At 38.7% G+C, this 144,179-nt stretch overlaps 5 protein-coding genes and 1 pseudogene across 6 annotated transcripts; 4 read left to right on the top strand and 2 right to left on the bottom strand.

Annotated features, from left to right (window-relative positions):
- Window positions 1-11,762: 11,762 nt before the first annotated feature.
- On the bottom strand, window positions 11,763-20,632 carry LOC149816291 (binding partner of ACD11 1-like). Its single transcript, XM_089986739.1, has 5 exons — window positions 20,558-20,632; window positions 13,637-13,740; window positions 13,476-13,551; window positions 13,004-13,084; window positions 11,763-12,461 (listed from the first exon to the last, which is right to left on the bottom strand). The coding sequence occupies exons 1-5, from the start codon at window positions 20,561-20,563 to the stop codon at window positions 11,889-11,891; spliced, it is 840 nt and encodes a 279-aa protein (XP_089842865.1). The 5' UTR covers window positions 20,564-20,632; the 3' UTR covers window positions 11,763-11,888.
- Window positions 20,633-26,703: 6,071 nt separating this feature from the next.
- Window positions 26,704-27,150, bottom strand: LOC149816290 (secreted RxLR effector protein 161 pseudogene; annotated as a pseudogene).
- A 12,147-nt stretch (window positions 27,151-39,297) lies between these two features.
- LOC149816289 (uncharacterized) lies at window positions 39,298-63,214 on the top strand. Its single transcript, XM_089987361.1, has 7 exons — window positions 39,298-39,503; window positions 39,626-39,682; window positions 39,819-39,995; window positions 40,096-40,176; window positions 47,488-47,564; window positions 61,600-61,702; window positions 62,522-63,214. Exons 1-7 carry the CDS (start codon window positions 39,372-39,374, stop codon window positions 62,543-62,545), a joined length of 651 nt encoding a protein of 216 aa, XP_089843487.1. The 5' UTR covers window positions 39,298-39,371; the 3' UTR covers window positions 62,546-63,214.
- A 6,815-nt stretch (window positions 63,215-70,029) lies between these two features.
- On the top strand, window positions 70,030-74,041 carry LOC149816288 (6-phosphogluconate dehydrogenase, decarboxylating 1, chloroplastic-like). Of its 2 annotated transcripts, none has more exons than XM_089987247.1 (2): window positions 70,030-71,567; window positions 73,591-74,041. In XM_089987247.1, exon 1 carries the CDS (start codon window positions 70,083-70,085, stop codon window positions 71,565-71,567), a length of 1,485 nt encoding a protein of 494 aa, XP_089843373.1. In that variant the 5' UTR covers window positions 70,030-70,082; the 3' UTR covers window positions 73,591-74,041. The 2 variants fall into 2 exon arrangements, with proteins under 2 accessions (XP_089843373.1, XP_089843372.1); XM_089987246.1 differs by lacking the exon at window positions 73,591-74,041 and adding an exon at window positions 71,727-71,810.
- A 4,681-nt stretch (window positions 74,042-78,722) lies between these two features.
- Window positions 78,723-79,925, top strand: LOC149816287 (PHD finger protein MALE MEIOCYTE DEATH 1-like). Its single transcript, XM_089986865.1, has one exon. It carries the CDS (start codon window positions 78,723-78,725, stop codon window positions 79,923-79,925), a length of 1,203 nt encoding a protein of 400 aa, XP_089842991.1.
- Window positions 79,926-102,952: 23,027 nt separating this feature from the next.
- LOC149816286 (protein POLLEN DEFECTIVE IN GUIDANCE 1-like) lies at window positions 102,953-136,005 on the top strand. Its single transcript, XM_089987507.1, has 12 exons — window positions 102,953-103,805; window positions 106,466-106,623; window positions 107,176-107,279; window positions 132,926-133,014; window positions 133,170-133,243; window positions 133,335-133,485; window positions 133,581-133,748; window positions 133,955-134,052; window positions 134,148-134,270; window positions 135,007-135,075; window positions 135,163-135,414; window positions 135,494-136,005. The coding sequence occupies exons 1-11, from the start codon at window positions 103,130-103,132 to the stop codon at window positions 135,367-135,369; spliced, it is 1,917 nt and encodes a 638-aa protein (XP_089843633.1). The 5' UTR covers window positions 102,953-103,129; the 3' UTR covers window positions 135,370-135,414; window positions 135,494-136,005.
- The last annotated feature ends 8,174 nt before the right edge of the window (window positions 136,006-144,179 follow it).

Raw genomic sequence — 144,179 nt, 5'->3', positions numbered from 1 at the left:
TCACGGCAGGAAGCTCCGATCGAAAATCTCCCTGCAGAGACAAGCGATCGCCCTTCCGATCTTCGAAGCTCCGCTGGAGCACATCTCGGCTTCCTGCTCGTCATCGTCGTTTCTTATTAAATCCGCTGCTCCGAGCGGCATCTTTCCTTTGAGCGTCAAGAGGAAGCCGAGATCGTTGCGCCGGAGGTCGTCCACAAAGAAGCTGCCGGAGAACAACCGGAGAGTACCTGAAGCTGCGCATTCCGGCACGTCCGGAGTGGAAACGGTGAGTTTCGATGCGTCGGTTTGGTTTCCTGGTGAGAAGTGGAACGATGAGATCAAATCGGAGAAATTTATGAAATCAGCCGGCAGGGAGGTGATTTCTGAGATCAAATGCGCCAATCCAGAAGGTAGCTACAGCGAGATATGCGAAGGAAGCAGTAGCTTTAAGCCGGAAATGGCATACGGGCTAGGGCAAGACTCGCTCGAAAATCCTCCGGGAAACGGGAAAGAAAAGACCGAAACGAGTGTCAAACTGATGGAGACTTGCCAGACGAAGGCTTCAGAACAGTGCATCTCAGAATCGACGGTGGAGGTGAAAGGAGTGGAGTTTCCCTATGATCTAGCTTGCTCGGAGCAACTCTCATGCTCCGATTATGAAGACCAAGGCCGAGACGGGCATTTCTCCAATCCTTTCGAGAGAGACGGGTTCTCGGACTCTTCATTACTGAGCTTCAACAATTTCTCGCCTATCTTCTCCGTAGGGTCCTCAGGAGATGAATTCTCCACAGGGCAAGACGAAACGTCACATTCTTCACAATGCTTTTTGCTTTTCCTTCAGTACAAGAAGGAATTCCTGAAATCAGGCCACGCCGATGAAGTTTCCAATCTCTCTCTGGATGAATTCGAGCATACAGATGACTTACGAGTGAGTTTTTGTCTCTTCGCCCTTCCAGTTACCCTATTATTTTGCATTTTGTAGCATGCATGCTTCGTAAGAGAATGATAGCTTCGGTAATCTGAACAACTGCTTTAGACCTAAAAAATGATAGAAAATAGGCTGATCTGTTTGAGGGAAATAAGTCAAAATATGCTTCAATTTTATTTTCTTGTTGTCTTTTCGTAAAATGCAATTTTTTTTGTCACTTATGCGAAAATAGTTTACGTTTTGGAATTTCGGGATACATTATTGAAGATAATTCTGTTAGAAATTAATCTCCTTATTTATTTTATTTGAATAAATTCGTTTGGATCGCCGATTAGTTCGTCTTTTCTCGTGAGAAAGCCTTAAAAGGCCTTTTGCTTTGGAAAACTCCGCTTATTGAAATCCTCAGCTTTAAATAAAACAAAAAAAGTTTAATGCTGTGAGTTTTCATCGATTTTCAACTAAAACTATCATTGCAATGCTTCGTGGTCTTCATTCTTTAGAGAAGCAGCAGAATTAATCAGAAAGCGCTTGTAGCTAAAATCAGCATGATCAAATTTGTCGATTTGTTATGTACATTGGGAGTTTCAATAAGCAAAATTTTAATCCTCTCTGGTTTTAGAGGTTTGAAGACAACGAGGATGAAGATACCTATAGGAAATGCAGATGCAGAGAGCGTAAACATTCATTTCGTCGTGACTACGTCGACGAGCACGGGGCAACTGAATATGGAGCAGTCATCTGCAGTCAAAGAATATTTCTGGTAGACTGGATCGTGGGAGTAAGTGCCGATCTTGTTTTTATTTAGCTATGAAATTGCTTCCGATCAGTATTTCATCTAGGGAAAAATACTGCCTTATTTAGGAGTTAGGACAAATTGAAATATCGTCGCCAACCGGTATGAACTACCAAAAGTTAACCATTCCGGTAATGGGAGAAGACGCCTATCTCTTAAAAATCAAGGCTGTATTTTTTTTTATTTCACTGTTCCATTGGCGCCAGACTCGTCTCATCAGAGTTTCCGCCGTCAACATGTGCCAGTACAACCGATCCGTCTATTTCATTTTCCCAGTGATACGAGAGATGCTCTGTTATGGACCATAACAAAATTCACTAACATTCTTTACATTGAAAAGACGGAAAGACAGACGAAAATAGCATAAAAACTAGTTTAAAAAGATCGACAAATAATATATGTATATATGGGTTTAATTCAGTTTTCATTTTATAAAATGAGATTATAAAAGGAAATAAATGTGAGATTTTTTTTTGGGTAACCAGCTGAAGCATAAGAACTACAGGATTGGAATTCTAACAATATTGGAGCTGAAGTATAACTTTTTGTGTTTTAAATGTTTCTTCCTTAATTAAGGACTACTTTTTTCGCCAGTATTTTCAAAGAAAAAATGGAATTTCGTTTTTCTAATTTGCTTTTTAAGATTATTAAAAAGACGTGAAGGAGTTTTACTAATGTTGTAGGCAGGACAAGGGTGCGAGCCTTGTGGCTAATTAATTTATACATAAAAATATCTTTACCTTTTTCGTTAATTCCTTACTATTCTTGACGCTGCACATGTAATGTCACCACATTGCTGACCTGAGTTTTAGGCTTTCTAAGTTTTCGATTCAGTGGATCAACCATTCCGTTAGAACTCCAAAGTCCACACCGTTGAGCGTCAAAGTAATCGTGCTCGGGACTTGGGGTATCAGAAACAATTAAGATAATATAGACCTGAATTAAGGCATTTCGTACTTGGGCTTCTATTGACTACATTAACATAGTGTGTTATGGCGTGTACGTGTACGTACCCTAGTCTAACTAAATTGGGGCAATTCCGTCCCATATACTAGCTTTTTGAGACCCAAAAGCCTAGAACGTTCAAGCAGAACGTTAAGCCATTACCCAAAAGAGCTAATTCGACCATCATCGGCGTGCAGCGTTCCAATGAATTCAACCTTCAGTTCGAGACGATCTTCTTAAGCGTGAGCCTACTCGATAGGTTCCTGTGCAAAGGTTTCTTCAGAAACGAACGTTGCCTTCAGATGCTCGGAATCGCTTGCCTTACTCTGGCCACCAGGATCGAAGAAAATCAGCCTCTCAACAGGTAATAGCTCCCCCACCCCCACCTCAACACACACCTAAAGAAGTCCAACAGTCACAGTCAAGATTGTGATTTCTTTTTCTTTTCTTTCTTATTTCGTGACTCGCACTCCTCTGATTCCCGACCTTTATGTTCCGCATTCTGCAGTATTAAGCAGGAAGAATTTCAGATTGGAGATAATGTCTACCGTAGGTGTGAAGTGGTGGCCATGGAGTGGGTTATTCTGGAAGTGTTGAGCTATCGATGCTTCTCGCCAACAACCTTCAACTTCTTATGGTACAAAAACTACAGAACCAAACACTCGTATCCATTCGAGAACCCAACTTCTTATGGTACAAAGGCCACTGGCTAATAATAAAGTCACCCTGTTCTATTGAGAGTATCCTTTTTCATTCGGTGAACAGGTTTTACATCAAGGCAGTAAAGGCCGATGAAGAACTTGAAAAGCATGCCAAGTACCTGGCCATACTCTCGCTGGGGCACCATGAGATGTTGTACTTCTGGCCCTCAACCGTCGCTGCAGGCGTGGTTATTCAAGCCTGCTCTGCCAAGGGCCAAAGCCCTGCAATCAAACGGATTTTCGAGGTAACCGTGTAGCTTGCTTTACTCTCCCTTCTTTGCGTCGACGAATTCGCCCTTTTTCCCTTGTTTGGGGATTGGAAAAAATTCTTTTAAAGTTCAATTTTTTGTGCTTGATATTCCGAAAAAGGCACAGGATATTTTAAAAGACATTTCAGTGCACATCTTTCAATTGAAATTCTTAGAAAGGAACCGCAACCTGATTAACTAGGAGAGTTATGTATAATTACCAAGGGGCTCAAAACCTTGGCTTGGGATTGGATACGAATGTATACGTTGCAGTCTACTACGTCAGAGTTAGTTTGGAAATAAGCAAGAGGAATCTATCTATGTGAGAAGGCGCTTCATGCGCATAAGATTGGTATGAATCTTTTGGCCTTCATCAACAACGGAATAAAACATTCTGAAGAGTGAACCTTTTGCCATATATACCATTATATTATGTTGATTGATCAACGGGTCACATGTTTATGGCCTTGCAGACTCATGTCCGAACCAAAGAAGACGACGACGACCTGCAGGACTGTGTGAAGGTATAAAGCTTGCATTGTTACCATGTTCTCTGTTCTTCATTCTCTTCCAAGGGGAAAACACCCACTCTTGGTGCCGATAATTAGTTCTCGAGTCTCTTTGGTTCTTTTGGTGGTAAACTTATATTTTTCTCAAGTTATATTCAAGTGATTTATGTTGTTCATTGGAACTCTCAGTTGATAGCAACGATGGACGAGGACGAATGATCCCCGTGCAACAGAAAGAGAGAAGCCCTCAAATGCTCGTGCTCGCTTTTACTAATTCTTCACCACCAAACAATAAATGGCTCCTCCAAACAGGCTAGTTTTTCTTGAATCGTCCCATCAATTGTTTTAGCCGTATACCGTTCCGAGTCGAAGTGGCTGGTGCTGTACTGTTGTACATTCAGTTTCTCAGGAAAATAACCACTGCCGCCATTTTGGTAGGGCCATCATTTGTATGCAATGGATTCGTGGGAATCCCAAAATGTGTGAACGTGTCACTGAAATTTCTTGAAATATATGATTCACATATAGCTCATTTTGCCACAAAGGGGTTTGGCTTAGTGGGATGGGATCTAAGCTACTAGGCAGGTGATTTAGGTTCAATTCTCATGGGCATCTCTTGTAGAAGCTGAAAAGTGGCGACTCTCTGAGAGCAAGGAGTAAGCCTACACCAAAATAGCAACCGTAAGGCCTTGTTTGGTAAGGATGTCAACTGCTCGTAATGTTAACTGACTCTGACTAGATGGATTTGGTTAGGACATTTTCCATTGGAAGCCAATGCCATATAAAAAATTGGATTCAGTACTGCCCTTTTCCATTGGGCTGCTAAATCCGAATAGCCAATATCCAATTAAGTCGGATTCAGTAAAGGGCACATCCAAGCCTAACCCAAACCGTTTGCATGCCTACTCTTTGGGAACTGGTACTTGAGCTAGGAAATGGGAAATGGGATAGGAGTTGGGTCGAAAAACTTTAGTAATGGTTGTCTTTTCTAGGAGAAAGGATTGAGAAGACATTTGAGGAATTGAAGAGGTAACTGGGGTGTTTCTTCATTTGTATTGAACTCGAAGGGCAATTGTGGGCTTTCACATTTCCAATTCAATAAACTCCGTGATGCTTAGCTCCCAATTACAGCCTTGGCAATCCAGTGATCCATCAATTCAAAACATCTTGCGCTGGGAAATCACAAAAAAATGAAGATGTTTTTTAACCTTTTAGGATATTTTTTTGGGTGACATGCTCCAGTCTTGGGTTTGAAAGGTTAGACGTGTGGGATCAGAACGTATCAGGGCTTCTGTGAACTTTCCAACGGCCATAGACTGGGGGGGGGGGGGCATGGGGCCGGCCCCGAGATGGACTGGCCCGTTTACTACTGACTGGGTTTTGGCCCAATTTTTAATCGGCTCGGGTTTGAAGAGCAGCCCATAACCCGACCAATTAGCCCAATGAGTCAATGTGAAGCTGGCTGGGCCCAATGGGCTGCCTACTCCGACTCTCATCCCTATCGCATCAAGTTGAACATAAGCAGTCTGAACTCTAAAGTGTGTTTGTCGTCTCTGTTAAAGGAGCTAGAAAATTGGGCAGATTCTTGTCCGGTGAATCCGGTGCAATTCTAACAAGTGGTTTGAACTCTGACGGGACAATGTTATCAACATAACAGACATTGGTTAAAATCGAAATTCGAATTAGTTGCTTTTGCATGTGAATTTTCGGCCGGACGAGTGGCGAGCTAAACAGAGTCAAATTCCTTTGTCAGTTTACAAACCAATTCCGAGCCACATTGAGTTAGATCCTCTTTCAAATTATCCAGACTCAAAAGTTAGGAGCTAACCAAATTAAGATTCAATTTGATGTCTCGGAATCCAAGCTCAAGGCCAGATTTGAAAATGCCTGATGATAAGAATAGGCGGCCTCCTGAGCAATGTCTTTGGCCAACGAATCAGGTGAATCGGCCGATTCCGATTCTCAAGTGAATCCTTCTGAATCAGCTAAAAATAATTAAAAAATAATGTGTCAATCAAAACGCAACACATATAGCCATTAAAATAATATTAAAAAAACCAATTAAAGCATTTTTATATTTATTAAAAAAGAACCGATTCTATACGGGCTGATTCAGGCAGATACTGACAACATTGCTCCTGAGTGTCCAACAAAAAAAGTGAAATATTGGAGGTAGGTGTGTCTAACAGGTCGTGTTTACCCCGACCTGACCCGAACCAAACCTTATAGGGACCGGGTATGGTGATAAATAATAAGACCCGAGTCCGGACCCAAAAGTCGGATTAATACATGCACCTGGGTATAGTTTGTGAAATTTTGTACGAGACCCATACCCAACCCGAGATCTCATTACGACCAGCTAATATTCAATGTAAAAATGTTAAAAAATATGGTGTTACCGTGTATGGTACCATGGTTTATGTAGTTTTTATCGGGTCCAGGTATGGTTTTTCTTATAGTGGACCTGATTAAACCTGGTTCTAGACCCGATACCATACCCAAAACACTGGGTCTAAGTCTGTTTCCACCTGGGTCCAAACCAAACCCGACCCGTTGACAACCCTAATTTGAGGTGATGCTAGAGAAGCACGAATCCATCCGAATTCCTCTGCCATATTTTCTAGGGCCACAAGGAAACCTGGTATTGCAATTGGGATAGATGTGCGGGAACGGCAGTGACAACCAAGACAACACCCACCTGTGTCGCCGAATAGCAGTGGGCCTGGGCCCAAGGTGCTGACCCCTTTTTTCTCAGGTTTGACTCTCACCAAGTGTGCGGGTGCCTTTCGCTGATGGTCTCCCTAAGGGCTTGGTGTCAGTGACCCCACTGGAGGTTTATCTGGCAGAGGGGGGCAGGCCCACTGGTTCTTGGAGAGGATTAGGGATGGCAGTGGACCGGGGGAAAGCGGTGCCCCGCCTCGCCCCGTTTGGACCGGGGATGAAGGGTATGAAACGGGGATGGAGGCGGGGGTGGAGGATAAAATCCATCCCCGCCACGGAGGCGGGGCGGGGGTGGACGTGCACTTTTCCCCGCCCCGCCCCGCCCCGTCCCCGCCACGATCCCCGCCCCAGCCCCGCCCCAACCACTTTTCCCCGCCCCGCCCCGCCTCATCCCCGTTTGGACCGGGGATGAAGGGTATGAAACGGGGGTGGAGGCGGGGGTGGAGGATAAAATCCATCCCCGCCACGGAGGCGGGGCGGGGGTGGAGGATAAAATTTTGAGGCGGGGCGGGGGTGGAAACCTTGTCCCCCGCCCCGCCCCGCCCCACTGCCATCCCTAGAGAGGATTCCTCATCACAATACAAAAAAAAAAAAAGCAAGACCCTTCATCAAGCATCATCACCAACCGTGTTAAAACCCTACATTTTCCACTTTCAACAAAATATATTGCACATATCAAGTTCTAGTTCGCAAGCGTGTTGATACTTTGATCCTCCGGAGGGACTTCATGAAAGTTTTGTTACTAAACCACTTCATGTTGGATCATCTCGGCTGATTAGCTACCATAGGCATCCACATATCATGGAAAAAACAGGAAGCAAATTGTTCAATTATGCCAATACTAAATACCAGCCCGTTTAACAATTCAGGGTGCTTGGTTTATCAGGTTCTTACGAATTCGCCTTCTGGTCTGCTGTTCCAACACCTTGTGAACGATCGAAAGATCTAGATATCAAAAGGTTCACGTAGAAAGCTCATGCAGGATCACCAACCGTGTTCTCAAGAAATTACAATTGGAATTAGTCAATGACAATCTTCAGTTTATGATTTTTACTCGGAGAAACCGTTCCAGAACAGAGACCTAGCCGCGGAGGGAAAAAAGTTTCAGAATTGCAGCACGGCCAAGGTGATAAAAGAGAGGAGGGTGGTGTATGTTCTCCCCCGATGATTCACTGAATCCCACGTCTGTGTTCGGGGTCTGAATGAGCACCACGTATACAAGCACATGAGGCTCGTATTCCCGTGTATGTTGACATCACTTAGCATTGGAGTTTGGTGTGGTTGCAAAGACTTAAGTACCCTTTCTTGTTATTCTTCTCATAAAACGATGGTTTGAGAAAATGACAAAAAATGCTCTTCATTCAAAAAAGAAAAAACAAATGGTTCAAAAAAAGGACAAACATGTCCTCCATCCAGAAAGTCGAGGATGATGTTGACTCTTCAAAATCTACACCGCAAAACAAACCTTAATCGTTTCACCGATGGTGATCCGGCGAAACGATGGTGAGCCGACGATCCGATAGTGAGCCGGCGATTCGATGGTCATCCGGCGAAACGAACCTGAGCCATCAAAAATATATGTTTGAACTTTTCATCGTCATCTTCTTCTTCCTTCTCCGTAAAACACTGTAAAACTCTCTCTAGAGAAGAAATCAAGGGAGGCAAAGAGTTCTCCTTGGAGAAGGCCATGAACATCAACCCTCTCACACTCTCTCCCTTCTCTTTCTACTTCTGTGTACATCTAGCCGACGATCCTACATTGCTCCATCAAACACCGACTGACCTGCATACTGACTGTAGCATCGCTCAACTTGATGAGTTATAGAGCCTGATTCATAGTTTTTGCCCTTACAGGAGGGGGGTTGGGGGCTCCTCCCAACGAGGGTAGCATCATTCAACTTGATGAGTTGTGGAGCCTGATTTAGAGTTTTTGCCCTTACAGGAGGGGGGTCAAAGGGCTCTCACCCGGCGCAGGTTTCGCTGCGCGGTCAGCGGGTGGGGGTCCAGGGGGGGCGCCCCTGGCGGGGCTCAGGGGCAGCGCCCCCGAGACCAAATTTTTTTGGGGCCTTGTATAATTTTTTTATTTTCTTTCCCTCTTTTAACTATCGAAAAAGAGCAATAAAGCGTTTTGTTTAATCGTGGGGCTCATGTTTCCTTCGGTTGTTTCTTGCTCGAGGTTTTCGTAACACCCCTTCACACAATTTTTCTATTTTTCTTTTTCTATTTCTTTCCCACGATTTTTTCAATGACTCCCCTACAACGATTTTTAGTGTTGTCGGGTCTTCAACGAGCCCCACAACAATTTATAGTGTTGTTTGGTCTTTCAACAGCGATTTGTAGTGTTGTCGAGCCTTCCTACAGCGTTTTGTAGTGTTTTCGGGTCTCCAACAAGCCCCATAGCGATTTATAGTGTTATCCGGTCTTGCAACAACGATTTGTAGTATTGTCGGGCCTTCCTACAGCGATTTGTAGTGTTTTCGGGTCTCCAACAAGCTCCACAACGATTTATAGTATTATCCAGTCTTCCAACAATGATTTGTAGTGTCTTCCGTAAATCACTATACCGATTTATAGTGTTTTTGGGTTGCACAACACAGAATAATAGGGGTCTGGTTTTTAGTTAAAATGGAAAATGAAATGACCATAGAAATCGCTGAAAATTTACAGGAATAAACTAGACATAATTACGAAGACACCACTTTTTACAGATTTGGAATATGATTTCCGGTTAGGGAGATATGGCTCTGACAAGTTGGTCCTAATTCGGATAGCGATTTACAGTGATTTGCTTACTAAATAACACAACAAATCGCTATAGTGATTTGTGAAAGACACTACAAATCGCTATAGTGAGATCCAACAACACTATAAATCGTTGTGGGGATCGACGGAGACCCAAAAACACTACAAATCGTTATAGTGATTTGCGGAAGACACTATAAATCGTTGTTGAAAGACCCGACAACACTAAAAATCGTTGTAGGGGAGTCATTGAAAAAATCATTGAAAAGAAACAGAAAAAGTAAAATAGAAAAATCGTGGGAAGGAGTGTTACGAAAACCTCGAGCAAGAAACAACCGAAGGAAACATGAGCCCCACGATTAAACAAAATGCTTTATTGTTCTTTTTCGATAGTTAAAAGAGGGAAAGAAAATAAAAAAATTATATAAGGCCCCAAAAAAAATTGGCACCGGGGAAGAGCCCCCAGACCCCCTCCTGTAAGGGCAAAAACTCTAAATCAGGCTCCACAACTCATTAAGTTGAATGATGTTACCCACGCTGAGAAGTGCCCCCAAACCCCCTCCTATAAGAGCAAAAACTATGAATCAGGCTCCACAACTCTTCAACTTGAACAATGCTACCCACGCTGGGAGGAGCCTTCAGACCCCTCTTCTGTAAGGGTAAAAACTCTGAATCAGGCTCTACAACTCTTCAAGTTGAATGATGCTACTCACACTGGGAGGAGCCTCCAGACCCCTCTCCTGTAAGGTTAAAAACTCTGAATCAGGATTCACAACTCATTTAGTTGAATGATGTTACTCACGCTGGGAGGAGCCCACAAACTCTCCTCCTATAAGGGTAAAAACTCTGAATCAGGCTCCACAACACTCAATGTGCAAGTCAGTCGGTGCTTGATGGAGCAATATAGGATCTTTTGCTGGATGTGCACAGAAGTAGAAAGAGAAGGGAGAGTGAAAGTGAGAGGGTTGATGTTCATGGCCTCCTCTAGGGGAGATTTATTTCTCGGATAATCCTGCAGTGCAGAGACTAGGTCTTAAATAATCATCTTCGGGAAACTTAAGTCTTTACAACCACTCCTTTTCTAGAATGTCATTTTTTTTTTGCACCAATGGAGGAGAGGGTACTTAAGTCTTTGCAATCGAATCAAACTCCAATGTTAATTAATGCTGACAAACATGGGGATACGAGACACACATGCTTAAATACGTGGTGCTCATTGGGACCCCTCGAACACAAGATGTAGCTAACAGCCCTCTTCGGGGGGGAGAACATATAACCTGCTCCCAGTCCCTTAAGGTTTGGTTGGCCCTCGATAAAAGCAACTAGATAGCTAAAATAAGAGATAATCTTTACATGTCCAAATATCTCGGAGATGGTATACAAAGGGTTTGATTTGTGAAACCAGAGTCACCGGAAGCGCCATAGGGAATGGGGAAGCACGTTTTCCCACAAAAAAAATTGGGAAGCACGCTTTTCCCTTTTTTCATTTTTTTTGTAATTTTATTCATTTATTTATTTTTTCTTTTTTTTGCTTTTCCCTCGCTTCTTAGGTCGCTTTCCAGATAATTCTTGGTACGCTTTTAAGTCGCTCCAAGCTTCTCGCTTCATAAAATTTTGAAAGTACCTCGCTTCCCGCTCCTGCTTTTTCAACTAGCAAGTGTAGGGAGAAACCATTATCTTGCATGCGAAACAATTGCTAGGGCTGGTAAACAAGCCGAATCAGCCGAGCTTGGCTCGTTAAGGGTGCACCCTTTCTCGGGCTGAGCCGAGCCTAAGCTTCACGTGCAAATCACAATATGACTCATTTTTTATAAAAAATTGTTTTTAAGTGTCTGTTAAAGCTTAATAAAATATAGAATATATAATGTGTATAGTACATGTATAAAACATATATAATAAGCATATTATGTATATAATATACATAAAATATATAAGTAGAACGAGCCGAGCCGAGTCTAACGGCAAGCTGGTCATCTCGTTTCCCAGCCCAATTGCATCATTTTATTTCCATGATTAAAAATCCTGATTTTCATGCCGTTAGCAGAGAATGCAAGGTAACCTGTTTCCTCTGCTGTCCCAGGAATAAATGTTATAAATGAAAAACGTTTCACAAAGAAAGTTGAGACAAAAAATATATCACAAAAGTTCTCCTGCTAGCCACAGGAAAAAGTTTTCATGATCCACGCATTCATCGTCCAAAACCTAGCCTTTTATTGAGTATGAAAGTTGTCCCATAGCAAAAAGAATAAGAAACAAATACATTGAAAGCTATGGTTACACTGTAAACACATTGGATCTAATTTCATATAATGCCAAGCTTACCTATACACTAGAATTATCAAGTGGCAGAGTAGCAGGCTCATCCGTTGATTCATCCAGATGGATCTGGGCAAAATTGCTGATCATCCCGGTCCTCTCCCTGTAAATACTCTCTCTTTTCTCTTCCTCTGCTTTCTCAACCTTTTCCTTGGTTTTAAGGCTCACATCTTCAGCAGCTTTAGCAACCTTATTCAATGCACTTGACACCCAGGATGCACTCGTGCAGACGTATCTATTGCTCATGAATGCAGAACCAGCAGTGTTTACCTTCTGTTCAGCGACAGCAAGCACCGACTTGGTCTTCTCAGAAAATTGAAACCGTTCATCCATCTCCCTCATTTTGTCATTGACAACAGCAGTTCCAATGCTTAGTTTCTCACTCAGTCCAATCTTCTGGTCAATAGATGAAACAGTAGCTGAAGCATTGGATGTCAAATTAAGTTTCTCATCAAATGTCTTTGCTTTATTCAGAGCATCCTTCCCCAAGACAAAGCCCTTCGCTAGCATGCTGCTAACCACCTCTTCTGCTCTTTGGACAGCAGAACCAGCAGCGTTGGTGGATTGGTCTTCCTTTGCCTATGACAGGAGGAGCAATTTGACAGGAAAGTGAAAGATTCTTAGTTTTCACTGAATAAAGTGATCAGATATCAATAAACAACCAACCAAATTGGGGCCAAAAGTAGCAGTTAGTGTTTTACTTTGTAAATCATCATGAATTTGCAACTTTCAATTTAAATGAATTAACATCCTGATCATAAAGCAATCAGATTGAATTGCAATGAGCTACTAAATCCATCATCACATAACACTAAAAGGAGTTCTCAATCAGTCTTAAAGTTAAAGCACGTTCACTGGCAAAACCAATAGGTTTATCACAGAAAAGTGATTGGCTAATGCAGTAATAGTTCCACATATGCCATTAGTAGTAGCATATTGCCATTCTGAAATGCAGAAGGCATCCTGCTTCTTCCATCAGCGGAAGTGATTATTGGTGAACTCGATTGAATATGGATTTCTTGAGGCAGCTTTGTCAATTTTAAAATTTAGTTTGATTAATATAGGACAATCAAAGCATGCAGTTATCAAGAACATCCACCGAAAAAGTTTGAAGTGGTTACCAACTGAGCAATAGCATTAGGAGGCAACTGGTAATCTTCAGCTGGCGTTATATTGACGGAGAGATCAGCAATTGTCGCTCCCTGAGAAAGTACAACATGAAAACCCAGCTAAGAAAATACAGGAGAGGAATTACGCACGCCATCAGTTGATCTGCATAACAGCCCAGCAGAACAACTCCACAATCAGGAGTAGGCTCACTCATCTTAAGTGGATACAGCAGTTGCATACAATTCCAATATCCAATCAAACAAGGCAAATTTTGCTAGAGATCTGCCAAGTCGATCCTTCTGAACCAACTTGACCAGTACCATTTTAGGCCAGGGTGAATAAGACCAAGCAGCTGTGAAAGACAATCCACCCAAAACAACAATGTTGGCCATTGGTGGGCTCCAATCAATATTAAGTTCCTCATGAGATATTGTCTACCAAGAACAAATTAAAGAATCCACATTTCAAAAAGTTAGACCATACAGTCAAAAGCATTGCTGTGTCTGCTCCCTGTGATTCCTTGAAAGTAACATATGCCAGCTGAGAATGATCCGTTTCACTGTAATAAAACGAAGGCAAGGATAGTCCTCTAACAATCTGTCAGCTCAAGAATAAAAAATGTATGTTATGGATGATGGAGCTACCTTTGCATTTCAACATATTCAATATCACCAGAAAAGGAGAAGAATTCTTTGATGTCTTGCTCTGAAGCACGTAGAGAGATATTACTAACTTTAACTGTCCTTACCTGCAGGAAACAAGAACATAAAAAGGAAACCAATTCAACAACTGCATTGTTCGATGATTGCAAGCACTTGGTTTGGCAATAAAGCAGGATCAGAACCTTAGAGTTAAAAATTCAGATGGAACCATAGCAGTAGCAAACGACCAAAACATTTACTAGTTACCATGAATCCAGCAAAGAACAACTGTAAAAAGAAAGTGCAAATTTTTATAAAACCAAATGGGTCAAAGCCAAACAATAAGCAGGATTGCATTGTGAACACCAAACAGTTCAACAATATGCCCACTTTTCCACATTGGAAGCATCATCAGGAAATGAGTACAGTAGGGCTGCAGTGTAACTCAAATAAACAGGACATGGAGACATGATTTTAAGTTTCAGCACATTTTGAGTCTCACATCTGAAACTTCGATTGTCCAATTTGAGGTAACAGTTGATTGGGTATCCGTTCCAATGCTCGAAACACAGGGGTCCATTGGGACCTGCACATGACATGGTGTATTAGGTGCTCTTCATGGAGCTGAAAAAACTATTATATTTGCAGCATTCAGTGGCAACCAAAACTGTACGAAATTGGCATGTTTTCTTACAACGTGATTAAAAATAAGGCAGCTGTCATTGTTGCTTAAAAAAAGAAAAGAAAAGAAAAGAGATAAATAAAACCAACAAATATAAGAGAACTCAAGATGTTCCAAGAAAATTATCTGTAAGACCAACTAAAGCAAAAATTATTGGAGATATAGTGTTATAAACAACTGCAGCAACCAATGGATGGCCAAAGGTTTACTAGACTAGACCAAGTGCCTTTAGAATTTTAGAAGCCCAAAATCTGAGATCTAAGTACTATTCAGCTTAAATTGCAACCTGAATGATTTGTAGGGCCATTTTCTTCAAAAATATAGCCAAGCCTATTCACCACACCTGAACCATGCTGTCCACCTGTTTCGAGCTCAAGAGAACTAGAACCATGAGAGAGAGAGGAATGTAAGATCTACAAAACATAGGCCACAGCATACCTGCACCAACTCTCTTAGAGATATCAGCACCGAACAGAATCAAAGCAGATTGGCACAGGACCCCTTCAACCTATAACGGACCCTTTCAAGAACTTCTTGGTCCCACTGGACTAGTAGGCTCAACCTACAAACCAGGCAGAGAACCTGGCATCTCATACCCAATTGGCTCACTTGGCCCAACACTGTCACATGGATACTCCATTTTTACTCCCATTCTGTATCCCCTTGTACACAAGTCATATTGGAAACTCTATAAAAATGGTTGTATCCCAGCATCCTCAGCCATATCCATGTAACATAGGTCGAACACAAACCCCAATGGACTTGTTAAGCTAGTACATACAAAACCACAAGAAAATGCACATGACAACTGAATCCTAGAAGTAAACAAATCTCCAAGAAAGACAAGTTATAGCAATTAGAAGAAAAGTAATATAATACAGGGTCTATTTTTTAATAAAGTAAAAGACCCCTTAGTTTAAATTTTAGTCGAAAGTTGAAAACCAGATAAAATGCATAATCTTTTCTGTCAATAGATGTCATATAATACAGATATATCTACTCATATAGGGAATTTTTTAAATAAAAAAATATTGCAATTTTGTTATGGCATGCTAAAATATTTTGAGAATATTACAATCAAATACCTTTAATGTTATTTCATAAAAAATCTAGTCAACATAGCAAGTTATTAGTTAATGCTAAGGATCAGGTAATAATTATCTTTAGTGAGATTCACAAATAACATGACACAACCAACAAATTCTAGTTATTTTACTCAGTCATTAATTAATTTAACTATCATCTGAAACTAATCACTGGCTCCTCCAGAACTTACGGAAAATACTGTGATACTTGACACCAACCATAAAAGTGGGCATGAAGTTTGAATTGCCATGATGAAGTTCATGGAATGTCGTTGAACAACAGTTTCATTTGAATTTGTGGGCATGTTGTGATTGAATTTGATAAGTTGGTATAGAAAATATTCTCATCTCCTTTTATGTAGGTAATGACTTTCTGGATATCGTTAGTACATGTCTCTGTGTGCATGTATACATGATGTATATTAACTTTGAAATAAATTGAGATAGAAATTGGAACTTTTTCCCTTGATTTTCTATATTGTTCAAGTTATCCAATGGAATCCATTCTATTGGTAATAGATAGAATTGATCCTAGTGAAGCCATGAAGTCGTTACAATTTTTATTGTTTCTTACTGCTGTCATTGTCTTTTGTCAACATATAGTTGCATTTTTTTTCAGCAGTTTGCCATAGACTCCTAAGGGATCTCCATGATATTCATGGAACTAACACATCCACACAAAACAAAGAAGAGGTTCTTTAGATCATGCCTAGCTCTTAAAGATGCAAACAAGCTGAGCTTGAGCTAGAACATAGGCATTACTGAGTCCTACACAATTGGATCTTCCCTAATTGGATTCGAAGATAGGAATTTGTTCCTAAATTCCATAACATCTGTTGCCTGTAGACGAACAAGAAACTCACGAGCATGAAGAAAAAAGCACAAGCCACAGATCAATAGCTACCAGGAAACTGCAGATTTTGTTCCCAACTCCTGAAACTAAGTGTAATGGGAAATATATACATTTCCCATAGGTTCCTCAGAATCCAATATCCTGTTGATCGCGAAGTCAATACCTAAATTCCACGAACCCACAATTCTGTGTTTTCAATTCAATCCCGAGCGTGAAAATCAAAGTCAAATTTTTTTCCTTCTTTCATTTTCTTTTCTAACTCCGCCTGTGTAGTTATACACTGCCGGTCCCAAGCCCGGATAAAGGAGGAGGGTTGCGGTAGGCCTGTGACAGCCAGCATAAAAACTTTGTCATATCCTATGATAATGAACCAATATGAGAATTTCGTTGGGGCGTTCCCTACTGAGCGACGCGTTGTACTCTCTAGGCCCGGAGGCAGTGATAAATGTGCAAGGGTTGCTAGGTCGTCGCCCAGAAGCGACGCGTCACACCGGCGCCCGGGTGTGGTGTCAAATAGGCAAGGGTTCCCTCACTTTGTTGGACGGGTGGGGGTAAAGAAGTTAGTCCAAGACCATAAAATTAGGTTAGCCACTTGGAACATAGGGTCTTTAACTGGTAAGTTGGTAGAGTTAGTAGATGTTATGTGTAGGAGAAAGATTGATATTTTATGTCTTCAAGAGACCAAATGGGTAGGTGAGAAAGCTAAAGTGATAGAACCTTGGGGATATAAGATTTGGTATACAGGAATAAATAGGAATAGGAATGGAGTAGGGATTGTTATGAGTCGTCAGTTTATAGATAATGTAGTTGAGGTCCGTAGGAAGGGTGATAGAATTTTACTTATTAAATTAGTATTAGGTACGGATATTATTAATATTATTAGTGTTTATGCACCTCAAGTAGGTTTAGATGATTCCATTAAGCATCAATTTTGGGAAGATTTAGATGGAGTAGTACAAGAGACATCTTATGGAGAAAAGCTTTTCATCGGCGGTGACCTTAATGGACATGTAGGCATTAGTAGGGATGGATTTGAGAATATCCATGGAGGCTATGGTATAGGAGAAATAAATGAAAGTGGAGAAAGGATTTTAGATTTTTGTTTGTCCTATGATATGATCTTAGCAAACACTTGGTTTAGGAAGAGGGAGTCTCACCTAGTAACATTTAAAAGTGGGGTTAATACGAGTCAGATAGATTTTTTCCTACTTAGAAAGAGAGATAGGGGTTGTTGCATCGATTGTAAGGTTATACCAGGAGAAAGTGTAGCTACACAACATAGAGTCTTAATTTTAGATCTTAGAATTAGACAATGCCGCAAAAGGGATAGACATAGGATAGATCCTAGAATTAAGTGGTGGGCACTGAAAGGAGCTAAACAAGGAATGTTTGTAGGCAGGTAGTTAAGGAAGTTGATTGGTGTCTCGAGGAGGATTCAGAATCAATGTGGAATAAGATAGCGGGTGGTATGAGAAAAGTAGCTAAGGAGGTATTGGGTGAGTCTAAAGGCGGTGCACCACTAGGTAAGGATACATCATGGTGGAACGAGGATGTCAAATTAGTTATTAAGGTTAAAAGAGAGTGTTATAGAAATCTAAGTAAGAGTCGTGATAATGAGAATTTGGAGAAGTATATGATAGCAAAGAAGGAAGCTAAAAAAGTTGTTCGAAACGCGAGGGCTAAGGTATATAAGGAGGTTTATGACAAGTTGGATACCAAAGAAGGCGAGAAGGATATTTATAGGCTTGCAAAGATGAGAGATAGGAAATCGAAGGATTTGGGTATGGTTAGATGTATCAAAGATGAAACGCAAAGGGTTTTAGTCAAAGATGAGGAGATTAAGGAGAGATGGAAAGATTATTTTGATAAGCTATTTAATGATAGTCATGCTCAAGATCTTGGAGACTTCTCCATTCCTTTTCATGAGATAAATCGTGACTTCATGCGCAAGATTCAAAAGAAAGAAATTGCAGAGGCTTTGAAGAAAATGAAATCAAGAAGGGCAGTTGGCCCAGATGGTATACCTATCGAGGCTTGGAAATGCTTGGGAGAGAAAGGTTTAGAATGGTTGACAAATCTTTTTAACTTGATTTGGCGTACAAATAAGATGCCTAATGAGTGGAGGAAGAGTACTTTGGTGCCTTTATATAAGAATAAGGGTGATATACAAGATTGCACAAACTATCGTGGTATAAAACTCATGAGTCATACTATGAAACTTTGGGAGAGGGTGATTGAGTCTAGGTTGAGGAAGGTTGTCATGATATCGGAGAATCAATTTGGTTTTATGCCTGGAAGATCAACTATGGAAGCTATACATCTTCTTAGACAACTTATTGAAAGTTATAGAGAGAGGAACAAAGATTTGCATATGGTTTTTATTGATTTAGAGAAGGCATTCGATAGAGTACCTAGGGACGTTCTCTGGTGGACAATGATGAAGAAAGGTGTTTCTCTCAAGTACATTAGTATAATTAAAGATATGTATGAAGGAGTAGTAACCAATGTCCGCACTTGTGGAGGGGTGACAACCAATTTTCCGATAACGGTTGGGTTACATCAAGGATCTGCTTTAAGCCATTTCCTATTTGCGATAGTGATGGATGAGCTTACGAGATCAATTCAAGAAAATGTACCGTGGTGTATGTTGTTTGCTGATGATATTGTTTTGATTGATGAGTCTAGAGCTGGGGTTAATGCTAAGTTAGAATTATGGAGACAGACATTGGAAGTTAGAGGTTTTAAGTTGAGTAAGAGTAAGACTGAATATATGGAATGTCGGTTTAGTAAGCAACGAAGTAGTGATGGGAGTGTAGTGAAGCTTGGTGAGCAAGATATACCGGTGAATGATTATTTCAAATATTTGGGATCTATCATTCAAAAGTATGGAGAAATTGATGGAGATGTAAATCATAGGATAAAGGTTGGGTGGATGAAATGGAAAAGTGCTACTGGAGTGCTGTGCGATCGTAGAATGCCATTGCGGTTGAAGGGAAAGTTTTATAGGACGACTATTAGACCCGCTTTACTATATGGTACGGAATGTTGGGCTGCCAAGAGACATCATATTCAAAAAATGAGTGTAGCTGAGATGCGGATGCTTAGATGGATGTGTGGAAATACAATAAAAGATAAGATTCGGAACGAAGAGATACGTAAGAAGGTAGGTGTTGCACCCATTGAAAATAAGATGAGAGAGAATCGTTTACGGTGGTTTGGACATATTCGGCGAAGGCCTAATGATGCTCCAGTTAGAAGGTTGGAGAAATGGGAAAATATATTAGTTAAAAGAGGTCGGGGTAGGCCTAGGAAGACTTGGATGGAGATGATAGGAAAGGATATGAATGCTTTGAACCTCACCGAGGACATGGCGTTGGATAGAAATGATTGGAGGAAAAGGATTCATGTGGAAGACCCAAAATGAATTTCTTTTTTGGTTCATATCGCTGACCCCAATTGTTTTGGGATGAAGGCGTAGTTGTTGTTGTTGTTGTTGTTTCGTTTTCTTTTCTGATAGCCAAAGAGAGGGATGTCCCAGAGGAAATCGATTTCGGAAACCCTCAATTAGAAGATAGCACGACTCAGCGCTATGCTATCACATTCAACCATGTTGGCAGAATGGAATATCCTCCAATTTTGCATCTCTGACCTGCCGAGACCCAAGGAATAGCAAAGCTTGATTGATCAGGCAAGCGTTGCTCTGCTGGAGATTCAGCAGAGCTGGAAGAAACTATTGATCCAGTGTCTATCAGAACGGTTGCATAAAATCACAACTCGAAATGACGAACTTAGTACTTAATTCCTTTCCAATTCCTCCTAACCAGCTTACAATTAACCACAAAATCCAAAAACGAGACTACAACCTTAAGCACAATATAAGCACATAGACCCATTCATTCGTCCATATGACACACACACACACACACACACACACTATATATATATATATATATATATATATATATATATATATATATAGAGAGAGAGAGAGAGAGAGAGAGAGAAGGAAAAATATGAATTGTGAAATGGGTAATGCATGAAATGCATCCAGCAGCAAAAAAAAAAGGTGAGGAAAATAAAGCATAAGAAAACAATGGGCAATGCACGAAATGCGTCCAGCAGCATAAAAAAAAGGGAAGATAAAGCACAAGAAAACAATTGCATTTAGGTTCAAATCCCATGGGCGTCACTCCTCGCCCAAGCAAAAGGAAAAGAAAAGAATTGCATCTAATCTAAACTCATAGTATTGAAAAAAAAGACCATTTAGAAAAACAAGAGTTGGATGGGAGAGAAAATTGACATACCGACATTGCAATTTCCGACTACCACCTCCCAGATCTGCACCAAACAGACACCACCACTCTCTTCCTATAGCGGAAACGCTCTCGACTACTCAGCCAACAAGAGAAAAGAGAGAGAGAGAGAGAGAGAGAGAGATTTTGTCGTTAGAAGGCGTTTGGTTTCTTTTAACTGACGCCAAAATGGGCGCGGTTATGGCGTTCGTGGGCAGAGAGGAAGAGGAGCGACAAGGGCGACGACCGTACCGCGAACTTCGGTCAGTCTGTGAAAAACTAGAAATCCGCGGGAGAGACGGGCCCTTGCCAACTTTGTGATGCCCCTTGACTCTCCCTTGTCCTGGAACTTTCCCCCTTATTTTACAGCGCTGATTACTTTATTGCCCCGGGATCCTGGCCGGGTCCGACTTGGAGGTGCAAACGGGTCGAATGCGGGCCGGATCTTGTCAGTCCGAATCTAAATACTATATGTAATTAGATCCGAATTTGAATCAGATCCGATAAGGTAAGTTTGAATCTGAATGCGAATCAGAATCCAAAAATACATGTGGTAATGTTGGGTAAAAAAAATATATAACAAAAATAACCTGTTTACATGTGAAAAATGCAACCGGGTCAGATATCAATTCTAGATCCAATTTAAAATACTGATCCGAGTATGAACCCAATTCAAAACTAATCCTATGAAACAGGTACAGATCTGATTAGAGATGGCAGTGAACCGTAGGGAAACGGGGCCCCACCTCACCCCGTTTGGATCGGGGATGGAGGACATGAAATGGGGATGGAGCCAGGGATGAAGGTTAAAATCAAAACCCATGCGGGGATGAAGGCGGGGATGGGCTTACACTTTTCCCCACCTCGCCCTGTCCCCGTTCCGATCCCCGCCTTGTTCCGCCCCACCCTATCCCCAAACCTTCTTTAGGGATGGCAATGGACCGAGGGGAAACGGGGCCCCGCCCTGCCTCGCCTCGTTTGGACCTGAGATGGAGGACATGAGACGAGGATGAAGACGGACATAGAGGTTAAAATCCAAACCTGTGCAGAAATGGAGGTCCAGATTTTGAGACAGGGCGGAGGTGGAGACCTTGTCCCCTGCCCCCGCCCCCGCCCCCGCCCCCGGTCCACAGCCATCCCTATATCTGATCTGAATGCACATTTGGATTTTACTTAAAGGATCCAAATCTGAAAATAGAATGTAGGATTTTAATCGGATTCTGGACCCTATCCAATCCGTTTGCAGCCCTAGGTCCGAGTTCGGACTGCTGAGCTCGACTGGGTCTTGGCCTTGCTCCATTGACTTGGAGAAATGTTTGAACGGGGACTGGTCTGTGGTTGCAAAAATGTGTTCTAAGTTGGTGGTTCTTCAATCCAGAGTCTCTTGGTGGCAGCCTGGCCTCTCGAGCTTAGTTTGGGCTCAGGTTTGATCGTTGACCTTCTTTCACGTGTTTGGCTTAGCCCATCGAGCCTGTTGACTCGTTATAGTTGAACTGAACCAATTACAATGGTCCGAGTTACGGGTGCAAATATATCAAATATAGGGATGTCAATGGTTCAGGTTTGGGTCGATGTGCTACACAATCCAAACACGTCTGGCAGATTTGGTAAAGAAAACAGTGTCTAATTAGCAATTGGATCAATATTCATTTTGGGTTTTCTACATCAGAATCTGACGAGGTCCAAATGGAACCTGTATGAAAATCTGATTATATGTGAATAATTATGCATCTCATTAGCTATTATACTAGTTGTATCCGGATATAACACTACCCTTTTCCATTCAAATCCAAATCCGATATGCCAGGAAGGATCGAATTAGGTTGGATTCACTCAACCGTGCATCTGAACCAAATCCAGTTCTAAAAATAAACTTCAAGTGCCGAACCTAAATCCAGGTCCAGATCTGAATTTGATTAAGTCAATTATAGATTAATCTAATTCAAGTTTTGTGTGGTATTATTGGATCCATGGAAAAGTATGGAAACGTGTGTTTTACACTTAAAAACCACAAATGAATTGGATTTGATTCTAGCCCAAGTATCATATTCAATTTGGAGCCAGACTGAAACTAAACCAGTTGCTCCCGTAATCCAAACCTGCTATTTGGTTTGTGTTGGGTGGTCAGGCACTATCAACTTGCTTGGGTGCATGATTATATGTAGGAGTGTCAAAGGGTCGGGTTTACCCGGACCCGACCCAAACCAAACCTTATAGGGTCCAAGTATGATGATAAATAATAAAACCAAATTAAGACCCGGGTCTGGACCCGAAGGTCTGATTAATACATGGACCCGGGTATAGTCTGTGAATTTTTATATGGGACCCAAGTTTCGATTAAGACCTGCAATTTTTCAATGTAAAAATAATAAAAGAAATATGGTTTTACCGGGTCTGGTTCATGTAGTTCTTATAAGGTCCAGGTATGGTTTTCTTATAGTTGACCCGATTAGACCAGAGTTCAGACCCGATACCATACTCAAAAATTGGGTCCAAGTCTGATTCCACTGGGTCCAAGCCAAACCCGACCTGTTGACACCCCTAATTATATGGCATAGCTCAGTAAGATGATGGATTGGCTTTTACTATCCGACCCCCACCGACAAACTCTCTCTTTCTCTCTCTCAGAAAGCTGCATCAACTCAATCTGACCCCACAGATGTGTTCGGCATGATTTATTTGTGGAGGACTGCACTTTAAATTTTTAAATTGCATTGTTTTAAAGCAAAATTACATGTTTTATTATCAACATGAACAATTGAAAAACTTGCACACATCCTAATCACATTAGTCAAAGTCAGTTTTTAATAAATAAACTATTCAAATTTTTTCTCATTGACTAAACCGTGTACACCATGTTTTGTAAAGATTGAAAAGATTTTTAAAATTGGCTTAGGGCATGTTTAGTTGCATCTCATGTGATTTGGCCAAATATTAGTTGTGTATGCATGTGTGTGCGTGCAAAAAAATACCTTTATAATGGAATAAATTTTAAGTTTATACCATCCAGCTATACGGGCCCACGTTTATCAGAAAAAAAAAATTGACGACAGAGAAAGCTGGGATTAGGCAGACCTACCAGTTATACAACTATACTATCTGGCAGTGGCGGAGCCAGGGGTGGGCATGGGTGGGCGGCCGCCCACCTTAAAATTTAAAACCGAGTCGACTCATGACTCGAGAAACCGAGTCGAATCGAGACTTGTGAAACCGAGTCGACCGGGACCCGGGCTCTCAATGAGTCTAGAGCCTGCCAAAAGGGGCGAGGGGTAAAACCCTCGCCAGTTTTCTAAAGCTATGCCCCTCCGTTTCGGCGTTCCCCTTCTGTCACAGGCAAGGCGGCAACCCCATTCGCCGGCAACCTCTGTGCTCTGCAGTGCCGCCGGCCTCCCTTCGGTGAACCCGCGGTGGCGGTGCCCCCCTCTGAGCTTCTCCCTCTCTGCTGCAATCTCCGGCGACGCGAGGCACCGGTGTCGCAGTCAGTCGGACCTTTGCCAATCTCTGGCGACCATCGCTAGCAGTTTGAAGAAGACCCTCTTATCTCCTAAATTTGAGGGTGGGTTTTGTTCATGTTCAGTGACTCTGGTGATACAATATCCAGTTATCCATTCTACAGGAGCAATACAGGCCAACCCTTCAATTTGGTTCTTGGTCCTTTCTTTTTGGGGCACAACTGAACGTGGGTCTAGTTTCTTTCCTCCTTTTTGGGTGCAACCTCATTGGAAGAGCCAATCTTGCGATCCTTTCTTGGTCATCGTGCATGCATAGGACTCTCTTTTTGTGCCTGCTGCTAAAACAAGGTATGGATGTCTATCAATGTAACGAAGGCAACAGATAGTGTATCTTTATCTACCAGATAGTTGGTGTGAGTGAATTGCTTGTTCTCGATTGTCTAGGATTCTTGTAGTGAGTAACTGTGGCCATTGACAGTTTTTAATAATTGGGCGTCTGTATTTTTTGTCTAACAGGCATTTTTATACTCTTTTTGCTTGAATTCTGCATATGGTGCATGTTGGTCATCATCGGTGTCATAAAAAATGTATTCATTTTTTAGCTTAAAGCTTTTTCTGGGTTCTACGGCCAATCTTGGTGGTCAGAGGCGAAGCTGGGGGGGGGGGAGGGGCGGGGGCGGGGGCGGGGGCAGGACTGGGCTGTAGCCCAGTCCTGCCTCCCGAAACAGTTATTTTTTTTTAAAGCCCAGTCCTAGCCCAGCTCAGCCCTGACTGCAGCAAATAGTTTGATTTGTCCATATAAAATAGATTTTTATTAATAATTGTAGCCATTTTTTATTTTATCTCAATTTTTTTCGGGGGCGCTGCCCCCGAACCCCCGACTATCACACCATTTTTTTTTGCTACACCCCTATTTGCCCACCCCTCACATCAATCCTAGCTACACCACTGCTATCTGGGGTTCGAACTTGCAATGTCCCAACACAAGGTGACTTACACTAACTGCTCCTGCTAGTCAAGCGAAGAGCCAGTTAGTAAAAAAAAAACAATTGCATGGCATGCTTTTCAAGCCAAGTCACATGGACATGACTCGTGGGTCCAAGGGTGAGCAACGAACCAGGAAGCCCAATGGGCCAAGCCGACCCGGCCCACCATTGGCCGGGTTTGGGCTAAGTTTTGAGTGTATGGAAAGTTGAAAACTTGTTATATACATGTGTAGTATGATGGGGCTCATGTTATTTATTAATTTTTTAATAATATAAAAATCAATTATTGCATAGTAATTTGGTAGCTATTACTATTCACCTAATTAGTTATGCTAATTTTATGAAAACTAAAAAAGATAATTAATTGAGTGCACAAGAAGTTGAAAACTTGTTAATTATTACTATTTACAAATGAATTTGGGTCGGGCCTAAATCAGCCCACTTCACATTATTTTGTTTGGCCGATGGGTCAGGTCATGGGCTGCTTTTCAAACCCGACCTTATTAAGAATCGGGTCGAGCCCACCCCTACTCAGATGTGACCTGAGAGTTGATTCAAAAGGAAAAACCGAAGTAAGCTATAAGAAGAATGGGAAAGAGAACTCTGACAAATTATGTGCCTCAAATTTGCATATTTTCATTAAAATAGTATGCAACGAGACACGACACGAGTCATAATTTAATGTATTGCCTGATATAGCTCCTGTGAATTAGGAATGATCAAAGGAATCTAATCCATGGGTCGTGATGACAACTCACGTAGATGAGACGAGCCATGATGAATGATGATAGTGTTGGGTCAAATCGGCCCTAGAAACTAAAAGCAATTGGTACAGGCATTATGTACTAAAACTGGAAATACAGAGAACAAAAGATGCATGTACTTGATGTCCCTGCCATTGCTCGATGATGAAACTCGGGCGTCTAAATGAAGCGGGAGAGCCTTCTTCTCTAAGTTTTTTCTGCCTTAGGTGAGTCACAACACAGAATGAGAAAATAGAGCAGGGACCCAACCGTGTATTTGAAACCTTTAGGAAAACTGATTATTTCTTTCAGCCCTCAACCATGCAGGTATACAAAAAGGATTTCTCTGTAACTGATTAACAGTTACAGATAAGCCCACGACTAAATGGGACTTATCTCTACTTCAAATCGTTGCATATTTGACGTCCATAATTGTTATTTATGGAAAATAGATCTGGATCCAAATAAATTCAATCCATGTCCAAATTACTAACAATCTCCCACTTGGACAAAAAATATGCTATTCCCAAATGATTTGAATTACAACTTAAATAGATTGGCCTTAATTCTATTCGGGTCCAATTTATATTGCTCAACAAAATTTTATACACATAGAGAACTTTTATGCAATATAAATAAAAGAATCAACCTTTATTACAATATGTGATGACATGTACAAAATGTGTATCTGACTACAACGAAATGGACAAACTCATCCTCTTTACATGTTTAACATATAATCTTGGGGCCAAACCCTTAGTAAGAGGATCTGCAACCATTTCTTTGGTACCAATGTTGTCAATACACACATGTTGATTCTCAGTCATTTCCTTGACAACAAAGTACTTTAATTTCATATGCTTGCATGATGTAGTACTCTTGTTGTTATTAGAAAAGGACACAGTGGCTTCATTGTCACAATATACCCTAGGTGGTCTTCCAATGGATTCAACCACTTTGAGTCCAGATATGAAGTTCTACAACCAGATAGCCTGTGATGTCGTCTCAAATAGTACAATGAATTCAGACTCCATGGTGTGTGCAGCAGTAGTGGACTGCTTCCCACTCCTCCAAGAAATGACACCACCAGCAAGAAAGAAGATATATTCTGTTATAGACTTTCTACTATCAGGACATTCTCCTAGATCAACATCCGAATAGTCAATCACTTCAAGGTGCTCCGATCTCATGTAGGTCAACATATAATCTTTTGTCCCTTGCAAATACTGCATGACCTTCTTTGCAACTGGCCAGTGGGCATGACCTGGATTCGACTGAAATCTATCAAAAACCCCAACTGCATATAATATGTTAGGTCGGGTGCAGGTCTGCGCATATTGTAAGCTATCAATAACTGAAGCATATGGTATTTGGTTCATGAGTGCCTTGTCTTCTTCAGTTTGAGGATAATCCTTGAAGCTCATTTTATCCCCTTTAAGTATGGGTGCCGTAGTAAGAGAACAATTCTTCATCCCATACCTTTTGAGAATTTTATTTATATAGGTTCTTTGAGAGAGACCTAAAACACCTTTTGCTCTGTCTCGACGGATCTCTATGCCAAGAATAAAAGCAGCCTCTCCCATGTCTTTCATCTTAAAATGAAGGGAAAGAAACTCCTTGGTTTCTGTGAGCATGACCTTATCGTTTGTTGCAAGTAATATGTCATCTACATATAAAACCATGATTATGAACTTACTCCCACTTGTCTTGAGGAACACACATCGGTCAACGATGTTTTATGTAAATCCAAAAGTCAGAACAACTTCAGTAAATTTAATGTACCATTGACGGGAGGCATGTTTAAGTCCATATGACTTATTTAACTTGTAAACCAAACGTTCAGACTCACCTTTAGAGAAACCTTGAGGTTGATCCATATAAACTTCCTCATCAAGTTCACCATTTAGGAAAATTATTTTTACATCTATTTGGTATAATTTTAAATCTAAATGAGCTACTAGGGCAAGTACAATCCGTATTAACTCTTTAGTTGAGACAGGCAAAAAAGTCTCACTATAGTCAATGCCTTCTATTTGGGTAAAACCTTTTGCAACAAGCCTTGCTTTATACTTATCAACATTACCTTTGAAGATCCTTTTGGTCTTAAAGATTCATTTACACCCAACAGGTTTGACTCCTCTAGGTAATGTAATAAGGTTCCACACTCTGTTTTTGAACATAGAGTCTAGCTTTTCTTTCATGGCCTTAATCCAAAGTGAGGATTGCTTACTTTCAACAACTTCCATAAATATCATGGGATCATCATCTATGAGATTTATGGGCTCCTGTAAATACATCACGTAATCCGGATGAATAGCAAATCTTCTAACTCTAGTGGATCTCCATACAGGCGGAGGTTCCCGATCCTCCTGTATGTGTTCTCCATCATTATCCACTAATGGTTCTTCTGTAGTGAGTGTATCACATGTGGGTTCAACACTTGGTTGAAAAATGATAGGCAATCTATCATTCATCTCAGGGGTATTATCCTTATCCTGAGATTCCTCAAAATTAATGTTTTGTAATGCATCTTTCTCAACATAACCTTTTTCTAAAAATTTTGCCTTATTCGTTTCTACTATATGTGGTGTATGGGATGGGCAATAAAACCTGTAACCCTTTGATCTTTCTGGATAACCAATGAAGAAACCACTAATTGTTCTAGGTCAAATGCCTTTATGTGGGGGTTATAAAGTTTAGCCTCTGCAGAACAACCTCATATGTGCATATAAGTAAGGGAAAACTTTCTACTTGTCCATAACTCAAAAAGAGTTTTTGAAACAGTTTTTGTAAGAACCTTGTTCAAAATATGCACAGTTGTCCTTAGGGCTTCACCCCACAAGGTTAAAGGTAATGTTGAATAATTCAACATTGCTCAGACCATTTCCTTAAGTGTTCGATTTCGCCTTTCGGCTACACTATTCTGATATGCACTACCGGACATGGTGTATTGAGGGACAATGCTGTCTTCCTTTAAAAAATAAGTTAATGGTCCTTCTTGTTATCTCATATCAGTAAATCGCCTATAGTATTCTCCACTTCTATCGAATCTTACAATTTTGATTATTCTCTATGTTTATTTTCTACCTCTTTCTTGAAGTCTTTGAAAACTTGATAGACCTTAGATTTTCAAATAGAAGATACAAATACATAAAACAAGAATAATCATCAATAAAAATGACAAAATACTTTTGGCCCGTAAAACATAGAGTAAACGGTCCACATACATTGGTATGAATGATTTTCAATAATTTATCACTTCTTTTGGCATTTTTCTTATATGTGTTTGTCTGCTTAGCCTTGATGCAGTCCAAACGCAGTTCATTATCTGTGAAATCTAAGGATCCCAAGATCCCTTCTTTCACAAGTCGTTGGACTCTCTCTTTCGAGATGTGTCCTAAACGACGATGTTAAAGAAGATATGATTGATCATCTATCAGGTTACGCTTATTGCCAACGGGGCAGATGGCGGCGCATCCAGTGAAACCTAATGCAGAGCCTGTCGACATCTTCCATGCTAGAGGCTTATGGAGAAAAGGAAAGCGAAAGAAAGTAAAAAAAAAAACTGTCCACCAGAGGTTTAATCGGGCTCCGGCCAGCCTCGACCCCCTTCTGTCATCTGACGGTGACCCAATCCCGATCCCTTTCTGCCATCCGACGCAGTGCGGTTTGTAGATCTGGCCAGTACCGACCGCTTTCCCAGCTCTGGTCACCACATAGTGATAGAGGCGAAAGTCGGTGAAAAAAAAAGGCAAAAAAAAAAGCGTGTCCATGGATTTTTTTTTCAACGAAACGGTGGGCGGTCAGAGTCGTCTAGGATTTTCGAGAGAGCTTGGGTTTAACCCAAAACCTGTCCCCCATCTTTTTTGGCGAAACCCCCCTTGAACCTGAAATGGGGTTTTCACCGGCGACCGGTGCGAAAAATAAAAAAAATCCAGAAAATCACAGTGACCCGAAACGTGTCGTGTCGATCACAGGGGACTCACTCAGACCCGATACGGGTCTGGATCCAATCTATGAATTGGATCAATTCAGAACTATGACCCAATTCGGTTTACTACCGGATCTGAAATGGGTCAGGTTTAATACAATTCCCAGAATCGGATTAGAAAATGTATCAGACTGGATCGGTTCCCAAAACCCCAATCCAGCTTGACTGAACCAAAAACCGATTCTGTTTCAAGAACAGAATCGATCTTTCTAGGCTAGCAAAGCTGCATGTTTCCCCATTTCAGTTCTTCCTTATACAGAGATGGAAGAGCAGGCCCCAGAGGTCCAGAAAACCTGGCTCTGATACCAATTGTTGGGTCAAATCGATCCCAAAAACTAAAAGCAATTAGTATAGGCATTATGTACTAAAATTGGAAATACAGAGAACAAAAGACACATGTACCTAATGTCCCTGCCATTGCTCGATGATGGAACTCAGGCGTCTAAATAAAGCGGGAGAGCCTTCTCATCTAGGTTTTTTCTGCCTTAGGTGAGTCACAACACAAAATGAGAAAATAGAGCAAGGACCCAACCATGCATTTGAAACCTTTAGGAAAACTAATTATTTCTTCCTGCCCTCAACCATGCAGGTATACAAAAAAGATTTCTCCGTAACTGATTAACAGTTACAGATAAGCCCACGACTAAATGGGACTTATCTCTACTTCAAATTGTCGCATATTTGACGTCCATAATTGTTAGTTATGAAAAATAGATCTGGATCCAATCTGAATCCAAAAAGATCCAATCTAGATCCAAATTACTAACAGATAGTTGCCAATTAAACAAGATTGTACAACACACGCGATATCTTGGTCACAAGATGATCATAGCCATGAATGATGAAGAACATGGGGCTACGGAGCTAGGGGTGCACATCGGGTCAGATACCCTATGGATAGTGTTGTAGATAGATAGGGATGTAAAAGGGTTGGACTTGGTTCAGATCCAAGGCATTACCAAGTCAGATTAGACCTAATCAGATTTGGAGTCAGGTGGAATCAGATAAAACTCATAAATCTAGATTTGGTTAAGCTTAAACCCCGATATTTACACTTAATCAGATTCGGGTATTAGTCGAAACCAAGATCGGGTTTAAAAGCAAAACTCAATACTGAATCCGATTATTAATCAGATCTGGATTTGATTACCCAATCTAACTAATGAATTTCGGCCGGATATCAGGTTATATCCAACCCGTTGACATCCCTGCTTTTCATATTAGAAAGCCAGGTAAGAATCAGAACTATCAAGCCTAACTAATGAATAGGCCATATCTAGATAGAAAAAATAACATTGGAAAGCAAGAGGTAAGCCCTCAAAGTTTTACGCTGCCAGGACAGTGACCGTAAGTGTGTCAGGCAGACCCAGTACAGCTAGGTCTTTGATCCTGTGGGCGCTTTCTCAGTGTAAATATCAAAAAAAAAGATAGGAAAAAAGAGAGCATCCAAAAGGAGCCTGGCCTGACCCTGTTGGTCAATTATTTGGGCTTAAAGGCCCAAATCCACAAGAGTCAAGTCTGGTTAAGTGACCCAATTTGGTGAGGATTCTTTCATCATGAAAAAAAAATCTTTCCTTCGTAATACACATTGAGTGCATGTTCCTTTGTGCATACATGTTAGCCTCAGGTATTCCTACCATGTCATGTCCTCTAATACTAATTAAAATTACACAAGCATGGTGTGCCTTGTGTTTATTTTTTTGCGTACTTACAACAACATTGAGAATATATATATATATATATATATATATATATATATATATATAGAGAGAGAGAGAGAGAGAGAGAGAGAGAGAGAGAAATGGGTCGATGCTAAATGAAATATGTTAAATAAAAACATGCTAGATGAGTTTTTTGCTCTTTCGGTGTTTTTTTCATAGTTTTAACCCTATAAATGTGTTGAGCATGGTCGATTTATGAGGAATCCACACCTGAATCATGTGTTTTCGATAAAAAAATGATATTTGGAGCCAAAAAAATTTACAAAGATTTTGGAACGTAGATTTTTTGAACATTATAAAAATTCACCCATGTTTCGGAATCAAACACTTCAATAGTTGATCCCTATAAAATCAAGTACATACATAATTTAAAAATAAAATAACCCCCCCCCCCCCGAAAAACTCATTTAGCATATTTCATACTCTCTCTCTCTCTCTATATATATATATATATAGGTTAATCTAACACTAAACTAATTGTGTTTAACATTATATAGATTCAACTTTTTAAAAATGATTAAAATATTATTAAAAGAATGATACTTTTAGAGATGCATCTAGAGCATTACATGTCTTTTAAACTTATATAAAATTGATAAGTCAAACACCTTTTTTAAACAAATAACTTTATGAATCCATCAAAAAACAAATAACTTTATGAATCCAAAATTTACCTTTTGACCTCAAAAACTAACTAAATGTTTTAAAAATATCACTTTTTAAAAGTATTTAATCATTTTAATATGGTTGAATTCATCTGATGTAGCTAGTTTAATGTTAGGACCATCCTTTCTAGGCTCTCTTGCTAATGTAGCCCAATCGACTATTGATATGCTGGTATATATATGACAACTTCTATTCATCATTTCATATCTTTTGTTAATAATATTCTTTTATTCTTCTCAAATTTTTTTTTCATGCTACTTTTTTTTTTTAAAAGCAAGCTGGGTTAGGCAGACCCCTACCAGAACAACAGCCACCCCATGTGGGGAGGGATTGGATCATGGGCATTTTGTGCTACTTCTTAAGCGATTCTATTTTAAAAATTTTTATTTGCTTGTGCTCTTGCTTACTAAACACTTCATGCATTAACATGTTTTAAATACCAGCTTATTGCATTACCTCTTGCTTCTGCCATCCAAAAGATCACAACTAGGGGTGTCAACTTGTCGGGTTTGGTTTAGACCCAAGTGAAACTAAACCTAGCCTCAATTTTTAGGTATGGCATTAGGCCTAGACTCGGGTCTAATCGGATCCATCAAAAGAGAAACAATATCTGGACCCGATAAGTGATAAGATAAGTATACAAGAACTAATAATTTCAAGTGATAAGGCTCTAGGTTGAAACCTGAAGTTACCATAATTATCATCATACGGTTCCTCAAATGTAGCTGGAGTTACCGTCATCGACTCCTGGTTCAGTTCCTCTAATGTAGTTGATCGGTTCCTCTAATATAGCAACAATCCCTAAACTGTCCTCTAACGTAGTCATTTGTTATCCTGTAAAGTGATTTCACCTTATCCTTGTTTGTAGGAGTGTTTATCAATTTTCTATAACCTCTGTATATTGGATAACACTTACAAATGTTTTAATATGATAAAACCCTGTACTCACAAAAAATCATGTGAGCTCAAGCAGGGTTCCTTGTCTATCGTTATCTTTTCATGGTATCAGAGCGTGAATCTCTCCTGAGCATTTTAATGACTTTCAACATTGTCGCAACCCAGTGGAATGTCATCACAACTCTCGTATCAATCAAGTTGAACAAAGAAAACCACCTTTTTTGGATATCTCAACTAGAGTAAGTCATTATGAGCCAAAATCTTCTCAGATTTGTTGATAGCTCATCTCTTGAACTGCCTAAGTTCGTCTTTCCAAAAGGCGGAAAACAAGAAGCAAATTCCAAGTTCTACATCTAGCTCAAGTCCAACCAACTTACCTTAAGCTGGATCGAAGCTACAGTCTCCGAGTTAGTGCTTAGCCAAATTATGAGAACCAAAACTGACCGAGAAGCTTGGGTCGTGCTCGATAAGTCTCATGGTTCTCAATCACCACTGAAGATCATGCTCTTGAAGAAGGGTCTTAACTTCATTAAGAAAGAAAGCATGGACATGAACACCTATATAAATAAAATCAAAATTTTGACTGATTCTCTTGATGCTACAAGTTGACCACATCAATCTCATGCAAATCTCTCTCAACGATCTTCCCATTGAATATGAGAGCTTTGTTACTTCAATTACCACTGAAGACATTTGTCACTCATTTGTTGATTTGTATGATCTCCTGATCAATTAGGAAAGAAGAGTCACCATACTTCATCCCAAACAAGTAGAAAACCAAGAATCATCTCAAACTGCCTTCACGACCTCTCGGGAAAGAGGTCGCGGATTTGGTCCCTATAGGGGTTATTGGAATCAAGGTCGTGGTAAGGTAGGAGTTCCTCAGGAAACTTTAATCCACCCTCTAACAATCCCAACAATCAATGGGCCCCTGTGATCTGTCAGTACTGCTGCAAGAAAGGTCATGTTACGAAAAACTGCTAGAACATTCCCAAAGCTTTTTTTGCTATGTCGCTACAATCGTCGACTGATGACCATTGGTACCCTGAGATTGGTGCCACCAATCATCTGACCATGGATGACCAACAATTTGCAAATAAATCCACTTATTAGGGCAACAACTTTTTTACAATCGGGAATGGTAAGACGTTACCTATCTCTCATGTTGGTGATTTGGTTTTATCTTCTAAAAGCTCTTCGTTTGATTTAAAGAATGTCCTTCATATGCCTGACATTGTAAAAAATTTATTGTCTGTAGGAAAATTCACGGAGGATAATGATTGTGTCTTCGAATTCACTCTATTTGAATTTTTTGTCAAGGATTGACAAACATGCAGGATTCTTCTTTAGGGACCGAAAACCACCATGAGACTCTACCTAATTAAGGCAAGTGTCACGTCAATGATGGCAGCCTATGTGAGACTTTCAACTATATTTGATCTTTGGCACCAACGTCTTGAGTACGCAAATAAGAAGATCATTTCTTTTCTTAAACTAATAATGTTATTTCTTTTAATAATAATAAGGGTACCACAGTTTGTGAACATTGTCTTGTTGGCAAAGTCAAAAAACTTTCATTTGAACGTTCCTTATCATATAGCTCATAACCCCTTGAACTTTTACATGTCGATGTCTAGGGCCTTGCTCCTGTTATCTCTCGTGAAGGTTTTCGTTCCTACCTTTTAATCATGGATGATTTTAGTACTTTTTTATGGCTATTTCCTTTGAAAACCAAATCTTAAGTGTTTGAATGCTTCAAAGGTTTCAAATCTATTATGAAAAGTTCAGTTAGGTTTCACAAAAAAACTTTTTGATCCGATAATGGTGGTAAGTTTGAGACTTATTTTAAAAGCAATGGTATTTTTCATCACTTCTCCTACCCCCACATGCCTGAACAAAACGGGCTCATTGAGCGGAAGTACATGCATGTTGTGAAAATGGTTCTCAATCTTTTAAGTGGCCCTTCCTTACCCTACGGCTTCTGGGTTGATGCTTTTTGAACTGTGGTCTATCTTATCAATCATTTACCTACACTAGTACTTAGCCGTAAAACCCCTTATGAACTTCTCCTCAACCAGTCACATGTCTATAATCATCTTCATGTTTTTTGATGTGTATGCTACCCACTTGTGACCGCTTACAACTCCACCAAGTTTTAACCAAAAACCAAATCTTTTATCTTTCTCGGTTACCCTCCTCGTCATAAGCGTTATATTTGCTTTCATCCTCCAACCTCTCGCACCTATGTCACTCGTCATGTGCTCTTTGACGATTCTCGCTCTATTCCACTGGGTCTTTCCTCTCTTGTCTCTAAGCCCGATCTTGCACAGTGGGGTGTTTCTCCCATGATGTTTTTGGTCAACCCACCTCCTCTGATGTTATCACCCCATCACTCGCTATCGACCTTGTACCTGACCTACCTGATCCGTCCTCCTCCCCAGCGTCTCCTGCCCCCGGTCCCACTATGCCTTGTTCACCCGATTATCCTTTAGTTGTTTCTGTATCTTTTGGCCCATTGGTGTCCTCTCTTGCGTCCATCTTGTTTGTCTCGTTCTAGCCTCTAGCACGTCCTCCTTATCACATTCATCATATGGTAACTTGTTTCATGATGGGCTCGCTTAAACCTAAATCTCTCTCTGTCGCTTTATACCTCATTACTTACACGGCTTTCAATGCCCAGCTTCTTGAGCCTGAGCCCATCACCTATAAGCAAGCCACCAAGCATCCCCATTGGTGCTTTGCCATGGAAGATGAATACAATGCTCTATTGCAAAATCACACCTGGCATATCGTTTCTCCACAATCACAGTTCAATGTTGTCGGTTCTAAGTGGTTGTATCGCATCAAACAATATGTAGATGGGTCTATTGCCCGTTATAAGGCTCGTCTTGTGGCCAAAGTTTTTCATCAGGAAGAAGGGGCTGATTTCTTTAAGACCTAAAGTCTTGTTGTTAAACCAACTACCATTTGTGTGGTTCTGTCTCTTGTGGTCTCATTCAAGTAACATATCCATCAACTAGACTTCAACAATGTCTTTCTTAATGACTTCTTGGATGAAGATGTTGATATGAGCCAACCGCCTGGTTTTGTGCATTCTCACTTTCCTCATCATGTTTGTAAGCTTGATTACACTATCTATGGTCTCAAGCAGGCTCCGTGAGCTTGGTATCAACGCCTGAGCTCCTACTTGGTCTCTCATTGCTTTATTATTTTTCAATCATATGCTTCTCTTTTTATTTTTCAACATGGTGGTCTTTTTATTTATATTTTAGTTTATATGAACGACATCATAATCACCGACAACTCCTCTTCGACAATCTCTCGCCTTATTTCTCATCTTAGTATGACCTTCTCTATTAAGAATCTTGGGCGGCTCAATTATTTTCTTAGTATTGAAGTGTTATATTCCTCTGTTGGTGTAACTCTCTCTCAACGGCTCTACACTCTCACTCTACTTCAACGAACCTGCATGGTTGATGCCAAACCCATTTCTACTCCTATGGGCTACTCCTCCAACTTATCTAAAGATGGCTCTCCATTATTTCAGGATCCTATATTCTATCACAACATTGTTGGTGGCCTGCAATATCTCTCTCTTACTCGTCCTGACATCGCCTTTGCTGTCAACAAGGTCTGTCAGTACATGCATCAACCGACTGATGCTCAGTAGACTATTGTTAAACGGATTTTACGTTACTTAAAGGAGACTTTGCATCATGGCCTTCTCCTTCAATCCTCCTCCACTTTTCAACTCAATGCCTACTCAGATGAGGACTGGGCGAGTTGTCCCGATGATAAAAAATCTACTGCCGACTTTATTGTTTTTCTTGGTCCTAATGTCATTTCTTGGTCATCCCGCAAGCAAAAAATTATGGCTCAATCGAGTACCGAGGCTGAATATAAATCATTGATTTGCGCTGCCTTTGATCTACTTTGGTTATACTCTCTCCTCTGTGAACTTGAGTTTTCTCCTTGAGCACCCCCTGTGTTATGGTGCGATAATATTGGGGCTCTCTACCTTGCTGTCAATCCTGTTTTTCATGCTCAAATCAATCCCGTTGAAATTGACTTCTACTTTGTTCGTGATCACATTTGCAAAGGCCACCTTCAAGTTCAGTTTATTTTCTCTCATGACCAGCTCATAGATGGTCTCACCAAACCGCTCCCATTTGCGTATTTTGTTAATCTTCGTCACAAGCTCAACGTGCAGGCTCCCCCGTTGAGCTTGCAGGGGCGTGATAAGTTAAGCATACAAGAACCAATAATTTTAAGTGATAAGCCTCAAGGTTGAATCCTGGAGTTACCATAATTATCATCACATGGTTCCTCTAATGTAGCTAGAGTTACCAAAGTCATCTACTCATGGTTCGGTTCCTCTAATGTAGCTAGCCGGTTTCAACAATTCTTAAACTGTCTCGTCTAATGTAGTTATTTATTATCCTGTAAAGCCATCTCACCTTATCCTTGTTCATAGGAGTGTTTATCGATTTTCTGTAACCACTGTATATCGGATAACACTTACAAATGTTTTAATATGATAAAACCCAACACTCACAAAAAAATTTGTGTGAGCTCAAGCAGGTTTCCTTGTCTATCATTATCTTTTCAATAAGAACTACATGAACCAGACCCGGTAGAACCATATTTTTTTTTATCATTTTTACATTGAAAATTTGTGGGTCTTAATCAAAACTTGTCTTGGGCCCGGGTCTGGCATACAATTTTACAAACTATAACTGGGTCCGAACTCGAGTCTTAATTGGATCCTCTTATTTATCACCATACCTGGACCCTATAGGGTTTCGTTCGGGTAAACCCGACCTATTGACAACCTTTCTCATGACATGTGATATGCGATGCTGCACATTATATGTTGCCCCTATTTGTTTATCTCGTTGTTATCAGGATATGAAATGAATGCAAGAGTAGGGATGGCAGTGGGTGGGGGCGGGGGACAAGGTCTTCACCCTTGTCCCATTTCAAAATTCTGCCCTTCGTCCTTGCCTTCATCCCCACACAGGTTTTGATTTTAACCTCCATCCCTGTTTTATATCCTCCATCCTCGGTCCAAATCGGACGAGGCAGGGTGGGGACCGTTTCTTCCTAGTCCATTGTCATGCTTAAAGGCATTTTAGTTATTTTACTAACGGGGATCGGGGACAGAGCATGGAAAAGCGTAAGTCCATCCCTGCCTCCATCCCGTAAGAGTTTTGATTTTAACCTTCATCCCCGTCTCCATCCCTGTTTCATGTCCTCTATCCCAAGTCCAAATGAGGCGAGGCAAGGGGGAGCCTCGTTTTCCTCTATCCAAGAGCGAGTTTTTTAAAGGATTGTGAAAGCGTATAAGAAAAAAAAGAGTACACGTAGAAAGCGAATGAAAAGTGAAAATTATTAAATATTAACTTAAAATAAAAAGAGGAAAACAAATTGAGAAGCGAGTGGGAAGCACGTTTTCTCCCATAGGAAGGTGCTTCCAGTTATTAATCAAATAAAGTGCAGAGCCAATTATTGGATCGAGTACTTAACAAAGTACTTTGCACCAATGTTGTCAGTATCAGTATCGGTACCGTCCCTGAATCATTTGGCCAACGATTCAGGTGAATCAACCGATACCCATTCTCAAACGAATCTTTCAGAATCGGCTAAAAATAATAATGGAATATTCGGTGTCAATCAGTGACACATTTTAAAACCATTAAAAACAATATTAAAAATTTAATTTTAAGTATTTTTACATTTATTAAAAAATAGCTGATTCAGGTCAATATCCTATCGATTTTCTGCTGATACGATATCTCGCGGATACACACCGATACTAACATTGCTTTGCACTAAAAAGCACTGCAAACTAGTATTGTTAGTATCAGTGCAATTTGTACCGTATTGGCCCAAAAACGATTCAATAAGGGTTGATTCAGCCGTCAGCTTATTTTTAAATAATTTAATATTTTAATAACATTTTTCTTCAATTTTAATATTTTTTATATAAAAAACAAAAAACGACGGATTCAGCTTGATTTGGCTCGAGTCCGAACCGGCGGATTCTCTGAATCAGTTTTAAAAACTATTCGGGTCTGAAACGGATACTGACAACAATGCTGTGGGCTATGTTTTGTTGGACCCGATCACTGGGATCCGATCTCAATCAAATGCATCCTGACTGTTCACATTCTCACACCCCTTCATAAATATGTTCCTCGCCGTCCAGATGCGTTCGGTTGGACGGCTAGGATTCGGGTACGAGCCCTTTCCCAAATACCGCCGCGGTGAAGTAAGCAAACGCCGGTGATATTTTCCCCGCCGGTGTCTCCTGCGCATCACTTCTCTGAAGCGGAATTTGGAATTCCGATCCTCCACACCAACCAAACAGATGCTTCGCGTCTCTGAGGACGGAAACAGACGCCGGGAGGGAGGCTCCTCCGCCGACTACATCCACCTCCGCCGATCCCTCCTCGACCTCCAAGATGCCGCCGATCAGATCTTCGACACCATTTCCCAAAGAGTTCCGCTTCTTCCCTCTTTTTTCTCTTCTCCCTCTCCGATCCATCTGCATCACGATTTCGTTTCCTTTCCTCCGTCTAATCTTCTTCTTCCCCATTTCCTTCCCCTTTTGGATCTGCGTAGACGGCGAAGGAGAGCGAGAAATTGACGGAAATCGCGGCGAGGATTCGGAGTGCGAAGGCATGGATCGCCCTTTCTCAGTGTTTCTATGACCTCTCTTTTTTTTTATCGCTGAAATGAGGGCGAAATTTCGGTTTGTTTTTAGTCGCTCTCTCGTTGTTGCTTAGGGTTTTTGCTCAATTGGATGTGTAATTAGGCAAAAGTTGACGTGATTGCGGAGAGGAAGCAGCCCATTACGGTTAGGTCTTCTCCGAGATATCCGTCGTTCTTTGCGGAAGACATCGATTTCAAACCTTTGTTCGGGTTCGGGGATGGAGATTCCGCGTCGGAGGTGCCGTTTGCTAGTATTGTTTTGAATGGAGGCTTGAGCAGAGTATGCTTTTTAACCTAGTTGTAGTTTGATTGGAAACCCTTTCTGGTTATCTTTTTCTCTATGGAGTTAGGGTTAAGGTTTGGATTTCGGGCTTTTTCAGGAGTATGGAGTGGATGGTACGTTGGAGCTCTTTCGTTTTTTCTCTGAGGCGAACGCGGAATATCATCGTGTAGCGCCAAAGGTGAAAATTTAGAACTTCACGGTATTCTTTCTGTTTCTTTCATTTAGTTTTTGAAGATTAATTCGTCTTATCAATGACATGTGCGGGTGAAGTTGAGGGAAAGAGGAACCATTGCTTTTAGTTGTCGTGTTGCACAATCTGAAACCATGAACACGTTCTATTTCTTGCATAGGTTGCACTTGTTCCCTTGTTACTTACATTGTAAAGTTTGAGTTAGAGTCTCTTTTGCTTTTGTTGAGTCTGATTTAAGCTGCCAAGTTCGGGTGAATCAATATCCCGAATGGGCAGTCCGAGCCCATTTTCGTGCTGGGGAAGGGACTCTGGAGTCGCTGTTGACAGACATGCCAACTGACTGCGATTTGTGAGCAAGACATCGTGGCGCCTTATCAAAACTTGTGCAATACCAAAAGCAAGACAGTTGCCGAAGCTGAAGAGATGGGTTCACCTCGGGGTCAAGAGCAGATGACTGCAACTGTCAACAGGCTGGTGAAAGATGTGACTTTGCACGAAGAAGCAATTTCATGCGCAGGTAAATCATTCGGTGGACTGAATGATGTGGTGACGAGCCTGCAAGAAGTTGACAGAACATGTCACTTTATTTATGACAACAATGGTCGACTTGTAGACTGAAGTAGGGAAGCTTCAGTTGAAGAACCGCACATTGCAGTGGATAGTGACCCTAAATGGGGGAAATGGTGAGAGGCCATCAAGGATTGATGTGCCAAGACTAGCAAGGTTTAGTGGTTATCGCGACAGCAAGGCCATTGAGAACTTCTTGTTCCAAGTAAAAGATTACTTAGACATTCAAAATGTGACGCTTGAGGATTTCAAAATCAAGGTTGCAACAACTCTACTGGATGGAGATGCTATCGCTTGGTGGAGGCGGAAGCGCAGTGACATGGAGAGGGGTTAATGCGTGATAGACACTTTTGACGACTTCAAAATGGAGCTGCGTAACTACTTTATGCCTAAGAATGCGTAGAGGCAGACGTACAGGATGGTAGGCGAGCTTAAACATACTGGTTCGTTACAAGACTATGTGAACGTTACAAAAGCTTATGTTGGAGGTGCCTAACATGGTAGAAGAGGACAAGCTCAACTGGTTCATTGTGGGACTTCAACCATGGGCACAGTCCGAAATGGAAAGGAGCAACCCCAGTACTTTGAAAGATGCATACGTGACGGCCGAACACTTAGTCGACACTCAGTGCAAGCCCTTCACCTCATCAACCAAGGTCGGAAAGAAGCCTGACTACGGAGGCAAGAAGGATGAGCGACGCGACAACAAAGCTGAGGCATCGACATGCCATCAATTCTACAAAAAACAGAACTACACAAAATATAACAACAACAACAACAAGGGTGCAGTTGTGACATGCTGGTTCTGTGGCGATAGGCATATCGCTAAGCAGTACCCAAAGTGCCTCGTGAAAGACGATGGGCATGTCAATGCTGCGTAGGCAGAGTGCAGTGATACTGAGACCATGCAACCGCGGATGGGAGCCATACGGTCGATCAACGCAGCTAGAAGTTGCGCAGTTAATAACATGCAAGTTAGCAAAGAATTGATGTATCTCGAAATCATTACAAATGAAAAGTCTACTTCAACAATGGTAGACTCCTGGGCCACACACAACTTCGTCTCACGGGAAGAGGCAGAGCGGTTGGGCTTAAAGCTCGGGCCAAAGCAGAGAACCATCAAAACGGGGAACTCTAAGGCCAAGCCCATCCTCGGTGAATCAAGAGATGTGGCTATCCAAGTGGGAAATTGGGCTAGCAAAGTCAACTTCCTTGTGGTGCCCCTGGACGATTTTAAGATGATTTTGAGTATGAAGTTTCTGCGGAACCAGAATGTTATAATGCTGCCAAAGTTTAACACGTTGACGATTATGGAGCCAAACCTATCTTACACAGTGCAGTGCTTTACGCAGAAAGACAAGTCTTCAGTGTTATCGGCAATGCAACTGAAGAAGGGTGTCAAGCATGGAGAGCAAACATTCTTAGTTGCCGTGCGCGTAGAAGAAGGGAAGGTGCAAGCAGCAGTGCCATCAACCCTAGCTTTGCTGTTGGAGGAGTTTCGGGGGGTGCTGCCTCCGAAATTGTCGAAGCATCTGCCACCAAGATGTGAGGTCGACTATAAGATTGAGTTGACCCCGGGAGCGAAGCCTCACGCAATGGTTTCATACCGCATGGAGCTAGCTGAGTTGAAAGAGCCGCGTAGGCAGCTGTGCGAGATGTTGGATGCAGGCATCGTTCGTCTATCGAAAGCCCCATTTGGCGCTCCAATCCTATTTCAGATGAAATATGATGGCTCCAAACGATTGTGTGTGGATTACCGTGATTTGAACAAGGTCACGATGAAGAACAAATACCCGTTGCCACTGATAGCAGACTTGTTCGATCATCTAGGCAGTGTTCGTATCTTTTTCAAGCTAGATTTGTGATTGGGTTACTGGCAGGTGAGGATTGCTGAAGGTGATGAGCCTAAGACAACTTACGTCACCCGCTATGGTGCTTACGAATTCTTAGTAATGCTATTCGGGTTGACAAATGCTCCAGTCACGTTCATGACTTTAATGAACTAGATCTTCTACCCTTAGACAAGTTCGTGTTAGTTTACCTGGATGATATCGTGATCTACAATAGCAATATGAAGAAACATGTCAGGCACTTGCAAACAATGTTTCAGGTGCTGAAGGAGAATGACCTCTGTGTCAAACAAGAGAAGTGGCTTTTCGGGCAGGAGGAGATCAGCTTCCTTGGCCACATTGTGGGGCGTAGTGTGCTGCGTATGGAAGGGCAAAAGATAAAGGCCATCTAGGAATGAGTTCCGCCAGGTAAAGTACCAGAGTTGCGGTGATTCCTTGGTTTGACAAACTACTATCGGCGTTTCATCGAAGTCTATTCCCTCATTGTTGTGCCCCTCACAGATTTGTTAAAGAAGAATCGGGTATGGCTCTGGACAGGAGTGTGCCAAGATGCCTTCGATGGCTTGAACAAAGCCTTAGTGAGAGAGCTAGTGCTGCGACTGCCTGATCACTCAAAACCCTTTGAGGTCCACACATACGCTTCAGACTTTACCATCGGCGAAGTTATTATGCAGGAGGGTCATCCGATCTCATATGAGAGTCGTAAGCTAAAAAATGCAGAGAGGCGTTACACGGTGTATGAACGCGAGATGACTGTCATCGTGTATTGCCTCAGGACTTGACGACATTACCTTTTGAGTGCCCAGTTCGTCGTCAAGACGAACAATGTTGCCACGAGCTATTTTCAGACACAGAAAAAGCTAACGCCTAAGCAAGCTCGGTGGCAGATGTTTTTGGCTGAGTTCAACTTTGCTTTGGAGTACAAGGTTGGAAATACCAATGTTGTGGCGGATGCCTTGAGTCGCAGGGCTGAACTGGCAGCTGCACGTGCAGAGCCTTCTGAAGTGCATTTGGAGGGCACATTGCTGAGCCGCATCCGCGAAGGTACACAGCAGGATTTGACAACACAACACATTGTTTCTCTGGCGCAGGCAGGGAAAACTCGGTGATTTTGGCTATAGGACGACCTCCTCGTGACAAAAGGGGGACGCGTCTTCGTGCTGCGATGGGGAAGCCTCCGCCGAGAACTACTTAAGGAGTGCCATGATACACTATGTGTCGACCATCCTGGTCAGGAGCGGACCTTAGCACTCCTTTAGCGCGGCTACTATTGACCGCAGATGAGGGACGACATGGAGGGGTATGTGCGAACATGCCTCATCTGCCAACAAGATAAGGGGACAAACCAGAAGGCTGCCGGTCTCCTCGAGCCTCTACCAATTCCAGAACGTCCTTGGGATAGCATTTCCATGGACTTCATTGTTAGTCTGCCAAAGGTAGAGGGCCTCAGTTCTATTCTGGTTGTGGTGGATCGTTTCTCAAAGTATGCCACCTTCATCCTAGCGTCTAAGAATTGCCCTGCAGAGTTGTTTGTAAAGTATGTGGTATTGTAAAGTATATGGTAAAACACTGGGGCATATCGAAGAGCATTGTGAGTGATCGCGATGCTCGCTTCACGGACAAGTTCTGGCGTGAAGTATTTCGGCTACTTGGCTCTGATTTGCTGTTTTCAACAAGCTTTCACCCGCAGACAGATGGGCAAACAGAACGCATCAACGAGATACTTGAGCAGTACCTTAGGCACTTTGTTAGTGCCAATCAGAAAAATTGGGTGAAACTCCTTAACGTGACACAATTTTGTTACAACCTGCAGAAGAGTGAGTCTTTAGGCCACAACCCGTTTGAGATAGCCACAGGGCAACAACTACTGACCCCGCATACTCTTGCCGTGCAAGAAAAGAGAAGGCCATCCTTCGCCTATCAGTTTGTTCGAGACTGACACAAGCATAATGAGTTGGCGAAGGCATTCCTACGCAAGGCGATAAAGAGAATGAAGAAGTGGGCCGACAAGCATCGTCGGCCCGCTGGGTTTCAAGTTGGGGACCAAGTGTTGGTGAAGTTATATCCAGGCCGCACAAGCATCTTCCGCAGGCGGCACCGCGGACTGCTCAGAAAATATGAAGGACCCTTCACCATCATAAAGAAGGTGAGCAAGCTGGCGTACAAGCTGGAGTTGCCCCCAGACTTTAAGGTGCACTCGGTGTTCCACATGTGCAACCTCAAGCAGTTCCATCCAAACGATGGAGATCCGGAACGCAGCGTGCCACAACGCCCTCTCATCATGTAGAGGGCCCTGACAGCACAACGGGCCGAGAATCACCTCAGTCAAATCCTTCGCCACAAGGTCAACTACTTGGGCGAAGCGAAGAAATACTTAGTGCAGTAGGAGGAAACATCGGAACCTACGTGGGAGTTAGCTTTTTGGATGAACAACCGTTACCCTGCTGAAGTTAGGGCTTACCATGAAACAGATGGCGTCGAGGACGACACATGATTTAAAGGGGGGAGCATGTTCTCTTGTGACTTACATTGTAAAGTTGCGTCTAGAGTCTGTTTTGCTTTTGTTGAATCTGATGTAAGCTGCCCGGTTCAGGTGAATCAATACACCGAAGGGGCAACCCGTATACTTGAACTGTAATTGCCTGCGGGCAAAATTGTGAATGAATCAAATGCGTTGAACTTTCTTTTGTTCACCCTCGTTGTGATTGTTTCTTGTGATTGCAATTCTTCTCCCTCTGTTCTCTCTTGCTCTCTTGCACTCTGATTACAAGCTTCCACGACTGGCAAGCGATGGACAAGTAGGTTTGCGGCGATAAGGAAGGACCGTCATGCCGCACTGGCCTATTGAAGGAAATAAGCTTGTGACAACCCTTGTCGTTCCCCTTAGTGCCTTAAGTCTTGAGTTTCACTTGACCATCTTGTATTCCACTGGATAAATTTTATGATCTACTTCGTGTATTACACTTATAGCATTTGAAGTGCTATACATGTCTTGTTTTTTTTTTTCCATGAACGGTAAGCCACCCCTAAGATCAGAGACCTAGTAGCGCTGACTTTGCGTGCCATACTTACTTTCCTGACGGTGTAAACTCGTGGCAGGCAGCTTTCCCTTGAAGAGTAGCCTTGCTTTGGCACAAGCAAGGGGGATAATACCCTTGCCCTTTCTTATATTCAAGGCGCTGATCTGTGAGAATGGAACCGCGACCACCCGTCTAGCAGCCAAGGCCCCCTCCCACTACGCCAAACCCCTTGGGGTTGTTATACCTGTCTTATTGCTGCTGCCGGGAATGCAGAAAACATTTTTCAGCAACTTTGAAGTGGTTGCTACAAAGGAAATTTGATATAGACTGGAGGATGATCTTCTTTTCCCTTTTCTAGTGCACTTTACTATAGTTATTTATCATACTTCGGTCTTGACTCTAGGGAACATGGAGTAGCCTGTTTAGTTTGAGAAATTGAAAGGCCGCCTTATCAAAAGGGGAATTGAAAAGGCTGCCTTATCGAAAGGGGAAGGGAAACCATACTGTTAATCAAATGCTCTGTCCCTATTTTCTATGGTATGTGATGCCAATATCAGGACAAGATTTCTGTTCTTTTGAATATGCTCAGTTCCATCGACCAAACTAGTTCAGAGAGGAAATGTTGAGAATGCGGCAAAGGATGCTTAGATGTTACTATCCAAATTCTAAAACCTAGATGCCAAGAATATTTTTTTTTCTCCCTTCCTTTTATGTTATGCAAGTTGGGGAATGACCCTCCTTTGGGCTTTTAACACCGGGACCCTTTGGCTAAGATAATGTTCCTTCACCACTCCAGTACTGCACTTTGAGATGATATCTACGAATGTAACAGATAGCCATATTTTCAAATCAGTGAATCCTTTTGATGCCATTAGTTTTACATCATAAACCTAAACCTAAGCAGTTCACGAGTTGGCATTAGACTTTAGAGGGTTGGTGCTCTCTCAGCCCTTTTATTATTATTATTATTGTTGTTGTTGTTTTCTGTTTCCCAAGGTGGGGAACAAATCAGTTAACGCTGCCACCTAGCTAATCAACCTGACCATGACTTCATATAGTCACAAAAATCTGTTATTTGGATTTTCTCAGCAAGGACAAATCTTATGATAAATGAAAAATTATCGGAGAAACCTTGGTATATCTAGCTTGTAAAACTTTAAAAAATATGATAAAAATATAAAATCCACTAAGATCGTGATAAACTCTGGAAAAATCACTATTGAAAATGGGTGATATTTTGTGAGTGTTTATATTTTTGTGGATTTTCCATGATAAAATGATGATAGATTTAAGATATTGGTGGTATAGGGCTGAGAAAGGTAAATAAATGACAATTTTTTTAGTCCTAACTGGAAAGAGTGTACAAAAACCATTTTATTTATTCTTTTCTCCATGATTACTTTCACATTCTGTTGGTCTACATTATTTTCTTCATTGTCTTTTTCTATTTCACTGAAATTCCAACTTAGCAATTTCTTAGGCAGGAATAATTGTGAAAGTTTCAAAATAAGTCTTTTGAAAACAACTGTGCAACTGTAGCACCTCCTCATTTCACATTTTTGTGTCTTGAGCAGTAACAACATTGATGACGACAACAACCATATTAACTATAAGAGCAAAACCTATAGCAATAAGAGCATCAATAGTGCAGCTGTGTCACATCCTCGTTTCACAAATTTTCTTCAACAACAACAACAACAACGGCAACAGGAAGGACCGTCATCATCGACATTGACATCATCCTTAATATCATATTACATTTACATTTCACATTTATTTTGATGGTTGAAAGTGAGCTTGCATGCTTTGCTTTACATTGATTGTTCGTTATCATATAAATTTGGCCTTTCAATATTTTGTAGGAAAGTGGTGATATCACACAAACCAAAAAACAAGCAATCTCAGGAACTCTTGGATCTCCTGAATTTCCTTATCACAGGTAGCACTTTTTAAGTCTTTCATGTGAAATGTCAACTTGTTTTACTTTTATTAGACTTGGTTGGTCTTTGTGGTTTTGTTATTCTTCTTCTAGAATGTGGAAAACGCTTCTTTTACAGATTCACTTATAGTGACATAGCCTACTTTGTATGCTGTTTTTTCTTTTTCATCTAATTGTGGTTTCTACAAGTTCTTTGAAGTTTGTATTTTTGCATGAGAACCACTGACACAAGTCATCCAGAATTTCCTTTTAAGATCAATTTAGTTTAGACCTTGATACGGGAAGTTGTAGATTATTTTGGCTTATTTTAGCATAGTGTAGTGTATTTGATCCTACGTTGATAGAAGTGTTATTCTACCCTTTTTTCTCTTTATAAATGGGGAAAGCCCTCTTGGTAACTCTCCTCTGTGGCTTCACAATATTTTTATTCTTGTTGATGCTTTTTGTCATTCTGTTGCAGTGTCATGATTTCATCTTTTGTCCCAGTTACTATTTGCTAGAAAGGAATGCTGCTGAAGTAGTCATATCAGGGTTCCTGTAAACTCTACTTGTATGTGGAAAACCAATTTCCTGCAAAATTGTCTCCGAAACGTGAAACCTATTTCAAAAACTCGTAGGAATCACATTTCCTATTAAGTGAGAAACTTGCTTGGGAAACTTATTTGGGAAAACGTTCTAGGTGATTCCTATTTGTTTCCCTTATAGAAGAAATTCTTTGCAAAGAAAAAAGTCGAGACACATGTATTTTTTAAAGTTTTTAATTTATTGTTCTTGAAAAAACCTTATAAATATATTTATATAAATATGTATGTATGTATGTATACATATTTGTAATGTTAAGGAGGCTGTAATGTGCTAGAAGAATGGGAAGGAATGGGACAATCTCGTAATTTAATGTAAGCACACTATTTTTACCGTATTTCTCAAATCTTTTGTATCTAAACCCTAAATCCTTATTTTCATTTAAGCAATTAATCTATGATGTTTATTATTTTATTAAAAGTAGCCCAACTGTTCACAGTTTCTTGTGTCATCATTTTATAGTTGTAATCATTTTGTATTTACATATTTTATTAAAACATTAATTTATTATTTTTTCTAGTTATCATGATGCTAGTAAACAAATAAAGTTTGTGTAAACTTATAATATTCTTCATAATTGTTGTTATATTTGCACTTTTTCCACACACACACACACACACACACACACATGTTTCTTGTTTTACATGAGAGTTCACATGAGAACAATTGGTTGGTGTGAAAATGACAGGATATTGGAGGATATCTCACAAACTATTGACTATTTTAATTGTGTATTTATTTGATTTGGTAAACAATGATTCAATGGAGTCTCAAGCTCAATGTATAAAGAAACTAACATACACAAAAGGAAAGGAAAACAAATATACTACATAAAGTTCTGCACATTTTGTCAGTCATCATTTACTTGAACTTTAGCACATCTTGCCATACATACACCTACCAAGCAAATTTGTTTTGTTAGATAGTGTATTATTAGTTTTTTAATACCTTTCAATCTTGCCATCCTTGCATCCAAAAAACTGCATAAACAAAAAGTTGGTTTCTGATGCAAATTAAGAGAGATAGAGAGTAATTGCCATTTTTTCTGGAAAAGGGGAGGAAATAGTTATACTTAGAAATATGGCAGACGTGTTTACCTATGTAGTTGTGTGGAGAGAAAGATGGATGTTAAATTAAAGGAAGCTAAAAAAAAGTGAAGGTGGCAAAATTCGATTCATCCCGATGTATTGGGTTGAAATCTTTTTTTGTGGATTATACGTACATATGTACATGTAAACATAGACCGACAGACATATGTGTATACGTGCAGCCCTACCTATAGGTGACCTATAGAAAACCTTCCCTATGTCCTCTTGATTGTCCGTTTGGTGCTTATAATACGTGGACTTGTTTCCATGATGGAATCTGATGCAACTTTTTTTAAAAGTATTTTTTAAAAGGTATTTTCAATAAAAATGGTCAATGTAAACTGTGCACCAAATTATAAATAACCGGTTCACACTAATGACGAAGTTTGGGTTGAACTTAGGGAACGGGTTAAAACCTCGTATTCCAAACAAAACAATCTTTATTGCCTTAAAAATGAACAAAGCACAATTAAACCTATTATAAATGACCGAGCGAAAATAAAATTATTACAACCCAGATTAAATAAATGGCCTAATGCCCCAAAAAATAAAGAATAAAAAATATAAAAATTGCAAGTCTTCATCTACTCGCGATCTAGCTCCTGTTATTCGCACGTGGACGGCCCTGGTATGCTTGTCGCTGTCGTGTTCCACTAGAAATCAAGAAGCTCATACCCCACCTGCAAAACTCAAAACCAACACAAGAACAAAAACAACTAGACTATCTATTCTAGTTACGGTTAGTCGCAATAAACTAATAATTGAATTGAATCTAAATAAAAAAATCTATATGCATCTAAATCTAAAGAAAGAGAAAGTTTAGACTAAAAGAAAATTAGTTTAAAACATGGTTTGCCAAATCACAATTTCCCAAAACCAGATTTTTTTTTATGTAACACAATATGCAACACGTGTAAAACTCGGTTTTGTGCAAATTGTTCACAGCCCAATTTTTTTATCTCCCACTCACGTGGATCTTGGGCAAAACCGTAAACTAATGTACTAACCTACTACCGAAAAATTGATAAACTACTAATCTATCACTAAATTGACGAAAATATAATTAAAAAAAATAAAGCACGCAAATCAGGTTCAGCCGACCGGTTGCTCTGCTCAAATATGAACGACAAATCGGTTGAGCAGAGCAGTGATACAAGCACTGTTATCAAAAACACGCCTTGAGGCGCAAAAGGCGTGCCTCACCTAGAGGCGCGGCACTCTGTGCCTCAAGGTGCAATTTTTTTTTTTACAAGATTTCTGAGACATGATCAACAAGATTTTTGTAGGTTAATCTCATATATTTTCCAGTTATTTCAGTTATGTAATCAGTTTCTTAGTATATTACTATATTTTAACTTTTGTTGGTTAATCTTGTATATTTTTCAGTTATGTAATTAGTTTCTTAATATATTTTAACTTTTGTTGGTTAATCTCATATATTTTCCAGTTATGTAATCAGTTTTTTAGTTACTTTTATATGTTATTCTCATATTTTTTAGAATAATCTCATATATTTTAACTTTTGTAGGTTAATCTCATATATTTTCCAATTATTTCCGTTATGTAATCAGTTTCTTAGTATATTTTAACTTTTGTTGGTTAATCTCATATATTTTTCAGTTATGTAATCAGTTTTTAGTTACTTTTATATGTTAATCTCATATTTTTTAGAATAATCTCATATATTTTAACTTTTGTATTTTAATCTCATATATTTTCCAGTTATTTCAGTTAAGTAATCAGTTTCTTAGTATATTTTAATTTTTGTTGGTTAATCTCATATATTTTCCAGTTATGTAATCATTTTTTTAGTTACTTTTATATGTTAATCTAATATTTTTTAAAATAATCTCATATATTTTAACTTTTGTAGGTTAATCTCATATATTTTCCAGTTATGTAATCAGTTTCTTAGTATATTCTATCTTTTGTTGGTTAATCTCATATATTTTCCAGTTATATAATCATTTTTTTAGTTACTTTTATATGTTAATCTCATATTTTTTAGAATAATCTTATATATTTTAACTTTTGTAGGTTAATATCATATATTTTTCAATTATTTCAGTTATGTAATCAGTTTCTTAGTATATTTTAACTTTTTTTGGTTAATCTCATATATTTTCCAGTTATGTAATCAGTTTTTAGTTACTTTTATATGTTAATCTCATATTTTTTAGTACTTATTTGAGATTTTCTATTTCTTATTGGTTGTTATTTCATCAATAAAGCATTTCTCTATTTATTTGTATTTTTAGATATTTTTATAATTTTTTTAAAGTTTTCAAAAAAAATATTTGAGGCTTACGCTTTACGCCTCGAGGCTTATGCCTCGCCTCGGTTTTTGGTGGAGCATCTCGCTACGCCTCAACGCTTTTCACAACACTGGATACAAGTAATTACACAACACAAAAGATATTAATTTTTCTCCTCCAAATCGGCAAATATGATATTTTTAAACCAAGAACTGTGCATCAAATAATAATTTAAAACCAGTTCTTGCACTCGTTGTAGAGTAGCAAGTTGGATTGTCTTATCAGGGAACATAACTTAGGCAAAACAATTCACAAATGAACTTACTATATTAATAATTGGAAAAGAAAAAAATAATTACACTATTCTTAATTACAATGCTAACTAAAAATAAAAAGGGACCAAAACAGTAAAAGAAAATAAATATCCTAACTAAGCCTTTAGGCCTCTAGCAAAATCCAAAGAGCTTTAAGAGAATATTCTGACCACCTCAACCCACCATCCCCCTTATTCTGCCACAGATATAGGGAACCTGTAAAATAAAATGAAGAAAAACTACTACCCTATTCTAAACAGTTAATCAAATGAATATCAAATAAATAAACAATTTAAATCTAAATAAATGATTGGAATTAACGACAATACAAGAATTAATGCAATTAACAACTAATCAAGAAAACTTAACTAACTAAATTAATTACTCTAACTTGTTAGAAAATGACTTTAAATACAATAGGTTCAAGAATGAACCAATAAACATGCACATGAAGTGCGAATACACACACCCACTAAGGGGTAACCGAATGCACATAAAGTGCCAACACACAAACCCACGAAAGGGCAAAGCCACAAAGGCTAAAAAATAATGATCTTCATTATTGGTGGGAGGTAAAACCCCAAAACCACACCTTGAGAAGGGGGGGAGACCCCTTTATATACAAGAGGAGAAAGGGAGATTGAGGGGGCCATTGGGGCTCCCACTAGGTAGTGGTTGGGGCAGTGTTATTAAAAACGCGCCTCAAGGCGCAAAAAGCGGGCCTCGCCTCAAGGCGAGGGGCTTTGTGCCTTGAGGCGCAGGCATAAGGCGCAAAAGCCCTGAGGCGCACGCCTCATACGCCTTGAGGCGTACGCCTCAGAGCGAGGCGCGCCTCAAGGTGAGGCGTACGCGCCTCAAGGTGAGGCTTTTAATAACACTGGTTTTGTCCTATTGAATTTTCTCTCCAACTTTTTCTAACTTTTATGCAGTGGGAGTCTAACTCAAACACCAATCTTTTGCAAGTTGTATGAAAACAGTAAACCCCCTTATGAAATTAAGAACTAAGTGTTAATTAACTTTATCCTATGTCATTAGCAAATTATACTCTCCAACAGCTAGCATATGCCATCTGAATCTCTCTATATATAATCCATAGATACATGCCTATCGAAGAAGGAAATTATATAATTGATTTTCATGCCCACTTTTCCCCTTCAATAAAGTGATCACTTATATGTTCATCATATCCACATTCACCTTTTTACACAGAATTAATACCAGGATTCTCTTATCGATCTATTATTATCTCCACTCCAAAGTGCTCCCTGTGGTGTGTCTGTTCATATGTGCTTTGTGAGAATCTTTGTATAGGTTTAATCGTTCAACTTTAATTAGTTTGTCCTGGAATTTACTATTCAAGTCATAAGCAATAAGTTAGATTCACTTTTAGTAAGATTAGAAGTGTAGTAGACTATTATACAAGAATTTAAAGATGGGCCAACAATAGGCCAATTTTCTGCTCAGACTTAAATCTTATTCTACAAAAATAATGGATATATAGGTATATATATAGAAACATCATCCCTAGGATTAGTTAAATAACTAGATCTTAGAAAAGGGTGTCACGTTAATGAAAGTGTCACGGTTGTTTCACTGCAGTTTATACAACTGTAACAGTTGAACTGTTCTTGCTTTCTCAATAGCATCCACACTGGGAGTGTTGTATTTTGCACGCTGTCTCATAAAAAGATGCAAATCACAGTTGGATCAGTAAAGAGAACCATAGTTTCACTGGTTACTTAGCTTATAGAAACGTAGTTTTCAACACATAATTTGACAAGTATAACTAATTCAGGAATCAAATCCAATAGTCTAACTTCAAGCACATGGTATAGGTTTGGGAATATATAGGATTCTGGCTAATTGTATTGGTTCACTTCTTATGTCATAAAAAAATATCAGATCTCTTTTCATGTTGGGGATCCCTCTCATGTCTTCTTTACCCTTTTACTTTACTTTATTTAGAGTTTCCATTCATTGGCCAGAACACTGTGTGCACATGCAAACAAACTTATTTTATGGCATAATAATGTAAATGCTCTTGATACTAAGTATTTAATCAATTTTATCAATCTTTAATTATTCCACAATACAATAACTAAGTTGTTTGTGGCTAAATTTACTTCTACTGCCATGGTTTGATGTTAGGTGTATGATATACTGTCATGGTTTGATGTTAGGTTTTATACGTTAATCTCATATTTTTAGAATAATCTCATATATTTTAATTTCTTTTAGTTAATCTCATATATTTTCCAGTTATGTAATCAATTTTTTAGTTACTTTTATATGTTAATCTCATATTTTTTAGAATAATCTCATATATTTTAACTTTTATAGGTTAATCCCATATATTTTAACTTTTGTAGGCTAATCTCATATATTTTTTAGTTATGTAATCAGGTTTTAGTTACTTTTATATGTTAATCTTATATTTTTTAGTACTTATTTGACATTTTCTATTTCTTATTGGTTGTCAATTTCATCAATAACGCATTTCTTTATTTATTTGTATTTTTAGATATTTTTTTATAATTTTTTAAAAGTTTTCAAAAATTTTTTTTGAGGCTTACGCTTTACGCCTCAAGGCTTACGCCTCGCCTCGGTTTTTGGTTGAGCGCCTCGCTACGCCTCAACGCTTTTCACAACACTGGGTTGGGGAGTCGTAACAGTCATATTTATGACCGTTGGGCACCCCAACAACTACACAAGTGGGGCCCCCAATGGTCCCATGTGATACATTTAATAAAAGAAAAATAAAGAAATAAAAAATAAGAAAACAGGAAAAGAGAAAATAAACCTAATAGAAAAATACATGATGAAAAGACCAAAATACCCCTATCAGGTATTTTGGGCACAACATAATATATATATATATATATATATATATATATACACACGCATGTATATATATATATATATATATATATATATATATGTATATATGATACATGATTATCTTTTAACACCCCCCCCCCCCCTCAAACTTTGCGAGGGGGAACAAAAAGTTTGAATACAATAGCAAGAATTCTCAGTCTTCAATAAAAGGCACCATCTTCATAGAAGATTGGTGAAGTTAGCAAATGACTTCTTCCAATTGTTCTTGCCAATGAGCTCCTTTAGAAAAATAGAATTATGCTTTCATCTTGCCTTGAAGGTCCTGAAACAAACAAAACAGAAAGCTCAAAGTATACAAGAAGGCATTTTAAGACAAGTAAGAATCTTCAATTCATAATCATATGATGTATTGTGCATTCAATGATTCACATAAGCTTTGAAAAACGAAACATTGAATGCAAAATTGAGTCATACAATACTTGGATATAAGCAAAAAAGGAAAGAAAAAATTCCAATAAATGCTCAAGAATAATAGTCATTACAAGCATATGCGACATCATATAATGAAATAAATCAACACTAAGGTAAGTCATTATATGACAATTGTTCAAAGACATATTAGGAAATGCTTAAAAAGAAAGCCTTGTAAAGAAAAGGTATAAACCTTACACCGGAACATAGTTTTAGAAATCATATGCAAGTCCACTGATAGGACAAAGATATATCTTTTAGTCACAAAAGAACACATGCACATACGAATTGTGCAATATTATGCATATTGCCATATGTCAGAAAATATATAATTCAATTAATATCAACATATCTTAACATCCAATTAAGTAGGATAATATCAACATTCTTAACATCCTAAGAGTCAAGAATCAATAGAGATGAAATTTTTGACAATAAAAACTTAATAAACAAATGCCAATAAGGAAAAAGCAAGAGATTACATAATCTAAAACATATTGATAATCATTTTTGCCCAAAAAATTCCATTGATCATACAATTTATAAGTGAAGTCCCTTTGAAAACACACATAAATCTTTATAAAAGGTTTTCCACTACAAACAATCCCCTCTTTAGACCTCCAAAAACCCACAAATCAAGTGTATCAGCGACTAGACAAAGAGCATAAAAACATGCCACTAAAGGGCCAAAGACACACATGAATGTGTGTATAAAACACCTCTTGTCTATATATAATAATACTTGAAATGAGTGTATCAGCGACTAGAACAAGAGAACAAATGCCAACATGGACTAAAATCACACATAAAAATGTGAATAAACGTTTCTTGTCTACATATAATGACTCTCAAAATCAAGTATGTTCAACTACTAGAACAAGATTACAAAGCCAACCATGGGCTAAAACACACATAAAGGTATGACACCACATCTCTTGTCTACATAAAGTGACACTTAAAATGAGTGTATTAGCGACTAGAACAAGGATACAAAAGCCAACCATGGGCTAACATCACACACAATGGTGTGAAACAACAAGCCTTGTCTACATAAAATGACACTTAAGACAAGTGTGTTCAGCTACTAGACCAAAAGAACAAAAGCCACTAACGGGCTAAACAAATTACACACAAAAGTGTAAACCACCAACTCTTGTCTGCATATGGTGACACTTAGATAAGGGGCAAACAAAGGAGAAAACACTTGAGGAAGGAAAGCTTGAAATGAAAAATCAATTAAAGATCATCAAGTTTTCAATATACCTTGAAACACTATGGTTTCAAACTTTAAACATCCATTACAAGAATACATAATTAAGAGCATCTATAAAAAAATTAATGGCAAAAAACAAGCGAGTGACACACTCATAATTAGAGATCACATAACAAGTCATTTAGAGTCAAACTACAAGTTGACAATCTAAAATGACATAACACGAGGTGCCCATAACTCACCTCACCAAACATCTCTAATATAACAATAACAAGGCCAAAAAGGATTGATGCATCATATAATCAACTTGTGATGGACAAAATAAGTGCCATAAAAGGCAAAAAATACTCTTTCAAATAGACAATGACATGTAAAGAAATCATCTTGGGATAATCAAGAGAAAAATGAAGCTCTTCATAAAGGAATCACAAAAACCATAATGGTTCACAAAGAGAGTTTCAACACAATACCCAAAGAAATAATATTCAAAATACTAGAAAAAATAAATTTATAAAATTGGGATTAAATCCCACACAACAAGCTTTAATATTCTTTGATTGTGATGAGATATGCGGAAACATACAAAGTGCTATAAGCACTTACAATGTCTTATAATGATCAAACAAAAGAGTCAATATCCAAGTCCATTAAGGGACAATGCACTCATAAGCCTTGAGAAAGGCTCTAAAATATAAAAGACTCAAAAAAAAACTTTCACAAAATGTGCACGAAGGCACTCACACAACACTTGAACAACTACACAAAAATGCGTAAAAATAGCAAACATGCACTAAGGCATGTGTTTCAATAAAAAGGAGAATGCTTGAGTCTCTCAAGCTTTAATTATGCAATTATATGCTTAACAAGTGCAATTCAATGCAAGACAAAGGAGACCATATTACGGCCAATGTAGGCATCCTTTAAAAGAAGAGATACAATCAAGAGGTTTTGAAACCTTATGTGAAAAATACAAACAAACAAGTTTATAAAATTGCATCGTTAGAAGAAAATCCAAACTAATGAAATCTTTTATACCAAAATATGCAATAGACACACTATAAAATAACGCATATCAAGATTCTATATAGTGTGAGAAGTTCTTTTAAAAGATCTTTCTTAATGAACACAATGGTTCATACAACATATTTATCACAATTTTTTTTAAAATTCTTTAAATAAAACAAAAACATTGAAAGACCTTTACAATCCTTCTTTTCACAAGAATCGCAGAATTCTCACAAATAGTTATCATTAACAAGACCCACTTAGGATTCATACAAAAGTGAACAACAAAGATTTAGATGTGAGAAATTCACATACAAGAATTATATCAATTTTTCACAAAAAATGCACTAAAAACCCATAAATAAGAGAGGACCTCAAAACAAATTAGGTTTCATATGAGAGTCAAGAGCATTAAGCAAAGACCAATAATTTAGCAAGAAAACATATAATTTTAGAAGTTATCTTATAAGTCAATCATGAAACACCTATGCAAAAATCATCAATCTTACATAATTGAAGACAATTTTGAAAAACATCACTCTATAGAGGATTCTTCATAAATTACTATTATATGTGATGGAAAATCGATAGATGTGTAGAGAAGAATGTGAATTATCACAATTCTTCATAAACTAAGAGTTTCAACCCAATTTTCTTTAAGAGCTTTCTACACATATGATTTCAAACAAAATATATGCAATTGATGACTTCAAAGTATGAAAGTTATTTTATAAGAATTTTAAATTCAACAAGTGTTAAAAGATTTTATGCTTTCAAACACTCTTTAAAGAGTGTTAAAAGATTTTAACACAACCACATACAAGGCTTTTAAATCATATGCAAGACATGAAATAGAACCTCCTAAAGCCATACACATGAGTAAGATCAAATTATGCTTTGGGAGATAAACGACCCATTAAAGTATGTCTTGAGCAACCATATATCTAGAAAATAATAAGTTCCCAATGAAATGTGATATACGAAAACAATAAGGGTTCAAATGAAGACCCAAATCATACAATCACTCAACATGCAACATAATGATAATGGAAACATATGCATATAAATGATCAAACAAATAGCTTTATGATTCATGCTACTTTCAAGAAACAAAATAATACATACCGAATGACTTCAAAAAAAGAGAGAAGAGAAACAATAAATACTTCACCATTCTTTGAAGTTTCTTTGAGCGACACACTTTCCGATGCACCAAAAGACAACCCGATCACGACCTGGCTCTGATACCATGTTAGGAAATGACTTTGAATACAATAGGTTCAAGAATGAACCAATAAACATGCACATGAAGTACGAATACACACACCCACTAAGGGGTAACCGAATGCACATAAAGTGCCAATACACAAACCCACGAAGGGGCAAAGCCACAAAGGCTAAAAAATAATGATCTTCATTATTGGTAGGAGGTAAAACCCCAAAACCACACCTTGAGAAGGGGGGGAGACCCCTTTATATACAAGAGGAGAAAGGGAGATTGAGGGGGCCATTGGGGCTCCCACTGGGTAGTCGTTGGGGAGCCCCAATGGTCATATTTATGACCGTTGGGCACCCCAACGACTACACAAGTGGGGCCCCCAATGGTCCCATGTGATACATTTAATAAAAGAAAAATAAAGAAATAAAAAATAAGAAAAGAGAAAATAAACCTAAGAGAAAAATACATGATGAAAAGACCAAAATACCCCTATCGGGTATTTTGGGTACAACATAAAAAATACACACACACACACATATATATATATATATGATACATGATTATCTTTTAACATAACTAATCAAGAAACAATAGCTAAATCAGAAACTCAAAGCAATCAATTAACTAAATTAACTACTCAAGAAAGCTAACCGAAATTCAAGATTCAAGATTTTAAAACTAACATGCTAACTAAGTAAATAACAAGAACAACTAACTAACACACTAACCTATCTAATAACTAACTAATCTTGCTGTACCGACTTTAAAGCTAAACTAATAACAATTAATAAATCTGGAAATAATAAAGAACTAAACTATCTAATCTTATCTAATTATCAATGCAAAGAAAAATAAAAGCAAGAAACCAGCTATTGATTAACTAATCTATTTTAATTGAACGATCAAAATTAACAACTAAACTAAAATTGATGTGACTAAATTTAAAACTAAATCTGACTAACTGAACTAAACAAAAATCCTCTGCAGCGAAACACGATTGAACGAAAATATTATGAACTATGCTAATTAAACAAAAAACTGATAATTAAGTAAAAGGAACAACTCGGCTAATTAAATTTAACTAAGCTATTTTTCATTAATCTAATTTAATGACGTTTAAAAAAAACAATACTAATCTAACTAATGTAAAATATGATTAACGTGAATTAATATTACTAATTAAACATAAAATCTACAGCTATCTAATTCAGCTGAAAATTAAAAATCTAATTAAAAACGATAATTAACGATGAACACTATTATTTTCTGATTTAAATGCTAAAATTAACTTCTGGAATTAAAACTAACAATTAACTACTGATAAAGAACAGAAAAATTTAATAATCTATGCGACTGAAATTAAAGCTAATCTAATTAACTCTTTAATCTGCCGATTAACCTAATTCAAGCTATTAATTAAATAAACAACAATTAACGGAAATTAAAATTAATAAACTAACTAAATTGCTGAAAAGAAAAATGTGATTTAACATAGATTATAATTAACCTACTAAACGTAAATAACAAACAAAAACAATATCTAACACTACCAAAAATTAAAAAGAATTGAAAAGACTACACGAACCCTAATCGGCTAGTATTAAAAATTCCTAATTAATTAAATCTAAATAAATACCGAATATAAAAACCTAATCTAAATTAAACTAATCTAGATCTAACCTAATCTGGACTGAAAATCACGTGAATAATAAAAAAGAAACTAAACTATATCTAACGATTTCAATAGAAAGACAATAATATGCAAAAAAATCAAGAAAATAGATAAAAGACTATTTATGCCTCTCTTTTATTTTATTAAAACGTAAATCTAAACATAAAAAGAACTGAATCTAATCTAAAACTAACCTAAAACTAATCTAATCAATGAAAATATAAAAATAAACTATTTAACTGACTAATACCGATAGGGCTTTTTCGGTTAAGTTTTTCGACCCGGATGACTCAAGACTCAACAAAAACACCGACAAGAAAACGATCAGACCTTGGAAATTGACTCTAAACGACAAATAACATGACATATCAAAAACCCAAAGCAAAACTCAAAAGAAAAATGGCCAAGACTCGATTTTTTATTTTTTATTTTTAAATGTAAAAATAAAAACCGAAAAGTAGAGAGGGGGAGGAAGGCGCACCTCAAGGCGCACCTCAAGGCTGCCCAACGAGTTTGAGGGTAGAAAAGAATGGAGATATACCTCAGATCTTATGCCACGAACGTCTTTTTGTTGCTGAAATCCGTTTTTGGCTGCAACACAATTGGAAACCGAGTTGTTGAAGGGGGAGATTGGTGGTGGAAGAAAGAGATCGGTCGGTTGTAGGGGGAGATTTCTAGGCCGCTGAACGTGGTGGTAGATGGTGGTTCGCACCAAATCCGAGTTGAAAGCTTCTAGCCGTGGGTACCTGCAGCAAGTACGAAAAACAAACAACTAAAATGAAAATGAAGAACAATGGAAAACAGAATGGAAAGGAGAAGAAAAATAGCATAAAGAAGAGAGGCAGCAAAATAGAGAGAGACAGGGAGGAAGAAAGGGGGAAAGAAGGTATGGAAAGGAGCATGAAACCCTAGGTAGAAGACCGCTGAAACAATGCTCGACATCCCCTATTTATAATAAACTTTTATAAAAATTACAAAAGAAGGCCTAAATTACAACTATTTTCAAAACAGTACCTAACTTCCCAAAATTACTAAAAACTACCCTGCGCCATTTTCAGAGGGGCTTCACTCATCTTGATATGATTTGACAGTTTGATGTTTATTAACTCGTGGATTGAACTGGGACAAATGTACTGTACAAAATGTTGGAACCTGCTATTGTTTCTCCTGGTGATTGTTTTTTATTCTCGAGTAGTCTTGCTTTCAAGTTATTCATAGTCTGGGTGAGTAGATGCGATGTAGCTAAGCTTGCTTAACTATCGATGATATGGCAAACAGTGGGGCTTCTGCCTCTGGCCTTTGGTTTAGGTTGTGGATTGTTCATCAATATTTCCTTTATTGACAGTTTCCATAAGGAATAACATGTGTTTCTGTGTAGCTTTCTTATGGCAGAGAGTCATGCAACAGAAGGTGATTCCATCATTTTAAAGCGGCAAGATCTGCCCCCTCCACCTCCAAGTTTACAACCTGGATATTCACGGGTAAGATTATTTTCTGAACAATTTTGTCCTTCACAAGGTAGTAGACATCAGAGAGCACTGATCCTTTTCAACTGTGCAATCTGTTGTGAAAAGTAATGTCCATGAGGATATACTTCTACTTCGTGGAGTAGTTGATCTTGTTATTGGTCTGTGGCTGTTTGTTGGGGCTGAATCTATTTGGCATTTTCAAGATCACAAGGTTCTAATTTTAGTTATGAACCAGAAGAAGCACGATCTTTGAGGTTATCAAGTATTACTCCCAGTCTTCCTGTCTTCTAGCATTGCATGTATGGTGAGTTGTAAAATTTTGCTTTTCACAGTTTTTTTTATTGCAGCTATTTATCTTGTATGTGATTATCTGCAATTAGCCTTTTCATGATGGTTGAGATGTAAATTTTTTCCTGTGCATTCCTTGTTAGTTTTTTTGTTTTTTTTGTGTGAAATAGGTGTTATTCGTTTCCTCTCTAGATTGTTCATGCATTTTAAGTCTTAGTTTCTTTGTAGCGTTTGGGTTTTTAATTAATGTTATTCATTCTAATCTTATTTTTCATATGTATATTGTAATATTGTTTCTGAGGCTTGGGCTTTCCTGTTAAATGCTTATGATCATGTCAAAATGCTCCTACCACCTCACTTTTTTTTTCACTGTTTAAAACCTTGAACTCTTTAGACCTTTAAACATGTCCTTGTTCCTTATTCCACAGCGTTCCCATGTTGGCTTGAACTATACCTGCTCCTCACTTGTATCACTTGATGTCATGAAAACAAATAAAGTATGTGCACATCACTGATGTTTCCTTGCACTATTTTTCTCTGCAGGTAATTGATGTGTCATTAAGTTGATGTGCAATTGCACTCATGACCATTCAACTGCTGTTTTTTGGTACAAATCAGATCACATTGCTTAGTTTGTATCAGGTTGTGTGTGTTTGCATGAGTGTTTATATCAAAGATTGCAGTGGATGAAATCTCTGCCGATAACAGTGAAATAAGCAAATCATATGCATATTATTCCATGTTTGTTCAAACTGATGCACTATATGTAAACATGTAGAAAAAGGGTAGCAAGCACCAAGCTGATAGTGGAGTAAGGTTGCAAAACTTCACACACACACAAAATTATGTACACGTATGCATAGAAGATCAATCTCATCTGAGCATGTGCAATGTTAGATGTGTGAGAATGGGTGGTATGACTGTAGCCAGACTTTCGGTCAATGCTCAGGCCTGGACCTTGACCGAATTTTGGTGGCAGTAAGGTTGTGCTAAGTTTTATGCTAATAAGGGCTGAATCCAGCCATCACATAAAAGGTGAGAGTGTGCTTGCTTTCTCTTGGTCTTAGCTCTTAAGCCGGCCGGCCCACAAGAGATTGAAAATTTTCCTACCTGGAATTCTTGCAAATTCATTATCTTTTGTAAATTTCATATACAATATCTAAAAACAGGAATATGGATGGTTGTGTTCAAAACATTATGCTGTAAAACGTTTTGCTAAAATGACACCTTGTCCCATATATCTGGAGTATAATTTTATATTTCCTGAATATTTTGCACGAATTCTGCATTCTTTTAATGGTTATGCCACTAACATGGATTCATACCATATGAACTGGTGACAAAAGGTAGATATGAATATAAAAGGCAGTGGTTCGAAAATCTTATACAAAAATTTAGCTATTTCATCTACTACTTCTGGAACTCAACCCAGTCGGTGCAATGCTTTTGAAAGTGTCTCCTTAATCCAGTGCATGTTTTTATAGAAATTCAAATCTGTTTAGTCTTTTATATTGTTCAGAAAAGTTGCCATTCACCTAACTTTTCTAGAAAAATCCCGTTCAAACAACATGCATTCGTCATTATCATCTGTGTGTGTGTGTGAAATGACATCCTTTATGGTGCAACTTATCAAAAACCAGTATTGAATCCAAAAAAAAACTTATCAAAAATGGGGCAGATTTACATCATAAACTAATCTGTTTAAATGAGTCGGATTTCTAGAATATATAATGTCAGGTTTGTCTGGATTTGGCGGAATGGGGTAAGTAAATAGGTTCACATTTAGGTTTAAACGAGTCTAACCCGACCCGTTTAATCTATTGTTCTTAAGAATCATTATACTTGACTTATTTTCTGTGGATTCAATACCAGGAGTTTGACCAGTTTGGAATTTTGCTATGTTTTGAGTTGGATCTTGATTTTGAACTGCACCCCTCTTTCTGTCTGTCAATGGGTTGGGTAAGACTGGGTTAGGGTTGACCCAGACCCACTCATATAATTAATGACCAGGTTTGGATTTTTTTGGGCCATGGAAATGAAATCCCAAACCCGGACTTAGATAATTTCAGAAATTTATTTTTACTGAAAATACATATAAAATACTCTTTTCGGGTTGGGTTGGGTACCTGGTAAAAATCATAACCCAAACCCAGCTTGCATATTGTTTGGGTCATCCCTTTTCATGCCCATACCTGAAAATTAAGGTTTGGGTTGGGTTGGGTACCCAGTACAAACCTGACCCATTGACAGCCCTACCCCTCTTGTTGAAAGCTGGATAAATTGTTGGTTCAAATAACCTGACCCATATTCGACTTGTTCCCGACTTTGATTTTGATGCCATTGTTAAGTCTCCTAGCTTTGCTACTCACCAGGGAATGGCTATGGCAGTGTTCCGGACCCTGTTGTTTTGTCCGGATCATTGGTCCAAGGAATTGATGCTCTTTGCCATCGGCAGCAATGTAACTTTGCTTAACGATAGCAACAAAATGTATCATCTCAACAGGTACAAACGTGTTGGATATGGGTTGAGCCATGGTACGTATGAATTTTGAATCTGAATTTCAAGTTGCAGGCTTGAAAATGAGTCTGGATCTGAATTTTATACGGTACAATAAAGGCAAGTTTGGAAACAATAAAAACTCTCTTAGGAAAAAAAAATTTGCCTATGAGAAGTTTTGACATGATAATTTTTTAAAATAAAAATTTTTCACTTGTTTGGGTACTATGAGAAAAATCAAATAAAAAATCTTTAAAAAATAAGAGAGGAGGGGGTGGTGGTAGAGCTTCTCCTACATGGTTTTCGTGAGGTGGGTGGTGGTGGTGAGATGAATGGTGGCAGTGACCGTGAGATGGGTGGTAGGAAGTGGACCTCCGGATTTTCTCTTGGTAGGAAATATTCTTCTACCGCTCTTCGGGGAGGAATGTTTCCTTTAAAAAAAATACTTTTTAGAAAAAACTCTCTTAAAAAGATTTTATTTCTTTTTTGCCTATCAAAAAAAAAGAAAATAAAAAGTTCAGACTGAAAGTATTTGTTTTAGATTAGAACATGCATTTGACAGAAAAGCGCTGAAAGCAGGCTTTAGGTTCCATTCGCCATTTGAATGATGCCCGAAACTTGATTTTCTATAAGTTTTGAAAACTATGTCCTGGTAAGAGTTTCTTTAGCTGTTATTTTTGGACAAAAAAAAGATTTTGAAATGTTTTATGAAGCGGAAATAAATTTTTTTTAATAAAAAATTCAAAGAAAAAACCCCATCACCGACCACACATTGCCTGACCTCTTTGAAAATAAAAAAGCCCATATTTTTAAAGCCCCATTTATCTAGGCCCCTCTTCTCATGCATCTGATCCCTTTTTCTTCTACCATTCTTGTCATCTTTTGTTTTATTTTCCGGCCAATTATTCCATCGTAGATTGATTAACAAATGATGGTGCACATGACTTTTTTAATATTATTCTCCGGCCATGAGTGGCTGGAAAAAGGAGTACAAAATAGGGCTCTGTCTTTTTTTAGGTGGCCTTCCGGCCTTTTTCCTCGAAAAAGATCAGTGCCTTAAAAAGAGTCTGTGGCTCCGTGCCAACAATTTCCCCTTTACTCGCTGCAAATGAAAGAGGAGAGCGACTGTTTTAGCTTGAGCAAAGAAGATGGAGGTGATGGTTGCAAGGTGTTGATGATTATGGTAATTGGGATTGTAATATAACAAAAAATAAGATATAAGTGATGATGGTGGTTTTGTTAATCGTCGATGATGATGATCGTTTTGATACGTGACTTCAGTGATGGCGATGATGAAGATGATACTAAAGATGGCGGCAGAAGAAAAAACAATAAGTGGTTATTGCCGTGATGATGAAGATGATACTAAAGATGGTAGTGAATAAAAAACAATAAGTGGTTATTGGATGATGATGATTAGTGCTTTTAACAATGATCATGTTCATGAACACATTTATGTTGATGATAATGGTCTTGCTGTTGCTGTTAATTAATCAATGATTAGGATTATGATTATTGATCAATAGAGTGAACATGATTGAATAATATCGATAAGAATGTGAGCGAGAAAGAAGCAACGTGTCATTCAGACGCCAGTTTGCTTTTTATATGTTAAAAATGAGTTTTTAAGAATTTATTAATTTAAAACTATTTTCAGAACTAATTTTACAGAAACTGTTAGAAGCTATTTGATCTTCAACATATTGAAGGGCCATATTTTTGTTGCTTTTTTGGTTTTAGTTCTATGTAATAAAGTCAAGACTCTTAAGTCATAAGAAAATGTGCGCCGGCTTTTGGTGATTTCTAAGACCAAGCCACCCATTTGGACTACGGGCAGTGGATTGAGGCGGAGGCAGGGGACAAGGTTTCCACCCCTGCCCCGTCTCAAAATTCTGCCCTTCAATGCCGCTTTTATTCTCACACGGGTTTTGATTTTAACCTTCATCCCTGCCTCCAACGGTTCGCTGCCACCCTTAAAGGTGTTTTAGTTATTTTACTAACGGGGATCGGGGGCAGGGCGGGGGAAAGTGTAAGTCCATCTCTGCCTCCATCCCCGCACGGGTTTTGATTTTAACCTTCATCCCCGTTTCATGTCCTCTATTCCCGGTGCAAACAGGCGATGTGAGGCCCCATTCCCCCCCCCCCCCCACGTCCACTGCTATCCCAATTTTGGACTATGGCCTTGTCTTGTTTGGATCGGGCCAATGTTATCAGTATCGGTGTCTATCGGCTTATACACATCGTATCGATATGCTTCACTCCTGAATCAAACAACAACAACTACGCCTTCATCCCAAAACAATTGGGGTCAGCGATATGAACCAAAAAAAGAAATTCATTTTGGGTCTTCCACATGAATCCTTTTCCTCCAATCATTTCTATCCAATGCCATGTCCTCGGTGAGGTTCAAAGCATTCATATCATTTCCTATCATCTCCATCCAAGTCTTCCTAGGCCTACCCCGACCTCTTTTAACTAATATATTTTCCCATTTCTCGAACCTTCTAACTTGAGCATCATTAGGCCTTCGCCGAATATGTCCAAACCACCGTAAACGATTATCTCACATCTTATTTTCAATGGGTGCAACACCTACCTTCTTACGTATCTCTTCGTTCCGAATCTTATCTTTTATTGTATTTCCACACATCCATCTAAGCATCCGCATCTCAGCTACACTCATTTTTTGAATATGATGTCTCTTGGCAACCCAACATTCCGTACCATATAGTAAAGCGGGCCTAATAGTCGTCCTATAAAACTTTCCCTTCAACCGCAATGGCATTCTACGATCGCACAACACTCCAGTTGCACTTTTCCATTTCATCCACCCAACTTTTATCCTATGATTTACATCTCCATCAATTTCTCCATACTTTTGAATGATGGAACCCAAATATTTGAAATAATCATTCACCGGTATTTCTTGCTCACCAAGCTTCACTACACTCCCATCACTACTTTGTTGCTTACTAAACCGACATTCCATATATTCAGTCTTAATCTTACTCAACTTAAAACCTCTAGCTTCCAATGTCTGGCTCCATAATTCTAACTTAGCATTAACCCCAGCTCTAGACTCATCAATCAAAACAATATCATCAGCAAACAACATACACCATGGTACATTTTCTTGAATTGATCTCGTAAGCTCATCCATCACTCCTGAATCATGAAAAAATACTAAAAATTAATTTTTTGATATTATTTGAATAGTTTTAACATGTGTCACATTATAACTGATACGTAATAATGATAATATTATTATTATTATTATTTATTAACCTATATAAAACGATTCACTTGAGTATCGGTATTGGCTGATACAACTGAATCGGTGGCCAAACCATTCAGGGCTGATTTCGATACTGACAACATTGGACCGAGCCCATATATCTGGATACGTTCATGATCAAGTTTGCATAGTGGAAATTCATTTTGACCATATAATTGAGACTCCAACAATTGAAATTGCCGGGATACATTAGATTTTTTTTTATGAGGAACGGAGAAACCACCCCCTAAGACAGTGACCTGGTCGCATTTGACTATACATACCCATGGTTGCTTCTGCAGCATCATAAAATTGTCATCCTTAGGGAGACACTTTGCTTAGCCATAACTGTAGGGGAGCCTATATGGGAGCCCTAGTTGAAAGCAGTGACCGGGGGATTCACGAAATCCCAAGCATGGAGTCACCGTGTTCACTCTGCTGAGGGCCCACCGGTACAGGGTGTGACAACTCTGGCTGAATTAAAACAGCATGAAACACGTTTACTTGCGTCTCTTTGAATCCAAATCACATGAGCTTCGGGATTCATATGATTCAGAATCACAAATGTGGAGAATATGATTGGGAAACACATGAAAAGTGAGTAAAACGGGGGGCTTCAATGTGATTTCAAATCTCACCATTGTTAGAGAAGTATTTTTTCTTTAATATTTATATGAAGAAACCGCGGATCCTGTTAAACTCTGCAATCTCACCCAGCTTTTACAACCACAAAACCCACCCTACTACTGCACAAGTGAGACCCATAGGGCTGGGTGGGTTTTGTGGTTGTAAAGGCTGGGTCAGAGACCTAGCTGCGCTGGTTCTCTTGCACTTTTTTCAATGCCTTTCATATTTTTTCATCCTAAACCATCAAACAAGAATCTCAGAGCGGGTTTGATGCTACGGTGGAAGTTCCTCCCTACCGAACTTCCTTCCCTTTTCAGTGGGCTCCACGCGTGCCTTCAAACTAGGGGTGTCAACCAGGTCGGGTTTGGTTTGGACCCAGGTGGAACCTGGCGTGGCCCCGATTTTTGGGTATGGACTCGGGTCTAATCTGATCTACTATAAAAAAAAACCATACTCAGACCCGATAAAAACTACATGAATCAGACCTGCAGGTCGGGCTCGAGTTTGGCATAAAATTTTACAAACTATTCCCGGATCCATGTATTAATTGGACCTGAACCTGAGTCTTAATCTTAATCGGGTCTTCTTATTTAACACTATACTTGGACCCTATAGGGTTTGGCACAGGTTGGGTCTAGGTAAACCCAACCTGCTGACACCCCTACTTTGGAACGATGGAGAAACTCGTCCCACTTGTGCCGTTTTGGGGAGAGTTTCTCCCCAAGGAAAAAAGTCATGGAAACTGATTAGTCCAATATGGTATTGACGATATCTAATCCTAAACCGAAACGTTTACATCCCTAGTTTCAACCTTGCATCCTTATATTTGATTGGGACTTGGATCTGCTGTTTTTGTATTTTAGATTCAGATTCAAATACAATCAAATAAATTTGATATGAGGTAAAGTCCCGTTAGGGATGGTAGTGGATCGGGGTGGGGGACAAGGTCTCCACCCTCGCTCCATCTCAAAATCCTGTCCTATATCCTTATTTCCTGTCGTCAATCCCCAATTCAAACGGAGCAAACCAGGGCAGGGTCCCATTTCCCTTTGGTCTATTGCCATCCTTAAAGAAGGATTGGGAACAGGGTGAAACTAAGCAAAGTGGAGACGGGGCAGAGCAGGAAAAAGTGTAAGTCCATCCCCGCACGGGTTTTGATTTTAACCTCCATCCCCGTTTCATGTCCTCCTTCCCGAAATGAGGCGGGGCGGATCCCCATTTTTCCCAGGTCCACTGCCATCCTTAAGTCCCATTATATCTTGGAACCAGATTCCCCGCCTCCCCCACTTGGGTGGAGGTATATGTGTGTGTGCGCGCGCGTCAGTGTAGCCTTTATAATCAATAATATCTTAATTAACTAACAAACAAACAAAAGAATCGTAACCCCCCCACCCCACAAACAAAGAGAAAAAGCATATTCCCCCGCAGTACACGAACCAACGAGAGCAGACAGGTGATCCGTCGGATTACTTTAAGAAATTCATTTGACATCTTCACCGTCCATTTCTTCATCTCAAAGACCCACGGTCTTTTATGAAATTTGTAAACGGTGAGGATGCCAAATCACCTGATCTGCTCTCCCCACAGATCACCCTTTCGCCCCCTTGAAAGGTCCGCCCACCTCCGAAAGATTAGAAACCCCAATAAGATAAGAGCACGCTCATCATCTTCATCTTCATCATCATCCATCGGCAGAGAGAGAGGAAATGGAGTCGGCAGCACTGTCCCGCATCGGGCTGGCGGGGCTGGCGGTGATGGGCCAGAACCTGGCCCTCAACATCGCCGAGAAGGGGTTCCCCATCTCCGTCTACAACCGTACCACCTCCCGCGTCGACGACACCGTCGACCGCGCCCGGCAAGAGGGCGAGGCCCTCCCCCTCACCGGGCACTACTCCCCGCGCGACTTCGTCCTCTCCATCCGGCGGCCCCGGTCCATCATCATCCTCGTCAAGGCCGGCTCCCCGGTAGATCACACCATCGCCTCCTTCTCTCCCTTCCTCGAGCCCGGCGATTCCATCATCGACGGCGGAAACGAGTGGTACGAGAACACGGAGCGCCGCGCCTCAGAGGCCGTCGGCGCCGGCTTCCTCTACCTCGGCATGGGAGTCTCTGGCGGTGAGGAGGGCGCCCGAAACGGCCCCTCCCTCATGCCCGGAGGATCCCTCCAGGCCTACCTCAACGTCGAGGACGTCCTGGCTAGGGTCGCCGCCCAGGTCGACGACGGTCCCTGCGTCGCCTACATCGGGGAGGGCGGCTCCGGCAACTTCGTCAAGATGGTCCACAACGGGATCGAGTACGGCGATATGCAGCTCATCGCCGAGGCCTACGATGTGCTGCGGACCGTCGGCGGGCTGTCGAACGCCGAATTGGCGGCGACGTTCGCTGATTGGAACCGCAGCGAGCTCGAGAGCTTCCTGATCGAGATCACGACCGATATCTTTGGGGTTAAGGACGAGCTCGGGGAGGGAGATCTGGTGGACAAGATACTGGACAAGACGGGGATGAAGGGGACCGGGAAATGGACGGTCCAGCAGGCGGCCGAGCTCTCGGTCGCGGCGCCGACGATCGCGGCGTCGCTCGATTGCCGTTACCTCAGCGGGTTGAAGGAGGAGAGGGAGGAGGCGGATAGGCTCTTCAGGGAGGTGGGTTTGGGAGAAGGGTTGGCGGGGAAGAGGGGGGTCGATAAGAAGGCGCTGGTGGATGACGTGAGGCAGGCACTGTACGCTTCGAAGATCTGCAGCTACGCACAGGGGATGAACCTCCTACGGGCGAAGAGCGCGCAGAAGGGGTGGAATCTCAACCTCGGCGAGCTCGCTAGGATCTGGAAGGGCGGGTGCATAATCCGCGCCGTGTTCCTCGACCGGATCAAGAGGGCTTACGAGCGGAACCCGCGGCTCGCGAGCTTGCTGGTCGATCCTGAGTTCGCGAGGGAGATGGTGCAGCGGCAGGCTGCGTGGAGGAGGGTCGTGGGGATGGCGATCGAGGCGGGGATCAGCACGCCTGGAATGAGCGCGAGCCTGGCGTATTTTGATACCTACCGGAGGGCGAGGCTTCCGGCGAACCTGGTGCAGGCTCAAAGGGACCTGTTCGGGGCGCACACGTACGAGCGCGTGGACCGCCCGGGATCGTTCCACACGGAGTGGACGAAGCTTGCTAGGGGGAGGAAGGCGGGAGCCGGTGCTCTGAACTAAGTGAGATTGATCTGTTTGCTTTATTTCTTCGCTTTTTCTTTTTTGGTAGAGATTCTGCTGTGATTTTTGTTGTATTCATCAGAAATCTTGATGTGGTTTTTCATTTCTTCCTTTCTCCGAATTTGAAATGGGAATGTTGCCGTTTGTACCTCTTCTTAGAGAAAACAAGTTGCGATTTTTGGAAAGGGCGTCGCTGGTGACCTGTTTTCTGGTGAATTTAAATAACAGACACATGCCTTTCAAGATTGTTTTCATTGGAATTGGTTGGTTTTTTATTCATTTATGCCTTCTTCTCTCATCTTTATGTTTGAAGCTAGAGAGTGTGACCTTTTTTTCTTGTGAAAATACAAACATTTGTAGTACATTTAGCATTTTTATGTTATAATATTTTTTCTGTATGAGAATGAATGGAAAGTGCCATTGGAGAATGCAAGCAAGGGAGGCAAAGAGTTAACATGAATTCTCTTAAAAAAGGCACTGCCAATATTAATTGAAATATTAGAAATTGTGAGATAGGCATTTTTCGAGCATGAACACTGTGAGATAGGCATGTTTCTACAGCTGTAAGGAGCAGGAAATATTAGTGGAAATGCCGTGCTCTTCACGGTTCATTGGATGGTACAAACTTCTTGAAAATTTTGGATGAAATTTGTAGCGAAGATATGGGGTGGTTAGCGAGTGCCACTAATAAATATGTGGAAATTAGGAAGTGAATATGCTGGATGAAGCAGCCCTTCCTGAATATATGCTACCAACCCCAGTAAGATGTTCCTCAATTGTTTTACAAGCTTTGATTTTCCATTGCAAGCCAGCATTGATATTTGAGTTTAACTTTGAAATGAGTGTTCTTTCCATTCTAAACATAAATGTTCCAAGTAGTAAATGGCCTTTATTTATGCATTTGTCCTACATGGTTTTTCCTTCTAATGGAGAGAGAGAGAGAGAGAGAGAGAGAGAGAGAGAGAGAGAGAGAGAGAGAGAGAGAGAGAGAGAGAGAGAGAGAGAGAGAGAGAGAGAGAGAGTAAATGCAAGGGTATGCAACCAAGGCATCTCAAAAAGGGTGTGAAGGGCAAGGCCTCTGAAAGCAGTATCCCAAACATTTTGGGAATGAGCATAAAGCACACACTTGCGTATCCAAGAATAGTATATGTCATGTACAACTCCTCTTCAGGAGCTTTACTCAAGGGGGACCAGGATGCTCTTTTCCAAGTAAACTGTGTAAGCAAAGGCCAAACCTTCACTATGCTTTATAGAATTATAGGAAATGCTCTGATGATGGCAATCAATTGTTGGCATCAGAAGGAGGACTTCAAGAGAAAATTGTTCAAGGCAGCCATGAGCTTGCACCAGTTACTGCATTTATCCTCTGAAAAACTCGATGTAACATCCATCATTCCAACTGTTCCCTTTATAAGAAAAGCAAAGCTTTTAAGATGTGTGATTTATTGTGTGCCACAATCGGGATCTTTAAGGAAACGGTGGCTAAAGGTCCATCATCTGAAGGATCTCGGAAGAAGTGAGTAGGAGGGCCATTTGTTGAATGTTGGTTAATAGCCATTTTAAGATGCATGATTTGTTATCCACCACAGTCAGGAATTTAAGGAAAGTGGCGTAGGACCTTGCTGGAAGTGAGCAGAAGCACCATTTACTGTACTGTGATTAAGAACTATTTTTTGAACTGACCAAAATCCCTCCGGAAATAATATGTTCTAACACTTCTTAATCCATACTTTGCTTTAGGTGCGGCACCCATCCTAGATTTTTTTGGGTTAAATCTCTGATTGAACATTTGAGTCTTTGCAGCAAGGGCCTCAGTATCAAGGTTGATGTGGTGACAGCCATTCAACTAGCAAGGTGGAGGTTGTTGAAATTCTCGCATGTCTATAACACTTACTATAAAATGCTTCATTTCATTGCAGTCTTTTTGGAAATGATAAAAAGAGACATCTTTGAGAGGGGAACGCGGAGCTGATGAATGAAGTGTTTGTATAAACTCATGAATCAATCTTATGCTTGATCTCAGGGATACATTGAAATGCTGGACAGTGGGCGAATAAAGCTGTTTTCATGTAGTGGATGGCTATGTCACAGTAGAATGCCTTCCTGGTACGTCTCTGGTGTACTATCAGACACAAAATTCAATTGTTGTCTTAAAAAAAAAAGAATACAGGGACAAACTCATTGTCAATATGCTAGTCCAGCAGGTCTTAGCATTTAAGCAGTCTCTGCATTCTTGTTGCTGCTTTGTCTTCCCTGGCTTTCTTTTCTTGATGTGATTTGTTACACCACCTCCTAAATTATCAATATGTATTCAACTCTAGTTTTAGAGCACCTTCTTTGTAGCAACAAGTTGATATCGTAAATACCAAAGGGGGCTCCGCTTGTCTGGTAGGAGCTGCTAGTGCACGTCACCTTGTGTTTGGGACGTTGCATGTTCAAAACCCAATGGTATATAGTTGTTTAACTGGTAAGGATCTGCCTAACCCAAGCTCGCCTTTCAAAAAAACATGTTGCTATCCTGAATGTTGACTTGTCAGAGTATCTTTTCATGTATGGAACTTGTTCGAAAGCATAAGATGGAGGTGGGTGACAGGGAATTGCATTTAAAATAGGATTTATCGATCATCGAATATGATGGGTATTTGAAGACCTGGTAATTGCTGTCCCTAGAATTTACTGCAATTTGAATTGTCTTCTGATGGCCTTGGGTTGCAAAATGTCGCTCAATGTGAAACTTGATAGGTTAAATAATATGTACTGTTGACCGGGCCAAGTAGTTCGCCCAACCCCACCCTATGTTAGACTACATAAGGTGGGGGGTGTACACAGAAGTGGGCAATCAGGATGGTCATCTGGTGGCCTTTTCGTTGCAAATTGTCTCTCCAATATAGGATATAGAATAATGTTTCCCGTTGATTGGGTCAAGTAGTTCAAACAACCATCTCTCTCTCTCTCTCTCTCTCTCTCTCTCTCTCACACACACACACACACACACACACACAGCATAGAATCATTTTGGATAGGCAAACCTGGCTTTGTGGGTCAGTCTCTATTGAACCTGGCTTTGCAGAGTTGTCATTATCGTGGTAGCCTACTCAGTTTGATGCCTGATGTTTGTGATCACAGCATGCTGTCAAAGAACTGCAAATTTGTCTTGTTCATGCAAATCTTTATTGACTGGACGAAGCATCATGAATATTTTGAATCCCTTCTACTTTTGCTGGAGATTGTTTCCTCGATTCATTGTGTGGCACATGGTTGGCATTCTTGGGACTCGGTGTGGGATTGGTCAAACCTGACTCGGTTCAAACAAACCTCTCTCTGTCTCTCTCTCTGTTCGGGTGACTTGAAATGTTAACACCCTTCTGTCTTGATTGTTATGTCGACCCTGAGTGCCCAAACTTTCCACCGAGTTGCCGTTTTTTTGGTGTTTTGCATGTGTAGGCTGGAGAGGAATCACATAGTCAATTGTCTCAGATATAATGGCTTCTCTTGAAAATATTAGTGGTCTTCGTTCTTACTGGGGCACAGGCACAAAGCAGAATGATGGCAGAACATCGGTAGGATTCTGAGTTCACCCCTCGGATTACTCTCTTAATCTTCATCTTCAACTATGTCAGGAATAAAAAACCAACGGGGGCTCCACTTGGTTGGTAGGAGCTGTCAGTGCACGTCTCCTTGTAGTGGGACGTTGCAGGTTCAAACCCCCGAGGTACATTGAATAATAACTGGTGGAGGTCTGCCTAACCCCAGCTTGCCCTTCAAAATAAAAAAACCTATATCAGAATAAAGGGGTTAAAATTCTTTGATCAAAGATTTGCCTATGAACCAACGGGGCTTCACTTGCCTATGACTCAGACGTTCTGTTATGGGCCAGGAAGTGCCATGTTGACCATGGCCTTGTTTCGGTGTTCGCAGTGTAAAGACTCCACGAGTACTCCCCTCCGGACCGACCACCGAGCATGCAAAAGCCTTCTTCAGCGGCGCAGATCCAATGATCTGGCCCGAGTACTTTACATAGTATTCCTGCCACACAAAACACAACCTTCTTCAACTAGTTCTCTAAGAACATCAGCAGAATCACAAAAGCATGGTCCAATTTCACCAATTTCATCAAAGTAAGATCATGGTCATCTGACTAATGAAGAAAAGAAAACACTGCCATTTGAACTCGGTTGGATTTTGCTTGGCGATGCTCACTTACTGCTCCTTTTAGTACTGAAGAAGAAGGTTAAGATCAGTCTCAAGGTCAAAGGTAACTCACCCACTATGAATCGAGTCAGACGGGCTAGTTTGCCTTAGTAAGCCCAAGTGACTTCTCGAGTTGAACATGGGCCTTGGCTCATTTCTAGTGCTTGGTGTCCCTGTAACTCGAGCATCACCGTTAGGTCGGTTTGATCGTATAGCTAGTCAGAAATTGGTGAGATCTGGTGCAATGTCTGAGCCTCTAAGGGCCTTTATGTCGATCAATGTCTGTGCGCGACTATATGCAGATCAGGTTTGCCCAAGACCAAGTGTGACATCGTCATATCAGCTGGATCAGGACCGAGCTTGAACCCATTGTCAACCAAGGCCAGCAACAAGTACTCTAATTTGATCCCTAGTCCTCTGACTGACAGTATTACAAGATTTATTAAAATTTCTAGAACAATTGTGATATTTAAGTAAAAAAATGTAAATATTTTTTCACTTAAATGGTAATATTGTGATTGGATGGTGATATATGTTTTTTTATTAGCAAAATCTGAGAGAGACATTTATTTGCCTTTCACAATTTTTTTTTGAATTCAGATTTGGGCCAACATATTTTGTTGGATCTACGTTTCAATCGTAGATTGAATCCAACAAAATTGTGCTTTTTATACATAAGAGTGGATTAGAACCTTTTTCAATTAATTTCAGAATCACCATATAAATTTCAGTTCTGGACTGACATCTAATTAGCCAGTCCTCATTTGGAAACCTAGATTCAGATTTACTGCTTTAATTTTCGAATATGGAGTTGGATCAACTTGAACCAACCTGTATCCAATACTTTTGCTCCCAATTACGAATTCTGGGATTTAAATGGGTCGGTTTCTGTTAGGATGCAGGCATTACTTATCTCACCTAATTGAGTCCGGAGTCCGGTAAAACTGCGGCGTAGCCCTCGCCCCCAGGAAGTCACCTTGCTTTGGCTATAATGCAAGGGGCTGACGCCCCATGGGATTGAAATCTCGACCGCTCCCATCCCACAGCACCAAAACCCCTTGGGGCTGGATCCTACTAGCTTAAGTAGCTAATGGGATATGTAGTGAGATTAGATGTCTATTGGATACAAATTCAGATTCACATGTAAAACTTTTTGCCAAAACCAAATCGAATTAATGCTTAGGCATTGTCGACTGTACTGAATCCGACTAAATTGATTAGGATCCACTCAGACATGACCCAAATCCGAACCGTTGGTATGATTCAGATCCACTCGGATATGACCCAAATGCGAACCGTTTGTAACCTCCAATTCGATTCGGTTCACAAACAAACCGACTCAAACAAACAGTTACAACATAGCCACTCTTCAACCAACCACAAAACCACACGTCATCAAAAGATCTGCGTCCAATCCCCGCGTCCCCCAGAGCATGCAACACCATCTTGCCACGTGTCCAATCCCCACAACCCCAACCATGGATCCCATCAGGGTCCAAGGCAACCAACGGCTCAGATAAACCACAGCATTAAGCGAAACGCTTTATGAACCGTTCGATCAGTTTCTTACCTTCAACCCCAAAAAGTCGCCGTCATGCTGACGTAATAAAAACCAGAAAATTCCAAAGAAATCGTGGAGACAGAAAACCGGAATTAGCTGCGATCCAACAAACGCTATCGATCGGAAATTCGAATTCCTTCGTTTGGATTCACTCTCTCTCTCTTTTTCTCTTTCCCTTCTTCCTCCGTTTCTGTTTTCTGTATGAGTATTTTGCCGACGAGCCTGGAGCCGAAGCGTGGCTCAAGCATGGTTCAGCTATCAACAGACGCCCACGAAGAGTTCATCAGGAAGAGGAAGCGCCGAGCTCGAGCCTACGGCTTCCACACCTTCGCCGATCCCGGCTGCCCGCTCGACCTCTCCGGCGCTTTCCGGGACAACGTCCGGCAATTCCTCCAAGAATGCGGCGACGTCGAGGACTACTCCGTCGAGGGGATGCCGACATGGAGGACCATATTGATCGAGGAGGATTCCGGCATCGCCATCCCTCTTTATGTCGTCGAGGAGCGGGTCTCGCAGCCGTTCAGGCCTTACTGCGATTACTGCAGATGCAGCGGTGAGAATGCCGATCGTAATCTTTGTTGGTTTCTTGGTGCTTCTGAGATTGAATCTCATGGTTTCGGGCCGCGTTTGCCGTTTAGCAAACCGCCGGAGTTTCGGAATTCCGGTTATCCAACGCCCGGATTGTCGTCTACCATTACCAATTAATCGAAATCAAGAACATGACCAAGATCTCTGGGGATGGTCGGAATTTTCATACCGAATTCAGATGGGGTTTTGATCACTGATGCAATTCCAGGTTGGAGCCACCACTTTGTATCAAAACGCCGGTACCATTTCATAATTCCATCATCGGACTCGTCGCAGAAGCTGCTCGGAGCCTGCATGCCGCCGGAATTGAACGCATTTGACAGCGCCGACTACCTCCTGCACGGGATGGTCCACTGCAACGGCTTTGGCCACCTGATCTCCATCAACGGCAACGAGAAGGGATCGAAATACGTCTCCGGACGCGAAATTATGGACCTCTGGGATAGAATTTGCAGTCTCCTGCGCACCAGGTAAGTCGTCTATGAGAATTTTCCGGTCGATGTGCGTCAGATTCCGGAGAACCGATCCTCTTATTCTTCTTCTTCAGGGAGGTGACTGTGGAGGACGTTGCTAAGAAGCGGAGTATGGAGCTCCGGCTCCTGTACAGCGTGGCGTACGGGCGATCCTGGTTCGGACGATGGGGGTACGTGTACGGTCACGGGAGCTTCGGGGTCACAGAGACGAAATACGAGGCGGCGGTGGAGATCCTGGGCGGCTTCCCCCTAACGACCGTGCTGAGCGATTTCAGGGCGGTCGAGAAAGCCGATACGATCGGTCGTATCGTTCGGACGTACCAGGGCCTCAGCGAGGCCAAGATGCACACCGTCAGGGACCTCCTCCGGTTCATGATGGAGTTCAGGTCCGGATTTCCGATTCACCTCTCCGATTCGTACGAGTCTACTGCAGAGTCTTCAAGGGCTCCGGCGGCGGCGGAGACTCGGAAGAAGCAGGCAGAAAAGAACCGGAACGACGCGGGCGTGCCGAAGGTTGTGTCGTTCCCGGAAAGCCGGTGGTCGGAGAACCGGATCCGGTACGCCGCCGACGTGATCGTCGACTCGCTGCTTGACGGCGGAGGCCGGATGTCGCGGCAGGAGGTGCGGGACGCTGCCCGGCTGACGATCGGCGACACGGGCCTCCTCGACTTCGTGCTCAAATCGCTCAACGAGTGCCTCGTCGGCCGGCACGTTGTCCGCAGGAGGGTGAATCCGGCCACCCGCGTCCTTGAGTACACCGTGGAGGAATTGGCCGGCGTTGGTGCGGAAAAGGAGAGGGATTCTGAGGGAAGCAGTGGCGGTGGTGGAGTGCGACAGATAAGGCGTGCGGAGGTGACGAAGGACATGGTGTACGTGTACAAGCACGTGGTGGAGAGCTACCTGCCGGCGAGTTTCCGGCCGACGCCGGAGGCGGAGGTGTTGCAGGGGGCGGCCCGGGCGGTCCTAGACACGAAGCGGTTCGTGAAGTCGTGGCAGTTCTTCGACGACGACGACGCGATGCTGCGGTTTCTGTGCTCGGTGGTGCCCGGGAGCTGGGTGGAGGCGGAGGAGTGGAGCCGGCTGGTGCCGCCGCCGGAGGTGGTGGTGGTGCCGCCCTACGCCACCGTCGGCGACCTCAAGCGGGAGATCGAGAGGGCGCTGCGGGACACGTATTGCATCGCCGAGGGGTTCGTGGTGCGAGAGATCGGAGGGGTGGTGGGAGGAGACGATCGGGAGCCGCTGTTCGGGGTGGCGGAGTCCGGGGCGAGGGTGTGGGTGGCGGGGAGCGGGATGGACCAGGGGTGCGGTCTGAGGTATGAGGGAGGGGCGGACAGCTGGGTGGTGGAATGCTGGTGCGGGGCGAGGGATGACGACGGGGAGCGGATGATCGCGTGCGACATATGCGAGGTGTGGCAGCACACGCGCTGCTGGGGGATCGCCGACGGAGACAGCGCGCCTGTCATCTTCTTCTGCGACGCCTGCGGCCCAGGGGCCTTATGCCGCTCGCCCATCTCGCTTATTGATCATCCCTACGGTGGTGGCTGAGAGGAGACGTTGCGCGGTGCTGTATTCATTCTCTTTAATTGTTCTGTTTCTAAGAACTGAAGTGAGAGGGAATCTGTTGTTGAGCATTGTATTCATTTTTTTTAATGAAGGACAGGAAAATCAGGAACACCGATCCCATCATTTGAAGTAGGATGGGTTCCATCATGCATTCAATCTTTACCGTCCAATCAATGACCAGATGATTACGCTGGATAGCTTGGATTGATGGTACGATGCAATCCATCCTATTTCAAATGACGGGATCTCAGAAATTAGAGACCTCTTAGTGCTAGCTGAGCCTGTCTTACTAGAGCCCTTATCCTAAGTGTGTCAAGGCTGCGTCCACACCTTAAAACCTTTTAGGTAGGCATGAAGTTGTCATTGAAAATGATGATGATGTTTAATGTTTAGTTTAGCACTAGTTTTTAAAAAAATTGTATTGTATTTTTTAAGTTTATCTAAAGTAATCAGGTTGACTACCCATTTCTATGCCATGGTTAGTTGGTATCTAAATCGGTTAGGAATGAAGGATAAGTGAAGGCTCTTACAATAACCGTTTGACATTATTTGAAAACACAATCTTGTGCTGATATGTGAGGTTGTTAGGGTTCATATTGGTGTTGCTCTTGCAACTCAATTTCACACATCCACTATGTCATCATACTTATTCCACATCTCATTTAAAATCTCATTGATGGAAATTATTTTAACAAATTTGATCCCGCATATGGATTCAGCATGACCATTTTGGCTAGAATCAACCCTTGGATTTTATTTTTTAGGAAAAAAATAAACTAAATTTGGCAAGTTTAGAGCCATTTTTTTAAATCAGCAAATTAGCTGCATGCAACAAATTTTAGTGTTGCATGTCTGCACAATGTGGCATTTTGATGACACTTGATGGGCAATATGGCATTTTGATGGTGCTTGAGGTGGTGTCGTGGTCCACTTTGATCAACTCGACTTTGACTTTCTATTTTCTCGAATGGTTTGATCGTTTGAAAGACTTTAAAAATACAATTCTATAGCGTTTATGGGGCATTGTCAGTGTTGGACGGTTTTGGAGGTCCTTGATCGTTAGTCAAAAGTGAGTGATACCATTCGGGGTCATTTTTCATCCGATTTTCAAATCGTTGGATTTATGATCTTTAATTTTATTTATCACAAAAACGTCTTCTCCTTCTTAAACTTTATAAATTTCATCATTTTCGTCTTTTGGTTCATCAGATTTTATGATTCTCAAGCTTTCTATCTTTCTATTCTTTTGTTCTCAATTTGACTTGCCAAGTTCAAATGTAGGAGAGGTCACCTGATCTTGCGAAACAGTGGCACTCTTGAGGTCTAAGCCTAGTTGTATCCTGGGAACTCAGTCTTGCACAAACCCTTTTCATATCTTCGGAAATCCCAAAGTAGTGCAATTGAAGTTCTAAAGATAGCAATCTTAAGAACGTGCCTCTTGGCTTGGGATCTCGATTATCTAAAATCCTATTTTTGGACACCATTTATTCCAACAAATGAAACCCTGACCACATGTCTAGTGGTTAATGATATCTCTACTAAGCAAAACCCCTTGGGGATGCATGGAGTTGTTGTTGATAATGAAGATGATGATGTTCAATGTTTTATTTTAGCACTAGTCTTTAGAAGATTTGTACTTTATTTTTCATTCAAACAAGAGTGAGTTAAGTTTATCTAAAGTAATTAGGTTCGCTACCCACTTCTATGCCATGGTTAGGTGGTATCCAAAATGGTTAGAGATGAGGGATGAGTGAAGTAACTCTTTCAAATTTTGAATTAGGCTCCCACAACAACCGATTGACATTTTTTGAAAACATAATCTTCTGCTGATATGTAAAGTTGTTAGGGTTGACATTGGTTTTGCTCATGCAACTTAGTTTCACTCATCTGCTATATCATCAAACCTATTTCATACCCCATTTATAATCTCATTAATAGAATTTGTTTTTAACAGTTCTAACCTGGTAGCATAGCCATTTTTGCTAAAATCAACAATTGGATTGTATTTTTTAGGAAAAAAATCAACCGAATTTGGCATGTTTAGAGCCATTTTTTTTAAATTAGCAAATTCGTTGCATGCATCAAATTCTAGTGTCACGTGTATTCACAATATGGCACTTTGATGGCACTTGACGGGCAATGTGGCATCTTAATGGCACTTGAGGTGCGTGCAAGGTGTCGTGGTCTACTTCGACTTTTTATTTTCTTGAATGGTTTGGTCATTTGGAAGACTTTAAAAATGCATTTATATAGTGTTTATAGGGCATTGTCATTGTTGGACAGTTTTTGAGGTACTTGATCGTTAGTCAAAGGCGGGTGACCATTCCGGGTCATTTTCATTCGATTTTCAAACCGTTGAATTTATGGCCTTTAATTTTATTTTTGTCTTGACCTTCTTAAAGTTTATAAATTTTATCATTTTTGACTTTTAGTTCATCATATTTTTTTATTCTCAAACTTTCTCTCTTTCTATTATTTTGTTCTCGATTTAGCTTGCCATGTTCAAGTGTGGGAGAAGTCACTTGATCTTGCGAATTAGTGACACTCTTGAGGTCCAAGCCTAGTTGTATTCTGGGAACTTAGTCGTGACCAAATCCTTTTTGTATCTTGGAAAATCCTGAAGTAGGGTGATTGAGGTTTTCAAAATAACAACCTTAGGAACATAATTCTAGGCTGGGGATTGTGATTCTCTTAAATCCTGGTTTTGGCCTCCATTTGTTCCAACAAATGGGACCCTGGCCACATATCTAGTGGTCAAGGCTCTGTCCACTACGCAAATCCTCTTGGGGCTGCATGGAGTTATTGTTGATAATGATGATGGTGATGGTTGATGTTTAGTTTAGCACTAGTCTTTAAAAGATTTGAACTGTATTTTCCAGTCAAACATGTGTGAGTTAAGTTTATCCAAAGTAATAAGGTTGGGTACCCACTTGCATGCCATGGTTAGTTGGTATCCAAAATAGTCAGGGATGAGGGACGAGTGAAGTAACTCTTTCAAATTTTGAATTAGGCTCCCACAACAACCAATTGGTATTCTTTGAAAACACAATCTTCTACTAATATCTGAGGTTGTTAGGGTTCATGTTGATGTTGCTCTTGCAACTTAGTACCACTTATCCACTATGTCATCTTACCTATTCCATACCCCATTTATAATTTCATTGATGAAAATTGTTTCTAAAAAATTTAACCCCATAGATGGATTCACCATGGCCATTTTGGCTGGAATCAATCACTGGATTGTATTTTTTAAGAAAAAAATCAATCAATTTTGGCATGTTTAGAGCCATTTCTTTTTTAAATCAGCAAATTGGTTGCATGCAATAATTTTGTGTTTCGCGTGTGCTCAATGTGGAATTTTGATGGTGCTTGGTGTGCAATATAGTGTTTTGATGGAGCTTGAGGCTTGTGTGAGGTGCCACAGTCTGCTTTGACCAATCCATCTTTGACTTTCCATTTTCACGAATGGTTTGGCCATTTGAAAGACTTAAAAATGAATTTATATAACGTTTATAAGAAATTGTGATTGTTGGACGATTTTAGAGATTCTTGATCATTAATTAAAGGCGGGTGGCAAATTAGGGTCATTTTGTCCAATTTTCAAACTGTTAGATTTATGGCCTTTAATTTTATTTGTCACAAAAATGTTTTTGACTTACTAAAGTCTATAAATTTCTTTATTTTTGTCTTTTGGTAAATCAAATTTTCTGATACTCAAGCTTTCTCTTTTTCTATTCTTTTGTTATCGATTTGGCTTGCCAAGTTCAAGTGTAGGAGATGTCAGCAGATCTTGCGAAGCTGGGACACTCTTGAGGTCCAAGCCTAGTTGTATCTTGGGAACTCATTCGTGAACAAACCCTCTTTGCATATTAAAAAAATTTGAAGTTGGCCAATTTAAGTTTTAAAAATAGCGATCTTAAGTACATGCCTTTAGCGTTGGGATCTCTATTTTTCTAAATCCTGTTTTTAGTCACCATTTGTTCCAACAAATGGAACCCTAACCACACGTCTAATGGTCAAGGGTAGGTCAATTATGCAAAACCTTTTGTGGCTACATGGAGTTGTTGTTAATAATGATGTTGATGTTGATGGTTGATGTTTAGTTTATCACTAGTCTTTAGAAGATTTGGACTGTATTTTTCATTCAAACAGGAGTGAGTTAAGTTTATCCAAAGTAATCAGGTTGGCTACCCACTTCTATGCCATGGTTAGTTGGTATCCAAAATGGTTCGGGAGGGACAAGTGAAGTAACTCTTTTAAATTTTGAATTAAGCACCTAGATCAACTGATTGTCATTCTTTGAAAACACAATCCTCTGATGATATATAAGGTTGTTAGGGTTCAGATTGGTGTTGCTTTTGCAGTTTAGTTTCACTCATCCGCTATGTCATCATACCTATTACATACCCCATTTGTAATCTAATTGACGAAAGTTGTTTTTAACAAATCTGACCCAATAGATGGATTCAACATGGCCATTTTGGCTGAAATCAGTCATTGGAATGTATTTTTTTGAAAAAAAATCAACCAATTTTGGCTTGTTTAAAGCCTTTTTTGTTTTTCAATTTGGCAAATTGGTTGCAAGCAACAATTTTTTGTGTTGCGTGTGTCTGAAATGTGGCATTTTGATGGCACTTGAGTCACAATGTGGTGTTTTAATGGCGCTTGAGGCACGTGTGAGGTGCTGAGATCTGCTTTGACCAAGCCATCTTTGACTCTTTGCTTTCTTGAATAGTTTGGTTATTTAAAAGACTTTATATATAGCATTTATGGGGCATTATAATTGTTTGACTGTTTTGGAGGTCCTTGATCATTAGTAAAAGGTGGGTGACCATTCATGGTTATTTTTGTCCAATTTTCAAACTATTGGATTTATGATCTTTAATTTCATTTATCACAAAAACGTGGTAGCATTCCTAAAGTCTATAAATTTCTTTATTTTTATCTTTTGGTTTATCAGATTTTCTGATTCTCAAGCTTTCTCTCTTTCTATTCTTTTGTTCCCGATTTGGCTTGCCACGTTCAAGTGTGGGAGAGTTCACCTAATCTTGCGAAGCAGTAACAGTCTTGAGGTCCAAGCCTAGTTGTATTCTAGGAACTCAGTCATGAACAAACCATTTCGCATCTTTAAAAATTCCAAAGTAGGGAGATTGGAGTTTTGAAGATAAAGATCTTAAGAATGTGCCTCTAAGCTTGGGATCTTGATTATCTTAAATCCTAGTTTTGTTCACCATTTGTTCCAACAAATAGAACCCTGACCACATGTCTAGTGGTCAAGGCTATGTCCACTGCGCAAAACCCCTTGGGGCTACATGGAGTTGTCATTGATCATGATGATGATATTGTTTGATGTTTAGTTTAAAACTGGTCTTTATAAGATTTGAGTTGTATTTTTCATTCAAACATAAGTTAGTTAAGTATGTCTAAAGTTAGTTTGGTTGGCTACCCACTTTTATGCCATGATTATTTGGTATCCAAAACTATCAGGGACGAGAGATATATATAATAGATCTTTCAAATTTTGAATTAGGTTCCCACAATAACATGCATATTGACATTCTTTGAAAACACAATCTTCTGCTGATGTGCGAGGTTATTAGGGTTCAGATTGGTGTTGCTCTTGCAGCTCAGTCCTACTCATCCGCTTTGTCACCATACATATTCCATACCCCATTTATAATCTCATTGATGAAAGTTGTTTTTAACAAATCTGATCCCATAGATGGATTCAACATGGCCATTTTGGTTGAAATCAACCATTGGATTATATTGTAAAAAAAATCAATCAATTTTGGCATGTTTAGAGCCTTTTTTTTTAAATCAACAAATTGGTTGCATGAGTCATTTTTAGTGTCGTGTGTGTGCATAATGTTGTGTTTTGACACACTTGAGGGGCTATGTGACATTTTGATGGCGCTTGAGGCGCGTGTGAGGTGTCGTGGTTCACTTTGACCAAGTTGTCTTTGACTTTTCATTTTCTCTATTGGCTTGACCGTTTGAAAGACTTTAAAAATGCATTTATGTAGCGTTTATGGGGTATTGACGGCTTTGGAGATCCTTGATCATTAGTCAAAGGCGGGTGACCATTCAGAGTCATCTTCTTCTAATTTTCAAATAGTTGGATTTATGACCTTTAATTTCATTTATCATAAAAACATCTTGGCCTTTCTAAAGTCTATGAATTTTTTCATTTTCGTCTTTTGGTTCATCGAATTTTCTGATTCTCAAGCTTTCTCTCTTTCTATTCTTTTATTCTCGATTTGGCTTGCAAAATTCAAGTGTGTGAGAGGTCACCTGATCTTGCGAAGCTGCGATGCTCTTGAGGTCCAATCCTAGTTGTATCTTGGGAACTTAGTCGTGAACAAATCCTTTTCATATCTTTAGAAATCTTGAAGTAGGATGATTAAATTTTTAAAGATAACGATATTAAGAATATGCCAGTAGGCTTGAGATCTCGATTCTCCTAAATCCTTGTTTTGGTCATCATTTGTTCCAACAAAAGGAACCTTGACCACATCTCTAGTGGTCAAGGCTATGTCCTCTATGCAAAACCCCTTGGGAATGCATGGAGTTGTTGTTGATAATGATGGTGTTCGATGTTTAGTTTAGCACTAGCCTTTAGAAGATTTGTATTGCTTTTTTTATTCTAACAAAAGTGAGTTAAGTTTATCCAAAGTAATCAGGTTGGCTACCCACTTCTATGCAATGGTTAGTTGGTATCTAAAATGGTTAAGGACGAGGGATGAGTGAAGTAACTCTTTCAAATTTTGAATTAGGCTCTCACAACAAGCAATTGGCATTCTTTTGAAAACACAATCTTCTGTTGATATTTGAGGTTGTTAGGGTTTACATTGGTGTTGCTCTTGTAGCTCAGTTCCACTCATCCGCTATGTCATCATACCTATTCCATACCCCATTTATAATCTCATTGATGAAATTTGTTTTTAACAAATCTGATCACGTAGATGGATTCAGCATGGCCATTTTGGTTGGAATCAACCGTTGGATTGTATTTTTTAGGAAGAAAATCAACTAAATTTGGCATGTTTAGTGCCATTTTTTTAAGATCTATAAATTATTGCATGCAACATTTTTTAGTGTCGCGTGTCAGCAAATGTGGTATTTTGATGGTGCTTGATAGGCAATGTAGCGTTTTGATGGCGCTTGAGACACATGTGAGGTGTTGTGGTTTGCTTTGACCAAGCTGTCTTTGACTTTCTATTTTCTTGAATTGTTTGGTCATTTGAAAGACTTTAAAAGTGCATTTATATAGTGTTTATGGGGCATTGTCATTGTTGGACGGTTTTGAAGGTCTTTGATCGTTAGTCAAAGGTGGGTGACCATTTAGGATCATTTTTGTCTAATTTTCAAACCGTTGGATTTATGACCTTTAATTTAATTTATCATAAAAATATCTTGGCCATCCTAAGGTATATAAATATTTTCATTTTCATCTTTTGGTTCATCAGATTTTTTGATGCTCAACCTTTCTCTCTTTCTATTCTTTTGTTTTCAATTTGGCTTGCCACGTTCAAGTGTGGGAGAGTTCAACTGATCTTATGAAGCAATAACGCTCTTGAGGTTCAAGCCTAGTTGTATCCTGGAAACTCGGTCGTGAACAAACCCTTTTCACATTTTAAAAAATCCTAAGGTAGCGCAATTGAAGTTTTAAAGATAACGATCTTAAGAACGTGCCTCTAGGCTTGGGATCTTAATTCTCCTAAATCCTAGTTCTGATCACTTTCAACAAATGGAACCCTTACCAAATGTCTAGCGGTCAAGGCTTCAATTGATGTTTACTTTAGCACTATGGACCCCCTTGGGGCTGCATGGAGTTGTCGTTGTTAATGATGATGATGATTGATGTTTACTTTAGCACTAGTGTTTAAAAGATTGGGATTGTATTTTTTATTCAAAGAGGAGTGTGTTAAGTTGATCCAAATTAATCTTGTTGGCTACTCACTTCTTTGCCATGGTTAGTCGGTATCCAAAACAGTTAGGGCTAAGTGAAGTAACTCTTTCAAAATTTGAATTAGGCTCACACAACAGCCCATTCACATTCTTTGAAAACACAATCTTCTGTTGATATCTGATGTTGTTAGGGTTCAGATTGGTGTTGCTCTTGTAGCTCAATTTCACTCATCCGCTATGTCATCATACCTATTCCATACCCTGCTTGTAATCTCACTGATGGAAATTGTTTTCAGCAAATCTGACCCTGTAGATGGTTTTAACATGACCGCTTTGGTTAGAATCAATTATTGGATTGTATTTTTTAGAAAAAAATCAATCAGTTTTGACATGTTTATAGCCATTTTTTTGAAATCAGCAAATTGGTTGCATGCAGCAATTTTTAGTGTCGTGTGTGTGCGCAATGTGGCATTTTGAAGACGCTTGATGGGCAATATAGCCTTTTAATGGTGCTTGAGGTGCGTGTGAGGTCTCATGGTCTGCTTTGACCAAGCCATCTTTGACTTTCCGTTTTCTCTAATGGTTTGGTCGTTTGAAAGACTTAAAAAATGCTTTTATGTAGCGTTTATAGAGCATTTTGACTGTTGGACGGTTTTGGAGGTCCTTGATCGTTAGTCAAAAGCAGTTGACCATTTAGGGTTATTTTCGTTTAATTTTCAAACCATTGATTTATAACCTTTAATTTCATTTCTCACAAAAATGACTTGGCCTTCATAAAGTCTATAAATTTCTTCATTTTAGTCTTTTGGCTCATCAGATTTTTTTATTCTTAAGCTTTCACTCTTTATATTCTTTTGTTCTCAATTTGGCTTGCCAAGTTCAAGTGTGGGAGAGGTCACTTGATCTTTTGAAGTAGTGATGCTCTTGAGGTCCAATCCTAGTTGTATCATGAGAACTCAGTTGTGTACAAACCCTTTTTGCATTTTCAAAAATCTTGAAGTAGGGCGATTGAAGTTTTAAAGATAACGATCTTAAGAGCGTGCCTCTAGGCTTGAGATCTTGATTCTCATAATTCATGGTTTTGGTCACCATTTGTTCCAACAAATGGAACCCTGATCACATGTCTAGTGGTCAAAGCTATGTCCACTATGCAAAACCCCTTGAGGCTGCATGGAGTTCTCATTGATAATGATGATGATGATTGATGTTTAGTTTAGCGTTAGTCTTTAAAAGATTTGAACTGTATTTTTCATTCAAACATAAGTGAGTTAAGTTTATCCAAAGTAATCAGGTTGGCTACCCACTTCTATGCCATGGTTAGTTGGTATCCAAAATGGTTTGGGACGAGGGACGAGTGAACTAATTCTTTCAAATTTTGAATTAGGCTCCCATAACAATCTATTGGCATTCATTGAAAACACTATCTGAGGTTGTTAGAGTTAAGATTGGTGTTTCTCTTGCAGCTCAGTTTCACTCATATGCTATGTTATCATACCTATTCCATACCCCATTTATAATCTCGTTGATGGAAGTTTTTAAAAAATCTAACCCCGTAGATGGATTCAGCATGGCCATTTTGGCAGGAATTAACTATTGGGTTATATTTTTGGGGAAAAAATCAACCAATTTTGGCATGTTTAGAGCCTTTTTTTTTTGAAATAAGCAAATTGGTTGCATGCAGATTTTTTTTGTATCGCATGTGTACTCAATGTGGTGTTTTGATGGTGCTTGAGGTGAAATATGGCATTTTGATGGCGCTTGAGGCGTGTGTAAGGTGTTGAGGTCTGCTTTGACCATACCGTCTTTGACTTTTCTTTTTCTCGAACGGTTTGGTCATTTGAAAGACTTTAAAATGCATTTATATAGCGTTTATGGGGCATTGTAAATGTTGGATGGTTTTTGAGGTCCTTGATCGTTTGTCAAAGGTAGGTGACTATTCAAAGTCATTTTTGTCTAATTTTCAAACTGTTGGTTTTATGACCTTTAATTTTATTTATCTTAAAAACGTCTTGGCTTTCCTAAAGTCTATAAATTTTATCATTTTCGTCTTTTGGTTAATCAAATTTTCTGATTCTCAAGCTTTCTCTCTTTCTGTTCTATTGTTTTCGATTTGGCTTGCCACGTTCAAGTGTGAAAGAGTTCACCTGATCTTGCGAAGTAGTAATGCTCTTGAGGTCCAAGCCTAGTTGTATCCAGAACTCAGTCGTGAACAAACCCTTTTCGCGTATTCAAAAATCTTGAAGTAGAGCGATTGAAGTTGTAAAGACAATGGTTTTAAGAACACGTCTCTAGGTTTGGGAACTCGATTATCATAAATCTTGTTTTTTATCACTATTTGTTCCAATCACTGGAGCCCTGACCACATGTCTAGTGGTCAAGGCTATGTTCATTATGCAAAACTCCTTGTGACTGCATGGAGTTGTCGTTGATAATGATGATGATGATGGTTGATGTTTAGTTTAGCACTAGTCTTTAGAAGATTTGGATTGTATTTTTCATAAAAACAGGAGTGAATTAAGTCTATCCAAAGTAATCAGGTTGGCTACCCACTTCCATGCCATGGTTAGTTGGTGTCCAAAACAGTGAGGAACGAGAGACAAGTGAAGTAACTCTTCAAATTTTGAATTAGGCTCCCACAACAATGGATTGACATTCTTTGAAAACACAATCTTCTGCTGATATCTGAGGTTGTTAGGGTTCAGATTGATGTTGCTCTTGCAGCTCAATTCCACTAATCCACTATGTCATCATACATATTTCATAATCTCATTGATGGAAGTTGTTTTTAACAATTCTAAACCTCATAGATGAATTGAACAAAAACATTTTGGCTGGAATTAACTGTTGAATTGTAATTTTTAGAAAAATAATCAACCAATTTTAGCTTGTTTAGAGCTACTTTTTTTTTAAATCAACAAATTGGGTGCATGAAACAATTTTTTGTGTTCTTTGTGGTTAGAGTATTTTGTAAAGTACTCGACCCCCATCACTGGATCAGGCCTCATATCCAACATTGACTGTTAAAGATGGAAAGCTGTAGATGTGAACCATGATATAAATTGCTGTCTTCATATTGCCAAAATTCAAGTATGAAAGGAGATTAGAAAGGAAGCTTGGTTAAGCTTCAACCATATCAGGATTCATTCATGGGCTGTGACAATGAAGAAGATTGAAGGTGGTCTCACGGGTTTCGCGTGACGACCATATACGGTCTTGGGGGCTGCCCACAAGGGCTCGGTTCATCTGGTAGGGGCAGCTTGTGAATGTCATTATGTTGGAGATGTCAAGTTCAAAACTCACGGGGCAGTCCCTTGCTATAAAGTCTAAGATGGGTCTACTTCTTGGTGGATAGGAGGGGAGACTTCAAGGGTTTTACTGACTGGAGATCACATGAGCTAGTCTAGGGTTTAGCTCATCTAGTGGCCCAACCGTGACAAGCTAGCTTAAGTTACTTGAGAATGCCCACTGGGCCGGAAGACTGGACTGACTTGAATATCCTCATAAGTCAGGTTTGTCCTAAACAAGAGACACCCAAACCAACATGGTCATTAATGATATGATTGGCCAGATCGATTGAGCCATTGAGTCAACCAAATCAAATCCACAAGAACTAGCCTGGGGCTAAGTCATAGGGAGTGTTATCCTAACTTCCTGATAAAGCCAAATGATCAAGGAGCCGTTCCTCTCGTAGGGGCGACTTGTGAATGCCACCAAGTTGGTGATACGTTACGATCTCAAAACCCACGAGAAGCGTTTCTTGCAAATGGATGTACCCTCGGGTGGGCGAGGGACATAGGCCGGGCAATGTACGGTCATGATGGGGTTTCTCTTTTTTGATATTTACACAGAGAAACCACCCTCAAGAAAAAAAAACCTAGCGGTGCTGGCTCTGCCAGACGTAATTACAGTCACTGTCTTAGAAGCGTAAAACTTTGTGGGCTTACCCCCCTTGTTCTCATAGGGTCGCCTGATGGGGTTCCCGTAAGAGCGGTTCCAAGTAGGGGTGGCAATCCGGTCGGGTTGGCGGGTCAGCATACCTCAACACGAACTCGACACATTTATTAAACGGGTCGGCTGTGGCAAACACGAACCCGACCCATTTATTAAACGGGTAACCTGACATGACACGGTTAACCCGTTTAATAAACGGGTCGGGTAAACGGGTTGGCGGGTCGGGTAAACGGGTTGACGAATCGGGTTCAGGTAAACAGTTTGACCCGCCCGCCTAACCCGTTTATTAAACGGGTCAGCCGGGTTGGCAGGTTGGCATACCCCTAACACGAACCCGACCCGTTTAATAAACTGATTAGACGGGTCGACCCGTTTACGACACGAACCCGTTTAAGCCAAACCCGAACCCGGCTAAGAAGCGGGTTGGCGGTCGTGTCAGATTTTGCCACCCCTAGTTCCAAGGAGCGGAGCAGGTATATGCTACCAGCTTGCCATATGTACAGTTTTTGAGAATCAAAAAATGGGGAGAGTGCCTCCCCATTTTACCCTTTCACATAAAAAAAAATGATCTCTCTCTCTCTCTTGGTTGATTCAGCTCAACCGGCTAGTATTGGGGCAACAATGAAAGAGAAAAATATTCTCTCTCTCTCTCTCTCTCTCTCTGTTCATTCATCTCAACTGCCACAATACCGGCCAGTAGGAAACCATTCCGGCTGGTTTGAATCATAATGACAAATATCGTGAGAAATTGCCTGAAAGTTTAAAACGACAATTTCTCGTGAAACTTTCAAAATATCGCAAGATTTTATGAAAAAACATAACGTTTTAAACGTCTATTTAGCATGAAAAAACCATGTATTTTTATTTTCAAATAATTTTTATCAATAGTTTCTTATAAAAAATATTTTTTATATTTTCTAATTTGTTTTTTTGCCAAGATTTTACCAAAAAAAAATGCTAGATTTATGAAAAAATTTCAAATTCTTGCGAGTTTTTGAAAAACCAGATTTTGCCGTTTTTAACGTTTGTCACTTTAGTTTGAATCAACCCAAAGAAAGAAATCTCTCTCGTTTTTTTTTTTTTTAATGTTAAGGTGTAAAATGGGGAGGCATTCTCCCCATTTTTCTCATTTTCAAAAACTATACACAGTGGCAAGCTGGTATATTCCTTGGCATATATACCCGTTCCCTGGAACCGCTCTCGGTTCCCCTTAGACTACCGAGAAACAAAAACACGTAAAAAAAAAAGTTACCATTAGTAAATATGGTAATATTCTTCTAAACATCTTACTTTGGTAACTTTTGGGATATTTAGGTCTCTACCGGACTAGAGTTGAGATCATAATGGAAAGAGCGGGAACGGTGACGTGAAGGGGAAGAAAACTTTTCCATATGGGCACGTCAGATATTTTGTAAAATAAAAGATCAACAAGGATATTTCCTAATGGTCGTAGTAATCAACATTTTAAAATAGCAAGTATGCTTCTGTGGCTATCGCCTATCCTCTTTCATCAAAGCAATCTAAATAGTCCTGGAGAAAAGGAGAGTGATTCAATGGTATGCTATGCTTCATAACTCTTTTATTCAATAAGGTTTCAGTTGCAAAGAGAACCTATACAAACGTTTGGTATGCTTTTCTTGATAAAAAAAAATTTGCAGGATGTTTTTCAGCATTAGAGTCTTACTTTCATCTCCCATCTCTAAATTATGTGGTTTGGTGTTTAAGATTATGCAAGCAAAGTTTCATGAACAAAATTTAGGGTTTTATCGATCTTTCTTGGTCTTCTTTGTGTATATATAGTATGATCTTACACTGAGATGCTTGTTTTTGTTCTATGTGCACCAACCATCTGTCATATGCAAATATGATTTAGTGTGTGCCCACTTGTTCATTAAGGTAAATCATATGATTAAGTATTATGATAGGCTGCATTACATAGTTAAGATTTATGTCCATCTTTTATCTTTTATGTATATCACATACAAATTTCACTCTCAATATTGTTTTTGTGTATCTTCTACAAGACTGCGTTTGTCGCATATATTATACAAAATTTTATTTATATTTTGTATTCAAGATTTATACACTTATCGTTTAATTTTAATTGTATTTAAATCTGTATTGTTTTTTTTTTAGTTTCTCTTCCATTTTTTTATAACTAGAATAGATTGACTCCTCTATTCAATCAAAGAGAAGGCTAGGACCCTCTTGCTAACTAAGATTGGGAGATATGAGAACCGGAAAAGGTTAAAAGACTTTTTTGTTATCCAAGTTTGTGATTTTTTTTGGCTAAGCGCCAAGGAAAAACCAACAACAGATTAGGTGATATGACAAAATGCAATTTTTTTTTTTTGTGTTTTTAAATCATAGTATCGTCCATGCCTTTGAATCATCACCATTCATTGTGAAACGAGATCCATCAACACTCTTGGTGAGCCCCACTGCTCGCGCAATGAATGGTGGTGATTGAAGGCATGGGCGGTGGCGATTTCAAAACACAAGAATTTTGTGCATTGTCAAATCACCTGATCCATAATCGGAGAAACCCTTTTTTTTACTCAGAGAAACCACTCCGGGATCATAGACCTAGTTGCGCCGGCTCTGCTGGTTATACTTACGGTCGCTGTCCTGACTGCGTAAAACTCAGAGGGCTTACCCCTCGCTCATAGGGAGTCACCACGCTTTGGCTTGTGTAGGGGGTGATGCTCATGGGATTTGAACCTAGACCACCCGCCTAGCGGCCTAGGCCCCATCCCACTACACCAAATCCCTTGGGGCTATATCATCGGAAAAACCTGGTCCTGAACTCTTGTGCAGACATCTGTAAAATCCTCGAGCTCCGTCCAGCGTCCGCCCAGACCCCAAGAGGTACACCCAGCTTTGGCTTGCGCACATTTGGTCTTTCTGGTTTTGGGTATACATAGTGGGTTGCATCTGGACTTGCACATTTGGTGGTGGTCTCTGTATGACCTAGTCTGATTTAATCGGATCCAGCATTATGGTGTATGCAATCGGACTCTATCCCAGATTGGAAGTCTCCAAACAGGATCGGGAACTTAGGTCTTTGCCCTACCAGATCATTGTTTAATTTGCTTATATCCCTCACCCTTGTGCACCTTTCAGTAGATTTTAAAAGGGAAAAAAATAAAATGAGAAATTTTCAATGCATTTTTAATTTATTTCAGCCCATTTCTTGCTTTCGTTTTCAAGTTAATAGGAAACCTTTACGAATTTTTCAACAGAAAATTTTTAGTTTTTGTTTTTCTAATATATATATTTTGAAGCCATCTCTATGGTTCCACTCAATAAATTTTAGATGGACGCAGAAACACACGCTTGTGATGGACAAACTTAGCTCGCATTCATTCTTGAAATTTAATATAATTCTTTTCACTTCATTTGAGATTTTTTTTTCACACATTTAATGTTGTGTATTGATAAGGCATTTTGCATTTTAATGAAGTTGCCCAGCATTCAATTATTATTAAAAAAATATATTTTGCAATGGCTGTTTTTTTTTTACTTAAACGTCTACGTAAAAGCAAACGGACAAAATGATTAATTTGAATGAAACTTGAGGTAATCTTATTTTATTAATTTATTTATTTTGTCAATGATTCAATAATGAAAAGGATTGAATCTGCGGTATATGTATATCCAATAGATGAGATAGTATGGTGAGGAGAATTTACGAACCTTTCTACCGTATTATCTATTGTATGAATATATGGAAACGATAGAGATCAATCTACATTATCTATCTACATATATTGTGGATGCAAATCTATAAATTGAACCTTTCAACCGTATTATCTATTGTACGAATATATGGAAACGATAGAGATCAATCTACATTATCTATCTACATATACGTGGATGCAAATCTATAAATTCATTATCACGTATTATATAATACATATAAATCATATATTATATCTGTCCCTTGGGTTGGCTGAGATGTTTTTCTCTAATCGGTGGCTTCTTCACACTATATTCTCATGACCAACATCATTCTTAATTATGATTTCTTATATAAACAACATAGTTGGTTTTTTAATACCAATCATTCATGCATATTCATAAAAATCAAAATCCTTCCGTGGTTGAGAGAGAGAGAGAGAGAGAGAGAGAGAGAGAGAGAGAGAGAGGCTAACTTGTTGACTGCCTTATCAGACTTAGGTTTGGGCTGGGTCCAAATATTTTTGAACTTGGCTTAAGACCTAAGTCCATGTGTTAAACAAATACAATATACCCTGACTTGAGCGCAGCTTGGGTCTAATTATCAGGCTTCGGGTTGCATGTATAGAAGAAACCTATTCCATCATGAGTTAGGTACTTAGAAACCCATTGTACACCCGGGCCCAATGTCCACCCCCTAAGTAAAATCAACATTCATTTGTAAATGTAACCAAGCTGATGGGATGTCATAAGCTCGAAACCCACGGGGAGCATTGCTTGTCGCAAGGTCGAAAAAAAGGTCCTCAAGGGTTTTATTGGCCGGTGGCCTGCCGATTTGCGGCTGGGTGATGATGGAGTTTTCCCTTGGCCTAGACAAAAAAGTTCATTTGTGCATAGCTGTAGGAGAACACCAATGTTGTCAGTATTGTGCGTATCGGCAGAAAATCAATATGCTTTACTCCTGAATCGGCTATTTTTTAATAAATATAAAAATACTTAAAATTATTTTAATGGCTCATGTCACATTCTGATTGACACATAATATTTTTAAATTATTTTTTTGGCCGATTCCCTGAGTATCGGTATCCGCCGATTCACCTGAATTGTTGGCCAACCGATACAGCGCCGATACCCATACTGACAGCATTGGAGAACACATTTTATAGGGTATAAACATGCATTCGTGCAAGATATATTGAAATAACAATAGTGTTGAACTGACCAATCGAATTATACTGAAAAATATCATAATTTAACATTCATATGTTTCGTTCATCTTCAGCATGAAAACTCATATTTATTCTTTTTTTTTTATATCAGGCTTCTTCTCCTTCAAGACAGACAGAGAAACCAAAGTGGCTGATGATGTTATTGAAGAGCAAATTTTTCAAGTCATGCTCCATTCATACAGAACAAAGAAAGAATGAGATGAATGTTTTCTGCTTGGAATGTGTTGGATGTATCTGCCAACATTGTCTTCCTCGTCACCACCACCATAAAATTTTACAAGTCAGGAAGTATGTGTACCAAAATGTAGTTCGCCTGCATGATATACAGAAGCTTCTAGATTGTGCTCAAGTTCAGGTAAGTAAGTTATTTCATTAGAAGGCATGTTTTGTCATTGAACTGATCCCAATGTAAAGTGGAAAAAGTCCTTTTATTGAATAATTGTTAAACACATAAAAGAGAAAATACTTGGTACTAATGAGGGTAAGGAACTATTGAGCTAGAAATCATAGGTGCAAGTTGTATCAACCCAATCTAACCACATAAACATGCTCTGTATGGTCTGTTTGCTAAGGTGATGAAGCCTTGGATCGTTTATTTTGGACATAAAAATGCGATTTTTTGAGTTATCAAGTTCTGGCAAATTGTAGGCAATTGATTTTTGAACCCCCTTTAAAAACTTAATTACTTGTCATAAACACATGATTCAAAATAAGTTTCCTACTAAACAAACCATGTAGATCACATCTATAATATTTGATCTACAAAAAATTGGAATTTTTTGAAGAATTAGTTCTGTACCTTCATAAGTATCAAGTATTTACCCCATATAAAATGATCATGATTAAGCTAATGCATCCTAACCATAGGCACCAGTATTGTTCAAGGTAATTTTTTGCCGGGGACTTTTCTCAAAGTTTTTTCAATAAGTTGTTTTAATTTCTTGAAAAAATCTTGAGACTTTTAAAAATTGGAAAAATGTAAAAATAATAAGATAACAAAACAATAGGTTTTGTATAATAATTCTTGCAAAAAATATAAGGAAATAAGTTTAAAAAGTTTCCAAAATACAAAAGAAACAAAAAAGGAAAAAGTAGTCTTAAAATATATAAAAATAAGATTTTTCAAAAAATATATAAAAAATGATAATATTGCCATATTTTGAAATATTACAATATTTTGCTAATAATGTCATAATATTTTCAAAGTATTGGTGATATCGGTGACTATGATTCTAACTCTTTTGCTAACCTATTTCATCAACTCTAGACATCGAAAATCTAACACGGTCCTCAATTTTCTTTCCTAATTAACAGCCTTACTTAATCAATGGGGCTAAAGTAGTATTCCTGAATCAGCGACCTCAGCTCAAGCCTTCAAAACCGCTTGGAAGTGTGTGTGTTACATGTGAGAGAAGTTTGCAGACCCCATATCATTATTGCTCCATTGCATGCAAGGTATTTTTATTCATATGAATATTGCATAATAAGAATAATGTTGATGATTATGATAGGCTTTTTGTTTATGGTCTTTTGACAGATATTTATGTAGATATCTAGGATAACCTTTATTGTATAATCTCTTTTAGCTTAGGAATGATATCTTAGGATAGTTTCTTCATTACAATGATGATTCATCTAATAAAAAAAAGTTCGTTTTCCACATGAAATATGACTCGCAGTTCTAATTTGGTCTAGGTTTCAGATTCTGCATCTGCTCCAAAATCACTGCCAATCGAGGTAATCGATAAAGATGAAGAACATCAGCATGATGCATGTATGAGTAAGGACGTGGGACATGAATTCGAAGAACATATGAGTAATGCTGATGTAAAACCAAGAAAATCAAGAAGGAAAGGCATCCCTTGTAGATCAGCTCTTAAATAATGATTTGTTATTTTGATTGTGTATTATCTATTGTTTGTTATTGCGCTATATTTTCTAGTTAGTCAATTTGTTAACTATTAATATGGTGTGTAGATTTGTTAGGAGTGCTTTATTATTAGTATTGCTACCAGAAATTGCCATCATGTTTATTTAAAAAATATATATAGCTAATTATCTTTTAATTACAATTAACACAAAAAGTTCAAGATTTTGTCGCTGTTGGTGGATTTTTTATTCTTATAACTATAGCAGGATGAATATTATTGGTAGCATCTACATATACCCCAATAACAGACTACTAGTGTTGCTTTATACTACATTCCATGTATCACAAATTTTCTTGTACTTCTTTTAACACTTAATGGAAACGGGTCGGATCCAGAACAGCTGAATCCAGTTGAATCCAGAACTGCCAAAATTTGCAAATCTCCATCTTGGATCTCCATTTGCATCCCTATCCAAAATGAGAGAATGAATTCTATTTTCGTTTGAAATGAGCTTCTTTCTTAGGGGTTGAAACAAACGCCCTTGTGGGCTCTCGCGCAGGGGCCAATGGCTGGATAAATAGTAAATAACCATGTTAAACACATCTATATGGTTAGATCTAACATTTTAGTGGCTGGATTCACACAACCAAGACGGTGTACCACCTTATGGTATGGTATTGTGGTTCAAATGATAGTATTCCTAATTAGCTGTGTAAGTGTGTAATTAGAAATGTGATTAATAAATATATTAAATTTGATTGGTGGTTAGCCTATTTTACTTGATTTTGTAGTTGCATTGTGCATGAAAGAGAGAAATAACAAACCTCAAGGCTATGGATGATTTATATTTTAGGAAAATTAATCATACCTTTTGGTGGAAAAAGTTTTAAAATAAACTTTTTTCTATCATGAGAATGTATTTATCACTTGCTTTTTATAAAGATTTGGTTCATTTATTGTTTTCCACCAAAATAAAAGTGTTTAGTCCCTTATCTAAGAGGGAATTTTTTTTTGGTGATTTAAATAGAATATTTTTTTTTATTTTTAATAGTTCAAAAACTCTTGTGTCTTAGGGTTGCTTGTAGAAGTTGCAGTTAGAGACACCCATCCATTTTAATCGTACCGAACCTACCTTGAATTTTTTGACTTAGCCAACTTTGACTTTCAGTGAGAGCATTTAAATAGTGATTATATAGTGCTTTGATAGCACACTTCACATGCTCATAGCGGTGTGTGGTGCATTAAGAGGCCCTTAGATCTACTTTTGACCATATCAAGCCCCATCTTGATTTTTTTGATCAAGCTAGCTTTGACTTTCAATTTCTCGTATTGATTTAATCAACTTGAGTGCATTTAATTGGTGATTATGAGTCACAATGTAACGCTTTGATGGTGCACTTTGCACACTCGCAGTGGCACGAGGCGCATTAAGAGATGCCTATGTCCATTTTGACAATATTGGCCCTACTTTGAATTTTTTGATCGAGCCAGTTTTGACTTTTAGTTTCTCACATTGGTTTGGCCTATTTGAGAACATTTAAAAGGTGATTATGAGGCTTTGTGATTATTGGGCTGTTTGAGTAGATTCAAGTAATTTTTGTTCATTTTTTAAGACAGATTTATAACCATTCAATCTCATTTCGCCCCAAAACGTTGTTAGCTGCTTTCTATTCTTTTTGGCTCTTGTTTGGCTTGCAAGTTCCTGGTCTTGCGAAATAGTGTCACTCTTGAGGTCCATGCTTAGTTGCATCATTGAAATTCAATCGTGCAAAAATTTAGTTCCCATCTTCAAATTCCTGAAGTGGGGTGATTGAAGTTCTAAAGATAACGATCTTAATGACATGCCGCTAAACTTGGAATATGGTTATTTAAAATCCTGTTTTTGGCGACTATGTTTGTAACACCTTTAACCATATCAAGACCAATTACAAATGAAAAAACATGGCTCTTGAGGAACCCTTTTTTTTTTTTTAAGAAAAAGTAGACTTTATTCGGATCATATTATGAGAAGTAAGCAACTGACAGAAAGGAGTTACACGTAGCATGTGTTTGAATGTGGGGATAAAGTTATTTAACATTTTCTTAATGACTCCTGACGACTTTGACTCGAAGAAAAACTTCCTGCCAATGCAAAAAGCAGGAAAGCTTTTCTTACCTATTTGATAGGTAACAAAAACCGAAGAGAACGCTAGCAACATAGAGAGAAAAAATAGATACATTTCTGGATAATTTATAATGATCCAGATCTAGACTCAACCATATGGTACATAGTTTGGATCTACACTTGGATCCATTTGATCCAATCAGATCATATCTCAACTGTGGGAACATTAAGTAGGGCCGCTAATTGGTCACTTGAAGCCCATGTTTGATTTGACAACAACCAGTCAATGAGAAACCCCAGCACAACGGGTTGGGCATGAGCAGAATCTAGGTGGATCCAGATCTGAAACCAACTTTGAGTTGCTGGAGAGAGTCTATGTTTGATTCTAGGGGAACCTGGTTTAGGCAGAGGATTCATGTTTGGGTAGAAATAATCAAACTTGTGAAAATCTCTCTTTCTACATATTTTGAATTCCGGATCTAAATCGAGTGTGACTCGGACTTGAGTCTGGTTTATAAACCTTCAATCCGGACCTGGACCCGTTAACAAATTGAACCTAAGTTGAGGTGCTGGAGAGAGAGACTGTGTTTGATTCTAGGGGAACCTGGTTTAGGCAAAGGATTTATGTTTATTGTTTGGGTATAAACAATCAAACTTGTTAAAATCTCTCTTTCTACATATTTTAAATTCTGGATCTAAATCGAGTGTGACTCGGACTTGAGTCTGCTTTATAAACTTCCAATCCAGACCTGGACCCGTTAACAAATTGGACCTACCTTAGTAGGTCCAGTTGGTGACACTTTCATGTCAGTCATCAGTGTAGGGTCTGGTTTGGAATCTCGGCGTTGAGATTGGGGTTTATGCATTTGGGATGGAAAGTGAGATCCGTTTTCCTTTGTATTTACACTAAATCATGGATTTGACAGCTACCACTTTTTCAAATGCATAATCCATAAAAGCTCATCCCAGCTACAGATTCCAAACACGCCCTTGGAGGGAAGCACACTTCCAAAGTGGGGAAGTGTCACGCTTCCCAATGTGAGAGAAACTTGCTTCTAGTTTGTGGGAAGCATGTTTCCCACTCACTCCTCAAATAGCTTTTCTTTTGGTTCCTATTTGCTTTTGGCTCACTTTTCCTTTGTATTTTTATATTTTTCATATTAATTTTCTGTATTTTTACTTCTCATTCTTTTTTTGATTACTTCCTATATATTTTTTTTCGCTTTCTTCTTCCACAATCGCTTCCAAAACGAATCCCGCTTCACAGTTCTCATTACTTTTAAACACTCGCTTCCCGTTTCCATTTTCTATCTTGGTAACTATAGTGTCTCCCCATCCTTGCATATCTCCCATTTTACAAGTGAAAATGTATGGTGGGGATTGAATATAATTGATGATGAATTTTATCCAATATGACCCTAAGTAAGTGATGATTTTACCCAATTGCACCCACATTCCAAGCAGCCGTATCCAGCCCCCCCACGCAAAAACAAACAAACTGATCATGCCCTTGTTAAGTGGATCCGGATCTCAGCCAATCTGGATCCGAACACGATATTGAGAGAAAAAAGACTGTCGTGCATCTGTTGGATACACCGTGACAAAAGCCCACCGATATGCGTTACCGTCAAACCAACAGGTAGACAGAAGTGTACTTTTCAAACATCTTCAAATATTTATCACTAATTAACATATCTACCTAAATTACTCTGGCTGTCATAAACTGACTCAGCGGATTCAGCTGAGTCAGTCGAGTTTTAGCATGACTCATTCAAATCTCATGACTCGGCTGAGTCATATATATATATATATTTTGTATATAATTATATAAAATATATAAATATTATATATTATACATGCACATATGATTATATATATATTAATAAAATATATATTAAAAATATTATAAAAATATCATATAATGCATATTATAAAATATACATATATTTATATATTTTATATAAAATATAAAATTAACATCCGGCCTAGTGACAAGTCCATCATGGAGCTGGTTTTAAAACTATGGGAAAAACTGCATATACGTTTTACATGGTTAACATGGCAATCTTATCAAAGATTAAACTAAACATGGCAGAAAGGTTGAGGATATTTGCTTAAGTGAGACAAAAGTTTGAAGTTGTTTGAAAGATGCGAAAATTAAGACGGGTGCACTAATTTCGATAAAAAAACTGGGGGCAACTGAAAATAAAAGAAGAAAATGGAGGCGACGTGCCTCCCATATCCCGGCCCATATTCCGTGCATTGCCTTTTGCCGCCAACCCGCTTATCCCGAGATGCTCCGTTAACGTTACCCTCTCTCTCTCTCTCTCATCGTCTGCGTTACAAGCAAAATCATCGTCGTCATCGCCGTCATCGTCTCTCTCTCTCTCTCTCTCTCTCTCTCTCTGGCTTCCAGCAGAATCTAGGGTTGGGGTTTCATCCATGGACGTGAGGGAGAGAGGCCGGATGCTTTCCTTCGAGCTCCTCGCCGACGAGAGCGTCGGCGATAACACAAGGCTCCTCTTCCGATCGGAATCGGCACCGATTCCCGAGGAATCGGCCGAAGACGGAGCCTCCGTCTCGGGCGGGAAGAAGCGGCGGCGGAAACGGAAGGGCAGAGGCTCCAAGCAGAAGGACGCCGAAGGAGGAGGAACTTCCGTCGAATCGGCCGACAATCGATCCGGTTTTGCCGATGGCGAGATTCTCGGGTCAGGAGATGCGTCGGATCGAGCCGGAAACCTGGGGGTTACCGTCGAGGAAAGCTCGTTGTGCCCTAGAATTGGGCCTGATGTGGATGGATCAGTCGTCGATGAGCTTAGGCCTCTCGTCTCCGGTTACAATGGGAGTGCCCAGACGGTGTGTGTGGAGCCTAGTTTCGAGAATTCGTCGGTCACATCTATTTCTTTGGTGGAATTAAGGCAAAGAGCAGTGAATGGAGGTAATTCAGATAAAGAATTGGATTCGAAACAGCCGGGAGGTCGATTGGACGTGGATGCCAGGGAGGAGGATAGTATGCCTAATGAAATGGGGAAGTGGAGGTCCCAGGGCAACGGGAATGCAAGACTAGAGACCGAGAAATCGTTAGATTGGAAAACTTTGACAGCAGATGACTCTGCTTGTGAGTTTTTCTCTTTCCGTTTGTCTTCTGTGGATTATCTTGTTCATTTGGTGTTTGCAGATCTGTAGTTTTCGCTCCCCGTCTTATTGAGAGCCGAAACAGGAAATTGCGTGCATTTTGTATGTATACTGAGTACTGTGGTGGTATTAAGTTATATTCATTAGCTCTCAAATTGCATGAAAAAAGTGAATGAACGAATCATATGTTAATGAAGATAAATGGTAATGTGTTTGAGAAGATATAGATTTCTTAGAACCAGTGCCAAATATGAATATGAATGCAGGAGGATTCAAATAGGATTATACTTTTACCTGCATGCTTATAAGACGGTTGTAGATAGAGAGATCTAAATAGTTAAGTATAGGCTGTCAAAAGTGTTGTGGGATACTCCTTGCAATTGCTGAAGAGTAGGGTATTGAGCATTTTACTTTCTTGGGAGCATCCCAGTAAAGATGCATATCAATTCTAATGTTGATAACCTTGGTGGGAAAGAAAGTGAGATCAAAAGCTAGTCACTGTTGCTCATGTGAGATTCTGGATTAATTGGTCATAAATAAGTGAAGGAAAACGAAAAAAAAGGAAAAACATAGTTCAGGAGAGTGAATTGGAACTATACTTCTGGAGGGCCCATGAGAGGAAGCCAAAACTAAACTTCTGCGGAGTCTAAGGGAGGAAGTTGAAACTAAACTTCTGGAGTTAGTAAACTTGCCCAATTGCTCCCTCTTAGTTTTTGGCACAAAAATTCTCTTAGTGGAAGACATTTGATTACCTTAGGAAAAAGTCCTAGAGAGGGGAAAAAATCCTTGGAGAAAATAGGTATGAGGAAGAAACAGTCTGGTTGTGTAGGTTTTTCTCCTTGTTTCCTTTTATGTCTGTTGGAGAGGAAAAGAGAGCTCTTCTTCAATGCAACTTGCCATTGTAATTGGCCCTGCTGAAGATTCACAAAGGATAGCGGTATTTCCCTTAAAGTAAAAGGCTGAAGCGTCATAAATGAAGAAGGAAAAAGAAGAAATCACTTTTCTAGAATAGCAAAATAAATCAAGCGTGAATGATAAGATTAGAATATGCTGCAGGATGGGACAACTGGAAAAGCACAATCTAACAATATGAAAGCTTAATCATATTGTTGATAACTCTAATGTCTCCATTGCTAACTGTGATATATATATATATATATATATATATCTATATCTATATCTATATCTATATATATATATATATATGAAAATTGGATTCTGGCTTCTCAATCCTCATAAACTGATGTGCATGTCTGGAAGCACTCTCCCAAATTCATGCTCAGAGAGCCATGATGCAGGCCTCTTCTGGACTCCTTACGTCTGCAGCTAGGACCTCAATACGAAGGTCCTCTTGCAGCCCACCAACATACTACCCGAGTGAGCACCCTGATTGGTTGTGGAAACATGTCTATTGTTGCACTTTTTCTCAAACAAAAGAGGGTTTACTGTTGCACCTAAATAAAATAACCTCAAAGACAAATAAGTTGCTTACAACTCTTAATCCACTTGTAAAATTGATTTGAACTTATGCATGTACAAAATTTCTCTTCTTATATTGCACCAAGTTGTAAGCAGATAATCAAGGCTGTATTTCAACACTTGATTGCTCCTTATATTGCAAGGGCAGATGTAAGAAACCCTGAAAAAAGAGTGCCTAAAGAGGTTGTTACTACTAGAACATATGTATCTAGACGCCAGGTTGTTTACTTTAAGGTAACAAAACCTAATAGATCCACTGATTGAAATACAAAAAGCTAATTATTATAAAATGATGAAACAATAGTCTAGAAGCGACACCAACCAATAAAATATTGCCATATATATATATGTGCATGTGCAAGGAATGACACGTTAAAGAGTAAAGAAGTATCTACAATGCCACTTTCTGGTTTTAATTGTTCAAAATATATTGGCTTTGATATGTTGTGGAATGACGAATGTCACCATTGATCATGCCAGAAGTGCCAAAGCAAGAAAACTATGGATAGAATATTGGGCAACATGATAAACATTAGATACAGTTTCCAAAATGTCATCCTTTAACAATGATGTTCGTCATATTTGGTATTTCTTTTCCTAAAAGAAATGATGGAAGATCCTATGTGCAGTGGTAATACCAAATATAAGACTTTTCTATACTTGGGAATGTTTACTCTTTGGAATGAAAAAAATGTTTAATTAGCCATATGATGTGCTTTTGTGATTTTCCTGAAATTCATAGTGAAAGGGCATTACAGAATAGTGTTGGATGTTTTTATTGCATATATTAGTTTTTATTTAATGCACTTATTTTGCAAATGTTAAATCTTGAAACTGCAGCATATTGGACATGGTTTGTAAGAGAATTGCTTGCTACAAACTGACAAGAATAAATAGCAAGCTGTCACTCAGAAGTTGAAGATCTCTCTCTCTCTCTCTCATACATACATACACACATAATTCGCATCTCATGGCGAATATTAACAAGATCACAACTTTTATTGTCCTTACCAAAATTCGAAATTGCATGGTTGTATTTTATCTTGTATAGCACTAGCATGGATATTCTTGCAATTTTAAATAAAGCATGATTGCATTTGGTGAACCTTTTCCAATACATAGGAGTCTCTTTTGGGAAAGTAATTTCATGTCTAATTGGATCAGATGCAGATCCAATGCCTGTAGGAAAATTGCCATTACAGTATTTTTGGGGAGAGATACAAGGTGGTAATTCTTTAAGGATAACAGCGTCAGTTGGAAATGAGAAGAAGAGACAGAGGGTCTACAATACAATGTTTCATGTGCCATGGAGATGCGAACTGGTGATGCCACTGTTCTGTGTTTTTTTTTAATATTAAGTTACCTTGTTCTTATGCTTTGTGCTGGTAATGTGCATTATTTTTAGCAGTTATTAAGCCACAAGTATGGATTAGTTTTTTTTTTTTAATTGGCACGATGTGGATTAGCTTATTCTTCTTGCCACTAGGATTTTTATGATTCTGAAAGCGAAACAATTCAATTTGTGACTTGGCATGTGCAAGAGAAACAGTCAATTTGCAAATTAGCTGGTTGTTATGTGACCAACTTGGCCTATTTCGTGATGGCCCTGAGTTGGACCAGTGAATCTTCTTGGACATTGCTAACTGGTGCATCAAGTCTCTGGTTTCTCGAGCTTGCTTTTAGTTGACTATTTTTTCTCTTAGATTTTGCAATAAAGTTCCTTTCTAAATGAATCATCAGCTATTTCAGTTTAAACATATGAAATTTATTGCTGAAGGCCCCAACTCTAAGACTGAATATGCAAATTCTTTCTTTTTAATTTAATGTTCATATGTTCTGCATTCACAGTCTCTGATGCATTCAATTCTGTGCAGCTAATTGATGTTGGCTTCTTTGTCTGTCTTGATTCTTTTCTTTCATTGTTAACGATCATGCCAGCTCGTATCCTTATGACCTTCTGGAGATTCTTAAATATGAGGTGAGATTGTGAATCACATTCTTCTATTTGTACCTGGAAAACTGATATATGTTTACGTTGTCCTTGTGTGGATATCTTTAATGTCATTCAAAGCTTCTCAACGTTTCACTGTGTTAGGAATTGAATTGAGTACCTCCTGTCTATTATTGTTATTATTTTTTCACCTGTTATTGGATTTCTGATGCATTAAGCACACAAAACAGTGATTTACCATATCATCAAGGCCATTTAGTGAGCTCTATCTACAAATGTAGAAGACAATTTAGCATATCCAAAAGGAAAGGTGGAGGAACAAACCTTGGTGTTTAAAGCTAGGTAAATGTAGGAAAAAATGGCCACGCATGGTTTGTACACTGCCAAGAAAACAACTAAAAAGATGTAGACATAGGGGAAAGAGAGGGTCCAACTCATCAACCCTGTAATTTGTTATATATTTCACTTAATAGGCTCAAAATTGCATATTCTTATTGATACATAAGATATACAATACTCTTTGATCATGCCGATTCACTTGGTCAACTAGAAAAGGAAATTAATGACCTAATAATACCCAATACCAACAATCCATGGAAGAGCTATTGACATTGCAAATGCATAGGACAAAATGAGAATCATGACTAGTGGTGAATCAAATATTGAAGGGTGTTTATATCTACTCACCCAGCTAGTTACTTGGTTCATACCCCACCTGGTGATATTCAATCTATAGGTTCAAACGTAGTGCAATGATTACTACATCATTACAATCTATGTCACATGGGTGCGGGTGCGACACGGGTGCGGCGCAATTTTAAAAATTTTGGACACGGGGACTCGGCTATATATATATATATATATATATATATATATCCTGTGTGCATATATGTGGATATTGTCCTCTAAAGTTTGGCACCAGCATGAGTGTTTTTATAAACTTTGCAAATTGTACTTTTGCCCTTGCAGAAAGGGTGGTCCGGGGGCTCCCTCCGGTGCGGGTCCCGCTGCGCGGTCAGCGGGCGGGGGTCTAGGGGGGGCCGCCCCTGGCGGGGGGCAGTGCCCCCCGGAATTTTTTTCTGGGGCTTATGTTTGAGGCTTCTTTGCAAAAAATGTACATATTGCCGAGAAAAGGAAAATGTAGAAATGTCAAAATTTCTCAAAAAAATTGTCTGCACATAATTATGATGGTTATTTGTAGTGAACCATCCTTGACATGCATGGGCAGGGATCTCACACCCAATTTGACTGGACAAGGAATCACATAATGAAGACTTTCAATTCCAGAAATCCCACCATAACAAAATCTTAACACAAAGTCCTTAATTTAACAGAACTACTAAAAGGACCAACAAAGACTCCAGTTATTCTAGCAACATTTAACACAAAATGAGAGTAGCTTAAGAAAACCCAGTTCAACCAGAATAAGCGGTGACTCAGAAGCCCCATAAATGTTTTTTTTTGTTTTTTTACCTTAAAATGAACAATTTTTGGACTCGATCAACATTGACCGAGTCCAAAAAAGGACAGACTCGGCCTCGACTCGTTGACCGAGTCCGACTCGGCGTTGACCGAGTTCGGGCCGAGTCCGAAGCCGCACCCGTGTCCACACCCGTGTCGGGGCGTGTCGACTCTGGTGCGGCGCCTCCCTAGACGAGTCTGTGTGACATAGATTACAATAGAGGAGCAAAAAGATGATGAGGAAAAGAATGAAGAGGGAGATACTAATCAACCAAGTTATTGATGGTCTTCTAAGCACCCATTGAAAGTTGAAGCATAAACTGATATCCTTACTTATGATGGAATTTCGGTAAGTTAAATGAGTGATTAAATCAGTTAGAAACATAGTCACCACTACTGTTCTCGGCAATTTCTTGCCATGTGTTTTTCTTAGGATTTTTTTTCAAAAAGTGATTTTCTCAGAAAAATCTCTAGGAAATCTCCGAAATTTAAAAAATTCAAATAAGAATTCTAAAAATTAAATGAAAATTCACAACATAGAACATTAGAAAAAACTAAGATAAACTTACAAAATTTCTTTCTTCTCTCTTTTTTCTTCTTTCCTTCTTCCTTCCTCCTCATCTTTCCTCTTTCTTTTTTCCTTCTCTTTCTTTCTTTCTTATTTCCCTTCCTTCCTTTCTTCTCCTCTTTTTTCCTTCCTTCCCTCCTTAGCTGTCGCTCCTCTTTTTTCCTCTTTCTTTTTTTTCTTCCCTTTTTTGGCTCTTCTTTTCTCTTCCCTTCCCTTCATTCCTTCTATGGCTCTTCTTCATTTCTCCTTCTTTTTCTCTTCCCTCACTTCTTTCCTTCCTTCTTTCTCCTCTTCCTTCTCCTTTTCTTTCCTATTTTTCTCTTTGAAAGAAAACTCCCAAATCTGACATAATCTATCAAATGAAATTTGGAGGGTTAGGTCATTTTTTGGAAAGTTTCTGATAAAATAAAATTATATTGGATTTTTTATGAAAAGGGTAAAAAAAAAAGATTGTTTGTGTGCTTATATATCATAACATTATCATTATATATATTGCCAATATTTTGAAAATATCACAATATTTGTGCTGATATTTTCGGCTCACTTTAAAATATTGATATTATCACAATATTTTCAAAATATCGACGATCTCGGAGACTATGGTCAGAAACATATTTTACATTATATGGATGTACTTCTTGATGGAATTAGCATGCAATAAGAGAAAGAAGAGAGAAGAAAAGAACACAAAAGTGAAGAAGAAAACTTCATTGAATAAGAATGAGGGTTACAACAAATATAAAAGGGGGAGTCGACCCCCATAAGCCCACTACAAGACAAAAGCTAGTGGAGTAGTGGGCAATGCTAGCTAGAATACAAAAATACCCCTAGTCTGTAATGTATGTACAAATAGATACATTGGGGGGTATTACACACAAAGGAAATATGGCATTTCCTCAACACACGCCCTCAATTTTGAGGTGATAAGAACACAATCAAGCCAAGTTTGAACAAGAATGATTGAAAAGCCTTCAACGGTAAAATTTTTGTGAAACAATCAGCTATATGGTTATGAGACCCAATGTATGCCAAAGATAAAGTGACAATGTATCTCAATGTGCTTAGTCCTCTTATAAAATTCTGGATTTTTGGCAATATGAATAGCATTCTGATTGTCACAATGCAAAGTAATTGCCGTGTTTATGTTTATTCCCATGTTCTACAATAACCACCTCAACCAAATGATTTTTACAGTTACTTGAGCCATGGCAGAGTATTCTGCCTTAGTAGTAGACAAAGCAATCCTTTGTTGCTTCTTGCTCTTCCATGATATTAATGATTCTCCTAGAAAAACACATAACCTTGAGGTAGAATGCCTATCCTGAGAAGCTTCCCAAAAATCTGTTTCACATTATGCTTTCAACTCCAACGACGATGTAGCAGAAAAGAACAATTCATAATGCATGGTACCCCTAACATATCTGATAATCCTCATAACTACTGCCAAATGAGATGACGTAGGGGCACTCATGAACTGACTCACTACATGAATTGCAAACGTAATATCTAACCGCGAAATAGTCAAGTAAATCAAACTTCCAACTAACTTCTTATAAACTGTAGGGTCACTAAGAAGTTCACCATCCATGTGCTTTAATTTGCAGTTAACTTCCATAGGAGTATTCACTTGCTTTGTATCATTTGCAAGTCTTGCCTTCCCAATTAATTTTGTTGCATATTTGTGCTGATCCAACAAAAATCCTTGTTTGGAGTATGCAATCTCAAGACCTAGAAAATTTTTCAATTTTCCTAAATTTTTCATCTTAAAGATTTGGGCCAATTGCATCTTTACTCTAGCGATCATTGTCTTATCATCACTGACAATAATCATATCATCTACGTAAAGCAAAAGAAGACACTAGCCTTTATTAGATGTCACAAACAAGGCTGGTTCATGGTAACTTTGTTTAAATCCCAAACTCACCATTGTAGCACACAATTTTTCAAACCAAACCCGTGTTTATTTCTGTTAAAAAATATGAATGTTATATATATACATATACATATATATGTCTATGTATCTATATATGTATATATCTTTTGTAATGCCCACTAGGGGCAAATTTGTTTTTTCAATTGTAAATACGCATGTCCAGTAGGGACCTTTTCTTGTTTTTTATTATTTTTGTTTTTTGTTTTTTTCTTTCATTTTTTATTAAGCATTTGAATGGGCCCTCATAAGAGCCGTTGGGATCCTCTCCAACGGTCACAAATGTGACCGTTGGAGGGGCTCCCAACGACTCTACGGGAGCCCCTTTGTTTCTGTTAGTTGTATACATAAGGGGTCCTGCTCCACTATTTTGTAATTGCTTGTTGAAGCATTTTCCATAAGAGATTCTTTATATTTTTAAGCTTTCTCTCTCATATTGTGTGTATTTGTGATTTGCCCCTTTGTAGCTTATTGTATTTTACCCATTAGTGACTTTTTGTTTGTATACTTGTGCATCTCTTGTAGTCACTTCATGACATTGTTCTTTGCACTAGTGTTTCATTACATGGTATTAGAGCCACTAGGTATTGGAAGCTCTCTTGGGACTACTCTCTCTTATGTTTGAGTGGTATTGATATTCATACCTTTGTTCTTCAACTCCTTTCACAATGATCGACAAAGATGCAAAGATCGACCTTTCATTCAAAATAAATGGGATCAACTATAGAACGTGGGCGACCGTTATGGAAAACAACCTCAAAGGTAAGAAACTTTGGGGGTATTTTTGTGAAATCATTCCAGAACCACAATTGAAGATCACCAAGAAGGAGAGGAATGAAAAAAAAAGAAAAGGCCAAAGCTATTAAAAAATATCAATCTAAAGTTGAAGATTGGGAAAGTGAGCATGCCAAAATATTGGCATGGTTTATGAATAACGTGGAACTCAAGATTTGTGCTAATCTAGCCAAATTTAAAAAAGCAAATGAAGCATGGTTCTTCATGAAAGGTATGTACACTCAAAAGGACCTTGCTAGATATTTCTTTTTACAAGAAAAAATTAGAGGAACCAAGCAAGGGATATGAGTATTAGAGTCTATTTTAGTTCCCTATCCCCTCTATGGGATGAACTTGCTCTCCTCGAACCACAACGGAAAGGAAACACTATTGCCATGAGGCAAGATCAAATGGAGAGAGCTCTCTTGGGACTACTCTCTCTTATGTTTGAGTGGTATTGATATTCATACCTTTGTTCTTCAACTCCTTTCACAATGATTGACAAAGATGCAAAGATCGACCTTTCATTCAAAATAAATGGGATTAACTATAGAACGTGAGCGACCGTTATGGAAAACAACCTCAAAGGTAAGAAACTTTGGGGGTATTTTTGTGAAATCATTCCAGAACCACAATTGAAGATCACCAATAAGGAGAGGAATGAAAAAAAAACCTTGAGTGATGAAGAAAAGGCCAAAGCTATTAAAAAATATCAATCTAAAGTTGAAGATTGGGAAAGTGAGCATGCCAAAATATTGGCATGGTTTATGAATAACGTGGAACTCAAGATTTGTGCTAATCTAGCCAAATTTAAAAAAGCAAATGAAGCATGGTTCTTCATGAAAGGTATGTACACTCAAAAGGACCTTGCTAGATATTTCTTTTTACAAGAAAAAATTAGAGGAACCAAGCAAGGGATATGAGTATTAGAGACTATTTTAGTTCCCTATCCCCTCTATGGGATGAACTTGCTCTCCTCGAACCACAACGGAAAGGAAACACTATTGCCATGAGGCAAGATCAAATGGAGAGAGATTTTTTCAATTTATTCATGGGCTTCCTCCGGAATTTGAACAACTAAGAGGATCCCTTTTTCATAGGGTTTCTACTCTTAGTGAAATCTTTGCCGACTTATGCAAAGAAGAAACTCGCTTGGCTTTTAAAAAGGACTTTGATGAGGTCCATGCGGTATCTAGACCGATAAATAACATGATGACATATAACCTTCTAATTTTTGAAAAAGTAACGATGGTGGAGGAAGAAAAATTATTTGTCACAATCTTAGACTAAATTGTTCTAAGCTTAAAAAGAAGGTGGCTTCCGTTGGAGATAGTCCAAGCAATTCAAGTGAAGAATCAAAGAGAGATGGAGACATAAATAACTCTATTGCTCAACTTACGAAAACTCTCCAACAATTCATGAGAATCAACTATTCCACACCTTCCATCTCCAGTGCCGCGATCTCATCAACTCTCGGTATGTCCTCTTAGATCCTTGATTCAGGTGTTTCCTTTCATATGATTCCAAATGCATATCTTTTATCCAAACCAAGTTTTAAGTTTTTTAAATCATTCATTTCTACAGCTGATGGAACATCATTAGATGTTGAAGGGATGAGAAACCTTGAAAAAGTTTTTAGTTAAGGCAAATAATTTTATATTCCAAAAATTAGGATTATTTCAAAACTTAACTTAAATCTCTTTTTTGTTTCTCAAATAATCGATTTTGGATAGTGTTTCTTTTTCACCAACCAATTGCTATGTACAGGATCTCCGGTCCGAGAAGTGGATTGGGCAAGGCTATAAAAGAGAAGACCTATATTACATGTTTTTTTTGTCTTTGCCATCCAAATCATTTTGTAATCATGTCCAATCTAAAAATATTGTTACTTGGTATAAGAGACTTGGTCACCCTAGTATTTCTAAGCTATATCTTTTTCTTTTTTTGGAAAAATTTTGTAATGAAAAAAAGTTTACATTCAATGATTGTATCCTTAGAAAGATGCATTCTCTTCCTTGTCTACATATCAATTTTATTTCCAAGAGACCATTTGAATTAGTGCATTCAAATGTATAGGGACCGACACCCATTATGTCTAAATGAGGATATTCATATTATGTTGTCTTTATTTATGATTTTACTTGATACACATGAGTTTATTTTATTAAAAACAAATCCGACATTTTCTCTACCTTTAAAGAATTTCGTATCGTTACTCAAAATCAATTTCAAAACAACATAGCCATTTTTAGATCCGATTTCGGAGGTGAATACATGTCATATGAATTTCAAAATTATCTTAAACAAAATGACATTATTCATCAAAGATCGTCTTAAAACTCTCAACAAGAACTCTTATTGTCTCTAAAAATGTTCCAAAAAACTTTTGGGTCGAAGCCACTTTTTCTGCAATTGTTCCTTTTGAAAAATTGTTCAAAATGTCTCTAGATTTTAAAAGATTAAGAATTTTTGGTTGTAAATGCTTTGCTCTTTTTCAAGGACAAGATAAACTTTCAACAAAAGCTCTTGAATGCGCTTTTATTGGCTACGGTGAAAATAAAAAGGGTATATGTGTTATGATATTAAAAATAATAAACTTTATATTTTAAGAAACATGACCTTTCTTAAAGAACAAACTGGATTTGAATATCAAAAATCTAAGGAAGAAATTGACTATTCTTTCCTTTTTTACTTATTGCCTAGAAATAAATCTAAAGATTTTAATGATACTATTTGTGATAACAATTCTCATCAAAATGATGCTTTGTTGCATCAAAATGATGATTCTCACAATAAGAATCCCAATGATATACATGTGTATACTCGACGAGAGGGCAATGAACATCAAAATGCTTTCGATATATATTCTCAAGACATTTCTCTAGAAGATCAAGTTGAAGAATCCCTACCTAGGCGATCTTCTAAGAATAGTAGACCTTCTAAAAAATTTGTGTCATATGATTCTTTTTCTCCAAATTATAGAACGTCTAATGATGATCCATTCCTATCATGAGCCTTCCAATTTTAAAGAAGCTAAGCAATATCCACATTAGATTGATGCTATGAGACTTGAGTTAGACGCACTCAGCAATGCTAACACTTGGACAATTTTAGGTCTTTCCTTAGAGAAAAGGCTATTGGATGTAGATGAGTTTATAAAGTCAAAACCAAGAGTGGTGGGACATTAGAAAGATACAAAGTTAGGTTAGTTGGTAAAGGGTATGCACAAGAATATGAAATTGATTACGAGGAATTTTTTTCCCCAGTTGCTAGGATGACTAGTGTAAGAACCTTAATAGCCTTAGCGTTTATTAGACAATGATCTATCTATCAATTAGATGTTAAAAACGCATTTTTAAATAAGAACCTTTGTGAAGAAGTTTATATGGATCATCCGCCGGTTCTTGAGATTGAGAAAAAAATTCTAAAACTCAATAAAGCTCTTTATGGTCTTAAACAAGCTCTAAAAGCTTGGTATGATCGCTTTGGTAAAGTTGTTCTTGATAATGGTTTTACTTCTTGTTATACTGATACTTCTCTTTTTGTTAAATATGCAGGTGATCACGTAACTATTTTATTATTATATGTTGATGATATGATCATCATTGAGAATGATAAAGAGGGCATTGAGCTTATCAAAAATATTCTTAAAAACAATTTTAATATGTATGACCTTGAATTTCTAAGGTATTTTTTTAGGGATCCAAGTTGCATATTCTTCTCGGGGATATATTCTGTCTCAGATGAAGTGTGCATCAGATATTATTACTAAGTCTGACTTAACTGACGGAAAGAAATTGAAGACTCAAGAAGTAATCAACGCTAACATGAGAGCCAATGATGAAACTTTTTAAGAAGATCTCTCCTTATCGTCAACTGATTGGATCACTAACATATTTGTCTATTACTAGGCCAGATATTACTCATGTTGTTCAAAGTGCAAGTCAGTTTCAAAATGCTCCTACTATCATAAATCGCACAACTGCCGTCATGCGAATTATCAGATATTTGAAGAAAACCATAACCAAAGGACTATTCTTATCTTCCTCTTCATCTCCTAACTTAATTGCTTATACTGACTCTGATTGGGGTGGTAACCCCAATGATCGTATTTCTACAACAGGTTATTGCGTTTTTCTTAGTCTCTTGAAGATGTAAGAAACAACATACGATATCTCTATCTTTCAAGGAGGCTGAGTAGAGGGTGGCGATGACCACAACTACCATTGAACTTGTTTGGTTGAGAAGTCTGCTCAAAGATATGAGAGTCATTATCTCTATTCCTTCGAAGTTGTGTTGCGACAATAAGAGTGCCATCTACATTGCTATCAATCAACATTCCATGAACAAACAAATCACATCGAGATGGACTATCATTATGTTTGAGATGAATTTTTATGGGGCACCATTCAACTACTATATGTTACTTTAGAGTATCAGCTGACAAATTTCTTCACCAAAGCCTTACCATCACCCGGTTTCTACTTTCTCCTAAGCAAACTCTCGGTTATCACACCGTCAGTTTGAGGGGAGGTGTTAAAATATATGGATGTTATATATATATATATACATATATATTTTGTATATATATCTTTTGTAATGCCCACTAGGGGCAAATTAGTCTTTTCACTTGTAAATACGCATGTCCATTAGGGACCTTTTTTTGTTTTTTATTTTTTTTATTTTTATTAAGCATGTGAATGAGCCCTCATAAGAGCCATTGGGATCCTCTCCAACGGTCCCAACGATTCTTTGGGAGCCCTTTTGCTTCCATTAGTTGTATAAATAGGGGGTCTTGCCCTACTATTTTGTAATTCTTGTTGAAGCATTTTCAATAAGAGATTCTTTATATTTTTAAACTCTCTCTCTCTCTCATATTGTGTGTATTTGTCACTTGTCTCTTTGTGGCTTATTGTATTTTGCCCATTAGTGGCTTCTTGTTTGTATACTTGTGCATCTCTTGTAGTTAGTTCGTGATATTGTTATTTGCACTAGTGTTTCATTACAATTTTAACCCATACAATGCTCTCTTCCGTCTACACATCCTCATCAATAATTCCTTGAGGCAGCTCCATATGCACTTCTTCCTCCAAATCCCCATTTAGAAAGGCATTTTTCACATCCATTTGCCACAGTTCCCATCTCTTTGCTGCAACCACTGCTAGTAGGGTCCTAATAGTAGCCATCTGGGCCACAAATACTAAGTTTTCAACAAAGTCTATCCCATATTGCTGACTATATCTCTTCGCTACAAGACGACGTTCAATAGACCCATCTGCCTTAGTTTTGATCTATACCCAACTACATTTTTTTTGCTGGCAGTTCAATTAACTCCTGTGCTTTCATTCTCTCTGAAGTCTCCAAACTCATCTGCCATTGCCTTTTGCCACTCTAAATCTGATGCATAGGACTGAATCATATATGATTGAATCATAGTTAGAAATGCTTGATGAGTAGCAGAAAAAAATCGTAAGAAACAAATTCCTACACACTTGAGGAACGAGAGGAGACCAAGGTGCTGACTCATGAGGATCGGCTTGGAGGGTATTGGGTCTTGGCTTGGGCAAGGGCTCTTCCCCTGAATCATGTTGCTCTACAAAGTAGACTCCATAATCTTTTTTTGACTCATTTTGATTGTAAAATGGCACATGTTCCCAAAATTCTACATGCCTTGATGTCTACACTTTCTTACTTCCAGGATCAAAGCATTTATATCCTTTTTATCCTTCAAGATATCTTATAAGGCAACACTTTGTTGCCTTGGGGGATAGCTTATCTTTGAATTGCTGAGGAACAAGAACAAAACATGTACTTCCAAATACCCCCAGCATGTCATAATCTGGTTCTTTCCCAAACAGTTTCTTATGAGGAGAGATTTTCCCGATTACCTTAGAAGACATTTGATTTATTAAATGTACAACTGTTCTCATTGCTTTTGCCCAGAACCCTTTTGGCATTTTAGTGTTAAATATCAATGCTCTGGTAGTCTCCAATATATGTATATTCTTCCTTTCTACCACTCCATTTTGGTCTGGAGTGTAATGACATGACTTTTGATGCATAATTCCTTTCTCAAGTATAAATTTTCGTACCTCATTACTCATATATTCTCCCCCTGAATCAAAATGTAGGATTTTTATTTTAGCTACAAATTGAGTCTCAACATACACATAGAATCTTTTAAAGATATTAGCCAACTCACTCTGATTTTTCATAAAACGAACCTATATATATCTGATAAATTCATCTATAAAAGTCTCAAAATACATTGATCATCCTTTAGACACCACAGGAGAAGGACCCATACATTCCATACATTAGCGTGAACTATTTCAAAAGGACTCACAGGAGAGAGCATGACTCTTAGACAACCTACAACTCTCACAACACTTTACATCATTAGAAACTCCATGCTTACAAGAAGATCCAAGCAAACCAAAAGATAACAAAAATTGAAGTCTAGAACTTGATACATAACCCAGTCGTTTGGTGCCACAACACTGAAGAGTCCAAAAGTGCAGCATCAACTCTATTCCTATCATCTTTTCTTTGACTCTGATTTAACTGATCCAGAAAGTAGAGATGCCCTTGCCTCTGCCCAGTCCCAATCTTCCTTCTTGACAGCAGATCCTGCACATAACAACCATCGGGAGTGAAAGTTACATAACAGTTATACTGAGTAATTTTACCAATACAGAGCAAGTTCATGGCAACAAAAGGAATATAGAACACTTCAAGAATATTAAGTTTATCACTAGGATTAGACCCAAGAGTAATAAAACCAACTTTTGAAACAATCATCAAGGAATCATCTGCAGTTTGAAAGACACCATTACATGATCTACAATTGGTCAGTACAAACTCATTTGCAGTCATATGACATGACGCTTCTGAGTCTATCAACCATCTTGAAGCCAAGCTAGCCCCCGCAACTCCAGACACTGCAACACTCCCTCCAATCTTCATCCCTTTCATCTTCAATACAAGACATGCCTTTTTCATATGCCTCATCTCATTGCAATTGTGACAATGCACGTTACATATATCGTACTTTAGGGATCCCATCTTTGCTCCACCAAAATTGTTAGGTTGTCTTGTTGTCACCATAGCAGAATCACCAGAGGAATATGACTGAAGAGATTTCATCTTACTCTCCTCAACAATGATTTCAGAAAGAGCCTGGGTGACTTGTGAAAAGCGTGTTCAGTGAATAACAACACTTCAGACATTATCAAACTCAGAGCGTAATCCCATAAGAAACTCAATTACTCTTGCTGTTTCCTTGGATTTCCTTTTCGCCTCCATACATGTCTTGCAATCTTTGCACGTCTCACACTTCTTGTTGTTGTCAATCAAGGGCAATGAATCCCATAGCAAAATTATCTCAGAATGATACTCCTCAACTGACTTGCCTCTCTTCCTTAATGCTTACAATTCCTGTATTAACTTGTACTGTCTTGCCTAGTTTTCCTGCATGTACACTTGCTTGATGTAGCCCCAAGCATTTTTAGCTTCAATAAACTTATAGATGTTCATGGCAATTCTTAGTTCTATAGAGCCAAGAATCTATGTCTTGACCGTCGCATTATTCATCTTTCATTCTTTGACTGCATTCTCATAATTCACATCTCCATGTTTGGGCTTCACAAAAGTCCCATCAATAAAGCCTCCTAGTCCTTTGCCATCAACAATGACTATAATAAAACTAGACCAAAAGAATAGTTGATTCCATTTAACTTAACTCTAGTCAACTAGATAATGTCTTTGTTTTCTTTTCTGTATTTCAACTCAACCCCAAACTACAAAATAAAGCTGCACAAATTACCAATCCACAACAATAACACCCAAAAGTGCTGCAAAAGAAACCAATACAGCCCAATATGCAAGCCACAACACAAGTTGCACACACAGCCCTTCAACAATAGCACTATGAGCCAAAACCAAACAAGAAGCAAGAAATCACAATATGCTTCAATCGAGTGCTATACACACCAACAGGCACGATAATCTCAGTTTCAAACAAAAACAGAACTCTCTCAGCAAAATATATCCAAGGACATGTAAATCAATAGCCAAGAAACCCAAATCCATGTTACCGCCCCATACACACACTATTGGAATGCAAAAGAAATGTCCCCAAACCACAAATAACCTCCTCAAGAATGATATCAGAAGATCCCTCACACAAAAATGATTCTAGGGATCCCAACCAAGCACAACAATGGTTACCGATAGACTCCAACAAATCTGATTTCTCGAAACAGGTCCCAAGAAACTCGTCACACAAAAATACTTCAAAAATCACCCAAAAATCTAATTCTGACCCGATGATGCTGATTCTTGATTCTACAAGCTTCTAAAATCAAGAGTTATCGAATCAATACCTCAAACACTCAAATGTTGGAGTCCTGAAAAAGTCTAAAACTTTGATAAAGAAGTGGTTTCATTCATTGACTTGAAAGAGAAGAAAAAAATGTTGGATGAAGTGGCAATATTTTTGGAAACACTAAGCACTTCATTGAGCAATGCATTACCAAATTCCACAAAGAAATTTTTTTCTGTAGACTTTATTGTGTGAGAACTCAGTGTTAATAAAATGTGTTGGTGGATAAAAATATGCTGAAAGACTTAAAGCTTTTCCAGGTAGCAAACACTAGTGAAGCTAGCATAAATGCTACAGCTATTGAAAGTGAAAAGTAATCCAAAAAATGGAATAGAGAAGGGAGAGAAGGTCAAGGTTCAAGGTACAAGCAAGATGAAGGTTGATATAAAGGGGAGTGGAACAAAAAGGAAAATACAACTCAAAAAAATTAATGTGATCATTACAAAATTAGCCATGTGAAAAAGAAGTGTTGGAAGCTTGATTCTGGTTTACATCCAAAGGGGAAACAATGAAAAAAAAATAAAAGGGGAAGGAGGTTTTCATTACAAATGAGATAATAAAACTATAGGTGATTCAAGTTGTTCTCAAGTTACTCATGCCAGAACCTCATAATCAAAAGATGATATAGCGATACATGAGGAGCTCTTCCACTTGAAGATTCAGGTGAAGCGGGGCAGTTGTAAACCTGAGAAGCTAAAGAACCTTGATCATTAAAAACTAGTGATAAAATTGAGGTTACCTTAAAGGCTTGTTAATACAGAAAAGTACATTAACAAGATAAATTGTGAAGTGTGGGCCTCTTGTATGTCTGTCAAGTGATTCTATACACCTTTGTGTAGGAGGTCAAGATGCAACCGATTATAGGAGGATGCAACAATGCCGATTCATAAGAGATGGAAAAAAATTGTGATTAATGTTGCAAACCAAGGTTGTAAGTATCGTATTATTACCCGTATCGGTCGGGCCCATAGTAACACTGTATCGTAAACGTATCATAAATTTTTAATATTTTTTTTTCAAAAAATCCAAAAAAAAAATCAAGAAAAATTAGCAAAAAATTCTAAAAAAATCGTACCACATGAAACAAAGATGAATTATACAAAATACAACCATAAAATCCCATATAAAGCATTTATGTTTCTATGAGACGCATAAGACATCATCAAACATCAATTAATATAGAATCATAGATAATATTACATACATATCTCACAAGAACAATGCAAAATATTAAATATTTTTCAATTAAGAACATACCACAAACTCATACTTTCATATTAATAAACAAAATAAACAAGAAAATTTATCAAGGTCCTTGACTTTCTATCTGTCCACCCATCTCCCATGATGCTACACCCAGTTTCTCTCCATGACTATCTCATCTCATCTCATCACAATGTGCATTCGCTTCTTTCACATTAGCATCTAAAACTTTTCCTCTCAAAGCTATCACGAAATGGTGCGGATTCCAATGCACTCCAAGAAGATCTCCAAGATTCAAAACATTATACATTTAAAAAACAAACTTAAGAATTAAAAGACATATCAAAATGTAAATAAATAATTTTATTTATAATAGACATTAAAAGAAATACAAAATAAAATTACATTCAAGTCTCGCTACAATGCACTAAAAAAAAATAGTACACAACCCTAATACTACCCATCACTCTCTCACTTTTAAAAGGCACACACCCACCCATATTTATAGAGAAAGGTATAGAAGAGGAGAGAAGTGAAAAAGAGGGAAAGTCTTCATATGTGGGAGAGAGCTCCCAACGGCTAGAATTCTAGCCGTTGGGAGCAAGTCAAGCTAGTTTGAAAAATGAAAGAAATTTGCGACATTGAAAGGAATGCATGCATTATAGAACCATCTCTTCTAGCCGTTGGGAGCAAGTCAAGCTAGTTTGAAAAATGAAAGAAATTTGCCACATTGAAAGGAATGCAGGCATTATAGAACCATCTCTCAACCATGACATATGCTTGCTTGATTAAATGTTGAGGAGTTATCGCAGTACGAATATCGGGCTGCGCCCTAGGGTTTGTCTTAGGAGAAAAAAAGCTCATAATAGAGCCTCTAGCTCTACCTCCTGATCCTCTTATCGAAGAACCCCCTTCTCCTCCTCCTCTTCTTTTTGTGCCCGTGGCGGCAGCCGCGACACTACTACTGGCACCAGACACACCTTTTTCCTTTGTTGTAGAACTTCGTACTTCTAAGCCTATGCTATGGGCTGGAGGATTACAAGTAGGGAGCTCATCTTCGTAATAGACATCCTCTTAGGGTTCCACATACCTCATTTCTGCCTCATTCATCTCTTTTTTATCTTTTTTCTCTCAGATAATCAAGTAATTGTTGGCATTGTCATTTTACGTGGGGGCATCAACGGGTCCGGTTTGGTTCGGACCCAGGTGAAACCAGACTTGGATAAGATTTTCAGGTATGGTATCGGGTCTAAACCCGAGTCTAATCGGGTTTACTATAAGAAAAAGCATACTCGGACCCGATAAGAACTATATGAACCAAACCTAATTAAACAATAATTTTTATCATTTTTACATTAAAAAATTGCGGCTCTTAATCGGAACTCGGGTCGGATTCGGTATAAAATTTCACACACTATACCCGGGTCCATGTATTAAGCGGACCTTCGGGTCTGGACCCGGGTCTTAATCAGAACTTATTTATCACCATATACGGACCCTATAGGGTTTGGTTTGGGTTGGGTCCGGGTAAACTAGGCCCGTTGACACTCCTAAATTTACAACATCCAGCAATTTCCTTGACGTGCATGTTTGCGCATTATGATGTGTTCCCGCTAAATGAAGCTTCAACTGAGAGATACCACCCGAAAAAGAAATTTGACAATAGTTGTACTTGATTTTTAATCGGTTTTCACTCATTACTTGAGTGTCCCAATGCCATGCTAGTTCTTCTGATGTCATAATCACCAAAAAACACTCAATAAGAAGCAAAAAATAGAGATTTTTTTACCTTAACCCACTTCCTTGAGTGAAAAAATGGTAGAAATGCACTCTTGAGAAAAATGCAAAAACTCTCTTCCTTGCCCACGAATTGCCCCCCCAAATCAATCTCACGGAACCTAGAGTGTGTGGGTTCCATTCTAACAACCTAGACATATGGAGAAGTTGGCCCTCAAGAGGCATTTAAAACCCAAAATGAAAAAAGACAACTTTCGGGTCTTTTTAAGTGCGCCGATACCGTATCGTACTATGCACCCTGTATCATACGATACGGCACGATACAGGGGTGTATCGTGCCATACACCCGAACAGGTACAATACACCCGTATCACGATATGAGTATGTATCGTATCATAAACCCCAAATGTAACAATACATATCGTACGATACGATAGGATATAGACAGCCTTGCCTGCAAACAATGAAGAACTTGCTCAAGCAAGGAAACTGATGAATGCTTGTAAAAAGTTTGTATTGCTGATAGTGAGACATAAAGTTATAGGACCTAGCAATATTGATTGAACTTTCATTTCAATTGGACCAAAAGGCTGAATAAAAACTGCTCCTAAAGTGGCTTGAGGATCTATTTTCAGATTGTCAATGTTTTCCACCTAAAAGGCCAGTAGAACACAGATCCAACTGATTGAAGATTCTCTGCTTGCTAACATTAAGTTATACTGAAGTTTAGTGTTAGAGAACAGGATATTAAGAGAAATTATGGAGATGACAAGAAAAGGGTGAACAAGCCTAACTGCTATCCATGTGGTTTTCTTGTGGTTGGAGGATGTGCATTGAGTCATTGACTATCAGGCTTTGAATAAGATCACAATCAACACCAAATGTCATTTAGCACGGATTGGTGATTTACGGGACCAATTACAATATGTGTGTTATTTTACTAAGTTAGACTTAAAGTCTAGCTATCATCAAGTGTATATCCATGAAAATGACATTTAAAAAGAATAGCTTTTTCGAAACCGAAAAAAGATTGTTTGAGTGCTTGGTTGCTATTTAGATTTTGCAATACTTTTGCTACCTTCATGCATCTTATGAATGGGATACTTACTGCCTTTATAGAAGAGTTTGTGATTGTTTATTTAGATGATATTTTGATGTATAATAATTGTTGAGAACATATGTGACTTATTTTATTGCAATTGAATGGTACATGGTATGAATTCAAAAGGAAAACTTTGGTATACCTTGAAATGAAATGGGGATCTTCGAAACACGAGCTTTGATTAACAAGAGCAAGTGTCAAGAATGACACTAAAGCATAACCCTTAAAAAGGGTATAACTGGAAACAAAATAAAAATAAAAATGTATTCTTTATTGATATGAAAAACCAATTGCTTAAGAAGCATTGGAGTAAAATACAAGAGGGGCTGCACCCCTTTATATACACAGCTGAAAGAGGACTCAATAGAACTGTTGGGCACAGTCCAACAACTCTATTTAGAGTTGTTGGAATGTGTCAGTCCAACAGCTCTATTAAGAGCTGTTGGACTGACACAGTCAAGTCTGGACAGGACTTGACTAGCAACAGTCATTCTAGTTCAAACTGAACTAGATGACATAAAGACAAAAAATAAAAATAAAGGAAAAAAAATACAGAAAAGAAAGAAATTAAAAATGTATTTATATATAATAATATAATAATATAATAATATAATATTATTATATATACATATATGTACAGTTTTACATTTTAACACTCCCCCTCAAACTTACGGTACAATGAGCGAAAGTTTGTCTAAGAGAAAGTGAAATCGGGGAGCAGCGAGAGGCTTTGTAAAGAGGTCTGCTAACTGATATTCTGAAGTGACATATGGCAGATCAATTATCCCGTGTAGATATTCCTCTCTGACGTAGTGACAATCCATTTCGATGTGTTTGGTGCGTTCGTGGAATGTTCTGTTACTGGCAATGTAGATCGCACTTTTGTTGTCACAACACATTTGTGAAGCCTTTGTTGCTTCAACTCCCATGTCAGCAAGCAGTCGTCGAAGCCAAACTACTTCCATGGTCGTGGTTGCCATGGCTCTGTATTCAGCTTCGGTGGATGAGAGAGATACCTTCTGCTGCTTTTTACACCTCCACGAGATTAATGATTCCCCTAAAAAGACACAAAAGCCAGTGGTTGAGTGTCTGTTATTGGGATCACCTCCCCAATTAGCATCAGTATATGCAATTAAATCAAGAGAAGAGGAGGAAGATAAGAAAAGTCCTCGTGAAAGAGAGGACTTGATGTATCTGATAATACGCATGACTGCTCCCATATGAACAGAAGTAGGAGCATGTTGAAATTGACTTGCTGTATGAACAGCATGTGCTATATCTGGTCTGGTAATGGATAGATAGGAAAGTGCCCCGACAAGCTGTCTGTAAGGAGTAGGGTCTGCAAGAAGTTCTCCATCATCAATCTTCATTTTAACATTAACAACTTCTGGAGTGTCAACTTTCTTATCATCAGTAATACCAGACCTGAAAACAATATCAAAAGCAAATTTAGTCTGAGATAATAAATATCCTCTAGGAGAATAAGCAACTTCAATGCCTAAAAAATATCTCAACAAGCCCAAATCAGTCATTTCAAAATGAGATTTAAGAAGTGTTTTGATTGTTTCAACTCCCTGTTTATCGCTTCCGGTGATGATCATATCATCCACATAGAGAAGAAGCACAATGATCCCTGCATCAGAATTCTTAATAAACAAAGCAGTGTCAGTTAAACAGAATTGAAAACCAATATCAATCATAACACGACTAAACCTATCATACCAAGCTTTTGGTGCTTGTTTAAGTCCATAAAGAGTTTTTTCTAAGCGAAGGACTTTACCCTTAGGAATACTTAGACCAGGAGGGGGTTCCATATATACTTCTTCAACTAGCTTTCCATTTAAAAAAGCATTTTTGACATCCATTTGAAAAATAGACCATTTTTTGATAGAAGCTAAGGCAATTAAGGTTCGGACAGTAGTCATACGAGCCACCGGAGCAAAGGTTTCTTCATAATCAATCCCATATTCTTGGGCATAACCTTTGGCTACTAAACGGGCTTTATATCTTTCAAGAGTACCATCACTCTTGGTTTTAATTTTATAAACCCATCGACATCCTATAGTTTTCTTCCCTGGAGGAAGATCTTGAATATTCCATGTAGAAGCCTTTTCAAGTGCATCTAATTCAACTTTCATGGCTTCTATCCATTTGATATCATTTTTTGCTTGAAAATATGTGGATGGTTCTTCATATGAGTGAATTAATGCAATAACTGCCCTATATGTGGGTGAGAAAGACTCGTATGATACAAACTTTTCTGGAGGCCTCGAGATTCGGGATGATTGTCTAGTTGGAATGTTAGAATATTTCTCAAGTGCACATGGAGTATTAGACTCTTGTCGCCTGGAATATTGAATACTAGTATCTCTATGAACTTCTTCATTTTCAACATTAAGATCAATAATTCTTGGATCATCATCAAAGTTACAATCAAGGTCATATTCATCAGATGTTGATGTTAGATCTAGCAAAAAGGAGTACTCAGTGACGTCTTTTAATTTTCTAAAATCAAAGAAGCTCTCCTTTTCAAGAAAGGAAACATTTCTAGACACATATAGTTTATTATTTTTGAAGTCAAAACATCTATAACCTTTCTGGTTTTCAGCATATCCTAAAAAGGCACAGGGAATCGCACGAGGGGAAAGTTTATCATTTTTGTCAGTAAATATGAAACATTTGCACCCAAATATTCTTAATCTAGAGTAGTCTGGAGAAATGTTCATAAGTTTTTCAATGGGAGTGATATTTTGTAACGAAGAAGATGACATCCTATTAATGAGATAGGTGGCAGTTAAGGCAGCTTCTGCCCAAAAGTCTTTAGGGACTTGATTTGCTATTAATAAAGTTCTAGTGGTTTCTATAATATGACGATGTTTTCGTTCTGCCAGTCCATTTTGTTGAGGTGTATAAGGACAAGATCTTTGATGTGTGATGCCATGCAATTTAAGATAATTTTGAAAATCTGTGGATAAAAACTCTCCCCCTGAATCTGTGCGAAAAATAGTAATATCATTTTGAAATTTGTTTTTAACCATATTATGAAAAGTTTGAAAGTATGAAAATACTTCAGACTTATGTTTGAGAAAGTACATCCACGTATGTCGGGAGAAATCATCGACAAAAATAACATAGTAAACAAATCCTCCTTTAGAAATTACTGGTGCAGGACCCCAAACATCCGAGTGTATTAATTCAAGTGGTCTTGAAGAGAAAAAGGTTCTGTTCTGAAATGGTAATCTTTTCATTTTGCCGAGAATACAATCTTTACAATCAAATGATTCAGAGTTACAAAATTTCCCTAGATTTGGAAAATGTTGGATTTTGGCTATATGTGGGTGACCAAGTCTCTTATGCCACAGTTTCAACTCTATTTTTTGAATATTATAACAAAAAGCTTTCTTCGGCATTTCCAAAAAATCCATGTAATAGAGTCCTCCTTCTCTATGGCCTTCCCCAATCAGCTTGCCTGACTGGCGATCCTGTACCCAACAACCATGAGAAGAAAAAGAAATATTACACCCATAATCAGAAATTTGAGATACAGATAAAAGATTTAAATTTAATTTGGGAACATGTCTAATTTCTGGAATAAAAAATTTTTTTGTTTTATAAATTTTTTCAAAATCTCCTATTCCTTCTATTTCAAGAGAAGTCCCATCAGCAGTAAAGACCTTTGACACACTTGTTTTATTTTTAACACATTTGGATAGACTTTGATTATTTGGGGTCATATGAAAAGATGCACCAGAGTCAAGAAGCCAAGAAATTTTACCTAAATCAGAAAAAGATGAGGCTGCTGCGCCGGTTGAAGCTTCAGATGAGGAAGAGGCACCTTTGATGAGAGGCTGAAGGATCTCCATTAGTTGGGCCAGGGAAACTGGTGCATCCTGATCTTTAGGCTCCGATCCAGCAATTGCAGCTCTTTTTTCTCTCAGCTCCTTAAGTTTGGGACATTGTGGCCTGTAGTGTCCCGGTTCATGACAGTGATGACAAATAACTTTCTTCTTATCATAGTCACCATTTTGTCGGTTAAAGTGAGGAGGCCTATATGATCGAACATGATTCCCTGGTCTAGACACGGCTAAAACGGAATCATCTTCAATTTTTAAAGAACCTTTCCGGAGACGATTTTCTTCCATTGTTAACTCTTCAATAGTTTCAACAATAGAAGGAATTTTTCCCCGGTGAAGTAGGGCCGATTTAGTGGTTTCAAATTCCGGCCTTAATCCAGTGATAAACTGGTAAAAATGTTCAACATCGAGTTGTTTCTGACGAAGCTCGATGTCTTCGGCACAATGCCACTTTGGTTCTAAAAGGGAAAGTTCTTCCCAAAGTTCGGACAACCCATTGTAATATTCACGAATAGTTTTGTCTCCTTGTGTCATCATTCGAACTTTTTCTTGGAGGTTGCACACGTGTGCAATATCTTTAAGGGAATACATATTCTTAAGGTATTCCCATGCCTTATCGGCATGATCAAATTTGGCAAGACTTGAGCATTTTTTAATGTCAACGCTATTGATAAGCCATGACATTATCTTCGCATGAGATATTCTCCATTCTTTCCATTTCTTCTCGTATGAGGCAATAGCCTTGATTTTCTCTTCTTCCGATAGAGGGACGTCTTTATCTCCCTCCTTTTTAGTAAGAGATAGCTTAGGTTCCGAATCGGAACCATCCACAATCCCCCATAAGCCTTTTCCCCATATATGGTGCTTTATGATTGAAGCCCATGTTACATAGTTCGTATCGCTTAGTTTCATAGGCATGATGGTGACTTTATCATTGTCATCCATCGATTACAAGGAGAGAAAGAATAGGGATAGAAGAGAAACAAGAAGGAAAATGAGAAAGAAAGAAAAAAAAAAAACAATACAACAAGATGTGAAATCTTCTCCAATGAAGTGATAAAACACTTCTCTTCAAGTGGCGAACACTTTTGCAAACAGGCACGAAAACCGAGGTAGCTTTTCCTCAAGATTTAGTACTTCCGCGGCTCTGATACCATGAAATGAAATGGGGATCTTCGAAACACGAGCTTTGATTAACAAGAGCAAGTGTCAAGAATGACACTAAAGCATAACCCTTAAAAAGGGTATAACTGGAAACAAAATAAAAATAAAAATGTATTCTTTATTGATATGAAAAACCAATTGCTTAAGAAGCATTGGAGTAAAATACAAGAGGGGCTGCACCCCTTTATATACACAGCTGAAAGAGGACTCAATAGAACTGTTGGGCACAGTCCAACAGCTCTATTTAGAGTTGTTGGAATGTGTCAGTCCAATAGCTCTATTAAGAGCTGTTGGACTGTGTCAGTCCAACAGCTCTATTGCTAGTCAAGTCTGGACAGGACTTGACTAGCAACAATCATTCTAGTTCAAACTGAACTAGATGACATAAAGACAAAAAATAAAAATAAAGGAAAAAAAATACAGAAAAGAAAGAAATTAAAAATGTATTTATATATATATAATAATATAATATTATTATATATACATATATGTACAGTTTTACATTTTAACATACCTTAGATTCATGGTACGTGAAGGTGAATTGAAGATATATCTCGCTAAAACAAAGCTCATCTCATGCTGCCTTAAACCTAAAACTGTGATTGAGGTGTAACATTTTATGAAAGCATGCCAATATGTATGCATTAGCTTAAACCTAAAACTGTGATTGAGGTATAATGGTTTATTGAGGTGTAAAGTATTGGGTTAAATCTAAAATTGTGATTGAGGTGGTAATGTTTTATGAGAGCATGCGAATATGTATGTAAGTTCATTTACGATCGAAGCCAAACAAAAGTTTGAGTGGTTGAAGAAGCACGAATATACATTTTAATTGCTGGAAAAGAAAAATATATGAAACACCAATATTATTCTCACTTAATTTGCAGAGACCATTTGAAATAGAAGCTAATGCATCTGGATATGCCCTAGGAACACCTGTAGTGCAGGATGGGAAGCCGGGACCATAAATCGATAAAGGATGCAGCACTTGATTATCTTACTTAAAACAAAGAGCTGTATGCACTTCATCATACTGTGAACCACTGGTGTTTGTAATTGTTAGATAAGGAAGCGATATTTCACACAAAGCATAAACCTTAACAGTTTCTTCAAACTTGTACAACATTACTGCTGTTAAAATGTACTTATGTATAATGTGTATATATATTATATATATTTATCTATATGTATATATACCTAAGTATGTATATGTATTTGTATATGTATATACATAAATACATCTTATATATATAATAAACTTTTTTGTAATTATTTTTTCTTTTTCTTTTTTAGCTTAGCTAGTCAAATGGCTAGAAATCTAGCTGTTGGAGCTAACGGCTATTTGAGTCTCTCATTTGTTGTATAAATAAGGGTGAAACCCCTCTTTGTTCTTAATGCTTCTAGCATACTTGAACATCAATCAAATAATATTTTTTATATTGAGAGTCTTCTTTCTGTGTGCCCATTGTGGGTTTTGTGTAGATTTGCTAGTCGGGGAAGCACGAGCGGGAAGCGAGGCACTTTCAGAATTTCAGAAAGCAAGAAGTGTGGAACGACTTAGAAGCGAACCAGGAATCATCTCAGAAGCGAACCGGAAGCGACCTGGGAAGTGAGGGGGAAGTGAAAAAAGAGGAAAAAAAATACAAAAAAAAAGAAAAAAGAAGGGGAAGCGAGCTTCCCCTAAATGGGAAGTGCGCTTCCCAAATTTTTTGGCGCTTCCCAACACGTTTTGGAAGCACCATGTTTCGCACTTCCGAAACATGCTTCGGGGAAGCACACTTTCCCATGCCCTATGGCGCTTCCGGTAACTCTGGTTTTGTGAGTGTGCTCTTTGTGGCCCACTTTTGTGCTTGTTCATTTGGTACCTATTGGTGGACATTCTTGTTTGCATTTGAAGATTCATTTCTTTACAACTGTTTGACATATACGGTATATATGTGGTGGTTTAACCTGGTAATCAATTATAAAAGGGGTGAAACCCATAAGATAGTAAATATGTTGTCTTGATCTTACCCTCCTACTAGTTATGAATTTTCAGTCGTTGCACCACTCAAAATATACCAAATTATATGATTAGGAGAAGTGAAGAATAAAATAACTGCCAGAACATGTGTGACACAAGCAGCTGATCGTGTGAATGGATTAGGAAAGTTCATATTTCTGAAATTGTAGGACACGTTAGGTTGAAAAACATTTCTCGTGAGATGCATATTCTGGCTTAAGTTGTAGCAGTCTGTTGCCTGTTTTATAAAAAGGTGTATCGAGTGCAACAGTCCTAAGTCTTCTAATCAAAAGTTAGGTCCCTAGGCACAGTTATTAGTGCCTAGTAAAATCTGGGAGAGTAATTCTATGGACATTTTATGATTGTTTGTGGTAGGTAATCGTTTTAGCAAGACGGTATGTTTAGTTCCTTAAGAAGATAATTGCTTGTAAAGAAGCAGTCATATTATTCCTTCAGCATATATGGAATAATTTCGGGCTACCTACCTTAAATATATTTGATCAAGATAGTAGATTTCAGAGTTATTTTTGAAATAACTATTGGGGGGATGATGGCACATGCTAAAATGAAGCACTGCCTTCCATACATAGATGGATGAACAAACATAAGTTGCCAACAGTATTGCGGTGCATCTTCTTAATGATAATAATTTCAAGGGTCCAAAATGTGGGATAGTGGTCTAACTTATTTATAATTTGAATCTAATAGGAAATCTACAATTCTATTTACAGCACACTTTTTGAGGCTCTTTTGGGATATCTACCACAAAGGCACTTTGACTTTGGATTTTTACTTAGTTTTGGGTGCTTGATAGGAAAAAGAGAGCTCAAATGTTCTTTGAAAAGGTATGGAAGTCCCATGAAGAGGCTGATGTGCAGCTGAACATGTCATGACAAAGTACAAGAAATGACATGATAAGCATCGTGAAATTCAGTTTTCAGAAAGAGGAGCTTGTATGGCTTCATCTAAGTTTATAATAACCAAAAAGAAATGACAAAAAGCTTAAACCTATTAGATATGGACCATTCCACGTTTTGAAGAAAATTGGAGAGAATGCCTTCCACCTTGACCTACCATCATATATTGGAGATGTATACTATAATTAATGCCAAAAACTTCAAGTCATTTAGCAATCTATGCTAGATGAAGACCAAGGTAAGGAGCCTATGTTGTTGTTGTCTATAGAAGCTATAAAAGTGAAACAGGGAAACTTTTTAGTTGTATATTGTGTATTGGAGCAGTCAGTAGAACTCAAAGAGGAGGGATTAAGTCTTTTTGGTCTGCCAGAATAGGACAATTGCCGAATTGAGCAAAGTAGTACAGTAGAGGGAAATGAGAATGTCCACATCCAGTTATTTGAGAAATCCAATCATGTTATTCCTCCTCTCTTGCTTCATATCATGCTGGTACTTTTTTATTTTTTAAAACAAGTTTTGGACAAATTAGATAAATGTATTTGATATGCAAAATGCTTGAACAATTATTTGTATGGCAGGCAGTTCCAGAGGCCATGTGCAGCAGAATTATCAGATTTTGGTTGCTTTGTGGTGTTGATTTGCGGAGTTACACTGTTGCAGGCGATAGGTATTCTTGTTATGGGAGAGTCATTATCTTAAGTTCATTGTAGTTTAGATTTCTCTGTGCTCTTGATGATTAGTTGTCAATGAAACATGCATTTATTATTTGGCTTCAGCAAACTAAGAAAATTTCCTTTGCTGTCTCTCTTCTCCCTGAACCAGATATCAGCCTTATATATCATATAATTCGGGGGCAGGGTGTACTTAAGCTGTATGTGGTGTATAATGTCCTTGAGGTGATAAATTGTTATATCTTTGTGTTGTATAGTATGCTTATTGTGTCTGGACTTTCTTTCATGTTGTTAAATCGGTGCATTTGCATTGCAGATATTTGACAAACTGTGCCAATCATTTGGTGGGGATGTTGTGCAAGTTCTGTTTAATTCTGCAGAAGGGGTTGCAAGCTGTTCACCAGAAAACATGACATTTGAGCTTATGAGATTCATTTTGGACCAAACAATAGCTGTTATTGCATTCAATATCCTTTTTTTTTAGGAGACTTGACCTGATTGATCTTACCTCTGGTCTTGGGTATTCATTATTTATATTTCTAAGTTCCTTAGCAAGTGATAATTGTCCATTCATTTATCTTGTTAGCTCAGGCAATAACTTTATCTACCTGCATCGTTGCCCACAATAACGCATTACTGGCATTGCTGGTGTCAAATAACTTTGCAGAGATTAAAAGCAATGTTTTCAAGCGTTTTAGCAAGGAAAATCTCCAGACACTAGTGTACTATGGTATGTATTTTTTCCTCCTTCGGTTGTTTTTAGATGACAAGTATTCAAATATTTAACCTTTCTGTGTTTCTGATTTATCATTAGACATGACTAACACGAGAGCAGTGATATCTTTTTTTGTTTTCTGTTTTCTTAACTTCTTCCCTGTTGAAAGAAACTGTTTGTGCTGTTTCAGTTAATTAGATGTCACTTGTTTTGCTGAACAGATACCATTGAGAGGTTTCACATTACTGCATATATTCTGTTTGTTCTAGCTCAGAATATTTTGGAAGCTGAGGGTGCTTGGTTTGGGAGTTTCCTTACTGTATGGTCTATAATAACCTAACTATCTTTCATAAATGAGTTCATCTGGTTGCCCTGTTCTTGTCCCTCTGTAAATAAATTCTACCTTGACTTCAGAATGCAGCCCTGGTTTACATGTGTGAGGTGCTTATTGACATCATCAAGCATTCCTTCGTCGCAAAATTCAATGACATTAAGCCTGAAGCTTATTCTGAGTTTCTGGAAGATCTCTGCAAACAGGTAAAAGAATTGTTTCAACTTCTTGTTTTTTCTTGCTTTCCACGTTTGTGTGGTCCACTCCAGTACCTACACTTCTGAGCCTCCAGCACTTCCCCAAACTGTCAATACTGGAATAATTCACTGGTTCAAATGGATGACAGCACCTGTGTTATTTTTTTTCCCAGGATTTGCACCACGAGGCATTGTATTCTAACCTTAAAATTTTTAATTCATTTCTAGTTCGTGACTTTAGGACCTTGACCCTGAAATGTGAATAAAGCAGCTGAAGATATTGAATTTATCTGCACTGAGTAGAGCCTTAATAGTTCGATCTGCAGATAGCTTGTGTTGCTTTCTTTTATGTTTCATTGATACATGGTGATTGCACATAAGTTTTTCTTTGTCCATTCTCCATTTGATGGTTGTGTCAACATTACTGGTCTTGAAATAATATTTGTGACGATTGAAAGAAGTTTTTCTTTTTTCTTGGGAGAATCTTTTTCTTTAAGTCAATGATAATTAGAAACTAGAAATTAAAAAACAGAGAACTCAATTTGTGGTGAAAAGTTGGCATTATTTACTTTTTTCTTGTTTTTGTCAAAGAAATATTTTAAAGGCGATATTTAAAAAATTGCAAGAATTGTTGATTATGGTTGAACTTGAAATTGTGATCCAGTAGAAATGCATGCAACCATCTGCATACATGTGATGTATGGTGATTGGTAAGTCATTTTCTTTTCTGTTTTTGGTGATACAGACTTTGAATATAGAGCCAGAGGAAGGTCGGAAAAACTTGACTTTTATTCCACTGGCACCTGCGTGTGTGGTATGCTATCTTTATATGAAAATGCATTCAAAGCCTATTAGTTTGTTGGTACAACATTTAATAATTGCTTGTTTTTTTGGTTTGTAGGTCATCCGGGTCTTAACTCCAATATATACATCTCATTTGCCATATTGTCCACTTTGGTGGAGGCTTTTCTGGTTCTGCGTGCTATCATTGCTTACTTATGTCATGCTTGCAGTCCTGAAGATAATGGTTGGGATGGGCCTCCGCCTTCATGCTGCATGGTACATAAAGAGGTGCCTCAGAAAGAAACAGCACCTTCATTTTGACTAGGATGATGGTTTCCTTGCTTGGGTCTTGGTGGCTATCTGAATTTTTGTTAGTACCACATACCCCAGCTCAGTGTTCAGGTTATGATTTTATCCTTCAGTTTTGTCAAATAAATTGCTTATTTCAGTCACTTCTCGGCTACAAAATTTTGATATCTTGGTGAGCTGGCTGCTGGACAAAATTGAATTTTATCAGCGTCAGGCGGTACGTGCTTGCCTGTTCTATCATCATGCTTTCCTTTGTCATCACCACACGGTATGTTTCCTTAAACTGACGAAAACCTCTTGGTGGTTTATATCATCTCTATCTTGAGTTAGTGGATCCTCAGATATCAGAAACCATGCATCTGATATCAAGTGCTTACAGATGCTTACTCTCTGCTCCTTTGATGGAAGTTTTTCAATTCATTTGCAAATAATACTGTAAATGAGACTTTGGTGGAACAAACAGTTTTGCACCTAGGGGATTGACTGTGTATTTACAATGATACTGTAGCAAATTGAGGGTTATGCGGATATTATTATACAAATGAATTTATGAATTGTTCCTTGTTTTTTTATCATGACATTAAATTGATGATGCATAATATTGATATGCAGCTCCAGGCTCCAAGTGTTCTATACAAATGAATGTATGAATTGTTCCTTATTTTTTTATCATAACATATTAAAGATGATGCATAATATTGACATGCAGCTCCAGACTGCGAGTGTTCTGATAAGTGGTTGATGTTCTTTGGCTGATGCATTTTGTTGATCTCGTGTAGTAACTTCCATTATTTTGATTGGAGTGGCTTTGTAGCTACTGTTTGAGGCATATTACAAGATACCAACATACCAATAGGGGTGTAACGAGGGCTGGACAAGGGGCCGGGAGGCTCATGGTTTGGGCCGGGCTTGGGCCTAGTGAAGAAGGCCCGACCCGACAAAATGACAGGTCGGGCCAGGCTGGGCTAACGGGCTACCCACAGGCTTTTTATATATATATATATATATATATATATATATATATATATATATATATATATATATATATATATATATATATATATATATATATATATATATATATATATATATATATATATATATATATATATATATATGTTCAAATCGAGTCAAGTATGTGATTCAAAAAATGAATAATCTTGGATCCCATATATTCTTTTTCACTTTTTAAAATTTCACTAAAAGAACCTATGAATACAAGGAAACGAATAAGAAATGTTGTGAATAGACATGGTTTGCAACTTGGCTCAACCCGGGTCTGAATTAGGCCCATGGGCCTAACGGGCCATGCCATGGGTTTTATATTAAACCAGAGTCTGATCTGAACCCGGCCTAGGCTTGACTCGGTTGGTCAACGGGTCAGGCTTGACCAGGCCCAGTCCATCAATGGCCCATTCAAGCCCGTCCACTAAACGAGCTGGGCTAGCTCTGCCCACCCATTGTGCAGGCTTTGGTGTTACTGGGTTGGGTATACCCAACCCAACTTGATGTTCCAAATTGATTATACCTAATCCAACCTGATTTTAGTGGACCCATGAGTTCAGGTTGGTTGGGTCCAAATCAATAACCTAAATCCTAAAAAAAATCATAGATTTATGCCAATTAGAAAAAATTAAAACCCCTAATTTCTAACCAAAATCAAGCATTTATATTCATGCAAAATGCTAATTGAAAAAAAAGCACACACAAACCTTGAAACCCTAATGAAAATTTCATGCTATTTAAAAAATAAATAACCTAACCCCCTAAATGCATTATGCTAATTGAAAGTAAAAAAGCCAAATAAAACCCTAACTAAAACTTCATGTTATTTAAAAAAAAAACAATGAAAAACCTAAACCCCTAAATACATTACAAAACCCCTAAAATTGAAACCCTATTTAGCATTTCAGAAACAAATGAAAACAAGACCCAGCCACCAGGGCATCAGATGGCAGAACGTCCGACGTAGTTGAGAGAGAGAGAGAACCTGGTCTTGTGCATGCTGTGGCGTGTGCAGTGCGCTGGACGACCTGTGCTGTGACCTATGGCTGTGGCGTCGAGTGGAAGGGCACACAGAAAGTTGAGGGAGAAAGACAAATGTGGGGTCGGAGAGCTCAGATATATATATATATATATATATATATATATATATATATATATATATATATATAGAGGTAGTACTGTAGTGGGACTCACCACTTGGGCTCAGGTAGGCCATGGCCCCTTTAGGTTGGGCACGAGTGGTGCCCACTTTGACCAGGGGCACTGCCCACCCTACCCACAATGTGGCTCTGCCCCTTGTCACCATGTTTCTTTTCCTCTAATAATGATACAAAACCAACCAACCATCTCGCTCCTTGTGCCTTCTTGATTGATACAACTCCGATTTAGATTTGGCCTACCACTGCAATTTTGTCGACCATAGGGTCCTGAATCATGTTCACCTTCTTTGGCGGGCATTCAAGCACACTATCACTTTTTTTTATTTGGAGAAACTGTCCTAGGATCATAACCTAGTCACATTGGCTCCGCCTGTTGTATTTACAGTTGCTGTCCTGACGACATAAAACTACTAGGGCTTACCCCTCGACCCCAAGAAGTCACCAAACTTTGGCTTGTGCAAGGAGTGACGCTCATGGGATTTGAACCTAGACTAAGCACGAAGCGGCCTAGGCTCCACCCCACTATATCAAACCCCTTAGGGCTGTCCCTGCAGAGCACTTGAACGTCTGTAGTGGGATGATCCGGTACCCTGAATGCGAGACGCAGCAGAGCAGGACCAACACCGCGATCTGCACAACCTGCCTGAGTGCAAAATAGTCAACGTTTGACCCTAGTTTTAACACCATCTTTAACGGAAGGACCATTTTTGCACTACAGGTGAAAAAGGTTGGGACTAATTTGGAAAAATGGCATAAGTGAAAACTGATTTGCAAATCGCTGAAAATGGCAGGTACCATTTTGCAAAAAACCTACCTTTTTCTCTTTTTTCTTTTTTTCCACAGAAATAGCTGGAGTTAGGTAGACCCCTTCCAGTTATACGGCCATACAATTGGGATTCGAACTTGTAACCTTCCAACACAAGGTGACGTGCACGGTGCACTAATTGTTCCTGCCAGTCAAGCGGAGCCGGTTGATGTACTCACATACCTTTTCATGTGCAAGTCCTCGTCAAGGGTTCATTGAGGTCAATCTTCTGCAAAACAATGTCCAAAGTATTGCTATCCAGAATTTCTTTTATTTTTAGGAAAGAAAAATCTCATGGTACATTAGAAAACCTTTGCTAGAAAACCAGGGAAAAATATTTGTGCATAAATTAAAAAAAAAAAACATCGAGGTAGTATCCCATGTGGTAAGCAGGGTCCCGTGTCAAGCTGATGGCCCAGGATCCAATCCCTCGGTCACATGGGACGGCTGTTGTTCTGGTAGGGGTTCGCCTAACCCCAGCTTGTCTTTCAAAAAAATAAATAAATAAAAAAACTAAAAATTTATGATATCTCGCAATGTGTAAAAGGAGAAACAGGGGTGCCATGTAAAAAAAAAAACATTTGCTTCTTATGACCAAAAGGTTTAGCATGAGTCTATCAATGTAATATCCATCTTTTATCATAATAAAAAAATTAGTATCAATCTATTCATGTGATGGAGCCCGGCCACATAGACAAGACGCTATACTGATCCAGTGAAACGTAGAAGAAAAAGTAAATAATATAAAGGAATCAATATCATGATAAAATTGTTTGATATTTTCATGATTTTATTATAAATTTCGGTATTTTTTTTAATAAACTAACATTTCCATTTATATCACCCATATTCGTGAATATTCTCTGGAATCCATGCACCCATCTTTTATTTACATTGCGTCTTCTTTTTATATTGCTCGGCATAGCCTACGGGAGAAGTTAACCATGTTTGTTGCGTAGCACCAGAGTTAAATAATTTCACTCTTTGTCATTAGTAATGAAATCACCCCTTAATCAGCAACAAGCGCCTTTCATGGAAATGAGAAACTAGGCTCAGCTCATGTGTGATAAAAAGCTCGTTCAAACTTGTAAAATAGGCTCGGCAAGCTAAACATGAACAATAAGTACTCGGCTCGAGTTGACTTGTATAAGCTCGTTAACTAGTAAGAAATTAATATTATAGGCATATTTTGCTTTGTATAATAATATATATTGAACTATTTGGTTTGTAAAAAATAGGTTTAGTTGTCAAATCTGATTGTTTCTAACTCTAAAACAATGTATTTTTTTTTGTAATCCTACTTCCAATTCTAAAACAATGTGTTCTTCTGTAAACAAGCCATCTCGAGCTCAGCTCGTTTAACTCGGGCTCATTGTAAGCTCGAAGTGGGATTGACTTGCCACAAAAATGAGCCAATCTTGAACACGTGAAGCTTGGCTCATTCGGCTTGTTTACCAACCCTACATGGAACTGAGGATTGCAATTGTTAATTGCCAATTACTTTATAGAGCGTTTGCTTTTTTTTTTTTATAATAACAGAACTGGGGGAATTAAGTCCCCCTCCTAGAGCGTTTGCTTTACCCCCAAATGAGAATCATTCTCTCTCGAGGGTGTAATGAAGGCTGCTTATTTGTCCTATTTTTCATGTGCAAGCAACCGTGAGAAAATGAGACAGTGATATTAAAATCACATTTGAGTTCATTTTACTTGGTTGTGTTTGCAATGTCGGGTGATTCTTGAATTTTCTAAAGATGTGATTGTAGATCACAATCACAATACTTTCTCAAGATTAGTGAAACAACATACTTCTCATGTGATTCAAAATCACATCCAATGATTTGAAATCATACACTTTTGAATCACATAAAATGGAATTACTTGATTTCAATTCACATGAGATTCATGCATGGTCAATGCCCAAAAGAACCTTAGTCTCTAGTCCTTTTAGGTTGAGAAGAACAGAATTCAGTAATAGTCATGGACAAGTTACTTAGGGTGGCACACCTTTGATTTGAAAGAGCAATGAACAAGATGATAAACTCGATTGTCACTCGCTTGTCCACCGAGAGGATCGAGTATTCTATTTATAAGCGTAATAGTGTTTACAATGTTTAGAATACATAATTTTATAATATCAACGTATACGGTTAGATATGATAACAAACAACTAACAACTAACAAATGATAGCAATTATCATTTTTTATAACTCTATTAAAAAACAATAATATCATATACACGGTTGGCTCATGATACTACTTATTGAATCCGACTTCTTGTAACTTCATTTGATTTATCCAAAACCTGTTTGGTGCATTTGGTTTCTGAGAAACCATTATCATCAGGAGACATAACCGTATGAGCATTATCCTTCTCATGCCCCTGCGAGCTCAACGTGGGGACGACCACGTTGAGCTTGTCATGAATGAAAACAAACCTTGAAAATGGAAGAAGCTTAGTGAGACCGTCAACGAGCTGATCAGAAGAGGTGATAAAATGAACTTGAAGATGACCCTTTTGCACATGATCCCAAACAAAATGGAAATCAATTTCAACATGTTTGGTGCGAGAATGAAAAACAGAATTCGTTGCGAGATATAAAGCCCCAATATTATCGCACCAAAGAATAGGTGGCCAAGAAGGAACAAAGCCAAGCTCAGTGAGAAGGGACTTGAGCCAAAGAAGATCAGATGTAGCACAGGCAAGAGACTTGTACTCGACCTTAGCTCTAGATTGAGTTACGGTCCGTTGCTTGCAAGAAGACCAAGAAACCAAATTATTGCCCAGAAAAACAACAAAGTCATTGGTAGACTTGCGGTCATCGAGACTACCATACCAGTTAACATAAGAGAAGGCGTTGAGCTGGAGAGAGGAAGATCGGGCAAAGAACAAACCATGTTGAATGGTATCCTTGAGATAGTGAAGGATGCATTTGATGACAGACCAGTGGGTAACCATGGGCTGATGCATGAACTGACAAACCTTGTTGACCTAAAAGGCAATGTTGGGTCGTATGATGGTGAGATATTAGAGACCAGCCACGATGCTCCGATATAAAGTAGAGTTATAAAAAAGAGGAGCATCATTCTTAGATAACCGGGTAGTGGAGTTCATAGAAGTAGAAATCGGCTTCGCATTTACCATATAGGTACAATGATATAGCGTAAGAGCATATGTGCGTTGACAAAGAAAAAGGCCTGAGAATGTATAATGAACTTTAATACCCAAAAAATAATTTAAGCAATCAAGATGTTTGATGAAAAAGGCAAGACTCAGGCGTTGAATCAACTACTTAATGGTAATGGTGGATCTGTCAATGATAATGATATCATCAACATAAACCAGTAAATAAATAACCAGACTGCTATCCCAAAAAATAAATAGCGAAGCATCAGAAAGAGAGATACGACATCTGCAGGACTAAAGATAAGAGCTGAGACGCTGGTACCAGGCACGCAGAGCCTGCTTGAGGTCGTACAAGGCTCGATCCAGCTTGCATACATGTTGAGGGTAAGAAGAGTCTTCAAAACCTAGAGGTTGTGTTATATAAATATTTTCAGTAAGGAAACCATTTAAGAAAACATTATTAAAATCCAATTGATGAATCAGCCAATCTGACAAAATCGCAAGATCAAGAACAACGCAGATGGTAGTGGGTTTCATAACTGGACTAAAAGTCTCAAAAAAATCGATGACTTCCTCTTAATGAAAACCCTTAGCAACGAGACGAGCTTTGTAGTGAGACACTAAGCCATCAACATGTCGTTTTATTCGAATAACCCATTTAAAGCCAATGATATTATAATGAGAATGATGCAGAATGAGGTGCCAAGTATGATTAAGTTGAAGCATGTTAAACTCATCTTGCATGGTTGTGCGCCACTTGGGGGTCAAGATTAGCTTGTTTAAATGAAGTAGGTTTGGGTGTGAGTAGAATATAGCTAAAACATGCAAGGGAGAGGGGATATCGGGTAGTGGTGAATGCATGGGGTTTAGGAGAATTGATCATAGAGCGAGTGATCATGAGGTGGGTATGGTCAGATGGGCTACTAACGATGGAGTCAGAAAGATGAGAAGACGAGGGCAACGTCGAAGAAGAATTGACTAGTGCAACCACGAGAATGTGACTCACAAGAGAGGAAGGAGCAGGCAAATTAGGAGAGATAGGAATATTAGGGAGAACCGTCAGATTAAGAAGAAGCGGTTGAGGAGGATCAGGAGGAGGGAGGATGCTAGTCTGAGAGAGACTCCATTCAAAAAGATTAAGTGAGGAAGGACGAGCAGAGGGAGAGATGGGTCCAAAGACGGATCTATCAAAGTAAACATGATGAAAGATATATGTGCGATTTTGAGCGGGATCGAAGCAAAGATAGCCCTTATGGTGAGAGGCATAGCTCAGAAAAATACAGGGAGTAGTTTTGGTCTGAAATTTAGTGTTATGATAAGGCATTAAATGCGAATATCAACGAGCACCAAAGACACAAAGATGATGATAGTCAGCCAGTTTGTGAAAGAGAAACTCGTACGGAGTCTTACGATTAAGAACTAAAGCTGGAAGATGATTGATGATGCAAACAACAGTACGAAAGACATCGAATCGGAAGGAATATGACAGAGAAAAAGTATGTAATAGGCTTAGCTCAGTTTCAATGACATGCCAATGTTTGCGCTCAATGAGCCTGTTCTGTGTCGGGGTGTACGAACACGAAAACTGATAAAGTGCGCCATGGTCTCGTAAAAAAATTTTAAAATCACGATTGGTAAATTCGCCTCCATTATCAGTTTGAAAAGTACAGATAGAGAGTTGAAGTTGCTTTTCAGTGACATGCTTGAAAGACTTAAAACACTCAAACACTTGAGATTTAGCATACGGTAGAAAGAGCAATGAGAAACGAGAAAAAACATCAACTATGAGGAGATAAAAATGAAATCCTTCATGTAAAGAGACTAGAGTCAGACCCCAGACATCAGCATGGAGAAATTCAAGTGGAGATGACGTAGAAGAAAAAGAGCAACCAAAAAGAAGTTTGTGAGCTTTGCCAATGAGACAACTCACACACACTTTTATTTTTTTATTTTTATTAACAGAGATAGCACGACTAGAGTTTAAGTAAGAAACAATATTCTTATTTTCATGTCCGAGATGTTGGTGCCATATATCAAAAGATGTCAGTTTGCCTGCATATGCTACCACTTGCATATGACCATCAGATTTGATTGGGTAGAGTCTCACACTGGATTTCGGTCATCTGAGACAAATCTTGCTTGTCTGACTATCCTTGACAAAGAATTCAAAGGGAGTGAATTAAAAAATACAATCATTATCTTTAGTAAATTGGCTCACAGATAAAAAAGTTCTTCGCGATAGCAGGAACATGAAGAACAATTTTTAAATCAAAGGAAGAGCCATGAGATTTTAGAATGAGATTACCCGTGTGGGAGATGTGAAGCATCTTACCATTGCCAACCATAATTTGCTTACCCCCATGATATTGTGATTTATTTGAGAATTGTTGGTCATCCATAGTTAGATGATTCGTAGCACTAGTGTCATGATACCAATAGTCATTAGTAGATTGCTAAAGAGACATGGCAGAGAAGGCTTTAGGGATATCACAACAAATTTTGGCAATATGCTTGCATTTTTCATAATATTGATAGGTGACTACCCTACGACCACCTTGAGTTTGGAACACTGGGTTGCTATTACACATGTTTGGAGAAAAATTTCTTCCTTGTCCCCTACCACGGCCTCGATAAAAATCATGGCCACGACCTTGACCCCTGAAGGCAGATTGACATGAATTAGGACACATTTTTCCTGATTAAGAAGCAAATTATATAGATTTGTGAAGGTA

The sequence above is a fragment of the Nuphar pumila genome, chromosome 14 (assembly GCF_984573655.1).
Source record: "Nuphar pumila chromosome 14, dmNupPumi1.hap1.1, whole genome shotgun sequence".
Lineage (NCBI taxonomy): Eukaryota > Viridiplantae > Streptophyta > Magnoliopsida > Nymphaeales > Nymphaeaceae > Nuphar > Nuphar pumila.
This window is presented reverse-complemented; position numbering and strand designations above follow the sequence as displayed.

Excerpts from the sequence above, each read along its gene's own strand:
- LOC149816291 (XM_089986739.1), bottom strand. Across the intron at positions 13,552-13,636 it reads GAATATGTTGAAATGCAAAG|TGAAACGGATCATTCTCAGC; the intron begins GTAGCTCCATCA and ends GTTTTATTACAG. Across the intron at positions 13,085-13,475 it reads ACACAGCAATGCTTTTGACT|GGAGCGACAATTGCTGATCT; the intron begins GTATGGTCTAAC and ends GTACTTTCTCAG.
- LOC149816289 (XM_089987361.1), top strand. The coding sequence starts at position 39,372 with ATGCTTCGCGTCTCTGAGGACGGAAACAGACGCCGGGAGGGAGGCTCC. Across the intron at positions 39,504-39,625 it reads TCGACACCATTTCCCAAAGA|ACGGCGAAGGAGAGCGAGAA; the intron begins GTTCCGCTTCTT and ends GGATCTGCGTAG. Across the intron at positions 39,683-39,818 it reads CGAGGATTCGGAGTGCGAAG|GCAAAAGTTGACGTGATTGC; the intron begins GCATGGATCGCC and ends ATGTGTAATTAG.
- LOC149816288 (XM_089987247.1), top strand. The coding sequence starts at position 70,083 with ATGGAGTCGGCAGCACTGTCCCGCATCGGGCTGGCGGGGCTGGCGGTG.
- LOC149816287 (XM_089986865.1), top strand. The coding sequence starts at position 78,723 with ATGCACACCGTCAGGGACCTCCTCCGGTTCATGATGGAGTTCAGGTCC.
- LOC149816286 (XM_089987507.1), top strand. The coding sequence starts at position 103,130 with ATGGACGTGAGGGAGAGAGGCCGGATGCTTTCCTTCGAGCTCCTCGCC. Across the intron at positions 103,806-106,465 it reads GACAGCAGATGACTCTGCTT|ATGCAGATCCAATGCCTGTA; the intron begins GTGAGTTTTTCT and ends TAATTGGATCAG. Across the intron at positions 107,280-132,925 it reads TGGAGATTCTTAAATATGAG|GCAGTTCCAGAGGCCATGTG; the intron begins GTGAGATTGTGA and ends TTTGTATGGCAG.